Source organism: Perna viridis, chromosome 1, assembly GCF_037379345.1.
Source record: "Perna viridis isolate PV_CMFRI_1.1 ecotype Kerala chromosome 1, ASM3737934v1, whole genome shotgun sequence".
Lineage (NCBI taxonomy): Eukaryota > Metazoa > Mollusca > Bivalvia > Mytilida > Mytilidae > Perna > Perna viridis.
The window spans coordinates 60936066-61072078 of record NC_142445.1 but is presented as its reverse complement, the minus strand read 5'-3'; the positions used below and the strand labels follow the sequence as shown (position 1 = coordinate 61072078).

Here is a 136013-nt window from a genome sequence, read left to right as displayed (position 1 = left end):
CACACTGTTCAGATACAGATTATTTGGTATTTCCATCTCTTTCCATAAATTTGACACTTCCTCTGCAAGATCTGTAGGTACTTTGAATAAGTTATTACCACATTCGATCATGAACGTAACCATTTTACAAAATGTCTTCGCAATGGTCTGAAGTTCAGTTCCGGTCATTGTCTTGCTACTTAAAAAATGCGGTGTGAAAATGATGGCTAGGTTTTCTGCTGTCATTAGATTTTCTTGAACTTTTGCTGTCCTATTCAACAATGTAACCAGTGGTCTAAGCAAGCAGTAGTTCTCTCCCGGTAACATGAGCATCAACAGCTGTAGTGCTTTCAAAGTGTTGGTTCTAGATTTGTCGGATTCTGTTAGATTTGATGCCAAATTGCCGTACACATTATGAAATCTCGTTGTAAGCAGTGGCTCAGGGAGGTCACCTATAAGGTTTTTCAGAACGTTAGCACAATCATGAGCAGATATGCGTTCATAGTCAATTGGAGCACCTTCTAATATCTGTCTCTTTACGAGTTTTTGACGTACGATGTTTCCTGTTTTTCGGAATAATCCTTCATGTGTGATGTTGTTGCTTCTTCCAATGAAATCCATCAAGCTTGTTAAAGTGTCAACAGTATCTTGCGTTAGTTTTGTCCCTTCTCTCTTTCTGTTGTATTTCCTGTAGAATGAGAAGGTTCTGCGTTTAAGTGCCGTCTTTCCTGCGGGGGTTTGACGAGCGCTCATTTCCGGGAAGTCTAGAATATCCAATTCTGTAACTCTGGAAAGGTTGTGCAACATAATTTCTTCAAACTTAGTTGACATACTGTTCTTCAACCTAAACACATTTTTCTCCGCTTGTTGTTGATATCTGTTTCGTCTAAGTGATGACGTCGACATTTTTGTTTTCTCTGTTTCTACGAATAAATTAATACAAGATAAAATGACTGAATGATGTCCATAACGTTCATACACGTTCATTTATATGTTAAAACTTCTCCATGCTACTATAAATCTCATACTTGGTGACTTATTGAGAAATGTCATCGGTGAGTGAATTGAGCTATGCGATGAGTTGGTCGTCAATAAGAAAACCGTTAATTACTCCCCGTATCAACGATTACCCATTTCAGTAAATTGGTTTATTGTAACCGCAATAAAAGACATATATTCATAATAATGAATTGCAGTATGTACGTACAAATAATAGCAGTATGAACCTACAAATATATGTTATATCATTTGCATCGTATATCTATAGAAAAGGTCAACAATACAAATGAATGTAGAAGTTGTACAAGATTTTTTTTCAATAACAATTATGATTTGTGCTGAAATATCCATATGAAATTTTTTTTTATTTTTTAAGGGATTTCTAACTACTATTTGACATTTTGAATATTTGTATTTCATGTTTTACCAAACAAAGTTTTCTTTAAACTGAAGCTCCTGTATTTCGCGGCTCCTCTCACTATCTTAAGATCCATTTCATAAAGTTTTGTGCAAAATAATTCGAAAAAGAAATGATCTTTGCAAATTTTATATATTTCCCCACCCCAAAATTACTAGATTTTATCTTTGTCTTCAATTGATGTATCAATATGAATCAGTTATTATTTCAATAGATTGTTTAGCCTAAATGCATAATTATAACGGGCACGCGGGCCACGCAGGGATATTTTAAGTCCTTATAGTAATCAACTAATTATGTGTTATTATAACACCTTTTCAAAGTGCTTTGACACCTGAATTGAATGCCGATATTTTCTGATTAAATACACACATATAACATTGTCTTTTTTATATTGAAAATGAAGCTAATTAAACATCATTAGTAAGACAAATAAAATCAAAATGACTAATGCTAAGAAAATAAAAAAAATATAGATTAAAAAAGATTAATGGTTCAAAGAGATTCAACTGATAATAATAATAATAATAATAATAATAATTATTATTATTATTATTATTATTATTATTATATAAATTATAGTAGTAATATAACTAAATTAAAAGTACATATATGACTTTCAACAACACGGGTAATTCAAGAGAAAAAGTACAACCAATCTTTCAAAACATTTTTTGAAAGATATCATTAAAATAAAAAATAGAACTGTATAATCGTTCTTATAATTCATTGTTTACATTTTGCCTTTCAAATTATTACAACATTATAAAAAACACACAAATTTATGTTGTTGAATAATTGAAAAAAATATTATTCTTATTACATTTTTGGTGTTTTGGCTTTTCTTTATTTTTTTTAAATTCCATTTTTGTGCATTTCAGTTTTGAATTTTCAATGGCATTGTACATTTGTATATTGGAGTGTCTTTGTGAATTTAAAAAATACAGTAATAAAGTAAAAAATAATGTCATAAAAATTTCAATTAACACGACTGGGGGACTCCGCTTATTATGAACTAGGAGTTCATTTGGTGTCATCATTCGACCCTTCGGTGTTAATTCCATTGTACACGCCCCACGAGGGTGTGAAATCTGATAACGAAGTTGACACATGAAGACCCTATTTATTCATTTGTTCATTATCACCCTGCCCCATCTTTATTAATTGACTATTTTATGACAGATCACTGATAACGGTGGGCTAATAATTGTAGGACCCAGAATATAAACCATTCAACATTTGGGAAATTTCAGAAACCTTCTTTCAATAGATAAGTGAAGACGTGTAAAAATGGACTTTGACACACCACAGCGTGTACTGAAGTATAGAAGCTTCAGAGTCAAGAAAGAGTCCGAAGGTACATACTTACTTATCATGTAATTAATGTATATATTGTAAGACTTAAATTGAAAATATTTATAATTGATAAACTTGCAAATTGTCATTCTGCCCCCCCCCCGCCCCCCCCCCCCCATAGTTCAATATTTAAGTAAATAATTTACGATTTTATTACCGATTTTCTTCAGTGACTCTTTTACTTGGTATTTTATTCTGAACTAGACTTAAACAGCCAAAAAGGACCCTGTGGCTTAACTCCATTTTAAATCTCTCTTTTTTTGTCACTAAAAACCATGTTTGTTTTTGTTAAAAAAGAAAGAAGTTTCACATTTTTTCTCTTATAAAGTTGTCTTTAATAATTATTATAGACAACTTTATAAGAGAAAAAAAATATCTTTATTTTTACAAATTACATCAGCTATTTAATTTAGAAAGTTTCAGACAACTGTGCACCTTGAAAAAAATATTTATAAAGCTTTTAAAATTAGTAGTAACTGTCTCTAAAAAAAGATGTGAACGATTAGTTTTCATTTATATCTTATAAGTTTCATGTCTGTTATCTTATTTCTGCCATGTCAATTGACTTTTATGCTGTTTAACATTTGGTATAACAAAGAATATAATAGAATATTTCACTACTAAACGAATGACCAAGTTAATTTAATTCGGAGAAGCGGTTATGTTTCATCCCGAGAACTGTTATCTCCCTTGGGGTCCTGACATGACAAGTTGACACTTTCAATTTTCACATGATTTATATTTCGTCATTGTAATTACAAAAGATCATATTAAGTTAAGAACAAGGAAGGGTGAAATGTATAAAAGACGACATTCGTGTAAGTTTTGATTTTTTGCATTTAAGGTATTTAATACAAATCTGGAATGGTGTTATTTATATGTAGATGTGTGACACTTCTCAGAAGTTCTTACTTGACACCGTAGTTTTCCCCTGAAAGGTCTGCGCTATGTACAGTTGTTCGTAAATCGCGTTGATAAATCAATACAAAGAAATGTGAACATGGTATCCGCAGAAATGCACAAAAATGCATTTAATACGTGTAACAAGATGTAGACCGGAGACACCGAGACTAAGTCGTTACAGTGTAAAGTAGTTTCTATTGTATTTGTCGTTTTGAACAAGTACTGATCGTATTAGACACCATTTTAATAAATAGTTTTATTTACTTTCAGGGACCCCAGTCCAGTCAACTAGCAGACTATCAAATAACCGTCGTACCAGACTACAACAACCCGACAAGTTCGTCTGTCGTCTGCAAAATTGCATGCCTCTCCGGTTCCGCGAGATGGTGGGATCCCTTTTGTCCGCCATCCTTGGCATTCAACCCGACGAGCTAGCGACCCTTATGAGACCATTATCTGATTCAGCACTCAGACAGAAACCCGCTATGTCATTCTCCAAGAAGAAAGTTCAGAAACGCTCCATCATCACCACAGAACTGTCTCTAGAAAACCAGACTGCCATACTCGAACTGATACATTTTCTTTCCCAAGACGAAATCATCGCTTCAGAAGGTATATTCCGTAAAACCGGTAACATACGTAGACAGAAACAGCTCAAGTCCAAACTGCAATCTGGTAAATTCACACAGAAAGACTTGTCAGACCTATCTTCACACGACTGTGCCAACGTATTAAAGAGCTACATCAACAGCCTTCCAGAGCCTCTACTTACACTGAAATTGTTCAACGTATTCGTCAAAATTGCAAACATCACCAGACCCACTAAAGAAGAAACCAAGACCACAAAAGTCACTGCCGTCCAACTAGCCTTTCAACTTTTGCCTACAGACAACATCAACCTGTTGAAACCGCTGATCGCTCTACTTAACAAGACTGCAAACGTTTCCAGTAATTTGATGTCATCCTACTCACTTGGTATTCTGTTCGCTCCTCATCTGCTCTGTGACCGCCACACATCACTTGACAATCTCCAGTCATCTCTGTCCAACGTTTCTGACCTAGTAACAGTGATGATTGACAACAGTGCCAAGCTTTTCACCGCACCAAAGGAGTTATCGACATCTGCTGCTAGCTTCTGGCGCGAGATGGAAGTACCAAACCAACTGTATTACAACACCGTCCAGAAGAACACAGATACTACACCACAGAACACAGACGTCAATCACACCACGTCCAAAGTCCATGTCGTAGAGTTGGAGCCATCAACTCAAAACATTCGACAGATCACCACACCTCCAAGGGCTCCAAGAAAGCGACTAAGCAGTGATACCTGCGATGGCATACCAGAGAAACGACCAACACCAGAGGTTTTCCTATCGCCCGGATGCAATGTTAACTACTACAGACCACAACTCAGCAAACGTACGAACTCCATTATCTTCGGCAAAGTACTGACCGGTTCCACAGACAAGCCTGTCGCTATGGTCAAGCCGATGCCCCACTCACCGATTTCACAGTTCTTTAAGAGTGTACCATTAAAGATTCAACGTGTGATGTCTACTCCAAGATCTCGTGCACCCATGGCTTTACCTCAGTCACCTAGCCTGCGCAGTACTAAGTTTTGAGACTATCACTGACATTTTGTTGTTAATTGTTTAAAACCGTGTTATTTCTTTTGTTATTTATTGCTTCATATTGAATAATTACATTTGAAACTAAAGTATTTGTCTGTTATTTATGTAAAAACAAGAACAGAAAAGCAGAAATTAACATGGTACAACAATCCTTGAAATAATGTTCGAACATAATTAAACATGAACCAACCACGTCTAGTCACGAAAACGAGTGTTACAGCCATTTATGCAATTACTCCTTTATATACCTGACGTAAACCCCCTCCCCCAAAAAAGTCCAAGGCAGTCGTTGATACGGGTATACATACTACAAACCAAACAAAAACCCAAAGGCTGTCGTTCATTAGTTACACTGACTTTTAAAGAACCATGTTCAAATTAATCTCCGTGTAATAAATACAGTTCGTCAAAACCTGTTTGGCAAGTAGATATTTCACTACGTAAACGAAATCTTGTTTTTCACACTAGCAAACTGTTTTCATTCAGATACATAATAATATATATGAACAAATAACCTCCACAGTCACATGTTGCAAAGGATTTCAATGTTTTCTATGGTCTAAATCCCATTTAAAATTAGTTCAAAAGAGTTCTAAGACATGTGAGAGTTCCACAATGCAGAACGCTTAGTATAACAAATCATTTACATGTCACAGTAGAGCTCTGAACACCTACTTACCCTTTCCTTTGTAATTTTTCCAGGGCCAATCAAAAACCGAATTTTTTTCTTCATCTATTGAAAATAATATTTTGATGTCATCTCACTACTGCACCTTTCACATAGACAGCATGATTTATTTTTTTGTCATTATTTTTAAAACCAACTTTTTTGCACTCCAGTGATTAGACAATATTTTTTTCCACACTTTCCAAAAACAAACTCTTCAAAATCCATAGCCCCCACCCCCGAAAATCAAATGGTTGCTACCTAATGTTATTACACGCCATCTAAAAAGTATATATATTATATAAAGTATATATAAAATATGTCTGCTTAAATATATTTAATCTATCAAGTTTGACAGTTTTGTAACAGTTTGGGATGTTAGAATTTTTAATGTACGCATTCTATCCTTTTCATGACGGACTGGCATACACATTTTATATTTGCTTGATTTTTTTGTGAATCGTATCTGAATCGTTAAATCGTTTCTGTCCCGACATTGGAGTTCAGCGATTCACCAATAAAGTGCCATGTTTTATTATAAAATATTATTTTCGAGTCGCAGCTTCGATTGCAAATATGTAATTTAATTTATTCAAAACGGTGTGTATATAACACATGAAACTAAATGCTTCGCTTCTGGAAGCGAAGCAATTACTCGTGGGGTGGTTATTCTCGAGATCACTGCTATAATACAATAATAAATTTATTTATAAGAGTGTCACGCATTGATCTTACAATAGATATATACATAGACAATTACATAAAATTAAAGATCAATATCCAGCCTTATTAGACTTATGAGACACTATTATATACATGTACATATATAAAACATTGTAATAATACAAATAATAAAAATCTGAAGAAAAAAAAATCAACCTTAATATATGTCGATGAAACACAAGATAGATTAAACAAAAAAATGTGCGGTCATCGTTCGAGAATAAATAACACCGAATTCCCGACAGTTTATCAACATTTTAATCAACAAGAACATTCAATCATCTCTATGAAAGTTCGTATTTTAGAAAAAAAATTACCATCCTACAGATAGTCCCGTTCTAAGTAAAAACTATCGTATAGAAGAGTACTGGATACGCAGACTAGGTACTGCAATACCTTACGGATGCAATGACAACATCAAAAGTATAGGAAACTTTCCAAGCCAATATAACAATAGCATAAATGTGATGAGTTTATTTGACAAAACTCCAAGACGAGAAAGGAGTCATGGCCATCGCCATTATACGTCACCTAAGTTACATGCTGTCTCAATAGACGGTCTCCTTCCTTTCATACAAAAACCTCTTGGACTTCATCACATTAGAACCAAACTATTCTATACCTCTCACTCTTCTACACTCCCTTTACAAAACAAGTCTTGATCCTCCTGTTTCTGACCCTACCTCATCATTATACAGACTTGTTGCCATCATTTTAGATATTGATTTCCACAGACTCTTTAAACCAGTTTGTGTGAAAAGTCAAGATGAAGAAAAACGATAATTTCTTCCATTACCGTTTGTTAACAAAGGTATAGATGCAATTAATTTGGCTAACATCCTCCATCTCAAAAAAGTTACCAACAAAATCCCCCCATATTCCCAGGGCAAATCCATACCAATTATTTCATATTTCTATACTTCACCAATTGCATCCAAAATTTTCAATTGTAAGATGTTATTGCAGAACCTCGAGATTGAGGACTTCAAGGCTAAACCACCTGACTGTTCTTGCAAAAACTCTCCATTCAAATGTGGTCCTTCCGGTCATCGAAATCGAATCTCTGCGTAATATCCTTTCTAATGAGTCAACGAGTGCCAATGCTACATCATTTTTCAAAGACCCAGATATAGCAAAAACTGTCTACTATACATGAAAAATATGTTGTTTTTGTCTGCAAAATGTTTTACATCCAATGTTTATTATCAGAGGTAGACGTAGAAAGTAATAACATAAAAATTCCTTAAGCTGTTAAGGAGTTGTGCTTATGAGGTTTAAACATGTAAAGCCATTAATATGAATTATCTTTCAAGTCCACCGACAGCATTTAAGTTCCTTCATGCACATCTACATATGATGCCAAACCTTTCTATAAAAAATACATCAAAATCCCTTGAGTGGTGAAAGAGCAGTTGCACATAAAGAGCACTTGATTTTGATTATCTCCGTTTGGAATCACCCAACAGTAATTATATTCCATCATGCACATCTACATATCATACCCAACCTTCATAAAAAAATCATTAAATCCCTTGAGCGGTTTAGGAGGACTTGGGCTTACAAGGTTTTAACATATAAAACCCTTAATTAGATTATCCCCCTTTGGAGTCCTCCAACAGTTATGAAAGTTTTAAGTAGGTCAACGAGTGCCAATGCTACATCATTTTTCAAAGACCCCGATGTACAAAAACATTATCTACTATACATGACAAATATGTTGTCGTACCAGCAGACAAAGCCCAAAACAACATTGTTTTGCCTGCAAAACGTTTTACATCCAATGTTTATTATCAGAGGTAGACGTAGAAAATATAGTAATGATAAGACCTATACTGATACCACACTCTCCAAAAAAAGAAATTGTGGAAAACCATAAATCTGTGCTATCCTCTTTTGGTCTCTCTACAAAGGACGATGACTGTGATTTAGCGTCTATGTACTGAATTCCTAAACTCCACAAGAATCCATACAAACAACGTTACATAGCTGGATCTGCGAAATGTACTACCAAACCTCTTTCAAAACTTTTAACTTCTATACCCACAGCTGTCAAAGAGGGTTTGTAGTCCTACCACAACACTTGTTACTCCCGTAGTGGTATTAATTCAATGTGGATCCTGAAAAAATCGAAACATCTTTCGGAGACAATCAGTTCAAGACTATTATCAGAATATAATATCATTAAAATCTATAATTTTTCAACACTGTATACTTCTGTTCCACATACTCAGTTAAAATCCCGACTTAAAAACATTATACATCGTTGAATTTCCAGAAAAGAAGATATACCTAGATTAGTCAGATCCTTTAATCTCAGTTTCCGCTATATAGATGACATATCTTGACCTGCACTCAGAAATCGATGGTAAAGGAAAACTATTGACCAAACTTTACGACAAACGTGATGACTTCTCATTCAAAATTGTCAAATTCCCTTTCATCTGTGGCAACATCCCTTCAGCACCAGCGTATGGAGTGTTCGTATCACAGCTCATACGTTATGTCAGATATTGCCGAGACTACGCAGACTTTTTGTATCGCGCTAGAATTCTAACAAATAGGCTTCTGGAGCAGGATTATGTTGCTACAAGATTGAAGTCATCACTACAAAAGTTTTATGGTCGTCATCATGAACTCGTGGATCGTTACCATCGTTACCATCTGCGCCATGAAAACTGATTTGTTCAATGCGTCATAGTTTTCCTTTCCTCTTTCGTCTACCCCGGCCTTGACTTTTTATGAGCAACTTGGCGGGTGTTTCTAGAAAGGCAGAGGACGCTTACCCTACCGGTGAACCTGGTCCATGCTGCCATTTTTTAGTGGAGTCCGAGTTGCTCATTTGCTTTTGTTACTTTGTATGTATGATTTTAGTTACTTTATGTTCGTTGTTGTGCATGTCTGTTTTCCATGTCTGGTCTTAGTCCCTGGGTTACATTCTTTTGATTATCGCTAAAACCTTGGTTCCCTTGATTACTCTTTGAATGATTAAACAAAATATATATAAATTTATCATTTCATAAAAAAATTCAATAATACCAATTAATACTTTATTAAAACTAAAGATAAGATACTTCAAATCAAACTTGATATAATTTTTAAAGCTAAAAATAAAAAAGTACTCAAAATTAAACTTTGTAAAACAAATGTAAAAAAATGGATAGATTTAAAATATGACATATAAATTTATCATTCTTGTGTATGAATATATCTTGAATAAGCCAAATGAAATCAATAAGGAAAACGTTAATACAATGTAATACGCCAATATATAATTACAGTTTTTGAAACGCATAAAGATACTATGGTTAGAATAAGACTTTGCCAATATAAAGAAAATACTCATAACATATACATGTTAATGCATTTGTAAGTAAATAATGAGTTTTAAGCCAATAATTTACGAGTCATTATGATACCATGTGATCAAAGAGGAATTCCCTCACCGAAATTAGTGTATACCTCCACACAACTCACAACTGAATACAACAACATTCACACATTTAAAACTCAAACACAGGAATCATCACCATCAACACAATCATCATTATCGTAACAAACATAATTGACCATAATCGTAACATCCCTCACACCATCACATTTAGACACACCCCGCATATATACCATAAATTATAGTAACAGTAGGGGGAATATTGACCCATAAAACAGATTCTTATAAATAATTAATTCAGAAACAGTTTTCTACGGATATAAGATCTGTTTAGAAGATAGCAAAGTACCCTCTGAGTGTCATTACACTTCATTACACTTAAAAAATTTTCATCGTCTAAAATGTTAAAATTTTCGATATGATTAGAGCATACCAAAAACAATTTATATCGTATGTCACTATATAGAGAACATTCAATAAGAAAATGTTTCTCTGTTTCAACTGAACTATTGTCACATAGGAGACAAAGTCTATCATCAATCGGAACTGGCGGCCTGGAATATCTACCGGTTTCATAGGCAAGTGGTAGACAGCCAGCTCTGAAGAAAGCCATAGTCCGTCTCTCCATTCTCAAAATGTTCAGCTTTACCTATTATTCAGTGTCAACACTATGTTGATATTGACGGTAAGTTCTCAGCTAATTTCCGTTTTCTAAGTTACTTCTATCGTTAAATAGTTCCGCATGCCACTTGGAGTCATCCAGTTTTATTAATTTCTCTGTTACACTTCTCGTCGCACATTTTGTTGATGTTGTTTCATCGTATACCATGTCTCTTATATTCAGTCATTCTAATGTTTTTCTACTTCAAATGTCCAACCTTTTCGTCTCCGTGATGCTCATCGCCAAGTTTTCTGACATTTCCTATTATCATCAGATCGTACTAATCTACACAAGAGTATACAGTAATTTACACGTTATTTCATTACAGCAGATGTCCAGCCCATATCGCCTCTTGCAGAAATATTTGAGGTCAACTTCCCTGTAGACAAGAAGAATTCACATGCTCTATTTTGCACTGATGATATACAACTGAATTGTTTAGTTCCCTAAACTCCACTCCTGTACATCAAGATTGGTTCTACTGTAGATGTATATAATTACATATACACTTTATAAGTCATTCCACCTACGGCTACTAACTTTGACACCAATGACCCAAGAGCTCTACTTCCTGCTTTTGAAATTTCTTTTGCGTGTTTGTTAAATGTCAGGTGTTCGTCGAACCAAACTCCGAGGTATTTGTAACTGTCACAATATTCAATGTTATTATCAGAGCAACGGAACATTTATTCTGATTTCACAGTTGACTGAGTTCGAAAGTGAACGACTTTAGTCTTTGTGTTGTTAATCGAAAGTTTCCAATTTGTACACCAGTCGGTTACAGTGTTTAACATACATTGCAAGCTATTTTCATCTGGTGAAATTAACGCAATGTCGTCGGCGTATAGAAGAATGCTCAGCTGAAAATTATCTATAGTGACACCACAGTTTAATGCGTTTATTCGGTCTGCTAAATCATTTATGTAGACAGAGAATAGTGTAGGCGATCTTATACAGCCCTGTTTAACGCCAGCTTCTACGTCGAACCACGGGGTTAAATCACTGTTGACTAGAATCGAACATTTCAATTCTGTATAGAGTGATTGTTTTGCTGCTAAAAATTTTCCACGTACTCCAATACGTTTGAGTTTATACCATAGCAAATAATGTTCAACACTGTCAAATGCTTTGTGCATATCAAGAAAGCATACAAACGATGATTTTTTGCTATTTTTCGATCGTTCAAAATAGAGTACGAGGAATGAATGTGCTCTTCACAACTTCGTTTACTACGAAAACTGTTTTCACATAGTAGATCGTTGTCTTCTAGCCAAGAGGTGAGACGTTTATTCAATATATAACAGCACATTTTACATGGTACGGATATGAGAGTGATACCTCTATAATTTAATGGAATACGATCGTCATTGGATCGTGGTTTCAAAATAGAATGTATAATACCGCTGTTCCATTGTTCTGGCACTCTCCACAGACTAAAACATCCACTGACTGTTTTAAACAGAAGATCAACTGCAGTTTCAACACTTCCGCCGGGGTATTGTCTTTACCTGCGGCTTTACGTAATTTCGCATTTGTCACAGCCTCTAGTACTTCATATCTCATAACCGGAGCATTTAGTGTATTAACGTTGATTTCGTTGTTGAACTTTTCATAATCCAATATATCATTTTTATCATCATTTCATTTGAATAAAGTTTCAAAGTCGTATTTCCATTTTTCGAGTACATCGGGTTTATTGTTATTTACGTTACCGAAGTCGTCTACAACGGTGAGTGGTATTGTGAGCTTTCTTTCTGAAGCTATCCCGATTTTTCCAATCGATTTTCAAAAGTCTTTCTGATTAACACTATTAATTTTATCTTCTAGTTTTTTGTTGTTCGCTTAGTTGAAACTGGCATTTGTACTTTCGGTTTAATCTGTCAAACGTTTTTCGTTCGTAGCAATATATTTCTCTCAGCCTACGCTTGTTGCTGCGTGAACCATTAACTCTCAGCTAAGACCTTCCGACTCATGAACCTTTTTCCACTGTTCGTTTGGAATATCATTGCAATAAGGCTTTCGTTTCCTGTGTCCACTGTTTGAATAGGTTTTTACCTTTGACAATTTATCTTTCATTTCCTGTTTAATCGACGTTTCAAATTCATCGTAAGCGTGCTGAATATTATTTTCAGTGTTGTAATTTTCTATCTTTGCTATAGTTCTCTGAATATCGTGCTGTTTATTTTCATTCGCAAGAAAGTCGTTTGGCATGTTTTTAAAGTTACATTTCAAATCAATTGATCCCGACTTTGTATTCTCGTTTTCATTAGTAGTTTTATGTACACAGTAGAATTCACATAAGAGTAACGAGTGATCCGGTATACTATTCGGGACATAATCTATTTCATTAATCATGTTCATCATTGTTTTCACCTTAAAGTTAGAAATCGAGTCCAATTCCTCATATGGGGCACATATGTAGTCAACGACGGATTTGCCTTTTGTAGATATGCAGGTGAAGTCTACCGAATCTACCGTTAAGCATAGCGAAATTTGTATCACACAAAAAGTTTATAAAAGCGTCGCCGTGACCATTTTCTGTATAGTCAATTATCGACCGTAGTTTAACTTGTTTAACGTCTTCAATGTAGTCCGAGTTAGCACCAACACGAGCATTCATATCACCACATATGAAGATTTGTTCTTTATGCCGATAGCAATCTACTTGGCGTAATAAAGTCTGAAAAAATACCTCGGCGTCAATCGGTTTACATGTATCGGACGGTGGTAGGTAGCAAACTGCTAAAGAGAAACTAAAGTCTTGCGCTTTTGCAGAAAATTCGGTCCATAATATACGTTCAGTCTCACTATCTACTATTCTGACATTAAATACGTCACAAACTTCATTTTTACCGACCCCACCAGAGACTCTGGTGGCCCTCCTATGTAAGTTTTGTCTATTGTTACCATAAAATCTAAACCCATCAATTTTTATTGTTTCATTTTTCTCGTAAAAAAGTTTCACATAATGCTAAAATATCACAGTCGCAATACCCCACAACTTCTTGACGAAATGTTGAATTGTTATTTGTCTTGCTATTACAGAAGTTATAGACGTTTATAACGAATACAAATACGTACATTATTAATCCAATTTAACATTTTCACAATGATGCAAAATAAAAGCATAGAAGTAAAATGCATAATCTATAATTGCTAGTATCATAAACAAACCAATATATATCTCGGAAGATTATGATTAGTGATTCATGCTTTTGTTTTTAATCCAAAATATCTTTTTGATTGGAAATCCTTTAGTAGGCCTCATAGAAACTGTATTCGAAAATAAAAGTGAAAATGAAAGTTGCCCACTGGAGATATATTAAACACTTAAAATTTGGTAACATTCTACTACCAAATAAGTACGGAGGAAATTCCCGTCAGAATTTTTACACTGTAACAAATAAAAAAATATATTTTCACGACTAATGGCAGATCCAAGTAAATAAACATAGGAAGAATTGTTTTTGAATCCAACAAATAAATTTGAATAGTTTCATTAATTATCTTGAGATAAGATGAATCACCCCTTCCTTAGGTAGAATCATACTTAAATTATCAATATTAATCAAGGGATTTTTATCATCAATAGTTCCAAGTTGTCGTAACAAAAACAAAGAGAAAAAGAAAAGAAAAGAAAAGCGAAACCAACAATATATTTGTTATATAAATCAAAATCCATTTTTTAAAACAAAATAATGTACGACATAAGATTTACACTTCACTGTAGAAAAAAAATATAAGTAGAGGTGCAAATCGGAATCAGATCCGGAATATGTCTAAATAAGTGAGATCTACACAAATCTTCTTATTGATGTCACGTTTTTCCTGTGAGAATTACTTTGTTATTAATTACTATCCTCGAATACTTGACGATTGTTTCACAATTCCTTTTGGGATTCATTTTCTGAAGTAGTCCAAATAATTATGCATCCTTTATTTTCTCTGTCGCCTCCAAAAGTCACGTACATTAAAAAATGCTTCAGCGATCGTCTGGACTGTGTCCGAAGCTATGTCCAGATTTTGCCGTCCAAAGTTAAAATAAGTCTGAATTTCCTAATGTGGTTGGTGTTTGATGGAAGTGACCTTTGTTATTTTATGATAGGGTACATGCATAAATTCAGTAATTGATATTATGACATTATTATATTACCCCAAAACCTTCAAGAATCCTTGACAACAAAGTAACTATGATTATATATACTTGTTTACTTGCATAAGACAAAGGGAGGTTTTTATATATAGGGTACATACCATTCACAGATTATCACATATTGTATTATTGTTGATTATATTTTTAATATATTTATTACTCTTATACCTTTAAGTATCTACCCCTGGTGACTTTTGCAACAGATAACTATCAAAGCATACTTTTTTTGCATAAGGCATGAGGAGGTTTAATGAATAGGGTAAAATCATCCTTTAAGGACACAATTTAAATGCCTATCATCCCATGACGAATCCCAATTATTTCCTATAGGAGAGTTCGCCAGTCTCATTAGTGATGTCATATTCACTAATTTGCATATCATTAAGTGTCAAATTGGTTGGCAAATGAACAACTAAATTAAAACAATTGACAATTTCATGATTAGAATCCCAATTTTCAAAACATTATAACTTTGTTATTTTATATCCAATTTTGGGTCTGTAAAATGTTTCATTTAGATGAAATAATTCATACTATGTATGTGAATTTATAACTGTTTTACTTGAAAAAATAAATTTGTAGTGATATTTTTATGTAAACTTCTATTTTTGTATAAAATTACAATTAAAATCTTATGTACATAGTCTAATTACTGAATATTTATTTAAAAATTCCATGGATAAAAAGAAGTTTATTTGCAATGTTGGGAACCAAAAGAATTTTTCAATTATCTTTAAAAATGAAAAAGTTATGATGATTTAAAGTTGATACCATATGCCACTCAATGGATTTTTTGCCAACCAAAACCAAATCACAGGTAAGTGATGACATCACGAAGAACTCTCCTATTCTATAGCATATTTTATCATACTTTATGAACATTCTTATGTATACAATTGCATATTTTTTTAATGTCAAATACAGTATTGTTTTTGAATCATTTATGTTAGTATTGTTATTGTGTCCTTAGCATGTGATTGATTTGAACCTAATAAACTTTGAACTGTGGTTGTGTAATATGTCAACTCACTAAATGAGTACTTGTGGTTAAATCTGACAATTGTTAAATTACAGAGGCAAGCTTTAAAGTTCAATAAAAATACTTTCCTTTTAAAGTTGGTAAACAAACTGAAAGATTTCCAATTTTTCGCTGCCGTTAATTATTATTTCCATAGGAAAACTGCCTAGTTCACCATAGACCATGTAATTTGGGGTGCTATTCCTAGCCTTTTAAATGTTTTTACAAAACTGTAGGTGTAATTTATCAAGACTTTCTGTATTTTCAAAACCCCATATTTCTGAACCATACATCAAAATCAGAGTAACTGATGAATCAAATAATTTCAACTGTAAATCAATGGGAATAGCAAATATTTTTTATTTTCCTGTAAAGAGCATATAAAGTCTTTTGTGCTTGCTCAACCAACTTTTATCTCGCTTTGCAGAAATTACCATTAAAATTGAAAAGTACACCAAGATAAGTATAAGAATCTACAATCTCAATCTCTTCACTACAGATTTTGAATATGTGCCCAGGCTTAAATTTCTTTTTACATGTACTAAAAACAACAACTTTGGTTTTACTAATATTAACTTGAAGCCGCCATCTTTCACAATATCTCTCAAAAACATCAAGTATTTTTTGTAACCCCTCTACCGTTTCGGACAAAAGTACAGTATTGTCTGCAAACAATGTAATAAACAGCTTTAAGAATAGTTTAACTTTTTCTTGACATAAATCAGATAAATCATTCAGTGGTTCCACGTTATTTTCAGCAAAAAAAGCCTCCAAGTCATTTAAAAACACTGAAAATAGAAAAGGTGGTAATTTTTCACCCTGTTTAACTCCAGCATATGAAATAAAAAATCAGAATATTCGTTTCCTAATTTTACACATGTTTTGATATTCTGATACATATTAAAAATGACAGTAAATATTTTTCCTTTAGTGTTCGATTTCAATAATTTTAGCCACAATCCAGTCCTCCATACAGTGTCAAAAGCACTTTTGAAATCAACAAATGTATAAAACAATTTTTTACCAAATGAAAAATAAATATTAATTAATGAATATAAGACAAAAATGTTATCAATTGTAGAAAACCTGCTTGTGCATTGGATATGAGGTCAATTTCTTCAGAAAATTTATTCAGTCTATTATTCAGTACCGCAGAGAAAGTTTTACTGAAACATGAATTCAATGTTATTCCTCTGTACATGTTTGGGTCCTCTTTGGAACCTTTTTTCTATTAATAGCTATCATAATGCAAGGCAACCAACTTTCTGGTATTATTCCTGTATCCAAAATAATATTAAATCTAACATATATTGGCATCATTTCCTCTAGAGTAAACACCTAATATATTCATTTAATATTTTATCATTGCCAAAAGCTTTGAAAACAGATAAAAAATGATAATTTGATGTTTGATACTGCTAAGCCTTGTGTGTATATTTTATCCAATCAATTGATACAATTTACTAGTTATCAAAATGATTAAGGAATGAATGCTGTAAAAGCTGTTGTGAGTAGAACTTTTTGAAATGAAAAAAAAATGGATGGTTTAACTATGAAATTTCTTAACACATGAAAAAGTAACTCTAAGATTTAATATATTTTGTAACTATTGTTATTCAAAGTTTTCCTAAATTAAATAGGTCCTTCGCAGAAAGTAATTTTGAATGTTAGGCTCTCTTGTTTTACTTTTTGTCAGATGTTCCAAGTAGTAATTAAAAAAAAACCAACATTCTGTTTTTGTCAGTATACTGTAGCTTTTTAAGACATATGACACATCTATGAATTATAATGCAAACCTTTTCATGAAAAGAATGAGATAGTGGGTAATCCAGTATTTGCACAGTGTCAGTTTGCACGAAACTCAATAATTATGTATTTCTTTTTCCATCATGTTTTTATTTATTTTAGGAATGATGCTAAAAATAGAAACCAATGAACTCTTTAGAGCTGCACAGCAAGGGAACACATCTTATTTCAAAGATTTAACCAATGATGATAGTAAAACAGAATGGCTTTATAGTACTTATCCAAGATCTGGTGACACAGTTATGCATTATGCCTGTCGATTTTGCCATATTGACCTTGTGAAGTATTTAGTTGAGTGTGGTGCTGATATTGAAGTAGCTAACTTTGATGGCAAGAGAAGTTTACATGAAGCAGCACAATATGGCAGTCTGGATTGTGTAGAATACTTGCTGAAATGTGGAGCACAAATAGATTGTCTAAAAAGAGCAGATTGGTAACTTGCATTTCTATAGCTTAAAAGAATTGTACACCTTTAAATGTTTATGGTTTCAGTTAGTCCAAAGTTTTAATTCTACCAAAGTAAAAAAAAATACAAAAAAATTTTTCAACTTGTTTTTCCATGGTCTATGTATGGAATTATTGATACACTGACATCTTCAGTTTGTGTTCTATGTTCAATGACTTAGAGATGAAGGAAATACAGAAGAATGTTCCCTGGTATATCTCCTCCTGCAATGAAAGTTCTAAATAACCAATGTTCCCTGGTATATCTCCTCCTGCAATGAAAGTTCTAAATAATATTTTTTCATTTGTTGAAGTCAGTTCATATAAGGCCTATTTCCTGAAATGATAAAACAGAAAAATAATTGATGTTTATGAGTTACATTCGTGACAATGGTTTTCTCCCTTGTTTAACTATATTGCAGTGTACATACATTTTTTTCAGGACACCACTAATGCTTGCCTGTACTAAATCAAATTTGACAATCATACAGACCTTGCTAAAATATGGAGCTAATCAAACACTGAGAAACAAAGATGGCTGGAACAGCTTTCATATAGCTGTAAGGTATTTGTTTATTAATGTTGGTCATGTTTGAGACTTCAAATAAAACAGCATCTGAAAGTGCCAGTTAACTCTCATTATAAAGTCTGTACTGTACTGATAATTGGTTTATTCATAGTATTTAGGTGGTGTTAAGCTATGCACATGTAGGGAGATTGGAAACAAAGGGATGGGAGATAGGAGAGTTCAAGACAATGGGAAGGGAGGTGAGAGATAAGGGGTAGGATTTGGGAGATAAAGTAGAAGTAGAGTAAAAAGTACATAAACATCAATGGAGAAAGTCTGATTGAAATGTGATCTAATGTATCATGATAAAAACATTCAGGTTCATGGCTTCAAATTGATCCCAGAAAATATTGAAATCAAATATGAAAATATTCTCAAATGCCATAAAAAGAACATGGATATCCGGTGTTTTGTTTGACTTTTTCAATATATATCTTATGGGAAAATTTTTTTTCAGGGTACAACAATTAGGGGTGGGTGGTTTGAGATGGTAACACCCTTTCAGTTTTGCCACCTTTAGTAATACAGTAAAGTAGAAACTTGTCCAAGTTCAATACCATAGAGAAGAATTCTGGTTTGATTTTAGTGTTTATGTGTACAAATCACAGAAAATAAGAAATTGCATCAACATATTATCATAACCATAATAAAATCCTTTGTATCTGCAGGGAAGGACATGATGAGATTGTGAAACACCTTTTCTTACAGAACAGTGATGTATGGAATACGGTCAGTAAAAATGGCAGGACTCCATTACATACAGCGGGTAATATCTTTGTTTATAACAATTTTTTTTCTCATGTAAATCTTTACAAGAGCAGTTAATATATGATTTATAGTACAAGTCGGCGCCAAACATTGTGCAATTTATAGAAGAGTTAAAAATATTTTTTTTGGTGATTATTTGCAAAAAGACTATTTTGACTAATGCTATGACTTAAAATTAAAGATAATAATGAAGAAAATATCAATTTGAGTTTTTTTTTTTAAATCCTGGTTGGATTTCATTCTTCCATCCTTATATTATACTGAGGACTTGTTAGAGGTCCAATACAAGTGAAGAGATATTTTGATATATGCAGAAAAAAGTACAAGAAGACGTCCGAGGTGTGATATAGAGTTAATCCAAGTGTGAAAAACTAGTTCCTAAAAAAAGCAAAAAAATATATGCATATATACTTTTACTTAGCATTTCATTGATATATAAGTTATCAGTATAGAAAAATTTTCTCTTAGCCCTCCATGGTTGCAATACAGTTGTTAAATTTTTGCTGGACCATTGTTCCTACTCTGTTGATCAGCAGGATAGCTGTGGAAGTACAGCCCTGATGGATGCTATTAGATCAGGTCATACTGATGTAGCCAAGTTATTGATAGATACCCAAAAGGTACAAGCTTATATGTAATATTTTACCTTATTGACAGCTATAGATAAATAACATCACCTTATATAGCTGAAAATTCAACAGTGTAAATTCTTCCAACATATTTTCAAACTTTTCTTTCCACAGTGGATCACACTGCAATAGGGGTAAAAACACTAAATTTAACAATAGCATTAACTCTTACAAATCTCCTTTTATTAACAGTAGGTTCGGTTATGGCCAATTGTGGCCTCAAAATTTGAAGTGTTCAAAATAAAGATTTCTATCATTTTTGTACATATAAGTGTTTACACCAATTAGTTTGATAAAATTAAGACCCAAACAGAATTGCATCTCGTCATTGTAGCACTAAGCCTAAATGATGAAAAATCCTTAAAATCTCAATATTCAGCATATTTTTGACGATTTTTGTGAAAAACAAATGTGGCTACATGGGTGTTCATTTTTTTATCTTTATATATATTGTGTAGTAATGTGATATACAACATATATGTCAATATTTTGTATAAACATGGATGCCGCCACTTCCGTTTTTGGCAAAAACCATTGAAAAATATGTGCAAAAATGTAACAAAATTGAAGATTTCACTAATATTGTGTTAATTTAACCGCTATTAGGTCAAAAACATTCATGATATTGCCATAATCGGCTGTTATGTATTTACTACAACCATTATCCTTTCAAATAAACTAACTAGTATAGACCAATACAAATCTTTCAAAAACGTCGAAAACTGGGCCTAACCAAACCTTCTCCTCTATTTGAAAACAGCTGACTTCTAATATTATATTGATAACAAGTTTAAAATTTGTTTTTGACTTCTTCATTTGAACACACTCTTATTTTCAAAATATTGCAAGAACAATCATACATTTGGATGTAAATAATTTTCACAATCTCCCTTCTTTTCCAATTATTAGGCTAATGTAAAGACTGAAGACAAAGTAGGCTACCAGCCCTTACACCAGGCAGCACAAGCAGGTTGTATGGTATCTGTCAGGTTCTTACTGCACGAGGTAGGATTATCACCTGATGAAGTCTCAACCAAAGGCTTCACAGCACTGGCTGTTGCTGCTAAGGTGAGACTTCACTGTAATCTCTCATATCGAAAAAAAAAACAAAAAAAAACATGAATGTCTTTTTAATTATTCTATATCTTTCTGTGTTAAGCAAAAATTCTTGAATATTATCCTAAACATCTATAAATGGGCTTCATACACACATTACCTATTAAAACTTCATGGTACATGGCACTTAGGAAAAAAAAAACAATAAAAGTATTGGTCAGGACATCAATGGAACAAATTGAATTTTGCTTTAAGGACTTGACTACTCTCCATAATGATGATACTCTACATGTTACAGGAAGGAGCAAACAAGGAAGTAATGTAAAGTATTATTCACCTGTGGTGGTATAATATAAATTTTCATTGTTTTAGAAAGGAAAGTTATTAAGTATCTATCCTAGTTTGGTGTATTTCAGGAAGGAAAGACTGAGGTCATAAAGTATTTAGTTTCCTGTGGTGCTGACATAAACCTTACAGATATAATGGGAAGAACTGCTCTTCATATTGCAAGTGGAGGTCAGCATACTGAAACAGTTCAGACCTTGTTAGAAAATGGTGCATGCATACAATGTGACATTAATGGAAGAACACCTGACATGTTAGCTAGAAAAAACAGTGTTTTGGATGTGTTTAAACAATATGGAAAAGTAACTTGAGTATTTAATGTGATAATAAATGCCATTATTTTTAATTTTCAAGTCTTCTCAGCCCTTTAGTCCTTAAGGTACAAATATTTATTTTTTATAAACCATTGCATATTTTAAGCTGATATTTTGTTGGGTAAAAGATCTAGGTTTTGTTTAGTACTATCCATGGTTTTACCTGTGTCACCAATAGTGAATGAATGTCTAGTGGCTTCTGTGGACTCTGTCCATTTAAATAATATTGATTCAACATATGACAGATTACACTTAGTAGATACACCCAAGTGTGATGGACATAATGACAGAGTCAAGTCATTACAGTAGATACACCCAAGTGTGATGGACATAATGACAGAGTCAAGTCATTACAGTAGGTACACCCAAGTGTGATGGACATAATGACAGAGTCAAGTCATTACAGTAGATACACCCAAGTGTGATGGACATAATGACAGAGTCAAGTAATTACTAGAACAGCTTTCATAGTTGCAGACACACTCAAAATCCCAGTCTTTCATGGTTTTTATGGTTTTTGTTAGATACTGAGCAAGTTTACTGTTAATTTCAATACAACTGGAAATGTGCAAACAATTCAAAATCATACAAAAATATTGGGTTTTAAATTTTTAATCTTGAATTTCATTGTTCTACACAATAATATTGCACATATTTACATGAAAGACAATTCTATCAGGCAATGGAAGTAACACGTTGAATTCATTGTAAAGATGAAAATAAAGTAAAAAATTGTACATTGAAAAACATTTTTTCTCATAATGCTTATAATTACTTTAGTATATATTTTCTGAAGATCTAAGGTGAAAGATGACAGCTTGATCTGATGTTAATAATATCTTTAATACACATTACTTGTAAAAAGAAATGAAAAGAGTCAGTGGTGTTATAGATGTGATGGTTAAAAAAATAAGTTAAAAGTCAAGGGTGTTAAAGATACATTTGTATATCATAAAAATTAAGTTAACATATACACCTTTATCTCTATTTTTCCTATATCGGCAACATTATCCTACAATTTTTTTTTCTGCCAATAAATGAGTAATGCAGATTATTATTAAATTGAATTGTTTTCTTCATTCAATAAAAAATGAAGTGGTAGAGTTTAATAAGTATATGCAGATGAAAATTGGAAATTCGATTAACAATTAATTTTTATGTTTGGGGTAAGGTTAAGGAAGAGTATTTGTGTATGTGACATTTTCCCATAATAACCTAAGAGTTGACATTCTGTTTTAACTGACCATGCTGTAAGTTCAAACTTACTTTCAATCAATTATGAGCTACTGCTTTTTTTTACATTAAGCTTGATCCTACCAGCACTCCCAATCAAATAGCTGTGTTTACAGTTCATCAAAGATTATTATGTCTACTTTATATAATCTAAGGATCTAGGAGTTGGCTATTCTTACACCACTTCAAGGGTATGAGACATTAGAGTAAATATTCATATTACATTGATTGGCTCAACTAGTGCTAAGACGATACATGTATAATCATTACAATCTTACAAGATTTTTAAATTGAATGAACTATGTTTTTATAGTTCTCTACCAAGAAATTAATAAAACCAAATCATTGAAACCCAAAATAGCCATAGTCTAACAATATAGAATGGGTCAAAGCCAGAAATGGTTGGTTGCTGTAAACAGGAAGTAGAAGTGTGACAGACCTGAAATTGCATCCCACAATATCAGACCCCATACTGAAGTTGCTTACCAAATATCTAGTAACTGTGATTAATAATTGCAGAAAAAAAAATGTTAAGAAAATATTCCCCCCCCCCAAATCCCATTCACTATTCTATAAGCTGATTTGCACAAGTGTTACTTGACCAAAAATTCAATTCAATTATTTATTGTCCAGATTGAGATAAGGACTTAACTTGCAGTTAAGTTAAAGTCATCATAACTGACAGCTATCCAGACTAGGTCAAAAAGTTAAACAGGCATTAAGTGATGGTTCATTAAGACACTTTCTACTAAGAAAGCTATTCTAAATCACTCAAAATTCTATTAAGATTTATACTGAAAATCAAAGTGGTACAAGTCTGTTTAAAATTGCTATAAAAACATATTAAAGGGCAAATTGCTGTAAAAGTTTAATTTTCACACTTAGATCAAACAAGCAAATGATCAAGCAGACATTTCTTCAGCCATTCAGTCCTTAAAATAAAATTTTGATCTTAAACTGTAGGTCTTCAAACATAAATCAAATATCTTCATAAAACTACAATGTAATAACAAGACATACATTTTATGTTGTGGACATTGAGTTTAAGACCTAACTCTAACACTTTAAGTTGTGGACATTGAGTTTAAGACCTAACTCTAACACTTGAGACAGTCTTTTGTTCATGACCTCCTATAAAACTTGGACATAGACAAGTCCACATTTCTTCTTGTTCTTATCAAGTAATCAATACTATCCTTCCCGTTTCACATCATGAAGTCTTAGTTCCATAACCTCTTATAAAACTGGGATAAAAGGACTTTTCTTGTCCTTTTCAAGTCATCTATGAAGCTAACTCACATGAAATCTAAATAAATAACCTCCTCTATAAGTGGGGCAGGAGGACATTTCTCATCCTTTTTAAGTTATCAATGCAGCTAATGCAGACTAGTTTCACATGAAGTCTAATTCCATAACCTCCTCTACACTTGGTACAGGTGGACGTTCTTTCTTGTCCTTGTCAAGTAATCCATACAGTCTACTCAGACTAAGTCTTTGATCCGTAATTATGTCTGGTGAAAGTACCCCACCTTCAAATGTCTTCTCATCTGCCTGTAGAAAATAGGTTTAAAATTTATTGTCAGGGTACTCCATCTGATTCTGTAATGGGTTTATACTCTACACAATACATCAAATGTAATCTTTACAAAATAACTAGCAACATAGCATTCAACATAAAATCAGAAACATTAATTTCACCTAGAAATACAATAAGCAAGCTGACAAAAAGAATACTCCATGCTTCCAGTGGACATACTTAATGGTAAATTGGATATCATCCCCTTGCAGCAACCAAACATTTATTAGCTTCCTGTATGCACATCTATATACATGTATGATGTCCAACCTTCCTATAAAATTTCATCAAATTAAGGCCTAACAAGTTTTAACATGTACAAGTCTTATTAACCTCATCTAATCTTTCCACTAATTTACATGTTAAAAAAGTTCCACTGTGAATTCGCAAAACAAATTACATCTCAAAGTTACATACCAATGCAAAGCCAGGAAAATATGGCTTTCAAAATCATTATGCTAATAATGCGATGATAGTAGAAATTTTTCACAAAATTTACTAGAATAAAAAATACTAAAATCCACATTCTTATCTTCTGCTAATTGACAGCTCAAGGAGGCAAATTATTCACACATGTAAACAATATGCATACACTTTTGTAAATTACAAATATAATTTAAAAGTACCAGTACACATTCCAAGCTTTATTTAGAGACTATTTTTGATCAGTATATACACAAATTATGCACTTGAATTTAATAGATCTAGGTTCAGTGTGTGTTTGGTACTACATAGAGGGGTGGAAGTGGTAAGACCTTAACCCTCAAGAAGAGTTATCTTCCTTTGCATGTGTTAGACAACAAATATCTTACTTCATGCACATCTACATATGATGATCTTTCTATAATTTTCATTAAAACCTGATGAGTCATAAAGGAGGAGTTATGCTTACAAGATAGGTTGACAAAGTACTGTAAACATATTAATTCCCATACACCCCCAAAACTGTGTTTATAGGGGTATTAATACACAATGCTCTATAATTGCTTAAACTGTACAAAAATGTTCAATTTATTTCTTTAATTCTGTACCCATCAACACTTTTGGTGAAGTCTTTCATAGTATTACCTGACTAAAGCAAATGTCTCTCTTTTTAGTGAATAAATTTCCATGTATTGAAACAAAAAAAATAAAAGCAATGAAAAACTGAGCCTGTTTGCTTCCATATTGACAAATATTGTACCATTAAAATATTACAATTCATCTTAAGGTTTTTCAATAATCATATGACATGTGGACTGACAGACAGCATTAAACAATAAGTCATCTAAAGCTTATTGTATTTCATGCATCTTACCAATTTAACAGGCTCTCTTTGAAGTGTTAGTGTATATGGTTTAAACTCCTGGTCAGTTTCAATACACTTCAATGAAACACTTTTCTGTTCCAATACTTTGCTGCTTACTGGATATTCAAACCTCTCCTGAAAATGTTGACAATGTTGGGGCAATTATTGGTGCAAATTGTGAGTCAATATCTAAACAATTAAGGTGGATTAAGTAAATAAAAAAGAGGACGAGCATTAACAGGAATTGAAATCTCAAATAAACAATGCTCATATGGGGAATTATTTTTTCTTCAAATTTTTTTATGGAAAAATGTGTCTTTTGTTTTTTTAATTGTTAATTCTTATTATTTAAATGAGGTTTATATGATAATGATTGGATGCACTCCCCGTTTAAAGTACGGTTGAACCTCGTTAAGTCAAAGTCGAAGGGACCATGCAAAAAATGTTCGAGTTATCCGAGGTTCGAGTAATCCGAGGTCAAGTATAGACCTGAAATAGTTTGGTCGATGATTGTTTCTGCATTTACATCATTTCATGTACATGCATAAATCAATTTATGCATGTACATGAACTTCACTTTACACTGTACTTCATAATGCCTTGCATTTCATATCGGAAGATATTTTTGTATGTTGTACATCATTGTTTGAAGTATTAAACAGCACCAAGTGTTTCAGTGAAATTTCCTTTTTATTTTTTCAACATCGAAAACATTAAAAGTACACAATATGCTGCTTTGTATAACTCACAATCATCAGTATCGTCAAACCATGTGCTCTACATTACAACGATAACATTTCAGATTCACTAGCGAAACAAATGTCATTGTTGAAATACACTTCCCATCATCTGTTTGATATTTAATTAAATAGTCAGATACAATTACAATTCATCTATATTTTTTAAAATTTTGTTATCAAAATATCAAATTTTCTCATATCACTGTTAGTGTGAATTCCAATGTGTAATTAATAACCTTCGTGTTTCTTTTCACAACACACACAATTTTGGATCAATTAAATGCACAAATCAAGCCATACAGAGTGTCAACAAATCAATTTCAAAAGCCACACTAATCGTTGTTAAAATATACTTCAATCATGGTTTGTAATAAAGCACATCCGAGGTAAAATTGCATTGGAGTAAGGGGAGTTTTGCTGGAACTTTGTAATAAGTTCGAGTTATCCCAGATTTCGACTAATCCGAGTTCGACACATCAAGGTACAACTGTACTTATTCACTGAATATTGTTTACACATTTGTTTACATACTATATTAAAAGTGTTCTGCTGAACAGTAATATTTACTACATAGTAGTAAGTGTAAAGATTATTCGTACAGTGTACTACCATGCTATTGGGTGGCTTCACAAAATCCCTTTAATCTGTTGTCAGAAGAGAACAAAATGCTAACTTGTTAACAAGAAAAGTGCAGAGACTGCATTTATTTTTAAAGTAAAAAGACTATACTAGTAACTGAAATCAACTGAATCAGGACTGGAAAAAAATTCAAACTTTATCTGTTACTTGTCATAGTAAAGCAATATACCAAACATCAAATGTTTATCAACAAGCATGACAAAAAGAGTGAAAAACTGAGTTTATGGATAAATTTTCTCATTCCAAAGGGCCATAACTCAGCAAAAAATGAACAAACTAGGACAGTCTGAAACCTGTCATGGGAAAGTAATTACCAAACATCAAATATATATACCGGTATATATATATATCTGCAAGCATGAAAAAAATAAAATGCTTTGCGGAGTGCAGCTAGAAATGCCAGCAGAGGTAAAAATGGAGTTCATAAGAAGATAAATAATCAATTCACCAAAGTTTTGTTGACATTTGCTGCAAGAGTTTTTGAGTTATATTAAGAAAACATATGACCATCCCATTTTTGTTTGAATACTGTCCTATAACTCAAAAACAAAAAAGCAAAAATTCATTTAAAAAAATCAGAAGGGAGCTCACATCAATAGAAAGGAACAAATCACAAAGTTTCACAAAAATTGGTTGAAGCATTTTTGAGGTATTGTTCAAGTTTGAATGATGGAAGGATGATCACCTTTATACCATAATACACCCTGTATACAGATGAGCATATAAAAAGCATGGAAAACTGAGTTTTTGCAATTTTTTTAGATTAAGGGCCATAACTCTGCAAAAAATTAACAGACCAGAACAAATTTTGAACTTGATTCGAAACTTGTCTTGGTAAAGCAATGTGCCAAATTTCAAATGTACATCTTCATGCATGACAAAATAAAAGTGCAGAAAACTGATTTGCAGGATTGACAAATGAACAGAGTGCAAACAGTAAGTCCCCTTTAGTCAAAGTTGCTAAAAGGGGACTAAAAAAAACTGTTTTAAACATTCCAAGTAAAGCTTACTTACACCACACAATAACAGAATAGTTTTTAAGGTAGGTGACATCTGTAGGGCATGCTTTGCTCTTGTTACAGCAACATACAGCAAGTTTCCTTCATCCAAGTTAACTTCTCCTGAAATTCATATTATTAATTAAACAAAATGCATTTTGTTATTAAGTTATAATCAAATCTACCTGAAAAGATCAAACAAAACCTAACATGCAAATCATGAAAGAGACTCCAAATAGTTCAAAATAGATAAAGTTCTACAACTTAACAATCAAAAAAAGCAAAATAAAAAACCAAAAAAGAATTCTGGCAATTATTGTTATAGAATGATAATCTACCAGAAAGAGCTCTGTACATGGAATATCTAACTAAATGCATTTGGTCGCTTGCAAGAACTACGCTAATCTTCCAAAATTTTCATAGTATCTCTTGTTAACCTGTACATGAAGCTTCTTAATGTATTACTGTGGGGTGTGATCAATTTTCAACCAAACTGAAACATTGAGCCATATTTCTATTCTACTGCAGTTTAACATAAAATTAAATGGTTACATACATCCTTTTAACTGTCAAAGCAATTAAAAAGAGTAATGCCAAAATCATGAAATCCTTACCATCCTTACCATCCTTAAAAAACCAAAATCTTTTCAGTGGCTAAAAAAGGTGTCAAGAAAGTTTATCAACAGAAGCAAAGGCAACTATTTTATTCCTCATTCATTCACATTACAGCAGATCAAAAGTTCAAGAATACAGTTTGAATAAAAATGATTCAACTTACGAGCATTGGCAGGCATTGCTTGCACTATGGCTGGAACATGCCTAAACAGCATGGCTAAGATAGGGTTTACACCAAAGTCATCTGTAACTCTAACTGTGCTGAACTCCAAACCCTTGGCTTTATGGGCAGTTGACAGGATGAAGTCTGTTATGAAATGATCTTACTCTTCATAAACATTGATTAATAACTCAATTTTCACATTTTTACATTTGTTCTATAATATCAAAGTGAAATGTTTATTCTGAAATGTTTTTAGACTTATATATGTAATTAGAGTATTTAAGATGTTTAATCTATCAGTAAATAAGCCATATTGTGGATTTAAAAATAAACAATATACAAAATATACTTTATGTGTTTTAAAATGTCAACCAATATTATAATACAAGTTACATAAATCCAAGTAATCTATTAAAGGCCTTTTTCAGTTCAGAGATAAGGATTTATATAGGGAAGATGATATAAGTATAGAACGGTCTGAAAAAATAACAACAATGCTAGAACTGTCAATCGTTCCCTCCGCGGGACTCGAACTCATAACATTGTGACATCTGTAAAGCTATATTTTTATGTAGCGAAGCTGGTCAAGTGGTATAGGGCGCTATACTTAGTGCAGGCGGTGTTGCCACAGATGTCACAGCATTGTAAAATATTGATTTATTGTGACTTGTATCATTAATTTGATCCTCTATCCTACATAATAACACCTAGATGAACTGTCCCGTTCTACTATACATCAAGTACTAAATTAAAGCTCTAGATTAATCCTATGAGGGGAATGACCCTGCCAGCAAAAGCTATATTTTAATGTAGCCAAGCTGGTAAAGTGGTATAGGGCACTGGACTTTGTGCAAGCGGTGTTGCCACAGATGTCACTGCATTGTAAAATATTGATTTATTGTCACTTGTATCATTAATTTAATCCTCTATCCTACATAATAACACCTAGATGAACTGTCCTGTTCTACTATACATCAAGTACTAAGTTACAGCTCTAGATTAATCTTATGAGGAGGAATGACCCGGCCAGCAAAAGCTATATTTTTATAAAGCCAAGCTGGTCAAGTGGTCTAGGGTGCTGGACTTTGTGCAGGCGGTGTTGCCACAGATGTCACAGCGGTACAAATTCAAGTCCTGCGGAGGGAAAATCTTTGGAAATTATATATATATAGAATGAAGGAAACATTTTCAGAATGCAGTTGAACTCTAGGATAGTTAACTAATCTTAAATCCTATTTTATGGCTTCAAAAAACTATCAAAAGATAATAACTCTGTATGAGCCATAGACAAATGGACAGATTTTTTCTTTTTGTTGCTTTACATGTAACATTTGATTTTTTTTATATTATGATAAAACTCAACAGCAGCTAGCATCTCATGTGCAGTAAGCTGGAGCATGTTTTATTTTGCATTTATCAGTTTTTACGATACCTGCAGCTTTAAGATCTTTAACACATCTGCTGAGAATCTTGTTGATATAGATGAGTAAGCTATGATGATGGGTTCTGACAATTTTGATTTTGCCCATCATTTCATTGTCTTGAGTTTTGGTTGCATATCTCTCAAGATCTCCTAGATTGTGGAATTTTGCAATAAACTTGTCATTGATGGTTCTATTTTCTAGAAAAAGAAAGATAAAGCAATGATCAACCATATTTCAATGATTTGATTATAACTTCTGACTTTTTGTAACAAATGGAAAAGACTTTTATGGTATTATGTTAACCCTGATGAAGTTTTAAAATTTGAGAATCATAAATTGAAGCTTACATACGAGATCTCTTACTTATTGATAATATTTGTAATAAAATAAAATGAAATTACATCTTAAGAAACAAAAAGTTCAAGGAAGCCTTACAGATCACCCATCATGTAGAGTTTCAACATATCAGCCCCAGTATTTTCAAAGGAGTCAATCTATGAAAATTGACCAATCTTTCAAGAAATAATAAATAACAGATGACCGACGCCAAGTAATGACACAAGCTCATAGGGACCTTTGGACTATGCAAGTTTACTTACTTCATTGTACAATGTTTTTTTTTTTTTAAAAAAACATTCTAACTCTAATCCATAAAGTTCTTTTTAATACACCTATTTATTTATTGTGATGATTCTAAAAATAGTTCCATTACACACCTTTCTCTCTCTGTTCTGGGGACATCATTAGTGTGTAGATGTCTTGCAACATCGGAAATCCAAACCCCTCTGTTCCCTGTAAAACAATCTTTATTCTTCAAATACATGTACCGGTACTAACTGTATGAATTTTGTTCTAACTAAACTACATTAAAAATCCTACTACTTGATAAGACAAAATCCCCTATTTTTTATCTCATCAAATAATATACAAAAGAGACATGCTCAATTGACACAAATTAGTAAATCATTAAATGATCGCTTGCAATGAAAATATTATCTGAGGATAAGTAATCAATACTGTAAGCATCTTACAATTTTTACAATTTTTAGGAGGACAGAAAATATTCAAATGTAAATTATCTCTTATCTTAAGTTCACCTAAAATGTAAGTCCTCATGTGCACCCAAATGCAAAAAAATGGCTCAGTAAGTAATGATGTAGGTAACTTCAGATAATCCCTTAAAGTACACTCCTCTGCAATTTACACTTGTGTGCATCAGCATATATCTACTGAGGAATAGGAGCAGATACTTATTGAAAATGATTGACAGCCTTTATGCTTTTTGCTATTTTTTTACTGCTAAATATTTTCTATCTTGGGATACTGTTGTGATAGCAAAAAAATATTAGTTCTTTTCAATGACAACATTACATAAAACAGACTCAAACTTACCCCTACAAATGCTACTTTAATATTTTGGTCACCAAAGCAACATTTTTTAACAGCTTCATTAAACACAGTGAAATTACTCCGACATATAATAGCAATCTGTCCAACTGTTTCCCCTGTGACAAAACCTGAAAAAAAGTATTCAAAAAGAATTAAAATAAAATTTTAAATTGTGGAATAGTAGTCTCAACAGAAATTTTCCATGATTGTGCCCCTCTAAGTTTCTCACTAGATCACTCAATTGATCTTTGATTACCTATCTTTCAGAAAAGAATTTTTGCAAGAAAAACCACTATGTTGCACACATGCTACTTATACCCACTAGCACAGGAAGTTGATATTGGACAGCAACCAAAATTGCTTCAAACAGACGACCCATCTATATAAAGCCACACATCAATTCTGAAGTCATTCCATCAAATAATAGCTGAGATTTTTGTGACGAAAAAATGTCTCTATCATTCCACATACCATATTTTTCTATGACTTCCAAACACTTTTTAAACTTTTCTCAGTGGCTGGAGAGGGTATGCAGTATATATATAAAAAATGGTGTTTTCTAGATTTTTTTCTGAGACACTTTGGGAAGAAATTATCATCACTAAACACAGAAGTGGTCAACAAATGACAACATCAAGCCATTTAATATTTTTGAGAACAGTTCTATTTGAAATAAATATATGAAATTTTACTGATATTTAATAGTTGGTGTTTTATCCATCAATACCATTATCTTGCATTTCATAGTTTGTACAAAAACCATGATTAGCTTCATATTTTTCTTTCAAAACAAACCATAAAATACACAATTACAGGAGTGCCAACCTGGGCCCATTGTCATTTCATTATCAAATAACAAAAGATCTATTATAAAGGTGAAAACAATTGTCACTAATCCTTTAATCTACTTGATGAACTGTTTCCTGATGTCAAATATAAATACACAAGTTTGGCAAATAAATTTTTTTTTAATAAAATCCCCATTGGAGTTGCTACCATTGTTTTTAATTGTGAAACCCCCTGCTTCACATATGAACAGGAAATGTTACATTTCAGCTGACTTGTTGAATTAATCCCAGGATTTAACCAATTAATGCCTAACAAATGCAAGAAAACATAAAAATACTTTTATTCAAAAGATTAATAAAATAAGGATACACATTTCTGGGAATTTACTGACACCCTTTCATCTCAATGAAGTCTTATGCTGGTAATTTTTTTTCTTATTTCCCAATATGCAGTTTACAGGGTAACTATATAATTCTTTTTTCACCAATCCCTCTTGCCAAGAAGGGGGTGCACAGTTTACACAAATGCATGGAATACATGGAAGAATATAGTAATGAAAAATGGCAAAGGCCATAAACAACACCAGAAATTTGATATCAGACAGCAATCAAAAGTGCTTACAATGTACGCCCATCTATATAAAGCCACACATCAAATTTTAAATTAATCTATCCAATGACAGACAAATTGTTTCCAATAATATACAATTAAAATATTCTATTGGACAAACAAAAGTCCAAAATATAAACTTACACTTTTTACCATTTCCAACTAAAGTTTTCATTTTCTCTTCTTTCAAAGTTTCTAGGCAAGATGCAGCAATTTGAGCTATTTCTGGTCCAAATCTGAAAGACTGTTAAAGCAATAACAATCAATAAGTCTACATAAAATCATTGGTAAAGATTGAAGATAAGTATTGGTATAGAAATAATTTACCAATCTCTAATTGCACAGATATTATTAAGTAAGTAAAAGTATAAAATCATTACATGTACATGAGATTTTTATATCCAGAAGAGAACTAGAACACTGTGAGCAAAGCTCAGCTGTTGTTACCCACACTTTCCTCCCCAGAAACCATGTAGAAAACCCCAAGGACTTGTGAGCTAAAAACTTTAAGCACAGCTCACTTGGTGATGAAGGAGAATAAATAAGCTGTTTTTTTTTTAAATTCAACAATCAAAACCTATCCCTTTCCACATGAAGACTTCATAGAAAACTACTTATTTTCGTGACTTTCATGGATGTAGAATTATTGCGAAAATAAATAGTTGCGAAAACGCATACTTAGGCACTATCTTTATATGTTCAAGCAATTATTTTATTAAAAACATGAAAATAAATCTTAGTGAAATTAGCCAACGACAGCAAAACACAAAAGAAAGTAGTCGTGAAAATAGGTTGGTTTACATTATGTGATTGGCACAACAATTACAAAGACAATTTCATCTTCAGATAAACCAATGCCCATTTCAATGTATTCATCATTTTTTAAATATTAAATTTGAAGAATTTGAATGATGCAAAGACAAATGAAAAATATTGGGGGTTAAACAGATATATACTGTACCATGATTATATGTATACAAATGTATATTACCTGCGTGAGGTAGAAAATAGAAGTTGCAGTAACTCTACTCATTGCATTAACAGCACCCCTAAAGGCATAGATCTGTTGATGAGGATCTCCTACCAATATCTTGGCTTGAGGCTGAGTTAATAAAATATCAGCTAGAGCTACAAATATAACAAATTTTTGTTCAAATACTCTGTAACATGTAGATTATTAAAAATTGTATTTTCAAAACCATTACAAGCAATTATCTGCTGGATCTGCAGCTTGATAAAACTGCAGAGGTCGAACCCTGAACAGCACTAAATTTTGATTATAAAAGTTTTGATACAGGATTGGAATTTGACTAGAATAAAAGTGACCCAAACCAATCCTAACCTTGGGGGTATATCACCATGAGATACAACTTCCCTGGGGGTATATCACCATGAGGTACAACTTCAGCCTTTCATTCCTAAACTAAAACAGCTCTACTTACAACCCCTGAAATAAATTCCAGCCTTCCTCTTGTGATACGACACTATGTGGTATAATTTCAAAGAGATCCATCCACTTATAATTAAGTTACTATCTGGACATGAAATGTTTATGGGCGACAACACAGACAATAGTTGGTATCTTATTTGGAATAATTTTTAACCATTTTTTTGACTTATCTGGACACTTTCATTAAGGGAAACAGCCTAATTCCTGAAGTTTTCCTCAGGATGTTTGTATGAAGTTGTATCAAAACAATTGATAGATGCTGTTTCTAATCTAAAGAGTAACCAATGGTTTAACAAATGGAAGGTAAACAAACCAACATAATGGGAATTGACAGAATTATAAAGGAAAAATCTGACATTAAAATAGTTAAAACAGGTATTTTCAAAACTTTGTTAGTAGGGAGATAACACACATGTATATCAAAAGGACAGAAAAGGAGAAACTTTGCTACACAGAATAATCATACCTGGAGACATGTCCTGTGCTTCATCAATCAGGATACAATCAAAATCTAACAACTTTGGTTTTGAGAGTTGATATACCTTCAGGTATCCATCATGTGACATGCCTATTGTGAGATCGTTGATGTCCAACATCTTTGACCATATCTGTTGTGCATCATTAGCATACAACTAAAAAAGAGTCTTAAAATTAATTTACATATATAATCTAAATAAAGCACTTAACAGAATAATTCTGCTTTTGATATATGGATTTTGAGACTTACAGGCACTGCATGAAAAAAGGTAAAATTATTTTTTAGCATCAATTATGAAATGATAAAATAAAGAGCTGCACTTTAAGCGCATGATACGCCTGTTGCCCTTTTAACTTGTCCTTATGCTTTCAATGAATTCATATGATCAACTAAAAATACTGTGAGGCCTGTCAAATACCCTCCCCCCCCAAAAAAAAAGTTAATAAAAAATGCACAAAAAATTTGGCACTATCAAGGCTACCTCAATATAACTAAGTTTGATGTCTTAATTTTTTGCCCATACATTTCTATCTTGTTCAAAAAACACTTTTCTGACAAGGTAACCAAGTACTTTTTATATTTATTAGTCAATCATCATAACAAATGGTCCGTTTTCAACGATTTTTCAATAAATGAATTTCCTTGGCCATTTCCACCTTCTTTTAAAGAGTAAAACTTCATAACATGGAAATGTAAAATTTGACATTTATATAAATTGGAAGGGATCTTACTTCAATAGATATGAACAATTCTCCAAAGTTTCATAAAAAATTGGTGAAAGTGTTATTGAGTTATTGCGCGAAAACTTGAAAATCCCCCTTTTTTAAGTATAAAAATTCATTACATGAAAACGATAAATCTGAAATTTATAAAAATCGAAAGGAGGTTATGTCATCTGATATAGACAATTCACCAAAGTTTCATGAAAGTAGGTGAAAGTGTTTTTGAATTTTGTACCAAAACTTGAAAAATCCCCCTCATTTAAGTATAAAAATTCATACCACTGAAGCAAAAAGTCTGAAATTTATTAAAATCGAAAGGAAGCTTACGTCAGATGAACGGATAACGGTATACCATAAAACGTCCCGTCTTAGACGGGCGTATAAAAATTAAAAAACAGTCAACATAAATTCAACTGACTATGTTAGTGAACATTATACAAGGTAGTTTAACTTAGTAGATAGTAAGCTGCTTCTCTAAGAATCATAAACAGGGTATTTTTAAACCCTTTAGGCCAACTTTTTTTTAAAATCTGTTTTACAGGATTTTTTAAAGAAAAATTGGGTCAAATAGAAATAAAAGTCAAAATCGTGGCGAGTCGATGGAAAAAATAAAAATGAAAGTAATTATTTTTATTTTTATTTTTTTTTGGCTATATTCAATGTGCGAAAATTAAAAGCTTTTGATATCCAATTTTTAACATACATTTCACTTCTACAATTATTAAAAGACTGATTAATACTGTTTTCACAATGAAACAGAGAATACACACAAATTTTGACTTGCCCATTTTCAGAATCAATTGCTTTTGAAAAGAAGGTGTATAAAATATTTTTGATGTGTAGATACATTTGTACCCCTTTCCCAGTTTTTGGCTACATTTCTGGAGTGTTTTGAATGTTTATTTCAAGTCATTATGAACATTTCGACCTTTCAATATGTTTTTGTCTAGGTAACTACATCAGAACTCATGCAACATTTGATCTAAGTGTAACTGATCAGTTATGGTTATTAGTTGGAGAATCACATTTGTATTGTGTAATAGGTATGACTGGATGTCAGTATCTTATTGATATAATATGTTTCAACAACAGTTTTATAGGTAGGTGAAATGATCTTGATAAAAAGCTGCAGCTGAGATGTGCAGTGTTGTCCACCTTTGGTTTATGTAATTTGATAGTTAAATTTATAGAGGTCTATGTTGGTTACAATTATGACATGTACATTTATTATAATGACCAGTAATCACCAGCTGTCCAAGCCAGATAAAATGGTAATGATAGGCAAGATGTTTACCAAGGACAGTATATAAATGTGATTCCTTTAATTTATCCATAGAGGATAATCTTATCTCTCGGTGGTTAGAGAGGAGCATTTTCAGGATAAGATGATTATTTTGAATTTGCAATTGGTATTGAAATAGTTGGTTACAACAGTATCAATGTTGGATGAGTCTTACTTTGTAAAATGTATATTATGTGCAGCATGTTTCTACTGTGCTACAAGATATAATGTTGAGATTTAGACATAACTGTTTGTGTAATATAGCCCGCTGGTGTGTTGGGCAGTGTGCAAGAATATTGTTTGGTTATTCGCATTTATTATCATGCAGCTCATGGAGTGAAATATATAAATCCTTGTGAAGCTGTTTGCATAATAAAAATGTTCGTGGGACCATGGTAGGACACCTTTGTTATGACCACTGCAGTCTTCTCATTGACAAGCTCATCAATTATTTCTTTGACGGATAGAGAAAGATTCACCTGTCTGTATTCCCCAATAATAACAAGTTTGAAATAATCGTAAAGCCGACCCTCGACCACATTGTTGATGTAGTCGGCCATTGACCTTCAGTGTTTTTTATTAACTAAACATAAATGCCGAGAGCTTCCAATAGCTTACTAAAATAAAACGATCGCTGATTGGTCACTTCTTTTTTACTTGTCCAATGAAAATGGAGATCTATTTTCTTTAATTTTTAGCATAGTATTTTATCGCAAATATTCCAGGAGTCGGCGGAATCCACAAATATAAAATGACATTCACATATTTTATTTTTATTTTATTTTTGGCTAAAATAGGGTCAGCAAACCCGTAAAACAGTTTATAAAACAAGAGGCTCCCAGGTGCCTGAATCATTCACCTGGTTGAATTTTTGCCTTATAGGGGCAATAACTCTAACAAGGAGTTGTTATACAATTTTGACTCCATTTGATTCATTGGACACATTTGTAAGCCTTATAATAAGAATCATTTCAGCAGTTGAAAGCTATTGGCTAAACCTAACAGATTTGGAGATGTATGCAAAAATCTGCTGACTGATACCATTGTTCTATTTTTAGAAACAGCAGCCATGTTTTTAAGCCATCAAAAATCGGTCATTTCGTTAAGGATACCATATAAAACAAAAATGCCAACTTTCATTGAATTTTGCAGAATAGTTTCTGAGGAGCAACATGGGTCAACAAATTTTCACCAAAATTTGACCACAGATAGATCTCTACATGCTGAATAATTTTACCCCAGTCAGATTTTGGTTAAACCTCACCGTCTTGGAGAAATATGCAAAAATCTGCTGTCTGACCCCTATGTTCTATTTTTAGTAACAGTGGCCATTCTTTATAACAGAATAAAAATCCAAACACTCATTTTGTTAAGGACAAAAACAAAAACAAAAATACCAACTTTCATTAAATTCTGTAAAGTAGTTTCTGAGGAGAAGATTTTTTAAAATAATAACATTAAAAACAGCAAAAAACGTCCAAAAAAGGCAATAACTCCAACATGGGTCAACAGATTTTCACCAAATTTTGATCACAGATAGATCTCATCATGCTAAACACTTTAACCACTGTCAGAATTTGGCTAAACATAACGGTTTAGGAGATATATGCGAAAAACTGCTGTCTGACTGCTATGTTCTATTTTTAGTAACAGCGGCCATGTTTTTTGACGGATCAAAAATCCCCACAACAATTCTATGCACAATACCCCAAGGTACATTCAAAGTAAGTTTGATTCCAATTGGTCAAGTAGTGTCAGAGGAGAAGAGTTTTGAAAGAAATAAAATTAAAAATTGCAAAAAATGTTGAAAAAAGGCAATAACTCCAACATGGCTTAATAGTTTAAAATGAAAATTTAACCACAGATAGATCTCATCATGCAAAACACTTTTACTCTGTCAGAATTAGGCTACACCTAACGATTTTGGAGATATATGCGAAAAACTACTGTCTAACCCCTATGTTCTATTTTTAGTAACAGCGGCCATGTTTTTCGACAGATCAAAAATCCCCAGATCAGTTCTATGCAGGATACCCCAAGAAACATTCATACCAAGTTTGGTTCCAATTGGTCAAGAAGTTTCAGAAGAGTTTTGAACAATTGTTAACGACGACGATAGACGATGACGGACACCAAGTGATGGCAATAGCTTACATGGCCTTCGGCCAGGTGAGCTAAAAATGTTGGCCTTATCACCATTTACTTACAGGGATTATAATTAATATCATTTAGGTTGATATACTAAACAGTCACATGAAAAATAAATGTAGAAATGTGATATAGAAAAATACTAACAGACTTCTTTTCAGAATCTACATAGAGCATCTGTCCATCCTCCCCAAGTCTTTTTTCTGGAACATGTTCAGTTGTAATACATGGATCAGCTGATGAAATGAAGGTGTTAACAGTGTCCATTACAAACTTGGCCCTAATGAAGAGATTATCTCCCTTCCTAGGTGTTAATGCCTGAGTTATGTCATACATCTTTAAGTTTCTCAATTTTTTCTTCACTGCAAAATACCTGAAAATATTGTATGTAAAATAAAATCAAACAAAATGTATTAGATAAGCAGAACAAATGATCAGTCTCAAGCTACATTCACTTAAAACCAAAAATAGTTCAGTATCTACAAGCATCATAAAGAAACACATAAAGAAAACTATCTGTTTAAAATGCCTGACAATTGAAAGGATGATTAAAGGAACTAGAGGCTCAAGACAGCCTGAATCGCTCACCTGGTTAACCAATTGCTTATTTGAAAAACACGAGGAATGAGACAGGCTAAGTTAAAATCAACTAAATTGTGAAACGCAAGAAATGCTTTTCATAGCATTTTCATGACCTGAACCAGAATTTTGCTAAAGGCAACAATTTTTTGATTTTCTGTTCAAAAACCTGTCTTATGACCCATTTTTAGTATAGGCAGTCATATCTATTCATGGATTAAAAATCACAACAGTCATTTTGGGCACAATGCACTAAAGAACTATTATGCTTATTTTCATTCAATGATCTTAAATGGTTTTAGAGAAGAAGATTTTCAAAGTTTTAAATATGAAAAAAAAAACAACAAAAAAACTGTTTCTGGGGTCGTAACTCCTACATTAGTCAATGAATGGTTTTGAAAATTTAGGCATAGGTCATTCTCATGATGCTTAACAATTTTACCCTATGCCAGAAATTTGCTAAAGGCAACAATTTTGGAGTTATTCACAAAAGACTGCCATCTGACCCTATGTTCTATTTTTAGTAATGGTGGCCATGTTTTTTCATGAATCAACAATCCCAACAATTATTTCGTGTGGGATACCCTAAGGAACATAAATGCCAACTTTCATTGAATTCTGTGCAATGAATTTTGAGAAGAAGATTTTCTAAGTTGCACATGCTAAAAATGCAAAAAAAGAAATTGTTTCAGGTGCCGTAACTCCTACATCAATTGACCAACGGTTTTGAAAATTTTGGCATAGGTCCGTCTCATGATGCTGAACAATATTATCCTTGCCAAAAATTGCTAAAGGCAACAGTTTTTTAGTTATTCGCAAAAAACTGCAATCTGACCCCTATGTTCTATTTTTAGTAACAGCGGCCATGTTTTTTCATAGATCAAAAATCCCAACAATCGTTCTGTGCAGAACACCATAAGGAACAATCATGCCAAGTTTAAAACCTGTCAGTCCAATAGTTTCAGAGGAGAAGATTTTTTAAAATTTGTTCACAACGATGACGACGACAACGACGGATGCCAAGTGATGGCATAAGCTCACTTGGCCTTTGGCCAGGTGAGGTAAAAATGCTATTGGTATATCCTGGTGGCAATGGGAAGGAAATAAAACTGTATTCAGCATGTGTATGCATAATTTATGTGACAACATTACTTAGAAAAGGATATAGAAAAACTTACCTTCTACCAGTTACTTTGAATGCCAAAGAATGCCCAGTCTTACATAACACATTGCCAGGAAATTGTGTATTGGCATAATCACAAACTGATCTAAAAAAGAAAAAACCAGAAGTCAGACACAAATTCAAAGACATTTTTACTGGATACTAGCAATTCTTGAATAAGTGAGATTGTCATGCTTTTTTTTGGCACAAAACAATTTAAAATCATTCCAAAGAAAACTTCCAAAAACATAGACAGACAAATGCATTAACACATACAACACCAATCAAACTTTAACAAGAGACACTGTAAGCAAGCTCACAAAGAGAATACCCTGCTTCAAATGGACTAAAATGTAAACCTTTAATTTGGATTTATCCCCCTTTGGCGTCATCCAATTGTAATTATTTTCCCTAATGCACATTTACATATGATGCAAAACCTTCCCATAAAAATTACATCAAAATTCCTTGAGTGATGAAAGAGCAGTTGCACATAAAGAGCACTTGATTTTGATTATCTCCCTTTGGAATCACCCAACAGTAGCCAGCACTCCACAGTATTGTAGAACTGCCTAATTTTGGTCTTGTAATCTGATGCTTTGTAACATTTATCACTTTAAAAAATTGTCAAGCATCTGTAAATCTATATATCTAGAAATAGCTCAAGCCAAGGCCATCAGGATGCAGTAAAAATTTTCTGGAAAAAAATTACCCACAGCATATAGGGTTACCATAGAAACCATGCAAAAATATGCGAAAATTTGCAAAAAAGTTCATAAAATCAGGTTTAAAAATATCAAATTTCCCGCAAAATATCTGAAATTTTTATTTCAATCCCTGAAACTGTTCAAACTTTTCCCTTCAAAAACCCCTTCCTCATATGGGCATCGCCGGTTAGATTTTGAGGTATTTCACTTTGTAATCCACTTATTAAATTTAGCATGGTAAAAAATTGACTTACTTTCACTTTCACAATGAAGTCAAATTGTCATTGAAAAAAAGCCCCTTCAACATTGAAAATATGTAAAGCATTGCAAAATACTTTTAAAAGTCCCCTTTTTTCAGAAAATGTTTTATCAACAATAGATTCTTCATTTTTAATCACTATAGCAACCACCGGTTTCCATTTATGTCATTTTTCATCCCTAGCCAAAAGTGCGAAACTAAACTAAACTGTGGAGTGCTGGCGTAATTATATTCCATATGCACATCTCCATAACATACCCAACCTTCATAAAAAAAATTCATTAAATCCCTTGAGCGGTTTAGGAGGACTTGAGCTTACAAGGTTTTAACATGTAAAACCCTTAATTTAGATTATCTCCCTTTGGAGTCCTCCAACAGTTATGAAGGTCAATGAGTGCCAATGATACATCAGTTTTCAAAGACCCCAATGTAGCAAAAACATTGTAATGAGATAAAATAAGTGGTGTTTGGGATGTCATAATATTTATCGTTTTATGACATCATGTAAATACAAAGAAAAATGCCAGACAGGACGTCCTCACTGAAGGTCACCCTGCAATGTCTGAGATTCCTGTTTGGCACTCTCAGTGATTTTTAATATCTTACCTATTATAGACAACGAGAAGGAACCTCATACTAGGCCTCATCTTGGTATACCTGACTAGTGTTGTAGTTTTACCTGTACCTGTAAACAGAGAAAGAATTAGTCATCAGCTTAATCTGACCATGTTCCAGGTATATAAACTCTTATGAAATTTTTCTATTTCCCATAAGAGTTTTTCTATTATTTACGAATAAAACAGTATGACATGAAAATACATATGACATACATCATGTACACCTTTTTTATACTGCAACCATTCTATTTAAGCAAACAAAATGCATTGACAGTAAGTATATTTATTCAAGATATACAGTCAATGACAGTTCATTATACTTCGGCTTTGCCTACTTTCCTACCCTTGCATGAACTACTGTGAAAGAATTTTAATTCGTAGATACCAATTTTCGTGGATTCTTGAATTTGTGGTTTTGAGGTATTCAGTATAAACATCAATGGCATTCTCCTTTTCGTTGGAATCCAAATTTTGTGGTTTGCCCTAACCATGAAAAACACGAAAATTGGATCCCACAAACAATAGTACTTCACAGTACTCGTTCATGCTAGTTTCAATATCAGAGGACCACTAGTGGGGAAGAAATGTAATAAACAAGTCATAGAACACTTAAATTAAGATTTTAAAAAAAATGATTCGAATTAGAATGAGTAAAGCCTTGTGTTTTACCTCAATTCTAAGCCTGATGTGTAAATTGATTTTTTTTTCAATTCAATACACTATCATTGTCTATATACTACATCAAGACAGTTACTATCATATCACTATGAGATGTAGTTAAAGTAGTTTTATCACATATCTAAAAGTAATATGTACAACTTTGCATGCTTGGTATGACCATGAATGTATATGCCATATCATGCCTAACAGTCTGATATGGATTTACTATAGAAAATCCAAAGGACACTAGTATTGTGCCCTTACGTGCAATTTCCCTCCCCATATTGAACCTCAGTTATGACACACTTCTGGTCATCAGCAACCCAAAATATGACATCTGGTGCTTCAGAGAAATCTATGAAGATGACACATACATTCCTTGATGACATGAAAAACCCTAACACAAGAACAAAAACCACAAGTGACTGCAAGATCATCCATGGCTGATATAAAAAAAATGATCTACTAAAACTTCAACATTGTCAAAGGAACGAAAACTAAATTCATTATGTCTTTTTTTCAAAATATGTGATATATAGATCATTACATGGCATATATCCATATTGGCCCTGGTATCATCCTTCGAGCTGAAAGCCCTCAGTCTCATATGGGGGTCATGAGATGATACTGGGACTGATATGGGTAATGCAATGTAATAATCTATAAATATTGGTGTATGAAACTGTTGAGACTTGATACAGGTAGTTTTTACAACACATAAAGGTCAGTAATGAGTTTATCTACAAAATGATAAAAAACTCTAATGATTCATCATATATCAAATGTTTCATATCAAAGTATTTTAAATGATAAAACATGTAGTCCTTAACATCATGTTTACATGATATTACATTTTATTCATTTACATAAGATGTTTCATTAAATTATCACATTTATTCATTCTAATGTCATGATAAGTTCTGATTAATACATCTTGTTATGCTGTTTGTGCTGTTTATATTTCTGTGTGTACTATTGAGCTTCCTTTTTTTTTCTTGTCTGTTGACTTTTAGGTGTTCTTTACATTCAGTGCATCAACAGAAATGATGGAAACCCCAGACATTGTCAACTATGCAAACATATTCCGAATTATAAATTAGAAGTACTTAAAAAATATAAATTGTAATATCACAGCCATGAATTCACAAATAATTTGGTACCCCATCTTTGGTTACACATTAATTTAACTTCATTCAATAGAATATCTAACTTTTTCCCTTAATTTTTCTTAACTCACCAGCAAAAGCTACTATTTTGATTATTTCTCCAGGTTCAACATTGTAGTTCACAATCCTGCTCTGCTCATGGGTCATCTTTACAGATGTATTTGATTTACTAAAAAAGAATTCTAAATTTTATACATGTAGACATCAGTACAAAATATTCATAAGTCCCTTAACGATTTCCATCAATCTTGAACCTTTTCTGAATCCTTGGTCACATTGCCACTTATCTTAATTTTCAACCAACAAATCAACAACTGATGCCTCCAAATCTGCAAATACAATACACTTATCTAATTCCAAGAGTTAGCAATGAAAAGGGACTATTACCTATGAACAGAACTAAAATGCAGGACGTAATCTAGACATTAATGACACTAAGAAGTCTTAATAAATTCTCACTGAACAATAACAATATTGACATTTTTGTCTATGTAGTTCTCTCTATCAAAGACAAATGGGAGAAGTGAGCACAAACAAGTATAAGTTTTTGCTCATTTCTCCCTCTAGATTAGGCCCTAATATACTTCAGTATTCCCTAGAAATTAATGAAGACATGGTGAACTTAGCATGTTGAGGGCAACTTGAGTGTTTGAGGACATCACCTGCTGGGGATGAAAATTTTACTAACAAGCTCCAAACTTATTCAAGCAATGGTGCTGAATATTTCTCCGAAGCATTTGTATATTTTGATAGTACAATAATTAGAAGGAACAGCTCTATATACACTTAAAAATTGCTGCAATTTGAAAATTTGAAGCAAAAGTAAACAAGAGGCTCCCAGGAGCCTGAATCGCCCACCTGGTTGAATTTTGCCTTTCAAAAGCAATAAATTTAACAAGAAGTTGCCCAACAAATTTGACATAAGAAGTCTTTGGTAGGGCTTATCATAAGGATCATTTCAACAATTGAAAGTTTCTTTTAATTTATCATAGTTTTCAAGATATTGACTGAAAACTGTTAAAAAAAGGTAATTTTTCCCCTTTCAAGGGCAATAACTCTTACAATTAGTCATCTGATAACTTTTATCCCTGAAGACTTTTGTAGTTCTAATAAAAAGGATCATTTCAGCTATTGAAAGAATTTGGCTAAACCTAATGGTTTTGGAGATATATGTGAAAAACTACTGTCTGACTGCTATGTTCTATTTTTTTTTAACGGCTGCCATGCTTTTGACAAAAAATCCCCACATCAGTTCTATGCAGGATACCCCAAGGAACATTCAAAGTAAGTTTGGTTCCAATTGGTCAAGTGGTGTCAGAGAAGAAGAGTTTTGAAAGAAATAACATTTATAATAGCAAAAAAACGTTGAAAAAGGGCAATAACTCCAACATGGCTTAATAGATTAAAATGAAAATTTGACCGCAGATAGATCTCATTATGCTGAACACTTTTACCCCATCAAAATTTGGCAAAACCTAATGTTTTGGAGATATATGCGAAAAACTACTGTCTGACCCCTATGTTTTATATTTAGTAATGGCAGCCATGTTTTCAACGGATCAAAAATCCCCAGATCAGTTCTATGCAGTATACCCCAAGGAACATTCATACCAAGTTTGGTTCCAATTGGCCAAGTAGTTTCAGAGGAGAAGAGTGTTGAAAAATTGTTAATGATGATGACAACGGACACCAAGTGATGGCAATAGCTCACATGGCCTTCAACCAGGTGAGATAAAGAAGAAGAGAATAACGCTAAAGATATTTTTTTCTATACTAGAGGGAAAAACAAAGAGTTAGAAATTCTAACTGTTTATATTTAGAATCGAATGTAAACATACATACGAGTGAGCACTTGGCCATGGACTAAGTCTATTACCGGTACATGTTTAATCTTTTCAGATTTGATTTTTATTGTATTCAGACTTTGGTGTGACACTGATTTCATTTTCAAAATTCAAAAAATAATAAAAATAATTTTTAAAAAATCACCACCTTCTGACTCTACAATATTTTAGAGGGGTGATCAGAAACATATTATTTTTTTCTTTCTTACAGAATTGTTCAAAAATTGAATTTACTGGATTTTCACTGCCAAATTTCTAATTTCTGGATTTTCTGTGCATTTACTGTCTTTCAGTTTCAACATTTTATTGACAAATCATGTGTTAAAATCATATAACCATAGAACACATGCATAGAAATGTAAAGAAAAAAAAATACAATTATTTTCCAACCTAAATTATCTAACTTTTTTTCTGACTGGTAGCATGAAAAAGGCTATTATCTTTTTGGCTTCAAAGCAATGCGATGAAGTTCGAAAAGAAATTGAAAAGGGGTTCTTTGCTAATCATTTGGAAAACAGACATGTAAACAGACATAAAAATAACAACCTATCCAAAATTGTCCAGCCACAGTGTGTCAAGAGTAATCAAGAGAACCAAGGTTATTGCAGTAATCAAAAGAATGTAATCCAGGGACAAAGACCAGATATGGAAAACAGATCTACACAACAAAGAACATAAAGTAACTAAAATCATACATACAAAGTAACAAAAGTAAATGAGCAACTTGGACTCCACTAAAAACTGGGAGCATGGACCAGGTGCACCGGTAGGGTAATGTCTTCTGCTTTTCTAGAAACACCCGCCGCGTTGCTCATAAAAAGTCAAGTCCGGGGTAGACAAACGAGGAAAGGAAAACTATAATCCGTTGAATAAATCAGTTTTCATGGTGCTGATGGATACACCATAATGATCCACGAGTTCATGATAACGAACATAAAACTTCTGTAGTGATGACTTCAATCTTGTAGCAACATAACCCTCTTCCAGAAGCCTATTTGTTAGAGTTCTAGCGCAATAAAAAAACTCTGTATAGTTTTGGCAAGCTCAGCCTCATAAGAGTGAAGGAATAGGTCAGCAAGTAAAGGAGCACAATTTGTTCCAATTGGAATGCCGACCGTTTGTTTAAAAAACATGTCCACCACACTGGACAAATATGTTGTCGATTAAAAATTCCAGTATTTTGTAAACATCTTCCTCTGTATATTTAGAAGATGATTTGGAATTATTTCTTACAAAGTATGAGGAATCTCTACCAAGAACTATATATTTGTATCTAGGTGTACCATCTTTTTTTGAAAAACAACGACGTATAATGTTTTTAAGTTGGAATTTTAACTGAGTATGGGGAATAGAAGTATACAGTGTTGAAAACTCATAGGTTTTAATGCTATTATATTCAGATAATAGTCTTGAACTGATTGTCTCCAAAAGATCTTTCGAATTTTTCAGGATCCACATTGAATTAATACCACTATGGGAGTGACAAGTGTTGTGGTAGGACTGCAGACCCTCTTTGACAGTTGTGAGTATAGAAGTTAAAAGTTTTGAAAGAGGTTTGGTGGTACAATTTACAGATCCAGCTATGAAATGTTGTTTGTATGGATTCTTGTGAAGTTTAGGAATCCAGTACATAGACGGTAAATCACAATCATCGTCCTTGGTAGAGAGACTAAAAGAGGAATACACAGATTTATGGTTTTCCACAATCTCTTCTTTGGAGATAATAAATAAGATACTAAAATAGTTTACCATACAATACAGAAGATATTTGTCTTATACTGCAAACCATCCATTACATTTGATAACGGACTAACAGTTTCTACTGTACAACTAATTATTCAATATAAATAACATATTAAAATCCCCAGTTGTATATTACCTGTACTTGACAAGACTTTGCTGCCCTCCCTTGTTGGATAGGGCACCTTTCAAATCTGCAAGACTGGTTGATGATGCATTCTCATACAAATATAAGGCATAGAACACTCTGTAATGCAACCTACAAATGCAATTCTACATTTTCAATTTTAATCATTTTTCACAAAAAAACCTATTTATAATTTAATAATACTCATATTGTGCTAAATAAAACTTCCCAAGCAATAACGGCTTGTTACTATTTTACTATTGTAAAAAGACATAACCATGAGTGCCTACAGTGTGTATCTTGTTTTCAATAGCTAGTAATTTCAACCTTTTTTTTAATTTCTTTTCACCTCAAAAGTATTTTTTTATCAAAAGAAAAAATGTAATCATGTTCACACTATAAATAACTAACCCATTCCAGACATCATCAACTTTGCAGAGTTTAAACTGATACAATAAAGTTGCAATGCAATACAGACATTCCAGGATCTCTATAGAAGTACACTGTGACATAGGCACCAACAAACACTGAATGATTTCCTGGACATCATATACATCCTTAGAAATGACAGTTAATGTTGCTATGCAACTCCAAGGATTGGGTTCCTGGAAATACCAAAAAAACTTCATAAACTGTTATCACAGAGATACGTCTCGCCTGTCACACATCGTCACTGTTATTCGATAACTGATAGTGACTGTGGTCACATATGCAAGAAACAGATGCAGAAATATAATGTAGCAAGGCTAATGCAACTATACACTAAATACCATTGACCTAGTAAGACTAGTTCATGTTTAACTGACTTAACCAAAAAACTTAACATCAAAATCTTAACAAGAATTTAAAAGCCAATAGACCATGACTGTACAGTGTAGGGGAAAATGCATAGACAGATATTGAACTGTGATGTAGTGGTGCTAATGCAACTGCATTCTAAATATGATTGGCCTAGCCCAAGTGATTCATGTTCAACTGACCTAATGAGAAAGCTCAACGTTATAATCTTAACAAGAAATTTCAGCCAATAGACCACGACTGTGGAGGAAAATGTATACAGATTTTGAACTGTGATGTAGCAATGCTAATGCAGCTATATACTAAATACCACTGACCTAGTATGAGTAGTTCATGTTTAACATTAAAATATTGTCAACAAATTTGAAAGAAGCAGTGGCTACAAAGGCTATTAAAATGGCCTCAGTATAAAGTTTTGTTTTCTACTGTTCTGAATATGTATGCATTTAAACTTTTGACAGACAATCTCATTTGCTTTACAACATGATTTTAAAATCACAAACTAATATTGTGAAATGACATAATGAAAATGGGTATTTATGCAATTTATATTTAAATAATTGATAAAAATGTGCCGTTTTTTAGTCTATTATTGAAAAAAATTTGTTGACCCCACAACCTTTTGGTATGTTTTGCATATACATGTACTTATTATAGACAACATATAAAACTAATTTGTTGGTGAGAGAATATAGAAATTTTAACTGGTGTATCCTTCAGCTACAAAATATCCTATTTATAGTCACCAACAGACACATTTATGATGATATTCAGTTTGTTAGTCAGTTTAGGAAATGTATGTTGTATATGGAGTATATATCATCATTACATGTAATATCATACCCCATGTATGAAACAGTCTTGAAACCTCTCTTCCATAAAGGCTTTAGCCCACTCATATTTCTTGTGTTTCTGTAAGCACTGAATCATATTGCTTGCAGTAATGGGTTTGAATGCTTTCATGTACCTGAAAAATTGAAGAAATAAAAATTTGTATCCATAAATCTAAATACACTTCCAAGGTGATTCCAACAATGAAAGAAAAACAACTAGTAAGGCTACTAATATTAAGGCTGTCAAGAACATTTTTTTTTCATTTTGTATATTGTAATAAGATACGTATATCTACAGCTACACTTTGAAACACAGGTGCACAAAAATGTTAACTTTCTACCCATACAAATTTGGTCCTCTGCATTCGGAAATCAGTTTTGGTCACAATACAATTCAAAATGTATATATGAGCACTGTGCTAAAATTTTCAGGAAAAACCTAATGAGCTTAACTATACTAGTAAGCAATATGGAATTTTCAATTTTTTGTGGAGATTTCTCTGTCTACATGTTAGTATGAAGCTATCTGAGTCATCATTATATCTCTAACAGTTTTATACACCACATATTTGGTGTAAATTTGTAAATACAGAAATGCTCTTAGACGACTCTCCCATCTTCATATTACATGTATTTTGGAACCAGAGGAATTATATAAATATGCATATAGACAGACTGCAGTGCATACCTGATTAACCCACCAAGGAAATTAGCAGATTTGTTAGGAACCATCTCATTTTTACAACATATCTGTAAAACTTCTCGTTTCGTGTCTGTTAGTCCTTTTTTCAGTCTGCTATATTTCTTTTTCCAGGGAACAAACTATAAAAAACATTACTAAACTTGCATTTTATCAAAAGCTTTCACAATATAAGCTGCTCAATAGATGTAAAAGCATGTACATGATTTTGGAAATATGCTTTAGCCACATCTGTATTGAATTATTTAGAATATCAGCAGTATGATTCTTCATGTACGTTCTGAATATTACTTGACCTAATAAAAAATCTTATTTGATTCTATTTTGATGCTTCTGTATTTTTGCTATATTTTTTTATCATACCCACATTGATGCCACAGTTTTGTTTTCAGATGCAACATTGTTCTCATATCACATTTAAATTCTTAAGCTCATGGTTAATGGATGTAGAAAAATAGTTTTGATTGTTCCTTCGTTTTTTTTTTTTCGTACTTATTCTGTGTATTTCTTTTTGTTTGATATTCTCTCTTTGGATTATTTTAATTCCTCAAAATAGAACTTATTTCTTATTCAAAATCACCCTCTTTTCACATTTTATATTGTTTTTACTGTCATATAAAAAAATCTTATTTGAAACTAATCAACAATCTTGCACACTGATTTATGATTGGTGGTATCATAATGATTTTCATTTATGAATTAACTTAAGTATCATCAGCATATTATGAAATTGAAGGTCCACTGGCAGACTATTCACATACTAAAATATGTAACTTAGTACTTGGATATATACCAAAACAGCACACATCTGCAGATGTAAAGTAATTAGATTGAATAAAATAGATAAAAGTATCCATGTGAATGGCTTGCTAATGGACTTATCAGCAATCAATGTTTCTTTATTGATAATAATGTTCTTGCTTGTATTTTCCATCTTGTAATCAGAAGGGATATGTATAGGCATAGCCTATTGTCCAATCAATTTGATTTAGATCAATAAAATATTTGAAATGAAATATTGATGTCACATACATTTTGTAAGATTTTTGAATAATACAATGTAAAAAGAATGATATTAAAGTTGACTGTGTAGTGTGTTTTAGATCATCTTACATGTACATCTACTAATACAACACATGTACAATGTACTCCCATAAACTGTAGATGATTCAAAGTCAAGAAGGATTACTAGTTTTTACTTTTTGACCATTTTTTAATTGCAAATATAACTGACAATGTATCATCTTATTTCAATGCTTACTCTTTCTGAGGATATGATTTGACTCCACCTTGTACAAACTCTGTTGCTGTTTAGACACAGGTCTAGCATTGGTAATTGAGCAAATATGATTTCTAGTAGTTCATCTGGAAGTAATTCAAAGTAATCAATTTTCCCTTGTTCATCAAAAACTTCATTTTCAGTTTGTCCAAATAATCCAAATGTTTTACTAGTAGATGGTGTATCAACAGCTGTACACAAGATGTCATCATCATCAGAACTTATATGACCAAAACTTAACCTGCTATCTCCCTTTAAAGTCTGTAGTCGCCCTTTTCCAGGTGTCACTTTAGAACTTGACTTGTAAGATGATTTCGATCTCTTGCCTTTGTTTCGGTTTTTATTTGACTGGTACTGCTTCTGTCCTTCAAATAACTGTTTAACTGCACTGTTTTCCTTAAACAGCACACCGTTTTGGTTTGTCACAGAACCTTGAGATGAAGATGGGCTATCATCACCAATATACATATTTCTCGAGCCGTCAACCTTTTTTATTGGTGAAAACATCTTTACTGGTGAACTATAATCTATCTCATCAATTTTTTCGGGTGTTGAAATTGGACTGTCTGAGATAATGATTGGAGTTGTTCTTCCCATAGTTGGTCTGGATGTAGCATTACTTGATGTTCGATGCCCATGCATATTTGAGGATGATTCTCCAAAGAATGTAGTAATGGATTTTTGCCTTGAATCCAAATGCATATGCGACTTATTTGAGGTAGGCTGTGTGGTTTTTTGAGACAAAACAGGCTTGAAAACAAAATGAGAGGAGAGGTCAGGGTTTTCACTGTGAAGTTTTGCAGCAGATGTGAACCCCCCAAACTGCCCAGATTTGAAACTTTTAACAAGACTAGCCTTCATAGATTTATCTTCAGAATCACCAGCATTGTAACTAGCAGTATGATTTAAGCCATTTTCAGGATGTGAGAGAATTTTTCCTGTTGCACATGAAAATGTCTTTTTAGTCAATTGTGTAGGATACAAATACTGAAAATTGATGTCTCTGTTTGGAATAGTGCTTCCAGCGGGATAAGATAATACTTTTCCACCTAAGTCTGGAGAATTTGCGAATTCTTGACATTTGTCATGAGTTACGTGAATTCTACGTTTTTTAGCGTGAGTTGGAACCTCGGGATGTTGATCGCGATGATCCACGGACTGTTCATCGCAAGTTCTTTTACATGTACTTGTAATTGATTGAGCACTTGATGGTGATTCAATTACATCATCTTTTCTGGTTTCATCGTCAACGTACTTTCCAGACATTATATAATATCAAATATTGCAATAATTGGCTTGGAATATATACTATTCATGTAGGGGTACAAAATCTTTTTGAAATGAAATCGACCGAATTTTGGGACGTTCTAAATTAAGGATGACAACACTGCATACAGACATTAGGTATCGGGTGGTTTCGCCCTAGTTAAATGTTCGCCCTGAGTTGTTTCGCCCTAATTTGTTTGGTGAGTGGTTTCGCCCTTATCAATTAACAGGTAAATGATTGATCTTTTCATAAATAAAAGGTATTGTTATAGTACTCTAAAGTCAAAAATTAGGGCGAAACCACCCAGGGCGAACCGGTAGTAGCAGGTGCGTACCGGAATTAGGGCGAAACAACCCGGATTCCAAACATTACGGACTTAGTCCAGTCACCGCTTGTCATCAAATCTTATGATAAAACTTATTCCTATTTCAGTGGCAGATTCAGAGGGAGGAATAGGGGGTTGGCACCCTTTTTTATTGGAAATTTGGCATTTTCATGTGTAAAATTGACAAAAAAAAATGGCTAAAAATATCCTAGCAACCCCCTTTTTCCGAGGAAACCCGGCTGGCATCCCTCCATAAAAATTGGCATCAAATTCCTGATGATCTCATAAAGAATAACCGCGCTTCTGGACGGATTATAGACAGTCAAACCCGACACATTCGAAGACAGGATGATAAAATAATAACCATATCAAACAATGCAGCTGAAAGTAATACCCTATTTGTCGGAACAATACACAGTACGTGTAGTAATTAGTGCCTCATAACCCCCGGCCTTAAGGTTCTGCTAAACTCAAAATCTAGGACATCAATTGTCAAGATAATTTTAGTCAAGATGTTAAGAATGCAATTTTTATGTCCCAGAAAACTTTGTCTAATGCTTCTTCATACTACAGTCATATTTTCCTAATAACAGAAATGTAAGCATTAAATTTAAAATTAAATGTACAGATTTATCAGAACAGATTTTTGTTCGGAAATGCAAATATGCTGGAACCTAAATAACTAGTGCAATAATTTGTAACAAATTGCTTGATTTGAATGAAAAATTTAATATTTTACGTTCATTTGTGTTGGTATTTAGCTAGTTTATGGCATAAAATTTCTCAATTTATCTAAATTCAAAGAAATGGCAATCATTCCAAGAAAATCAATGCTAGCCTGCACTGTTCTATACATTTAGGAACATGACTATATGAATTTCGCATATAAAAACTTGTTTTTGACAGCCGTAGATTTATTCTAAAATATGTTGTTTACACAAGACGTAGCGTATGTTGTTGGTGCCATTTTTGGTAACGTCGAAATCGACAAAATTTGATGTCTTTTTTGTATTGCGACGTACATCTTTCTATAATCGTTACACGTAAAAAGAAATGTCTGCTTGATTGGTTTTTTTAAATAACACACATTATTTAATTATCCTATTCGACATTTATTTTTCGTACGTTTTGGTCAACTGAAATGATCAGATTACATCCTGATATGGTAAATAGTTTGGCATCAACCGTTTAAAAATGATTTGAAGGACATTTTATCCTATGAGGAAATGTCAGGGATTATGAAAACAAATTTCGTGATGCGAAAAAAAGTAAAACACCCTTACTAAAACAGAAAGCAAACAAACCTACAAGCAAAAAAGTCCGTAGCACCACCACCCCCGTCCGGAAATCATATTGTGAAAGCGTATAAAGTGAATCTTTCCTATTTGATTTTATAATGTAGATGTATGTTGATATTTCCGAATACATGTACTCGTTTCGGAATTTTATAAGGTATGTTGCTAAACATTTCGAGAAAACAAAACCTTGGCAAATCTCCCTCTTCGAGAAAATTTGATAGTGAAATCTCCCGTTTTTATTATACGACGAAAAAAATGTGCTGACGTATAATGTTATGGCGCAGTCGTCGTCGTCGTCGTGGTCTGGGGACACTTCGTTTCCGTGCGATAACTTTAGTTGTGGTTGACGAATTGTTCTGAAATGTTGATATGATTTTACAAACAACTAAGAAGATTCCTATTTAATTTGGACTTTGTTGCCCCTGCCGCTTTTGAAAAAGGGACCAAAAAGGGTAAAAATACGTATTTTATTAAAACCCATGAAGATTGGTTGTTTTCTTCGATTTTAAATATTATATTTTAATGTGTTCTTTATTTAATTTGGCTAAACAATTGTACAACAGATTTTATGTATTTTGGACCGTTTTTAAGTTATAGGGGGTCAAAGTTGAGCAACGCCTAAAAACATTTTCATAACTCTTTTTTTTTGTCCGATTTCGAAATTTTTTATTTCATTGGATTCTTCATTGAATTCCTCATTAGTAATCCTGCCTGCATTTTTCAATCAGATTTCGAATATCTCTTACGGTTTTCGAGATATAAGGGGTCAAAAAGGCAACACCGGAATAAATCATTGTTTTGTTTTGTTTTTGGTCCGATTTGAAAAAAAAAAATAAAAAAAAATATTTTTGCAATATTTGTACAACTTATTATATCTTATAGCTAAAATAATTGTCAAGAGGTAATTAGACGATCATGAAATACGTTGATTTTACAAATATTTCACTAGCGAATGTGCAAGCGCGTGTCTACACATTTCAAAATAATTTGATGCAGGCACGCTAGTCCCGATTTCACCAGGACATCATTGCATATGAACAGACAGGGCTGCGCGCAAGGGGGGCTATCTTCTTCCTGTTTTCTTTTCAACATTTCTTTCATTATTTTATCAGATTCGCTAAAATCGTATTTTTTTATTCATTACGTCCACAGTCGTAATAATTTAATCTAATATCGTAACTTTTCAATACTTTTTATTGTTTCCAAAATTGATGTTAAAAGAGTTTTTACGTCGCAAAACAGAACGTTACTTTAGCGTTTGTGACATTTTTGTTAGACACGGTTTTACATATACATATAACCCATTTGTTAAGCCAAAGAAAAAATGAAATGATAAAATCATGGAGGAGGATGAATACATTTTTAAGTATATGAAGAAATCGACTCAATACCATTTTTTTTTTTTAACAATTCGTTCGAATTTCGCATGGTGTACGCGTGAATAAATAAAATATACAAATTTTAGACGTTGTGACATTTTGGTTAGACACAGACAAATTGCTGTCTGTTTTCATTGTTTTTACATGTTCAACCAAGTACCATTATTTTTAGGATATACTATCTGCAGCATATATACATATAAAATTCAAAATTTCATAGTTATTAGTTCACACAAAGCTAACAAAAAAGCTTTTGATAAAGACTGGGTAGCACGCAACGTGTAGAAAACGTCGGGGAAAAAGACAACGTGACATTACAACATACGTGCGTATTTATCTACTATTAGTCAATAAAACTCATTATTTTTTTTAGAATAAACATGATATTCTGATTATTTATACAGTCCTTTAAGCGTGAATATACTTTGGTAAAAATACTATTCGTTGTTATATTTTACAACCGTAAGCAAGAAAGTAGCCAATGGCCAACGTTGAAAAAATTAAGATTTGTGACATAATTGAAATACGGACAAAAAGGCTTTTAACAAAAAGACGGATTGAACATTTTATACATAATTTCATCGGGGTTATGTAATAAAATGTCAATATAGTTAATGCAAGTCCCGATTAAAAAAAGCTGTTCGCATAACTTTAAAAAAAAAGTCTAACATTTTGTCTTCAAATCGCTCTCTTTCCATTTTCACATCAAAGGGGAGATAATTGTGATTAGGTCATGAAAAATATGACATCGTCTGCAGCACAAACTGCTCTTTCCAAAAAGTTTGTTTTATCAAAATACGTCAAGAAACAACTTAGATGTATTGGTGAAATAGGAAGCAAGCATTTCTTAATGTTACCGGTCCACTTATGAAAATGGACGTTCTTGTGATCGAATAATGCTTTCCCTCCACAATTAACGGCATCTTTCAAAGATTTATGTTTGTAATCACAAAACAACAACCACTTTCGAACATTTTAATATCTATATCGCCTTTGATAACTCCACATTTTAATAGCAATATTTCGGTTTTCGTAACCAGCCCCGGTTCAATCGAATACGCAACGTCCTTATATTATTTAATATTATATAGAAGTTATGAAACATTTTTTCCTAAGTTTGACTTGTGCTTATGTGTTAAATACACACAAAGATGCATTAGCAAAGTTTCGGCGCTAAAATTAATGTATTATCAAAACTATGAATGAAAACATTTCATTAAGGAATGTCCTAGATATTGACTTAAGCTGAAACTTAAAATTAGTCAACGTTGCCTGCCCTGTGGTATGAGGGTTTCCTCGCCGTTCATTGAAGACCAACGGGTGGCCTTGGAGTGACATTTTCATCACGTTTAAGTTGTTGTCTCTACTACAAATACACCATACACATCCTCGTTATATATATATATATATAAACAAGTAGTAACACAAATACTTCATTGGCACAAACTCAGTTACAGTGCATGGTTATGGCCTATTACAACAATAAATCTACATTACAGTGAAACATGATATATTTAAGATATAAAATTATAATTATTTAATATTTCTGTCATATTCAATATTATTGGAGACTTATATCTCTAATTTTAAAACAATTCAGTATAAATGTGGAAGACACTCTCAAAATTATTTAAAAGAATATCGATTTTGTATCTAGTATTGCAATCTGTAAAGCCAGGATCCAAAGTATTTACTTTATCGATTAATTTCTATCTTTCTTGTTCATAATGAGGACAATGAAGTAAGAAATGTTCTTCATTTTCAACATGACTTAAATTGCATATCCTACACAAACGTTCTGAAACAAGTACATTACTATGTAGACCCTTTTCTATCACAAGATAATGGGAGCTTGTCAGCATTTTTGAAATAGCCGCACGTTGTGACACGTTTACAACAATATCTACATATTTTGGTCTTTGTCCCATCTTATACCTGGTTCTGAAAAGTGTAATTTTGAAAATTGAAGTATTTTAGACTTTTGTACTTGCAGTCACTGGTAGATCCGGAAAAAAATGGGAGTGTTCCAAATTAAAGTCATTCGGCTTGATTTTTTCAACCCTCGAATCAATGTCCAGTTCCCACAAACGAATAACTTCTTCCAAGTATTTGTTTGTGTTTGTGTGTTTTTTTTTTTTGTTTTTGTTCTTTGCCAATTTTCCGTGACAGCGCCTGTGATTCCAAGTTTTCATGATTTGAAGTGTTTTAAACTTATACTAAAGAGTTTTTAACCCTGTCTCACAGTAAAGCGAGAAAATTGATAGTGAACAGACCTAATCTATAAACGGATGATGTAGAGGATGGTGCACCACCAATTAGCTTAAGGCGTTTCTTATTACATTTAATGCACTACTTCGTAATTTTGCAATTCTGCAAATTGCAATTCGTATATATCTTACTCTCATAATCAACTTATATAAAGAATGAACAAAAAAACACACAAAAAAAAACAAAAAAAAACAAAATAAAACAAAAACAAAAAACAAACATAAGGCAGCACAAGGCAATACAAACTAGAAATAATGTGAACAAGCTCACAAAGAGAATGTACCCCGCTTCATATGGAATTAAATGAAAAACACTTGCTGGATTATCTCCTTTTGACATTATTGAAAAGTTATTACACTCCTAATTCATGCAAATTTACATATGATATCCAACTTTCCTACAAAACTTTTCCCAAGCCCCTTGAGCAGTACAGGAGGAGTTGAACTTACAAGATTTTACCATGTAAAACCCTTAATTTATATTATCTCCCTTTGGAGTCCTGCGACAGTAATTATATTCCTTCATGCACTTCTATTAATGATATCAAACCTTCCTATAAAAGTTCATCAAAATTCCTTGAGTGGTTTTGGAGGGGTTGCGCTTACGAGTCTTAAAAATGTCAAACCTTTAATTTGTTTTATCTTCCTTTGGAGTCCATCGACAGTAATTATATTCCTTCATGTACATCTACATAATTATGATACTCGAACTTGCTATATAATTTCATCGAAATCCTCCGAGAGGTTACGGAGGAGTTGCGCTTACGAGGTATGGCATGAAAAAACCTTTATTTGGGTTATCTCCACTTGGAGTGCTCCAACAGTGATTATATTCCTTCATGCACATCTACATATTTGATACCCAACCTTTCCATTGAATTTCAGCAAAATCCCTTGAGCGGTTTAGGAGGAGTTGCGCTTACAAGAAACATGGACAGACGGACGGACAGAGAAGGTGATTCCTATATACCACAAACTCTGTTTGCGGGGGTGGGGTGGTGTATAGGGAGTATAACATGCACGCAATTTTTACACAAACCCTTGGACGTAAAAAAAAATAGAACTTCACCCGAATCATTTCAAAGCTAATAAAATGCCCCGCAAGCACAACTTGATACAACCACAGCGGCCCACCTCTAAACAGTTCAGGAAGGGTATGAACATCACTTTCAGGCTAATACTTAGTACATCTTTTAATTTTGACTGTAATTATCTTTTTACACAACACAAATGCTTCTGACACAGAATGAATGCGGTCACAGAATATCAACTTTAAAAAAAAACATGCGATAAGGTCAAAATATAATCTAAGTAATAATTAGATTCAGTATAGCAATTAAAGCAAACGAAGTCCTTTGAGTCCAACATTGTTGGATTCGGCAAGAAGTTAATTTTTATGAAAAATATTATAAAAAATCAAACTGCATTTTAGATTGTCAAAAATAAGCAACTTCATACAAGGTTTATAAAAATGCATAACTTGGCCTCTAACCCATTAACAATTGGACGAAACCCAAGAGATTCCATGGATGAAGACGAGGCAGTGTCTATTTTTTGTGGTGGATCATATAAAAGCCTCGACAAACGAAGGATGAGGAATGTTGGAAACTGGCATGCCGATGGTCAGACTGGATGACTGACTGATGGTCAGAACTTAATCTGGTCCCACCGGTGATAAACAAAACAACATTTAAGTTATTTCATTCAGCACACTTCCAAAAATACTTATTTCGATAAATTCAATCCTTTCGTTGATTGGATCATCATTGCTGTTGCTTTTCGGTCAAGTTTTCCGTTATGTGTACGAGGTAAAGCATCATAGAAAATGAAATGTTCTGGGACTGGAAGCCTTTCAAAATACGAGTTCTTGTTGACAGTCATAGCATCGAGGACATAGGAACGAAGTTCTTCTTCTGAAAGGGACCCAGCAGGCTTGGCTTCAACAGCCGCGTATGCACAATGAAATGTGCTGTCTTTGTGTAACGGATAAACATAAGCATCAAAGATGTTCGGATGCTTTTTTATGATGTTTTCAAGGTAAGTTGATGACACTAGTACCTCTCCTATTATCATGATATCAGACTTTCTACCGGTTACCCTAGAACAGCCATTTTCCAACATGATCCCAACATCATCCGTCTTGTACCAACCGGCACGGTCTACCACCATAGCATTCTTCTCTTTTGCATTGATGTATCCTAAAAATCGATCTCTGCTACGACTACAAATTTCCCCTACCGTTCCTCTAGGAACAATTTTACCGTTTTCATCGACTATTTTCAACTCCACCCCTGGGGCTGGATAGCCAACATTATAGTCTTCGTAGTTCTCAGAATTTTTGACTACTAAGTTTGACATCATCCCGACTTCTGTCGAGCCATACAGTATGACAAATTTCTTGGATATTGTCCCAACACATTTTGCACATGTAGATTCCACAGGTACACTACCAGTTACGACAACGTTCAATGGCCACTGCTTACATGGCGGTATTTTTTCAGAATGTAGTAATTTGTACATGCATGTCGTCATCATTACGGCAGACACGCAGTTTTCAGCTTCAATAGCATTAATCATGAAATTGTTGATATCATCAGTTGTTTCAAGATTCATAATGTCACTTGCAGTTACCAATGTTGCTTGGCAAATAATCGTTGCTTCGGGATAGCCTACCTGCCAGCTGAAAGGACGGTCGTTATAATGTATAGTACCTGGTGAGAGCCCCATGGTGGAAACATGGCCCTGCATATACCGCAACAGAGTTAAATAGGTCACAGGTATGGCTTTTGGTATACCTGTGCTTCCTGATGTGAGAAATATAACGCCTATATCATCTGGTGAAAGAAAGGGAAGATCTTTAGAGGACTGTTGTCCCGTTTCTACAATTTCTGAAACACTAGAATAATGTGCGTCTTTGAATGGTTTATTTAACAGCAGAAAGTTCCTTAAATTGACAATTATATCACTTGAAACACTGTCAGCAGAGCTATTCTTTTTATTTAAGCAGATGAAATTCTTGCAAATGTCAATATTAATGTTCTTTTTCCCAGGATCTATGATCATTGCAGTACACCGTGGCACTCCTCTTAAAGTATTAGCAACATCAGATCCATTCTTGTTCTTGAAGAAGAAATGCAAAGGGATGGCTCCTGCCATCTGTACACCTAACGTACTGACCAGCCATTCTGGGCAGTTCTGGTTCGATATTGCCACCACGTCCTCTTTCACAATCCCCTTTTCTAATAAACCTTTTGCAAACAAAGTAGCCTTTTCGTAAAGTTCTACATATTTCAAACTCTTTCTCGATCCATTGGTCGACAAGAAAACCACAGCTTCACGCTCAGGACAAATCTTAGCAGTGATCTTCAGGATCTCTGGAATAGTTTGATATGGTATCGCATCCTGCTCAGGAGTATATTGGTAGCTCAGTTCATTGTTTAAGTCCATACTTGCATTCTTAAATCGCAATGCACTAAGTATATATAGAATCGATAACCTCTTAAACTGTGGAATACATTTAAAAATACATATAGATTTGACATATTTGCTTACTATGCGTATCAACACGCTCCAGTTCGATCACATATATAGTTGTATATCATAAATTATACCAAGAAACCGTTAGACAAATAGAAAAACGACAATTCTTTATACAATACAAAATCAATTATTCATAGTACATGGGACGACATAACCCCCATGCACCACCCACTCATCAACCAAAATGTGATTTCAGATATCCTTATACCTCTCATTTACGAAGCTTTCTGTCGCAAAAAAAAATAATCTGAAGCATTTTTGTATTTTTGGCTACTTTTTATACCTCATTGAAGCAAAAATTCATTTTTTATGTATTTTGATTCTTCGAACTTCTTCTATCTACAAAACGAAGTAAACTGACATATATGTATCACCATGTAGTCCAATTTCTCAGCTTTACAATGGTACCATGAAAGTTGCGGTAACACTTAGGTTTTGGGATAAAAAAAATACCCCTACCCACCGAAAAATCGCTTAAATTCACATATTTTTCCATGTCAAAACCCCTAGAGGATTTCAGCTTCAATAAAAAAAAAAAGACTTATTTGGTATTTTCTGTATAGTATCATCACAATTAACACTTCGATCTGAGGTACTTGAATTTTGGCGATTTTTTAAGTCAGAATTTATCCCCAAAACATGCAAAAATTGTATTATCGATTTTTCAGTAAAAAGTCGCATAAATACGGCTCTACAAGTTATTGCTCAAGTAAAACGTCTCAAATTTTGCTATTACTCGCTAGATAATTTAATTTTCTACATAAATAAACCACTAAAAAAAATACTACCCCTACTCCTAGAAAACTGGTCTCGGTATCAAAGAGAATTCTCATTCACAACATACTGACACCTTTCAATTCACATATTAGGCATTCATAATTAAAATAATGATGTATCTAACATATCCGATCAATTCAGGTGCTTATATTTTCTTTTTGGGGTTACAATGACTGTAAATTCGTAAAAATTGGAAATTTCAGAATTTCTTAATTTCTTCTTTAATACCTGTTATTTCCTTTTTCCAGAATACCATAGATTAAACAAGCTTTTGCGTAATACAGAATATTAATATAGTGTCTTAGTTTCCAAATGAGCTCAAGTGATAAATATTTGAAATTTTCCAAGTAAAGTTTGGTGAAAAATTGCCACCCCTACTCATGAAAACAGTAACTAAAATGTTAATGTTTGGCATATAAACGGTGTACAATAGACATTTTGGGTACTATTGTTCTTATTACCGATGTATCCAACATATCTTCTCATTTCAGACGCGTATTTTTGACTTTCAATATGACAATAATGAGTTTTTCATAAAAAAGTGAATTTTCGGAATTTAAAATTTTCTCCCATTTCACATTAATACTGTGAAACTTTGTACGTATGATTTTAGTTATTTTATGTTCTTTGTTGTGTATGTCTGTCTGGTCTTTGTCCCTGGATTACATTCTTTTGATTACCGCTAAAACCTTGGTTCCCTTGATTACTCTTTTAAAGAGTAAAACTTCATAACACGGAAACGTAAAATTTGACATTTTATACAAATCGGAAGGGAGCTTACGTCAATAGATATGAACAATGCACCAAAGTTTCATAAAAGTTAGTGAAAGTGTTTTTGAGTAATTGTGCGAAAACTTGAAAATCTCCCTTTTTTAAGTATAAAAATTCATAACACGGAAACGTAAAATTTGACATTTTATACAAATCGAAAGGGAGCTTACGTCAATAGATATGAACAATTCACTGAAGTTTCATTTAAGTTTGTGAAAGCGTTTTTTTGAGTTATTGTCCGAAGTGTGGACAACGGACGGACGGACAATGGTATACAATAATACGTCGCGTCTTTGACTGGTGTATAAAAATAGAAATTTTCTATCTGAAATTAAGAAGCGTCTTCGAGTTCCGCGATGAATTTGGGTTATTTTTTGTCAGGCTATAATACAGAAAACCTGACCGCAAACCATAGTGGTGCACCGTGTTGGGAAAGATTCCAAGTTCCTCGCATGTTAAAGAACCCTGCTATGTTATTCGATAGGAGTAGGAACCTTTGCGCTCCGCCACAGTAGGCTAAATTGCCCGACCCTACCCATACCTCCCTTTTATCTTGTGGCAATCAAAATTTGTCGACCCTATTATTTTTGTCATTTCATGTTCATCGCCTGAATATAGCTGAAATATTGCTGCTCGGGTGTTAAACCCCAAAATCAACAAATCAATCATTGGGTTTTTCATTGGAATCAAATGACTCAATCCACCCCTTTCCCGACACAATTTTATCCAAAGTTTTGTTGGAATAATTCATGATTCTGATATAAAAGTATTGAATTTAAAGTAGGCGAAAATTATGTACTTAAGTTGGGTACTTTCATTTCATTTCATTTCTTATACATACTTTTACATTGGGACGGTGGCTTCATCCTCGTGTTTCTATTATTAACTCCTATCTTATAAATACTTTATTTAAATCACTTTTGTAACATTAATTTGGAGGTGTGAATATTTAAAATATGATCATAATTACCGAAAAAAACTCAAATATTCCACCGGTGAGTGGCACTTACAATCATATCTTGATTATTCCCTACTTTTTATAACTGATTTGAAATAAAAAATCAGCAGTTCACCGCTTGAAAATAACTACCTTTTTTCTGTCTCTTCGGAATATATTCAATGTCCGCAGTGAAATCAATCCACTGAGCGGTAGGAACGGATCCACTTGAAGGATTTTGTTATTTCAAAGGCAGAAAAATCGTCGTCACCCCATTATTAGCTATACCATTTGAAAATTACCAAATTCGTGTCCCGATGAAAAAACAAGGGACTTGTATTTTTACAATGGCAAAAAGGGGGGTCTCATCTCAGAAATAATATGTGACCCCTCTCTAAAGCTAATTAAGAAAAAAAAACACCCCTATTCAATCCATATGAAAAAAAGGACACCCCCATTTTGTTGTAGACAGGAAGGTCTTGATCGTTTCATGCCATTGCAGGACTTGAAATACTTAAAGGAGCTGAGTAAACTAAGCGTTTGTTTTTGCAAACGAACTAAAGAAAGCACTAGTGTCGAACCAAAACAAAAGAAACAGACAATTGTACAAAGCTGAATATATATGGACCATTCCCACTCACAGTCTAATGAAAATTAGACCTTGCGCCCAAAGAAAACAAATAAAAATCGGAGGGACCAATTTTAATTAGAATAATGAATTTGTGAACGATAGCCACTTTTAAAAGGTGAAAAATGAACTAAATACAAATAAAATATGAATAAAACGTAGAAACAATTGATAAATGCGAGCCCAAATTTTCGGGCTTACGGACGGCCTTCGTCAGGGGCAAAAAAGTATCCTTACTTTTTGCCCCTGACGAAGGCCGTAAGGCCGAAAATATCAATTTGTTTAATTTGAGCCACTTCACAACATAGATTATTTTCAATTTTAATTAGACTGCACTCACTTAGTTACTTTAAAATGCTAACAACACACATTTGAACAAGGAGGAAAAGAAGTTTTTTGTCAAAATTTGACTATAGCAAGACGGTAAACGTCAGGAAACAGTAGAAACACAGATTTTTAAAATAATTCTCATACATACCTTATCCAGGAGTTGGACACTATGAGGTATGACAAATGCCCCTTTTTCTTATACACACAAAAGTGTGAACCCCTTTTTTTCATTTTCTACACCCCTCGCTAAAAATGATGCCCCTAAGCATACCGGTATTCAAACATGAATAAACCTCAGACCAAAAACAATTGGAATACCATTTTATAACTTGTTCAAAAGAAAACATACACACATAATAACGGAATTTGATTAACTCCTCTAGACGTTTTTGAGTTACATACCTTTTTTTCTTCAAAAGGGGGAGGGGTCTTTTCAGTTAGAAAAACCGCAACAGCCGTAGATAATGCGGGATCATCTATTATCTGTCTATTACTGTGGTAATTTATTTTTCTTATTTTTTTTGCTGCTAAAATTTGATTTTTTTCAACAAAACAAATCTCAACTCCAACCTTTTTGCTAATAGAAACTGTTGATGCCCTTATCGGACAATTTATTCACGGCTGGACGTACCATAATACGACATTCAAAAGGCAAATGCATATACAAAAGGCAGCAATACTGACTGGCCGTAATATCGTATTTATATCGAACTTGCGTTCACACACACTAGCCTGTTCATCTATGTGGATTCATGCATTAAGCATGTAAGTCATTTTTGTTATTTTCTGAATATTTCTACCATACAGGACGTTGTCAACCTGTTCTTAAACCATATACTAAATTTGTCCAAAATGTAACTTAAATATTTCGGGGAAAGAAATGTAAGAAATGAATTATTACATTTTATTACGTCATATAAGTATAAAACGTTTATGAGCAATTATAGCAGAATTCTGTATTATCACCTGCTAATGCAACTTAATGTCAAACAGGTCATTCGTCTAATATAACGGCTTTAAATCCCTAACACTCGACCTTCGTCTGAAACCTAGTTTCCTTGCTGATTTAATCATCAAAGCCGTAGCCTTTCTATCTATCTTCCCATTGTGAGTGTGAGGTAGTTCCTTATAGAATATGAAATGTTCTGGAATGTATCGTTTTTCTATATAGGAGTCTTCGTTTATCCCTTGTTTATCTATAATGTAGTTTTTCAAATCGGTCTCGGTGAGCGATCCCTCAGGTTCTACCACAACAGCAGCGTAAGCACACTGAAAGCTTTTTTCGTCATGCACAGGGTAAATGTATGCTTCTACAACATTTGGGTGACTCTTAACGATGCTTTCGATGAATATGGGCGATACCAGAAGACCGCCAATTATCATCATATCCGATTTTCGTCCAGTGATGACAATGTTACCGTTTTCTCTCATCATTCCAATGTCATCAGTTTTATACCAGCCAGCATTATTACTACAACTAATGCTTTTCTGTTTGTTGTTTATGTAACCTTGAAATCTATCTCGACAACGAAGATAGAGCTCCCCCGCTGTTCCTTTTGGAACAATATTTCCTTCATCATCAACTATTTTTAGTTCAACTCCAGATGAGGGAAATCCAATTGAGTAATTTTCGAATTCATCGTGTTTCGTGACTTCAATAGAAGCAGCAAATCCAACTTCAGTAGCTCCATATATAACGACAACTTTATCAGCAATTACACCAGCCGCTTTTATGCAGGATAATTCGACTGGTAGGCCGCCTGTAGAAATTACTTTAAGAGGCCATTGTTTACACTCTGGAGTTTTCCCGTGCATCATGTCATGCAGGCAAGGAGTTATCATCAGAGCTGATGTACAGTTCTCTGCCTCAAGAGCTTTGACAGTAAAGTTATTGATTTCGTCAATAGAGTTCAGCGCCATAAGGTCACTTGCCGTTACTAAAGTTGAACTATTCACCATAAAAACTGCAGGATACCCACCGGCCCAACTGAATGGGCGATCATTATAATGCCTAGATTCCACGTTAGCAGCGAAGTCGAACATGCTACGGAGAAGGGATAAATGTGTTGTTGGAACCGCTTTCGGTACCCCTGTACTTCCGGATGTAAGGAAAATTGCGGCAATGTCGTCTGGTGATACCTGTGGTAACTTGCAGGACGATAACTTCCCTATTTCGATTAGATCATACACGGTTGAACAATTTGATTCCTTTTGCGGCGATGTCATGAAAAACAACTGATGCAAATCCTCTATCATATTGCTCGATACTGATCCATTGATAGTCGGCTCGAAGAAGTGCAGAAAATTCTTGCAAATGTCAACATTTTTGTCTTCTTCTCCGGGGTCAATAATCAGAGTAGAACAGTTCGGAATGCTATGTAAAGTTTCAGTAACATCAGATCCGTTACGTTTCTTAAAGAAAAAGTGCAATGGTACAGCACCGGCCATTTGTACTCCCAAAGAACTAATTATCCATTCAGGAGAGTTCTTGTTCGATATTGCAACAATATCATTCTTTTCAATTCCTGACTCAATGAGACCTTTAGCGAAATAGAATGCCTCGTCATATAATTCCTTGTATTTCACACTGGTTCGATTCCCATCTGTTCCGAGGAAAACAACAGCTTCGCGTTCTGGACATTCTTTGCTCCGGTCTCTTAAGAGGTATGGCAATGCTTGGTATGGAACCTCAACATTATCCGGAGAAAACGAATAGCTTTGTTTCTTGTTGTCCTGCTCCATGCTGTGAGTGGAAAAGTCCCACTAATGATTTCCTGTGACAAACTGAATAGTCTTACAACGGTCTAAACGTATCGTGGGTTAGATCTAATTTTGTATCGGCCTACAAAGGTTGTTCGGTTACTTATCAGTAAAGTCGTTAAAAATGACATGCTTTTCATCCAAACATTCACTGACCGGAACATATTTTAGATGCGAGGTCACAATTAGGTTAAAATTTGTAGACCAAGCCAAATTATATTTGTATTTGTTATCGGCATTTAACTTATTAATAATATGGTCAAGTTGACATAAGTGAAACTTCGTGTACTTTTAAATATTGTAGTTTTCATGTACTTAGTTTTTACAAACCCCCTCTAGACAAAGACCATTATGTCAGTCGAACTAAAGTGCTCAGTTACTGGTTAATATAAGGACAAAAATTCAGTGTAACATAAAATTGACTTGGTCTTCTACCCTGCAAATCACCCCATTTTATGAATTAACTAGAGGCTAAATAGAGCCTGAATCGCTCACCTGGTTAATCATTTGCTCATTTGAAAAACTTGAGGAATGAGACAGGCTGTTAAAATCAACTAAATGGTCAAATGCAGGAAATGCTTTCAATAGCATTTTCATGACCTGAACCAGAATTTTGCTAAAGGCAAAATTTTTTGAATTATTTTCAAAAACCTGTCTTCCGACCCCTAAGTTCCATCTTAGTATAGGCAGCCATATCTATTCACGGATCAAAAATCACGAGTCATTTTACTCCTACATCAGTCAATGAATGGTTTTGAAAATTTCGGCATAGGCCATTCTCATGATGCTTAACAATTTTATCCTATGCCAGAAATTTGCTAAAGGCAACGGCTTCCGAGTTATTTGCAAAAAACTGCCATCTGAATCCTATGTTCTATTTTTAGTAATGGCGGCCATGTTTTTTCCTGAATCAACAATCCCAATTGTCAATTTGTGTGTGATACCCTAAGAAACATAAATGCCAACTTTCAATGAATTCTGTGCACTGGATTTTGAGATTTTCAAAGTTGCACATGCGAAAATGCAAAAAAAAACTGTTTCAGGGGCCGTAACTCCTACATCAGCTGACCAATCACCTTGAAAATTATGGCATAGGTCCGTCTCATGATGCTGAGCAATATTACCCCGACAGAAATTTGCTAAAGGCAACGGTTTTTGAGTTATTTGCAAAAAAACTGCCATCTGACCCCTATGTTCTATTTTTAGTAACGGCGGCCATGTTTTTCATGAATTAACAATCCCAACGGTCATTTTGTGCAGAACACCCTAAAAAACAATTATGCCAAGTTTAAAACCTGTCAATCCAGTAGTTTCAGAGGAGAAGATTTTTTAAAATTTGTCCACGACAACGACGACGAACGCCAAGTGATGGCATAAGCTCACTTGGCCTTTGGCCAGGTGAGCTAAAAAATGTGATTTCATTATAACCATTGGTGACCATAAAAACACAATTGATGACAGAAAAATGGAGTGCTAACATTTTGACCACAAAAACTACAACCATGACTCATACAAATAAAGGAAAATTAAACAATAAATCAAAAAGATAGCCATGGATCAGTGAAGGCTGAATTCAATGGAAATACACTTCTTTATGCTTTTTTCTAATATACTGAGACACAATAAGAAACTAAGACACTCTATAAATGTATTTTACCATACAAAACTTTAGTTATTTTTATATTTGAAAAAATGCACAAAACAGGTGCACTTTTTCCAGAGGCATAAACATTTTGAGCAATATTTTAGTTTTGTAATGGTACATATTTTGCATTTCCCATTTAATCGAAAATCATAGGTGACATCACATGATGCCATTAGAGATCAGAGACATCAAGCTACATAAATATATCCATTATATGTTGATTAACTTCAAACTTACCACACAGAAATTAGAAGAATAAAAAAACCAAAAAAAATGTTGGAATTTGGCATCAATAAGGTATAGAAAGTGACAAAAACATTATAACAATGCTTCAGTTCTTTTTTTTTTTGTGACAATTTGATTTATAAATACAATGTTTAATGGTACCTGAAAATCATATTGGAATTGATGAGTGAGGATGTACAGGAGGTTATCTCAGCCCATCTACTGTTTCCGCTTTTTGTTTACAAAATCATAGTTAAAACATATAAGGGAGAATTAAAAATTTATTCTGAGCATGCATAGATAACAATATAAATATACACATATACTTTTTATGATTAATATTCAATCTAGAAGTTTTTAACCCCATCCCTTCAACAACAGAAAAACCTTATAAAGTTGAGGTAGTAGGTAAACAACCGTATGACAAGTTATTATGTACAGCTCTGCCTTAGAACCAGGCAGAAGTTTATGATTAGTGACTCAAGCATTTTTTAATCCCAGATGTTTTTGGATTAAAATCATTCAGTAGGCTTCATAAAAACTGTACTGGACAATAAGAGTGCAAATGTTAGTTTGCCACTGGACATTGTTAATACTTAAGTAGCAATCCAGCTAAGAATCATGCAAAATGTGATTCATGGTTGGAAAGCCAAAATATTTTTATTTTTGATATTTTGTTTAAAATGCTTAAGTAAACAGAAAATATTATGTGGCTTTTCATATAATCCATGTTCATATGAGATTTAAATTACATAGAATTGTACAATAGAATTCAATACTATGGGAGATAACTCTGTAATTGACACTAAAACACAATAGAAACTATTGGATTTCCCATGTGAATTACCTCCTAAGAGCATACAGATTGGAATGAATAACTATACATTTCATAAAACAGATCTATAATGCAACCTAATAACAAAAATGAAATTATATAGCCTTTTTTCAGGTGTATCACATATTAAAAAATTTGCATGATTCTTACAAAGACTGCTACTTAAAGTCAGGTTGCAATCTACTATAGAAAAGTATGGGAAAATTTCCCGCTGGAATTTTTACACTATAACCAGTCAAAAATTATTTCATGATATATAGCAGATACAAGGAAATGAACACAGTAAGAGTTGTTTTTAGGACATAACAAATGTATTTGAACTTTTTTGATTATCTAGAAACATGATGAATCACCCTCTGCCCGGTTTTCAAGCAGACAAATTATAGGTTTCTATGGAAAAAACAGTTCAAAGGTCATTAATCATGGATTTAAGAACACACATTCATCACATTTATACAGTATACCAGTATTTTCACCAAAATATTGTTTTCATTTTATAATAGTTACTTGTTTTGAATCCTGCGCCTCACTTGCAAAAGATAAATATTTATGTATTGATCATATGGGACTCTTCTAATCTATAACAAGAGGCTCCCAGGAGCCTGAATTTCCCACCTGGTTGAATTTTGCCTTTCAAAGGCAATAAATTTAACAAGAAATTGTCCAACAATTTTGAATCAAGAAGTCTTTGGTAGGGCTTATCATAAGGATCATTTCAACAAATGAAAATTTCTTTTGATCAATCATAGTTTTCAAGATACTGACTGAAAACTGTTAAAAAAAGTCATTTTCCCCCTTTCAAGGGCAATAACTCTTACAAGGAGTCATCTGACAACTTTTATCCCACAAAGACTTTATTAGTCCTAATAAGAAGGATCATTTCAGCTACTGAAATTTGGCTTAACATAACGGTTTTGGAGATATATGCGAAAAACTACTGTCTGACCCGTATGTTCTATTTTTAGTACATGTAATGCCAGCCATGTTTTTCCACAGATCAAAAATCCCCACACCAGTTCTATGCACAATACCCCAAGGAACGTTCGTACCAAGTCTGGTTCCAATTAGTCAAGTGGTGTCAGAAAAGAAGATATTTGAAAGAAATAACATTCAAAATAGCAAAAAAACGTCGAAAAAGGGCAATAACTCCAACATGGCTTAACATATCAAAATGAAAATTTGACCAGAGATAGACCTCATCATGCTGAACACTTAATCCCAAGAAACATTCATATCAAGTTTGGTTCCAATTGGTCAAGTGGTGTCAGAGAAGAGTTTTGAAAAATTGTTAACAACAACAATGATGATGGACGCCAAGTGATGGCAATAGCTCACATGGCCAATGTGAGCTAAAAAGTTTATAGTAGATTAAGGTGTATTGAAATTTTTATTAGCTACTGGTCACAGGAACCTTGCTAAATTTATTCCGTTTTTGCATGCTTGTACATAGAAAGGTACACAAAACAACAAAAAGTACAGATTCAAAACCCAGAATTATTTAGTCGCAAAAATAGTCTAATTTTAATTTGTTTTTAAAATATTTCAGAGCACTGGAGGATCCAAGGGCAAGGTTCCATGGGCTGGACCCACATTTTGTTGGAAATTTTTTGTTAATTTTGTGTAAAATTAGTATTAAAATGAGCAAAGATAAAAAGTACCCCACTTCTTAAAAATATTCTTTTAATTATCCCATACCTGCTAACCTTTAGAACATTTCATGTGTGATATTCTCCCAAGTGACATTGTTTTTACGTAAAAGCAATTTGTTTATGTAAAAATTCAATTATTTAGTATTCTTCACAGAACATAAAAGTAATCATAACCAAACCCCCCCCATCACCCCCCCCCCGACAAATCTTAAATTTTTATGAGGGAGATTCATTGGGGGAGACCCTCACAAATCATTGAAAAATTTAGTGCAAATATTAGCAAGGATAATTTGTACCCCAATTTCAAATAATTTTGTACGAGTTTCAAAACCTGATGTGGGAAGGTTAACAGGTATGCCATCTATTCACTGGTAAATGAAATTACGATCAATACATCCCAAGTGAATGAACCTGCAGTTATAATTAAAACATGCCATTACATTGTACTTGCCTTAAATTCAAGGTATTCTTTAAACTATGACAATAGAAAAGCTATGGCTGATTATTACTTTTCCATTTCTAACTAAATGATTCTTTGTACAGGAATATAATCTACATTTTAAATTTAACCCTTGGCAAATCTTATTTCATGCAAAGAAATTAACTGAATATCAAAAAGAGATGGAATGATCCAGTTTTAAATGCTTAGTCATAAAAGTACAAACCTGTCATACCCTCAAAAATTGAACAAGAAACATGAAATAGTTTGAGCAATATCCTAAATATAATATTTTAGCACCAAAATAGCACATTAAATGTCATCACCATTCAACCTTTCCAAATTTTTTTTAACATCAGGATTCATTTTTTTTCAAGTATTCTGGAAGTTTATTAGACGCACAACGAAATCCTAAATTTGATGCAGAACTGTCAGGAGTATTCTGACTTCTAGCTACACATCTATACCGGTAACAGTAGGACTGCAAAAACAAATAGAAAGAGAAATATTATCATTCACATAGGCACTTACATTGAATTATGAAAAAATATAAATTTATTTTTGCAACACTTTTTTTACAATAAAAATCACAAAATCAAAATGAAAAATTATTTGGAAATTACTGCACCATTTCTATAAACACAAATTTGTTGCAACCACAACAGTTAAAACCTTGAATTATAAAATTATGTAGGATCTCTCTCAATATCACAAAAATTTGAATCACATTTTCACCTGAAAGGACGAAAAATTACATGCACATAATATTTGATATTTGATTTTACAGTATGCTTCCACACCTGCACACTGTACTTTAAATGCTGGGTGACTCATTTAAAACTAAAGAAGATGTACATGTAATCAACAGAACCATGTGAAGTTTTCATAGTTAGCATGTAGAAGAGTAATCAGGGGAACCAAGATCATAGGAGAAATCAAAAGAATGTAATTCAGGGACAAAGACCAGACATGGAAAACAGACAATCACAACAAAGAACATAAAGTAACTAAAATAATACATATAAAGTAACTAAAGTAAATGAGGAACTCAGACTCCACTAAAAACTAGGAGCATGGACCAGGTGAACCGGGTAAAGTAGAAGTTTAGGAATAGTGTAATTTTACCTTATGACACAAAAAAGATCCTCCTTTCTTCACTTTATCTGTACCTTTGGATGGTCCTTTCTGCAAGACATTTTTCAAGTTCATTACTACAAAGGTTTTTAATGACCTAGACTGCCCTTTCAAATCTTGCAAGGACGGTAAAAGTTTGGTTGGCATTTGAAGTTCATTGCATGATTAATTCTTTAAATAATTCTAAATGATACTTTTATTACATGTTGATTAAATGGTCTAAATTCAGCAGAGTTCAACATAAATTCAATAACATAAGGGGGTCAAAATTTTGCTTAGATATTTTAACCCTAGAGCCAACATTTAGCAGGGACCAACATATCACATTACACTGGTACAGTTCTGGTAACTCTTTTAAAAGTTCTGCTTTTCAACTCTTTCTATATACTCAAAGTTTTTTTTCTTTGTTCTATGATGTTCTTTTGTGTGCTTTGTTGTTTTTCTTGTAACTGAGTGTAATTTTTTAAAATTTTTTAACAACAGGGCAATCCTAATTTTCTACCTATAAATGAGTGTTTAAGTAAATACATTTTTTTTACCAAAGAGGGAAAAAATTTTTTGTATGATATTGAACAAGTTGTGCTGCTTTGTCAAAGAAAAAATACTGGACAGTTACAAGAACGAGAGACTGAAGAAATCTTGAATCATTTATCAGGCTTAACACACCTAAAAACCAACAAGGACTAAAAACAGGAATAAAACTAGCCAAATTGTGATGGAAAAAAAGAAGAAAGTTTGGGTATGACATAACTGAAGATAGGAAACAACCTACAATTAACAAATCATCATGTCAAATTATATACCAAGTATAAAATCATTCTAGCTGTTTGTAGATATTCAGAAGTAATAGCAGATAGTATAACCATTCCTTTAAATGTCTGTGTTATGGTGTAACCTAACTTTTGTACTTACAAAATCTACAATTATAATTCAAGGTGATGAACCAAAACAATTCATATATTATGCTTTTATTGGGATTTAAAAAAAAAATTCTGACTGCATAAATAGAGACCAAGAAAAAAGTATTCAAAATCAGTTGAATGAAAAATTTAGTTATCACAGTATCAAACTGCTACATTCAAATGACTTTCTGTTGTAATATATTGTGATACATGATAGATGAAGAGGTATTGAAAAGCACATACTGGATTGTCTTTAAATTCAGGTGTATGCTGTGTTTCCCACCAATCTTGGGTCCACTCCCAAACATTTCCTATCATATTTTTTAACCCAAACTTATTTTGCTCAGGAAAATCTGTAACCTGTCATTAAAATATGAGATAACAGTTATTATAAAAAATAAACAGATGCACCAAAGCACATGATTAATCCCCATTTTTTCTACTATGTTTTAGTATCAATACCCTATAAAGAAAAATTAGCAAACAATGAAAAAGGGAAGAGAGCTTCTGACTATGTATCAAGTTGTACTTTTCTTTCAGGAAAACAGAAAAAAACATCAGTAGAGAAATAATTGCAACTAATTTCAATCCTGGTTAGAAATATATATTCTGTTAACCAACTAAATTAAAAAGACGTTGAGCAATCTAAAACAAAATATCCTCTGCTTCACTCAGACTTACTATATTTAACCCTGAAGTACCTCCCATAACAGACATTTCCAACAGTCATCATATTACTTCATGTACATCTAGTTATGATGCCTATATAACCTTCCTTTACAATTGTATTAACACTGCATGGTTAACATGTAGTCATTGTGGACATACAAAACTGTGTCAAATGAATGAGATACTCCTGATTAAAACGAATAGCTTTGAAAACCCAAGCAAATAAATTTATTATAGATTCACTTTATGCATGTACAACAGATATAAATATAGCCTACCGGTGAAGTGGTAATGTATCCATCATCTGCAGTATTTGTATTGGGAAAATCACCATGCCAAATATTCATCCAATGGTCGCCTCTTGGATTTTTATTATTACCCCATGGAAACAGTCTGTGAGTACAGGGTAGAAAGAAATCACTTACAAGTATATGCATATCCAATCATCCTATTTGCATAGTTCCAATTAAAATAATATTAGTGGTAGACTTCTTTTTTTTAAGGAAATCTAGTTGCAAATTCAATTATTAGGAACCAAAACATAAGGTAATCGTGAACTGTAATGTAAACTGCCTGTTATTGTGATAGGACAGTTGGTCAACATTCTTGATTAAATTATTGTCTTTGAGAAAGGGTGGTGAATGTGTTAAGACATAATGTGACTTAAGATGTTTTTATTACTCATTTTAATTACTGATTAAAGTTATATGTATTTAAGGGTTAAAACAATTATAAGGTAAGCACACATATAAATACAAAATAAAATGTCAATGTTGAAAACAGATCATAAAACAAATTATAACCACATACTTGTAAGTGTTACATCTACATATGGAATACTTGAATGAAGAAGTAAAAGTGATAACCATTAAGATGACGGGGGGGACATGAGGAAAAATGGTGTTGTAAACATTCATATACAATTAAGAGGGTATTACTAATAAAAAATGACAATGTAAAAGGGGAAAATAACCATATATAAATCAATAACCAGGTATGATGTAAGACATGAGCAGGGTGCTTGACCAATAAAGTTGTTTTACTTCTTGTTAGTATGTATAGGGAGACAGGGAATTGTTCAGAGAACTCCAGAAATGAGAGACTAAGACGAGACAGAGATTCAAGTTCATGAGGGTTGGACTCGTTTACTTTTATTTCTTTGTACATATTATTTTGGTTATTTTATGTTCTTTGTTGTGTGTGTCTGTTTTCCCTTTCCGGTCTTTGTCCCTGGAATGCATTCTTTTGATTTCCACTAGAATCTTGGTTCCCTTGATTACTCTTTAAGGTTCCACTATATAGATAGGTCACTGTAGATAACTTTATGACAATTTGTGGAAATAAAGCTATACTGAGACACTTAAACAAGCAAATCCAACAATTTTTTCCTGTAAAAAGTTTTTATTTTTCAAAACCTTACATTATGGCAATACATGAAAAAAGATAGATATTCTTTTCTATTTTGTCATGAAAATCTGTAGCCATAGTAACTTAATAAATTTAAATATATATCAGTTATCATAACAATTTTTGGGTGCCTTCCCAAAATTAATTGCCAAAAAACAGGTTTTCTAAAATATCAGGCACTTTGAAACAGCCCGAAAAAGTAAGCAGGCATGGTATTATTGTAAAAAAAAAAAAAAAAAAGTACTTTTTCTGCTCATTTGTAGGTGATTTCTATTCTTAAAGTTCATGCGAAATTTTGCATTTTTGAAAAAATAACCACTTAGTGCCGTGAGGACTTGAATCTCTCCAGATAGCTTAAAGCATACATTTCACACCTCTTAACTACACAAGTATTGCATCTATTTATGTAAGAATGCTCTACTACCCACAATGAATATTTCCACTAAGTTTCACCTATTATTTTTAAGTTTAACATAATTAGACCGGGTCAGTTTTGTGTATGAAACAGTGCACCTCAATCCCATCTGTATAGTGCAACCAAACATCTTCCAATAAACATAGCTCCATCCCCCTGAATTCAAAGTATGTCTTTTTACAATATTAAATAGATTTAACCAGTAACAGGCATGGGAGGTTTGATTAGCCATAAAATCTTGTTTAACCAACAACATCACTTTGAAATGTCTGTACCAAATCAGGAACAGAGTAGCTTACTGTGAAAGTACTATTATTCATGGGATACCAATTTTCGTGGTTTTCGTTGGTGAGCCAGACTACGAAATTGATATATTATCAAGGATTTCTTAAATTCTTTAATGGTGAGTCACTCCTGTATATTAAAAATGTAAGAAATAATATCACACTTTGGAAGTCCAAAGAATGATTACCATTGTTATCTGGTTGATATCCATGTGCTACCTTAAACTAATTTACAAGACATTATTAACATCAACTGTGCACGATATTCAGAAGAGAATTTTTTCTTCAGCAAGACAGCAGACAATGCATACAGTAGACATAACCCTACATGTTAGAATGCAGCATATCTTACTTGTGGCTTCAGAAAAGTACAGTATTGACTGATTTATGATTTGTGATACTGATGAACATGTACGGAATTTCATTTTTATTTGTTTATAATATTGTTTACAATAATCATTGCATCATCATAGTAAAACATACTTTCATTGACCTTCAAAAGAAGGGGATCCCCACGCTGATAATTGGTGCACGCTTATTTCAAACAGACCCTATAATTTTTTGTATCAAGTCAGTTTGCCAATCCAATCATTATCAGCAAGTACACATCAAAGGAATTTTGTGCAAATTACCGATTACATTTAATACCTCCCTCCCCAGTTTATGATAATGAAATATAGATTAGTGGTTTAGATTATTTTGCTAGTTAGATCATAAAAATTCAGATAAAAATAATAAAAGACCCATTCTAGATAAAAATGTTTAAGATTTTCAAAATGTTAGGTTCTAGTGAGCATGTTAAATTCTATATTTATAAGATGATGTCCAATAAATGTCATACAACATATCATCTGATACATCTCCCCTGGGATATTCAGATGCAGATGTTTTTTGTCATGTTAGAACAGAAATAATTTATTGTAGGTATTTACACTCAGCCTTTATATTTGTACTTTATATAATTATATTAAGACACATGAGTACTGCGCCATTTTCCCCCATGAATTATTTCTTAATTATACCATAAAGAAAGGAGAAAACTTTTTAATCAAGAATTGGCTGATGGGCATTGGTTTCTCCCATAAAATCTACAGAAAACTGGGAAAAAGTAACTGTCGTTAACCTTTTGCAGAAATATAATCACTGTCCAGTGATTTAATGTCACAACCACTTTAAATCACTTGCTTAGAATGGTAGAAATAATCTAAACCACTTTCACAAGGATGTTTCCTTAAATGAATACGTTGTATATTAATTTACATAGAACTGCCTTACCTATTTGTTTTTCCACCTCGACATGCATACTCCCATTCAGCTTCTGTTGGAAGCCTTTTACCAGCCCACTTACAATAGTCAACAGCATCATTCCAAGACACATGAACTGCAGGATGGTCCATTCTGAAACAAAATAACTGCACTGTAACTAGGAAATTGTAATGGTAGTTTTGTTTTGTTGATTAAATATGTAAACATGTTTTATTTCAACCAAATTTTACTAGGCATGTGAAAACAGCATAGATTTTTAAGTACTCCATCGTGTAAGCCCCTTCACCCTTGTGTCCAACAAGAAAAAGAAAGGAATTCTGAATATTTTTTGGGACTGGCAAGGTCCTTTTAAAGGACTGTTGAACTAATTATGACACAATCTAACTGAAATCATACACTACAGCTCATATACCTTCCAATGCATTAAGAAACAGTTACAGACCACATTACCAGTCTAATTTGTGAATAAAATAGGCATTTTCCAAGAGATATTGTTCTTAAATTTGTTAATTTAATGGGAGATGAATGTATGGTTTTCTCCAATATCCAGAATCATTTAGTTACATGAAATTTTGGCATGCCTAGATTGAAAAAGCATCAGATGGTTGTGGGTTTTTCTATAAATCACTTTTACCATTGCCAGTGTCTGAATTTTATATTGATTAGTACTTATTTACTTGTTTTTATTGGACTGTACAGACTCTCAGACATTAAAGGGAAAGCACTACTGAAGTAAACAAAATTATAATAACAGGCAGTACCTATCTACAATATTAGAGTCTAGGCCCTCGGGATGTCTCCAGTCAGCACCATCTACTGGTACCCACCAAGGAGCAGCTGCAACCTTCCAAGGCAACAGAAAAAAGCATATGGTTCAGCTGTTGGTATAATAAGTTAACACATAACATTATAGGATAAATTTGCAAATTCCATGAATTAATATGACACGAAGCAAAACAAACCATCTTCATATATAGGAAGACCATAAAGGAATAGTATGGTCCATGTTTACAAAACTGGAAGACCTTGATTTTGCACATGATATTGTCCTATGATCATCAAGGCATGATCATGTGCAGGAATAGACAAACTCAGCTACTCTGCAAGTCAAGCTGGACTCCCAACTCAGATGGTGGGAAAATTTTACACAGAAACTGTAACGCGAATAGACATTAAAGAGAAAGCACTACAGAAGAAGACAAAATTACAATGACAAACATTACCCATCTACAACATGAGAGTCTAGGCCCTCAGGATGTCTTCAGTTTGCACCACCTACTGGTACCAAAAAGGAGCAAAAAGATATTTAAGAATTGCTTTTCCTAGATAAGCTATGCTATGACTTGGATAATATACATTTGGAGCTAATCTTTTGTCCAAGGTGGGTTAGATTTTAACAGCCAGCGCAACAGTGGAGAAAAATACATACAAACATCCTATTTTCCCAAACTTTTATAACAGGTCTTATTCATTTCTTTTATTTAGATAAAAACTTAGAAAAGACTCAAGACTATCAGAAAAAATGAAGTGATTTTAACTGAAACTTTATCTTTAACTATATTTGTTCATTTGTTTGGTTAAAGGAAATGTTAAATTTTCTCCATAACGAGAGTTCCTTTTTTAATACTTCTTGGACAAGACTTTTTGGGGAACCTTTATTAAGATACATCTCAAAATCGTAGGGCTCACACCACTTCAGGGTGTTTGCTTTTAATCATATATCATATCTACACAAAATTCTCTACCTGTTTTTCTATTTTCTTCAATGTTTCTTCACTGACATGTTTATCCAAAACAAAGGAATTGCCAAATTTTTCTGCCTGAAAGAAGAAAAACAATATGCAACATGTCTATATCAAATCCATAAAACATATACAAAACTTAAAAAGAAACACATAATAGTATTTTCATTTGTGGATATCATCTGTGGTTTGTGGAAATTTTGTCAGGTTAATGAATATTTGACTTTTTTTGGTTTTGAAAAAGATAGGATATAAAGTAGGTCATCAGATTCACAAAAATGAAAGTTTGTGTACAGGAAATACAATATTTATATAAAAAAAACAAGTACATTACATAAACACTATATTTTTTTTTTAAAAATTAGCTTTTTTTTCAAACATACATTCATATACATGTACATTACATGTTTGAGTACAGGAAATACAATATTTATATAAAAAAAAACCCAAAAAAACAAACTACACTTGCATAAGCACTATATTTTTAAAAAATGAGCATATTTTTTGTCAAACATACATTCATATACATGTACATTACATTTATCTTACTTATTCAGTTGTCTATAACTTGAACTCGTGGATCATTATGGTGTATCCATCAGCTACATGAAAACTGATTTATTCAACGGGCCATAGTTTTCCTTCCCTCGTTTGTCTACCCCGGACTTGACTTTTTATGAGCAACTCGGCGGGTGTTTCTAGAAAAGCTGAGGACGCTTACCCTACCAGTGCACCTGGTCCATGCTCCCAGTTTTTAGTGGAGTCTGAGTTGCTCATTTACTTTTGTTACTTTGTATGTATGATTTTAGTTACTTTATGTTCTTTGTTGTGTATGTCTGTTTTCCAGGTCTGGTCTTTGTCCCTGGATTACATTCTTTTGATTACCGCTATAACCTTGGTTCCCTTGATTACTCTTAAAGAAATCTATCATAATGGCTAATACAGTATCACCGGTACATTGACAATGTATATGTACTCCTTAGTACAATTCAAAATGCAATTTCTTCATTCTGTAATATTGGTACAGTTTTAAAAAACTTCATTTAATCTACATAGTTAAAAACTAGAAGCTTAAAAAAATCATACTACTTTAAAAAGTAATCAAGACAATTTCTGCATACACAAATCATTAAAGACACAGGAACTTCAAATATAATTACATGTAATATATGCTGTATAAAGCAGTGACAGGGAACCCAAATCTAAGAGCTTTATACAGCATTTATTAATTCAAGCCCTTAAAGCAATAAAAAAAAGTCTTATTTCCTGCTACCAGCAAGAAAAAAATGGGCAGGTACAAATGTATATTGTAGGGAAATAATTTTATTTTTTCAAAATCTTTTAATGGGGAAATGATCTAGACTTTAACAGTACTTGAAACAAAATGGCCACAAAATGTTTAGGGTAGACACAAATAAATAGGGTAGGTAGAGTAGCAGGAAACAGACATATTTTCTTGTTTGCCTATTATGGATAGGATAAATATCTTACACTTCTGAAATAAAAAATCAAGACTACTTGAGTCATGCTTCAGGGCACATTTTGTCATTTTCGTTTGAAAAAATTGACAAAGATATAGCAAATATTGTCCTAGCATCCCCCTTTTTTTCTGAGGAACCCCAGCTGGCATCCATTCTTTTCAAAGTGCCTGGATCCATCCCGGTAAAAAAAATATAAATTACAGTGGTGGATCCAGGGGGACATTAAGATTATAGAATCCACCATTATTGGGAAAAATTTCAAGCAAAATTTATTAAAATATTTGTAGAATCCCCTTCAATAAACTGTTTCTACCTCTGTTTTGTAATGAGTGTCTTGAATGAATTTTTGAAATTCCCTGTTGCTGACTTCATGCTTGTCGAGATAAAAAGAGGAAACTTTTACTGATCTTTCAGGTCCTTCACCGTCTGCTACAAAGACTGGATCATTGGTTCCCATATGGAATGTTCCACCCTCGATAAAAACCATTTCATTTGTCCTTTTGTTCAAAGATTTTTCGTCCTCTGGGAGTTCATTTTGTAGAACTTTAACATCATTATCCACGTTTGCGTTAAGTTTTTCGCTGTATTTGGATTTGTCACGACTGGTTGAACAACCGCATGATTTCCCTTCTATTTTTCCATCAGTGTCTGATTCCGTAGAACACTTTTCCACAAGATATACTGGAGTAAAGCACAAACTGAACATTAGAAACAAATGCTTTGCCATCTCCTCTGCACGATATCACGTTTTCTACCTTCACATTGAAAACTATAATTAATCGATTCTGAGTACGTTCGCCGAAAATCCTGTTCGCCCTTTTTCTTTTTCGTCCACACGTCCTATATAATTTCAAGGTATATGGTAAGATTTAGGTAATATCTAGTAAATATTACTAATTGGTTCGTGAAAAAAAAATGCGACAAGAAATAGAAATACATACATATATATGTGGTCTAGGGCGCTGGACTTTGTGCAGGCGGTATTGCCATAGATGTCACAGCGGTACGAATTCGAGTCCCGCGGAGGGAACGACCAAAAATTTGCATATATTCGAGCAAAGTTAATAAAATCTCAAACATAATAGATGATAGGAACAATTCGTAACCAGGGATACATATTAAATATTTTTCTGTATTAAATAACATGCAATGCTCGTAACATGCACAATCTATATAAAGTATTTCCCGTAAAGTAAACTAACTTGGTAATTATGAATTATGCAAATGTTCGAATCAAAGTTTAGAGCTTTCTATTCAGAATATAGACGTTCTAGTCTCAATATACTAAAATCCAATCTATAAATTACCTCTCTTAATCATGAACTTATAAACAAAAATGAATTTAACAATGGGATTTTTAGAAAACTACATGAAAGACGGCGATGTTACTCCTCCGCCCTATATGTGGCTAACTACTGGACAACGAATATTGTCCAATTCGATTTAAATACCAGTGAAGTGCGAGTGCTCATGCAGTTAGTTTAGCGCGAAAGCCCACACCGTTAAATATAGTTTGTCCATAAATTAAAGTCTGTTTCTTCAAACTGTCCCGTCGAAACAGTCAACATGATAAAGTGTACACTATAGGAGGTAAACATTACAATCCACTTAAGCCATATTTGGAAACACTTATCATCCAGTGATGTCGGAGATAACAACCGATCGTAATGTTCCGGGTGAACGGACTCAGCAACCCAAACAAGTCATACAAACCGATATATTTTTTTCATTATGTTACCAAAGCTAAAGATTTTTATGACAAAATATAAATGATTATCTACCATCTACCCTTTTTCATGGATCCCCATAATGTAAGGCAGTGGCGGATCCAGGGGGGGGGCATGATCCTCACCATTGATCCTGTCAAGAATTTTTTTGCCCCCCCCCCCCTACCTAAAACTCTGGATCCGCCATACTCCAGCAATGCTAGAGGTTGTCTGGCAAGCTATTTTCTGACTTGGTGCCATGGAGGAACGAAATTCCAATCTCTTACGTTGTGGGAGTAGTTCCGCGACAGTAAGGATTTGAAAAATAATATACTTATTACAAGAAAAAAATGTTGGACTGCTTGTTTAAGGGTCTCAACAGGCTTTATTTCCACAAATTGTCATAAAATTATCTGTAGTGACTTATCTATAGAGTGGAACAATACTAACTATGAGCAGTGACGTAGCTCACCGTTTTTCATTGTGACGCCCTACGTCGCAACGATTGTTCGTGAGTTGAACCCTCCAGCAACGGAAGCAATGGCGGAATATTTACGTCAAAATTTTCTGAAGATTCATTTCGCTAAAGTTGCACCAATCGAGCTTAGCTCTGGTATTCATTATGAAAAGGCGGCCTCCATTAAGCCTGTGCGGTGTCCGGTTCAGATATTTCTTGCAAAGAAGGGTTACCAGATGACATCACTTCAGTAAGTTATTTACAGGACTGAACTTCTAACCTCTGGAAGTAGCTTGCTGCAGATGTTGGTACCAACGAGCGACCAGAGATATGATATAATATCAAACTCAATCATATTCATGTACTATGAATTATTTTTCCTCTGATACGTCAATTCAGCACCTTAACTTTAAGATAAAGGTCCTCAAATCTGACCCTATCATTACACTGGGTGATCTAAAAATCATTCCAGTCTTATGTACGTATATGAATCCATCGATAATGCATCGGCGGTTACTCCGACCCCTTGACTGCAACAAATTCGCATTAACGTTGTAGTATATTTATATTATAACTTTAATTTATACCTTCATTGGGCAAGGTCAACACGTGCATTTATTTTAAGCATGTTAATGTTGTAAGTACCAGTCCATATAAAATGCAAACTGCCTATGGTAGAGTCAATTGCTCCCACTATCATGTATGCAGCCCGACTAGTATGTAAGTACGTGTAACGGTGTTTAAATGCTAGTTGTGCTGCATGTTTGTTAATGGGAGCAAGCCTCTGTGATTCATGGTGTAAAAATCGATGCTAAATTTTCATGTTGCCACAGTCTTTTCTGTATTCAGATCTGTATTACTAATATATATTCATCTTCCACTAAAATCAACCAAATCAAGAACATTAACTTTTGCAAAATTCCGATTACATACACAATCTGTATTTTTTTTATCTCGCAAGTGCAACAATCAAATGAAAAAGTGGTCAGTATATTACTATTTCTGTATGAGCAATGCACATAATTTTGGTGGGATTTTGATATGCATGATTCCCCCCCCCAAGTCTGATTTCAATATAGACAGCTATTTAAGTTGATATGTCTCTACTTGAAGGTTTTTGACATGCATGATTCGCCCCCTATCTGATTTCAATATAGACAGCTATTTAACTTGATATGTCTCTATTTAAGTTGGTATGTCTCTATTCAAGTTGCTGTGTCTCTATTTAAGTTGATACTTAAGTTAACTTAAATAGATATATATCAACTTAAATAGGGTCATCCCTATTTAAGTTGATATATCTCTATTTAAGTTGGTATGTTTCTATTTAAGTTGATATGTCTCTATTTAAGTTGATATGTTTCTATTTAAGTTGATATGTCTCTATTTAAGTTAATATGTCTCTACTTGAAGGTTTTTGACAACAGTTCCACCCACAGTGTCTGAACTGAACTTAAAGCCAAGAGAAAAGGAACTTACAACATCAACGAATGGCGAGCTAGCTCAGTATAAAATGTCTGATACAAGGTAATCTGAATTAAGGGAGCGAGCATTTAATTTAAGGGGGGCAACGATCAGACTTGAAATAAAAAGGCAGGACGATGATGTATGGTTTAAAAAATCCAGGATGAACAATTGAGTAAAATAAAAAAGGCAGGATGCAGTTGGAAGGAAAAAATCAGGCTCTAGTTTTACAAAAAGTCGGTTCAGAAATTATACTGAAAAAAAAACGGGGCACAGGATTTGATTCTAGCCTCCATAGAAATCAAATGGTTATTCCACAACACGAAAACTTTCAATGTACTTAACATAGAAAAAAAACTTGCACCGTACACACTTATCTTACTGAGTTTTCAATGAACAGAAAATACCAACGAGACAACATTTTATAAGGTGATATGTTACGAATCGGAACATTCTTGTTTGTGACAGAGTGTCACGTTATCTAGTACTTGAAGATTTATGTCAAACTGATAATAATAGATCATTCTTTGCCAATCGACATTTTTACATTCCACCAAACCATGAACTTAGACGTCTTGTGTTCAATTTACTTTCAATAACACTATGACAGAGTAATAAGTATTATATAAGTGACAACAAGATACTTACACATAGTATCCTGACGATACCAACCATTTTTTTTATTCTGAGGGGAGCCTGGAATTCGATCGGTTAAGATTTTTTTTTTCAAAATTTTTTTTTTATATTTCTGCAGCAACCGAAATCAATATTTTTATTTGAAAATCTGCCTTGTTAAGTAACAGGGAAATAAAGGATCATTTTTTTTCAGTGGATGAATGGAAATTCGCTAATAAATGGTTGGTGTCTTACAACTGATTATGCAGACAGACAGTGTTAGATAATTAACAAATAAACAAAAAGAAACAACAATTTAATTGTATTCTAGGTCCGTAGAGAATATATCAGATTTGTGTTCTGGTGATTTTAACACTAGCTGCGTGGATGAAATAAAGAAAGAACTCGAAAAGGGAAGAAAGAAGAAACATTTAAAGAAGATGTTAGAAAAGGTGAAATACAATGCCATTCACCCAGAGTAGTCATAAATCTATATTTCTTATTACAGAAGATTTCAATGGAATCCATTAAATAAACTAAAACACAGATCACGTTTTTTTTTCTCCATTAGATGAAAAAAAAACTAGGCACATCTTTCCGTTGGTGCTGAAAAGAGTCGGCCACACGAGTGAACATTGCGCATACAATTCTTCAGTAAAACATAAATTGCCTCCTGCCCGTCCTTGTGCCAGCGCTTTCTATTCAATCGTGCTTTCCTTAGTGCGGTTTTAAGCAATATCTATACACATCCGTAATTTTCAAACGTTTACACGATTGGGGTTTGAAATACTGTCAGTTGAACGAATTAACAAGGGTCTCATTGGAGGTTAAAGGATGTGTAATTCGACATGTAATCTAGGAATTATGCAACATAGCATTTCTTATTTCAAGTGAAACCAGCTTCAGTGTTCTGTATATACAATGGATGCCATTGTAGACCAAAAAGTACCAGAACACAAAGCGTCATAAATTTTGGTTCAGGAGCTGCAGTATATAGTCTATATTTCCCTGACATGTTTGAACAATATAAACAGCGCAGATTTTCTTGAACATTTCGACGGAATAACAAGTTTTAAATGATCAACTCGATATGATACTATGACTATTTTGAAGGTATATTTACTAAAGACTTTCCATATTGTTTGGTTAACCCATGATTTGTGTATACACAGTAAATAATTAAGGGGTTGCTAAACTAAAAAACTGGCTTTTTTTGGCTTCGTGAATAAACACACCTCCAATAGACATTTAGAAAACGCTTTATCTACTGATCCAATTAAAATAGACACGTAGAAAATTTTCTCCAGTGCAAGTTATGGAACAAATTGAACAAAAATGGGATAATGGTTGATGAATAAAAACACTGTATAAGCAGCTGTTTAAGCGTTTACCTATTTATCAAATATTTTATACGTTAGTTTTACAGGTTTGAACACCGTGATCTAGTCCTTGGTACTCTTACTACACTAATACATTGGTTACCAATGTTTGCAGTGTCGAAAGTATTCCAGTAAATCTTAGCTCTGATTTTACACAACCAGAACAACGATTCAAGTGAAGTGGACAAATGATTATAAAATCTTTGAATGGCCATTAATAAGTCTTCAATTTCTTAGTATATTCTTAAAATAACTGCTTGACGATCGCTTCAGTTTACTGTTGGGATTAGTGTAAAGAAACTGTATGGTGTGATAAAAATGTTTGTAAGGAATTACAACAACAGCGGTCAAAATTCATAACAAAGTCATCTGAATTGGATAGATGAAGGTTTTCAATTACTTGATATTATGCCACACTTGAATTGTTATACACGAGCATTATCTGGCACAGGAACAAAAATAAACAGTTCCAACGGGAAACGTCTTCTTTGAGGAATTTAATTATTAACGTATATCGAACTCTTTTATTGTGCTTTCCTGGGAACAGAGGCTCTGGTGGGTATTTCAGACTTTGAATTATTAATATCTTTAAATTATACGTGGTGTAAATGTAATAAAGAAAGTAGGAAACTGTCAATTAGATTTAGGTTCCGTCTGAATATGATATTTACTCTGTAATTTACAATAAGTCCGAATTTATGTGAGAGAGAAGACAGTCATTTTTAAAATTTATAATGATTATGCAAAAAAACATTTTGAAGTTATGACTGAACGTTATCAGGCAAAACTCACAAAAATATTTAACAATTGAGTATAGCATAGTATTATAAAATTGCGTTTTACGAGCCAATAATGTATAAGCTTTAAGAAATTTGGTTAATCGAAAATTTAAATGGTATACTCGAACTATAATTATATGGCAAAGATTTTAAGTTTTGGCATTGAATGGGAAAATATTTTTTTAATTAATCGATAATCTACTTACCAAGCTTTTATTAAAGGCACCGAAAGCACAGTACCTTTATAATGAGTTCTGTCGAATAACAATTCCCCCATTCAAATATGTCTGCTACATGTAATTCTCCTAACAAATGGGACCTCAGGGGGCTAAAATACAATATTGTTAATTTCACTACTATTATTAAGTAGCCGACCTGTAAATAAATAATAATGCCCTGACGAAAGCAAGCAACGCGAGAAAGAAGTACAATTATCTAATAGTTTTGCCAGTTAATCCGACTGACCAAGATGGCTTAGGAATAAAATGTTATTGTCAGGAAGCATTATGTTCAAAGTTTAATCGTATTTAAAGTCACACACTTTAATCGCTTTGTACTCTTCTGTTTATTTGAAAGCGATTTTTGACTTGGCATGTCAATAAAATGCATGTAATTACCACACAGAATACCGATAGATTCAGAGCTGGGAATCATTTTACAAGAGACCGTGTCGAGGAAGGACATGGCTCGGATTTGGATTCAGATTATGAAGAAGCCTCTTTTGAAGAGGATATAAACGATCTTACCCACCATTTCTTGTTGGAAAGTGACGAGCATGTTTGTTGCAAAGACACGTGCGGAAGAGTCATTTTAAACGTCAGTGGGTTACGTTTTGAAACTCAAATGAGAACATTGAAACGACTACCTGAAACACTTTTAGGAAACGACGAGAAAAGACAAAAATTTTGGGACCCTAAACGCGGAGAATATTTCTTTGACCGCCATCGCCCTAGTTTTCCCGCCATTTTGTTCTTTTACCAGAGTGGAGGAAGATTAGTTAGACCAATCGAAGTCCCAACCGATGTATTTTTGGGCGAAATTCAGTTTTTTGAAATGGGCAAGTCTGTGATTAATTCATACATGAAGTCGGAAGGCTTCTTGTCAGACAATGAAGTCCGCACCTATCCAAAGACTGAATTTAAAAAGAAGATTTGGGAATTTCTGGAATACCCAGAAACGTCGTTAGCTGCAAAAATATTTGCTGCAACAAGTGTTTTGTTTATTGTGTTGTCAACGGTTTCGTTTTGCGTAGAGACTTTGCCGCTGTATAAAAATGTTGGATGCATCAACGTGACCTACTTTGACCCTGGTGGAATAAGAAGACATAAAGTAGTGCCAAATTTTAGACATCCGCTTGCTGTGATTGAATCTGTGGTCATAGCGTTTTTCGTTGTTGAACTTATCTTACGGTTTATATTTTGTCCTTCACGGATAGTTTTTGCAAAGAACCTTATTAACTGGATTGATATTGCCGCTATTCTACCCTATTTCGTTTATCTGTTTATGTATGCGGCAACTGGTGAATGCAACAGTGAACAGGATACAATGGCCGTCTTGAGGGTTCTTCGTGTAACGAGAATATTAAAACTTAGTAAACATTCTGAGGGTCTTCGAATCCTTGGTAAGACACTGAAGACAAGCATGAAAGAGTTGTTTATGTTTGTTTTATTTCTAGGTATCGGGGTGATAATATTTTCTGGGGCAATGTTTTATGCTGAAGAGTCGATAGAAAATACTCAGTTCACAAGCATTCCAGCAACATTTTGGTGGGCTGTGGTTTCCATGACAACAGTAGGTTATGGGGATATGTACCCGGAAGGGGCTATTGGGAAGCTAATCGGAAGTATGACTGTCCTTACAGGACTATTGACAATTGCGCTTCCGGTTCCTGTAATCGTTACAAATTTTAATAATTTTTATAGAGCATCTTCTGCAAAAAATAGAGGTGACATATAAAATTGGCTACCTGCAATCAATTATTGATAAACTGAAACTATCTATGCAACAAACATCGAATTCGTTTAGGATTTGATTGTAATGTGTATGCAAGTCATATTATATTATCTTTCTTAATATTTGCCAGATGACCAAAGAGATGCGTCGGTTTTTACATATATATATGTATATATAATAATTCATGTATCGCAATACATTTAAACAGTATGCTTTGAATGTCTTATTATGATGTTATTGCGTTCCTTTTGATATATATACCCATTTTTAGACCAACAACGGACAAAATATTTTGCATTGGGCAGTTGTTCATTAATGTGCGTTTGTTGGCATCGTTGAGCATCCATCGCAACCTTGTCCCTGCAGTTGGTCTAAGTTGAAACCACATTTTCGAAGCCTGTCTATAAAATGCAATTTGAAATTGTCTCGGCGTTTGTGCTAAGTAGTTCAAGAAAACCACAAGTCTTCCGTCACTTGAATTGCTATATTTTCCGCGCAAATATACCGGACGCAGAGGTAGAATTGTTTGTCACACTCAACTGTCCTTATACTAGAAAATCAACATGATCTTTCTTTTTTCCAGTTCACAACAATGAATAGACTGATCTTGCGTGCGCAGAAAATTATATTTACCGTTAGAGTCTTCCACATCAATATTTCGTCAAATCTTGCTTGCAAGTGAATTTTAAGTACATAAAATTCCTCTTACGACAGAGCTTAGTACATGTTTCCTCTATAGGCTTTATTTCTTTTACTTAAATGATGGTAATAACTGTTACAGAAACCAAAGCAGGACGCTTTCGCTTTAGATAGCCCTGGTAATACTTGACTGATGGATTTTTCCAAAATTACGCACAGACAAGAAATCATCCCTCATTAAAATTTCGCTTTAAGCCTACGTTTTCGAGCGTTCTCTTTTATTCCCAATTGCATTTTCTTATCACGGGAAAACGTCTGCACGTAGTTAAGATTTTGTGTTTCATATCTCGGTTCTTTGAATGCGATGCATGGAACGCCAACAGCCCCCACCCTTTAGATACAGCAGAGTATCTTAACCAGGGATAATTTTCCATGATCTGTAATAGCGACGATCTTGAGATTTTTTTATATTCTTGAAATAAGATGGTATAACGAGAATAGGTATGGTGTATATGTTTAAAAGACATCAACCCCATCGGAATGAAAATGTCAGCCCAAGGCCACGTATTGGTCTTCAATGAACGACGAAAAAGTCTTCATACCAGAGGACAGACTGCAGCTGACCTCAAAACATCATTATACAGACAGCGAAGGAGTTGCCCCTATTTACTCAAGTAACATAAAAAAACTAAAGGTGAAAACGAAACAAGACATACAAAGGCCAGAAAGTTGGCTGAGACAGCTGCCTCATCAGCCTCAATGGAATTTAGAGCACTGGTTATGTGAAAAATAACATTCTTCTACTCTTTTTTGATATTGCTAGTATGTTAATGTATACACTTACTCAAGGTTCAATAACTAGAGAAAAGATCATAAAATTCCATAAGCTTTTAGGTAGTGAAAACTCGCTGTTCAGAAAATTTCTTAAATTCAATCACATAATATTCTATATACACCATAAAAACTGTTATACCTCCTTGTCATCTGTTTTATCCTCCGAAGATATCGAATAGGATGTTTAAAAAAGGCAGAGAGCGCTTTTATAAATGCGCATGGTACATCAAGTTCTAGACTCCAATTTTTTTTAAGAGCTTGCTGAACGTTTTCTATTTTTCGTTCTGTTTTCTGTTGCAAGATTATATTAGAGAAACAGGTATCGTTTCTTTGAATTATTGTAACCTCAAAACCCTCAGAAGCGGAGAAATTGTTTCACCAAGGAAAAGATAAAGCTTCAATATGGACAGAAACGTCCCCTTGATATTGAGTCGCAAGTAAAGGAAAGACGTTATGTTTTACATTAAAAAAGCTTACACCTTATTTCGAGTTTTTCGGAGTTGATGAAAAAAATTACCGAATCGTGACTTAATCGTTGAAAACACATTATACAAACAAGCAACGCTATTTCGTTTTATGGATAAGAAGTAGTGTTGTTTGTTTGTTTGTTTGGTTTTTTTTTTGTATATTTTTTTCTCGTTTCCTTATTTATTTTTTATGCTTTGTTTTGTTTTCATTTTGTTCAAATTCGTTACCTCTTCAATAACGTACCTGCCATCGTTCGGTCAGCGCTTACTGATTTAAAAAAAGAAAATGTGAGAGCTCAGACCACTGCCTTTAAATATCTGGTGTAGAATAAAAATTATCTCCGAGTTATAACCTTTCTCGCTGGGGGAGGCATACACTTTATTATGCTGTGGAAATTTGTTTACAATTATTCAAACAGTACATGGATACTGTTTAAGGCTACACGATTACCTCTATAAATTAACAGAATTTTGATGAACTGTTAAATTTTCTGCCTGCTCGTAACCAAACATATCGAAACAAGAAACCATAACAGCACCGAGAGATTCTACCATGTGCGATACAAGGAATGAAACCATGGTGTTTAAAGCGGTTTTGAATTCTGCAATACTGCGAATTTCAGTAAATAATATGTGATATCATTTTAAGTTCGGGAAGCCTGAAGGTGTAAAACCACTATTGAAAGTCCCATTACTTTCTATGTTGCATTAAGGAATTTTCAAGGTCCCAATCTTTTTTAAAGTTTGTTTAAATGAACTTTAACAGGTTTTATCATAGAAAGACTCTCCCATAAAATTTGAAGCATACCTTTAATAGCTTCTAAGAAAGAACGGTGAAGTGAAAGTAGACAGGTACTAAAAATACTACTTTCCTTTTGGAAATTTGACAAATAAATGGGCTTAAGATCTAGACTCTAACAAATTTTTATCTACATCAGAGTTCAAAACTGTTGTATTCAGTGTGTATCTGACACGATGAGCTTTCAGATGATACCCAGTTTGCATATACTGGCTAAATCACAAAAAAATATACAATGCATCCTAGGAACTACTTTACTTTTTACGGACTACTTTCAGCGACTGGTTACCCTTAATAGTGGTATTATACCTGAACACTGGGCTGGTGAATACTGTCGGGAATTTTATTCACTCACAAGCAGTGGCATCGACCCGATGGTTATCAAACACTTCATTATTAATAATATTAAATCGCAAAGTGTGGTTAGTATGGCGCGGTATTAGCGTCAAAAATAAAAAGTTCTGCCTAGCCTAAAGTAAAGTTATGTCTAGCCAAAGGTATTTATGCATAGTCTAAAATAATTATGCCTAGACAGTATTTTATTAATTGACCAATCAGAACGTGCTTAACATCCAGGCTTCGTGGAATATTAATCAAGGGAGATAACTACACACCTATTTCCTGTCGTGGTTATTAAGAAAGGTAAATATATAATAATGTCTTCCAAGAAATTTATCCGATCCTGATATATTTTATTACCCTTAAAAGCTCTTCATATATGTAAAATTATATTTACCTTCCTCAATAACCACAACAGGAAATAGGATGGTTATCTCCCTTGATTAATATTCCAAGAAGCCTGGATGTTCTGATTGGTCAATTAATACAATTGTGTCTAGCATAATTATTTTGGGTTAGGCATAATCTTCTTTTTGCCCAGGCATAAATAGTTTTGGCTAGGCATAGCTTTATTTTAGGCTAGGCAAAACTTTTTATTTTTGACGCTAATACCGCGCCATAGGTATGCTCTTTTGTTAAGATCATCATCTAAATACAATAACTATGTACAATAAGGATATCGAAATAGAAAGCCAAATTTAGCACCGTGAGGTCCTACCATGTGTCATGTCGAGATTGAATTTAATTGACGAGACTGTTCCAGGGCATGACAGACACTGTCAGGAATTTCTCTAAGGTTGTAAAATCTGCGAACACAAAATTCGGAAATAATAGTTGCTGTCCTGCTAAAGTCAACTTTCGACCAAATGTTAGACAGCAAAATTCTCAGTGTTACAACTCCAGGACTAGTATCGACTGAATTATCTTTCTTATTACAGTAAAGTCCTAACCCCTGTAAAACGTGTGGATTTGTCGTATGATTTATAAACTTTCCATGGTTGTTTTTTTTAAACCCGTTATTTTCCATGTCCACCGAAGATCAATCATTCTTTGGTTCGTTGAAAGCAGATAGTTTCTTTTACCAAGTCACATTATCGTGAATTTGTCTATTCGAATTCATATTTTTATCTGTTTGCGTGATGTTTTAAAAAAGTTTCACCAATTTCGATACAACTGTCTAAATATCAACTTTTGATTTTACTATCTTCTTAAACGACTTCTGATTACAAAGAGTAATGAAAAAGTAGCACCAATGAGCTGAAATGAACAGATACGACATAAGTGCATATACAACATGAAATTTCGCCCAAAAAATGTAATTAAGGTCGTGTTGGACCACTGCGGCAAGTAAATCGCACTAAAAGCCTGTTCCGATTCATTGTGATGTGAATGACGAACGAGTGAATATTGCGTGTATTGCATTGTAGATTGGTACTGAGTCAAATAAAGCTGTTGTCGTTTAGAGGACGACCATTAGATTCTTGAGAGGACTGGAATTTGTTTTCAGGTCACAAATTTTATTTCCAGCTTGGTGCAAGTCAGATTACATGTATTTATTTTCATCAGAACCTTGGCTAGATTATCTATTTTCCATACGCATAAAAGTCTTTTTTTCTATGAAAGCTTAAATGTGCATACAAAAATATGTGGTTAGGGTTCTATATCAAAGCATGTGTTACTTTTTATGTTTATTAGTAAAGACATTATTAAATAAAGTTCATTCTCTATGATACAAAGCATAGTCTCTACTTCATCTGACAGGTGGCATTCCTGGACCTGAAATATGTCCCAAATTTAACGGGAAATGTTGCCAGGGACTTTTTAGGGGACAGATTCGCAAATCCAAAATATATATGGCTGAAATCTACAATTGCAATATTCAACTACACATTACCTCAGTTAATTCATTTACATACAGAGGATTCCACTTAATTGCATACCTGATTATTGCATTTTCAAGAATCTAATCACTTCCCATAAAAATTCCCTGTAATTGCATAGGTCTAAACGGACATTTATGTTTATTGTATATTTTTTTCCAAAATGTTATAAAAATTGACACTTTAAGGCCTTAAACAGACATGCAGGTATTTTTACAATTACCCAATTAAAATGTGTAGCTAATCCAACTGTTTGATTTTATGATTTTATAGACCAATTAGTCAAAAAGCCATATAACTTTATTTCTTTGTTTCTAATTACATTATGTCGGTTTACCAATGCCCTAGAGTTGTTTCTATAGGAACAGGGAGAGGTATAGGAGAATAAGACCATTTCACCATACCAAATTCAGCATTCCTGATAATAGCATATTCCTGTTAATTGCATTTTTTTTCTGACCAAGGAGTTAAATATATACATGTATAATCATATTTAACTCCTTGTTCTGACAAATTGGGTACGCGAGTCAATGGAATCCACCGTATTTAATATTGCCACTGGACACTATTAGGGTGTTCTATAAAACTTGTGGAGTATTTAAACATCTATACTTTTCTAATTTATGAAACTATGGTGAGCGTAACGGACCAATTTTTTTTTAAAGGTTTAAAGGTTTTGCGCATGTCAGAATATTTATTTTCAATTTACAAGCCAAGATCAGAATTTTTATCTTCAATGCAATAGCCAATGTCAGAATATTTATTTCCTAGCAATTTGCAAAGTCAGACTATTTATTTTCTGGTATGATGAGGCCAGATTATTTATTTCCTACATGATCAGAGACAAATTATTTATTTTCAAAATCTACCAGGTCCTCATAATAATCTAATGGTCGTCCCTTCAGAATAAAATTGTGATATCTTTGGACTATTAAAAGCTTGTTAACTTGATGCTATAGGTACCATAAACTTTCTTAAATTGCCCTAATATCATAAGAGGGTTGCGAAAACAGTTTAAATATTTACAATTAATCTAGCCAATTTAGTATACGGTACTAGGGAGAAAAGGACAATTATCGGGATTGACAAAGCTTCGTGTCTTATAAGTACCGATAAAACTGCTCTATTAAATCATGGGGCTTTGCGATATGGCAGATAATTTGATTTATCTCAGTGACAAAGGCAATCAATGAAGCCCGAATAAAGTTGATTTGATTTCTCAATATACGTGATTTATTCTTTATTTTCTTACTTGTGGTTTCCTCTCAATTTGAAATGTCAACGTCTAAGAATAAGATTTTTAATTCTTTTCACGGCCATGAATATCAAGAAGTGTATTTCGATGTACATGACACTCGGACATTACGCGGTTTTATTACATCTGCGTGTGAAATTGCTGTTTTTATTTGTACATTTTGTTTCGTGGGAAGGCTGACCGACCTTTTAACTGTGGATTTCTTGTTGCCATTATCTCTGTCCTGAATTTTATGTAGTATTTTAAGCTTTTTCACTCGAACCGATTTTATTTTTTATCGGTTTGATGAATTCATCACCTGTCTTTTGACGTCATGTTTGATCCTGGCTCCAAACTAGGTTCCGACGGATTTTTTTTAATGAAAGATTTTCTGTTACATGAATTTCCCTTCAACTGCAAATGTGCATTACCGGTATATGCAAAGTCCCTTATAGTCCTATATTTAATTCATGATGTATGTTTGTTTCCGATAATGCACGATAGCAGCTCATTCAGAGCAAAAAAAATAGCTTGTCAATGAGATTCCAGCGTGTTTTATAAAGCTTAACGGAACATAATGAAACCAATTGAGCAATTACCGACGCCATACTATATTGATTTTTGACATAAAAATGTTATTACCAACATATATTGTGACATTAAGGGTTATTACTCGGTTATGGAATTATGATCTTATGCGTCAGAAGAAAAACTGTAAATTTCTTTTCAGCATGGAAGTTCTTCTTTGAAATTGATGATTAATAATGTATGTTGTCGGAAATTTATTTATCAAAGAGATTGTCTTACATGCAAAGCTCATCTTTTAGATGTACAAAAACGGTTCCTTTATATTTAGAGCTTTCATTGAAAAAATACAATTTACTGAAGAACTAATATTATAGGGTTATTAAATGGTTATTTTCATATTAATCCTGTATTATGTCCAAGTACAGTGGTATTGGGTTGAGAACACTTGTATTGGCCCGAGGCGAAGCCGAGGGCCAATACCAGTGGTCGAAACCCAATACGACTGTACGAGGACATAATACAGGATTAATATGAAAATAACCATTTTATGATCCCTTTATTAACTGTCGACTTAAAATAACAGGAGTTATCTGTACAAACCTTTAAATACACCTCAGTATGACATATTTCCTAGTGATGACTGTAACACTCCAGATCTCTTGATGCATTTATTCACCCCAACTGTTCTTTTCTATATAGATCTATATCAATATACCAAGTTTGCTGATACCTTCTCAAATTAGGTTTTTAATGCATTCTTTAGCTTTTCCCACGAATTTTATTAATGTGTAGATCATTATACAGTTTTGATTTTTTGTGTGTTAATGTGTTTTTTTTTCACATATAGAACTTAGCCATAAAGTGATCCCTTTATGAAACATACATGTAGATCAATTAAATGTATGAAAAAAAGACATATTCTATAGTCTGTTTCAAACAAAATGGCGGACAAGTTTAACTTTTATACAGGGCCAGAATTAATACAGGGCAATTGCCCTGTATAAATTATGGTTGCTAAAACCTCCTGTTGTATTAAAGGGGCAATTTACATTGTATTTTAAGTCATCAGTTAATAATGTTATTTATTTTTAGTAATCATATCGAAGTTTTTTTGTCGGTAAAACAGATGTTTACTATTTACTGAATATTACGCTTTCTGTATAAATAAGGATCTAAAAATCTCAAAAGAAATATTTTTGTTCTCATACCTTTGCCATAGTCGGTAAGATGCCCGATAACTCCCCAGTGTCCTTAAAGGCGTGAGGGTTATGACATGTCAGCTCTATTGTGATAGGTTATACTGGGACACGTATCCTCAAACACGTGAAAGGCCGCCAATATCAAAGGAGGTGAAAAGTTTCAAATTATTCCGAAATCTCCATGCTTTGACCAAATAGGACTAATCTTGTCAGCTGAAACAAGTTTTGTTTAATGCCAAATCATTAAACAGTGTTTCTTAACGGTGGCATAATTATATTAGACATTAATTAGAAAGGGACGCGATAGAAAAGAACGACCAGAATTCGATTATCAAGGGACGAAACCGATAGAAATGGGTGTCTAAGTCAACAAAAAAGGTATTTAAAGCCAATATTAAGTTCCGACACTAATAACTTATGTGATCACCAATTTACTTAGTTACGAAGGAGATATTTTAAAGACAGAACCACGTGATTTACTATTTGTTGATTTAATAGTTCTTGTAACTTTGACAAATGTTAAACTCATGTTAAAAATGTTTGTGTTTCCAATGACGTTATCTGTGCCATTTGATATGAATGTTTTGACTATAAGTCTTGGCTTGTTACCACTATCTAGATATGACTGCATTTGGTCTTCGCTAGTATCGCATTATTGATAGAGCATACCTATATTCGTTCACAATCAATTTGTTAACACTTGTGACACATACACTTTATTCTTAAATAGCTTAACTTTATTAGATTTTCATAAATGATCAATTTTAGGTAATTGCAGTAACGTATATCATTTATGCTGAGGTGAAAACATTTCAAAATTTGTTCAATATTATTTTCAGTCTATAATATATTTGAATCAGCCCACTGGAATTTTGTTCTCGCTTTTATGTTAAGATAAAAGAAAATATTCCTGTGTGTTGATTAAGGAACTATGTCTAGACAGAAGCCGTAATTGGTTACAGGCCAGCAAGAACGCTGGGAGATATTACTCTAACAAATTGTGCCTTTCATAGACATTTTTTCTTTTATGGTCTTCGATCTTGAAACTTAATAATAAAATAACAAATTTTAGAAGTCTCGCTTAGTATCACCTAACAAAGCCGGCCAATACAGACATATCACATGAGATTTGAATGATGAATATTTTATTTCAGGAAATATCAAAGACGGTATTCAGCGTTAAGACCGTCTTATGTTATGAAACCGAAAGAATACAGTTTTTTTTTTAAATTTCCCTTTCCAGTTTCTTTTTATCCTTCTGAATTTACTTCAGCCTCTGTTGAAACGACCTATTTCGGTAGAAATCAGTTTATAAAAAATGTAAATGCGTCTTGCTCATACACACATTCTGTTGATTATCTGGGTCAGATTTCATTCAAATCCGATGAATTACATAAAGAAAGCACAAACTTAGTGGCAGATATGCAGACATACGGATTAGAAAGAAACTACACGCGCCCTGGAAAAGGGGAATGTTATAAATTTAAGATTTAAGCGTTTGGGGTGGGGGGGGGTGGGGGGTGGGGTGGTATGTCAAAGTGCTTCAAAATCATAATGTTATTCTGATTCACGTGTTTGACTATACCCTGCAATAGCCCTAGATATCTTATTCCAACTTTATGCTGAAAACCGCTATACATGGATTGCTACGGATTATTCAATCAACTGAACTTTTCTTTGAGCAAACACAGACGAAACTTCGAATTAAATGTATTTTTCAGAAATTTATTTAACTATTTTTTATTTGTGGACTCTCTTGCTTTAAATTTTACACGCTTTCTCAGCTTTATAGGTTTCAACATGTGACTCCACAAACACGTGTTTCTGGTGATTGATGTCAATTTTGATCTGCTATACTAATTGTTAAAAAAATCAAGCAATGTTCATCTTCGCTCTCGCAACAATAAAAAAAACACACACAAATCACAACACAACAATTACCATTAAAACGCTGTACACATATGAAGAAAACCAAAACACTCCCTATTAAAGCCATCATTTTTTATATTTTATGGCCCAACTTAAAATGACTGAGTGGCAACACAGTATAACTAGAATAGTAGAGCTTGCTTATCTCTCATTGCCCCAAAAATATAAAAAATACGGATTGTTCAATTTAATTTTTACTAACTACATCTGTCATTGGTTTCAATATGTAAATATTGGAAAAAAATTATATCGTAGCGACAAAATTGAAAGGATTGTTCATAGGGGTCGAGGTCAAAAATCGAAACAAAAATAATCTTTACTCACAAAGTATTGAACAGTACAATTACGTATAAAGATCATTGAAACAAGTCACCAAAAAGCTACATGTAAAACATAGCAAAATCAGCAGAAGTGATACCTGGTGCTTCAAAATTGAATAAGTAAAATCCGACAAAATGGTATTCCAGTTTCTTTTTATCCTTCTGAATTTACTTCAGCCTCTATTGAAACAACATATTTTCAGCTCTAAAATTATCTCCCTTCTACCTGTTAATTGCACACAGTGAGTGTGTTTCGAAGAAACTGACCCTCTAATGTTTTGTAATGCCAATCGTGAAGGGATATACAATTTGTAATTTAAAATAATGTATTCCATTGTTTTCCATAGACCCTTTAAACACTCCCCGCAATATTTTACTACATATATTGAGGTACGGTTTTCAAACCAACTCATGATAAAATAAGCTGGTAATTTCATACCACAGATGTGCTGCATATGATATAAGCTGGTAATCACATACCACAGGTGTTGCATATGATATCAGCTGGTAATCACATATCACAGGTGTTACATATGATATCAGCTGGTAATCGTATATCACAGGTGTGTTGCGTATATCAGCTGGTAACCACATACCAAAGATGTGTTGCATGACCTTTTGAGGTCTCACTAACCACTTCTAACGTTTCCATTACTTTAAAGTTAAAAAAGTAATTTTCAAAGTTTCACTGTGAATTCCCAGGACTAATGACATCTTAAAGTTGCATACCATTACGAAGGTTGGAAGATAAGGCTTCCAAAATCATTATGCTAATGATACGATGATTATAGAAATTCTTCGCAAAATTTACTTGCATAAATAATACTGAAAATCCACATTTTTACCTTTTCTGCTAACTGACAGCATGGAAGCAAATTACTCACACATGTAAACAATATTCATACACTTTTGTACTTAATTACATATATGATTTTAAAGTACACATTATATGCTTTATTTTGACTACTTTTAATCATAATACACACAAATAATGCACTTACAATGGATATATCTAGGTTCAGTGTGTTTTGGTACTACATAGAGGGGGGTGGCCATTTGACCCGGAAGTGGTTAGTGAGACCTGAACTGATCTATGTTTATGGAACTTGTACCAAAGACACTGCTGATAAGCTACATCTTATAACAAAAAAAAAGATATACTAATACATGTATCATCTATTTCCTGCATCGAATGTTTCTGAAATGTAACCATATATGTATTTTAAAAATCCAATTAACCTATGGCTTACTCAGATTTTCGTTGATATTTTTTTTTTACTTAAAACCTCTTGTGAGCTAAAACAAACTGTGTAAAACATTGCAAAGTATCATCATGGAAAGATATTGTGGCCACCACTAGGCCATATAGTGAGGGAAAATGTATGGGAAGAAAATAACATCAACTTACTTGAAACAAAGTTCAAATATCCACCACGATTTTCAAAGTAGTTATGAGTGGAAAATTATGAGTATTTTATACAACAAGTAGACTTCAAACTTATATAATACAATGTTAAACGTTTCAAAGGTCACTTTATTTGTGCATTTCATAATTATTATTTTATGTGTTATAACATACAAACGTTTTGATCTACTATAATTAATAACACGGGTTATGTTGCTGTTCTACAGAATGTGTCTTTTTTAAGCAATGTTTTATATGAGTAATCATTTGTTATGTTAAAAGAAAATAAATACCCGGATGCCAGCATAAATTAAGAAAAAAAATCCTTTTTGAAGTATCAAATTCATGTTAATACAAAATATTTCTAAATGTGTTCACTCGTAAAAACAAATGTTTTCTTTTTTATTTCTAAAAGAAGTTTCAGACAAAGAAACTTAAAAATAATCAGACTGAAAAGCGTTGTTAATACTATAATGAGAAAAAAAACCGAATCCTTCACATTTATTTTAATTATATAGCATGTATAGTTATGTTATCGACTCTTATGACATAGTGTATATCAACAGGCCACAGCGCTGTAATGTCTGCCAAAAATATTCTGACATATTTCTTGACACATTCTGAAGAACAATAACAAACCCAAAATAGAAAGGCCTCAACTATGTAATGCTCTTCAACCCGTGACTGTTCGTACACAATCGCAGATTCACCAGCAAAACATAACACTCTAAAATTATTATACATGTATTCAATAATCAAATACAGTACAAATCATGCATTATACAATCACTGTAACTCTTAGGAGTGCATAAAATTGATTAATAAAATCTAAATCGATGTGTTTACATATGCTATTGTGAACAATCAAAGGTTTTATAGGTATATAATGATAAAGAACGAGCTGAATCTTAAACTAGTAACAGAGTTCTAACATTCAAATGACTTTCACTTTTACCAACGCGCAGAAAACCCTTCCGACTTAATTATTTTGTTTTCAAAAGCAACATTATTTAAATATCATCAAGATCTTAACTAGGTATAGGAATCATGAAGGGCATACTCCTACCTTTAAAAAATACTACACATATAAATAAAAAAATAAAACGTACATTGTGTAGTAGATAATCTTACTATAACCCGGAAGACTATCAGAAAAAAGTTCAAAATTCGAGATTAGCACCCTACTAACTAGCATATTTACCAAAGATCTTTCTTTTTACATGCGGTACGTTCTGATTTGTGGCTTACAGCATAGTACAAAAAATAGTATATAAATGTTTATGGGGCCTAGCCGGTTACAGAAAGGGTCATTGCGTATAGAAAAAAAACGGTAGTCAATTCACACATACTGGATAAAAAAAGTAGCTGTTTAAATGATGTATGCTTGGTAGTTTTTGTCGGTGCTGAAAACTACATTTAGTTCACAGCAATTTTTTTTTCGGTTTAGTGGAACATTTATGTGACTGCTGTCATGCCATGAGCAGACATATAATTAGATTCACAGCAGTGATCACTGACGGTAACATAAGGTTATAAGTAAATTAAAGAAACATTTGAACAAGCAATAAGCATTGATTGCATAAAATTGTGTAATTTTGGACTTATCGATGCTTGGTTAACCCGTTTTTAATCACATTTGTATCATTCTTCATAAGATATTATCCAAGTAAAGCAATGACATTGTCACATTGGTATAATGCATACCAATCTGCAAAATTCGTTCCGTTCATTTGGGATGTTCCTCTTGCATTAAACCGGACCTACTCAACCTTTCTCGTTACACAATAACCTAGTATGCATGAAGCGGAAGAATGTATCAGGAATGTAGGCGATCCGACTCTAAAATTACAGTTCAACTACTTGATTGTCTGACCATTTCTTTTTCCTTAACTCCTCTCTTAATTCGCGCAAAAATTATCGGGAGTATTTTTAGTAGTACCGAACTAAAAAAGTAACATAACCTACTTTCATTCACGAATCACTACATTTCAAGCCAACAATTTCTCTCTGCATCTGAGGTTATTTTCTGTTAGTGTGTGTGTGTGTAGCGGAAATTGCCGAGTAGTTCTGATAGTACTGCCATGTTAAACTTTGGATGTTGAATGGGGTTGGAAGGATTTAGTATAACTTCCGCCAAATCAAGTTTACATAGAGTTCGTTGATATAAAGTAAAGAAATATGAACGATTCGTTGTATACCTTTTTGAATAATATGCTAATATTGCAACTTGTCTAGATAATTCTTTGTCACCATCTTCTTATTATTCGTCAATTACAGAAAATTACTTTGTATCCTATAAGATTTTCGATGTTACTCCTTGTTTTGATCGGTAAGTTATTTGTAAACAAAACATGAAAAAATAGTCTCGCAATCAGTACTAGACTGAAAGTGAGCAGAGAAAATAAAGAAATAACTAATAAAACAAGTGGAGATGTTGCCCAAAATTTTAATTTTACTCTCGAACTGAGCATGCAAAAGACCAACAGACCAACACAACATTTTTTCTGCTGAAGTTTGATAAAATGACTGACATGGGCTGTCAAATTTCTGGTGCCTTGATTCACAAAACAAAACAAAACACAAAATAAAAACAAATCAAAACAAACAAGAAAAAAAACAACAAAAAATGGGTTACATTCACATAAAAATCTAAGTTGAGTATAATTATGCCATTCCGATTAATTCATCTCTTGCTCTTCATTTATTACGAGAAGTATGACAAAATATGAAAAAAAATTATGAATTGTTTTATTTAATCGGTGTCTTTATCATCGGCTTCGTGACTTATATTCTATATATTTAACATCTTTGAAATTGGCCAGACTTGAAACCTTAGAGATGTCCGCATCGAGTAGTTCGGAATAAACGTTGCGTCCATCGGAAATCTTTATAGGTAGATCTAATGCCCTTGGCAGTCTTCTACGCCAATAGAACTAACAGGTTTTTTTTGCAAAGGGAAATGGTTTAATCTGTAATTTGTCCGACCAATGAACAATATGATTCATTTGATCAACCCCAAGGGACAGTTGCTGCACGAACTATGATAAACAAATGCTTTTATGGTGTATCTTACAAAAGCAACAAGAAATGGACTATATCGATTCCCTGGATTAGTAGGACATGGCCTGAGTTAGCTATGTCATAATAAATTAATGGATATTGATCTATTTTACCTTAGAGTATAAAGTTTTATATATTAATTGCCCAATTTAAATTCAAACGACTCCATTTTTATCCTTTTTAGCAAAAGTTGATGACGTCAATAGAATACTCTTCGGAGAATTGCTATTCAATATCAATTTATCAGATGTATTAAGTAAATTTTGTTAGATGTAAACAATTGTCTGCACTATTATTATTGTCATGCCTTCATTAAGTTAATCGACTGATTGTGTAATTTTTGTTCTTGAATTTTTTTTCGTGGTTTCAAATAACTGATTTAAAACATCTTTGTGCCGATTAATGTACGTCATGTTGTGTCTCTAAGCTTTACCAAAATAAGGTCGTCTTCCCGGAAGTGACGTCTTAATCGTCCGTATGTTTATATGCAATATAAGGTCTACTGTTGGAGATTATACTAAAAAGATTTCAAGAAACTGACATGTATGATTATAAAAGATGTAAGCGCACAAAGGTCATGTTTTAAAACGATGTCAATAAAAAGAATCTCTAGTGTTACCACAGTAAGGCTGGGAAAAAGGGTAACGTTTCAAAATGAAGTTTTTAACTCTGACTTATCTGTCATATATCAAACATAATATCCGGGCAAAACGCGTTACTTAAAAAAAAGGGCCATTGGCATGCAACAACAGAAATAGAGCAAAAATAGAAACCAGATGTACTACAACCCACTCGACCATATCTTATGAACTTGACATTAGGTTCGGTACATAAATTTATCCAATAGTTATAAATACTTATATTGAAAGATCAAAATCTATAAAATTATACGATCATAAATCTTGTTTTAGCTATATTAATAGCGCATACTTAGAGGCAAACCTAAAAAAAATAGATGGGTAACAATGACAATTGCATAGTTCACGGTTTCTAGATATGAACAATACATAATTTTTCTAACAAAACAATGATTTTCACGATATTCTTATACACAGTGTAACTATCACATTATTATTTGAATACAGAATTTGAAATAAAAATTACATTTTCCATGGCCCAGTTGTTCAAATGATAAACGTTATCCACTGGATAAGCAAAGTACAATTTATACAAGTTAAAAACACTCACGGAATAAATATTCATCCAACTGATAATTTTTTTTTTTTTGAAAAACTGAACCTTGGTGGCTTATCTTAAAATACGTTAGCAACCTTCGAAGGTGTCATATTAAGTACTATTAAAAAAAAAAACATTTTGAGAATGTCATCGTTGATAAGCACAGTTTAAGTGAGCTGTAGCCTCTCAATGTGACGGTAAATTAATTGTAGAAGTTCCAGAATCGCCTAGAAACAGTTTTTGTTCTAGGAGAGTTGACTAAGATATCTCATACCATTATTAATAATTTAGCTTTGAAATAATCTTTAAAAAAATTACAAGTTTTAGCCAAATAGCTAAAACAGAACGGTATCTAAATATTGAATCAACGAGAGACATTAAAACCGATAACAGTTTATAACAAAATGTAAAAGACAATTCAGACATCTTTTCATGCATGATCCCTAGAAATTCTCCTAAAATACATCTTATTTGAAGTGAATTTGTGAATAAATATTTAAAAGAATCCTACTTGTGTCTACAGAGGTGTCCATGAAAATATTTTTGGATATAAAAGAATTTAGAATGAAAAAAAAATTGAAACGAGAACTTTGGTACATTATATTCGTCCCCTGCCAGTTTTATGTGCATAGAATTTGTTGAAATTCTCTGTAATAATCGGAACAGGAATTGCCAACGTCAAAACACCCGTAATTGCGCATATACTACCAATAATCTTGCCCAACGGTCCGACTGGAACCTTATCTCCATACCCGACTGTACACATGGTTATAACTGCCCACCAAAATCCATCTGGAATGCTTGAAATTTGTGAGTTCTTCAATCCATGTTCTGCATAGAAAATTGCACTCGAAAACAACAAAATACACACAAACATTGCAATAAGAAATAATAGAAGACCTTTAATGCTGGCTTTGAAAGTCAAAATAAGAACTTGCAAGCCGGCGGAATGTTTCGTTAACTTGAATATCCTTATCAATCTGAATACCCTCAGAAAGGCAAGAGAGGCCGCAGAAGATTCACCGCCACCATTTGTACAACTTTCCATCGAAATCATATTGCCAAGTTGAACGTAGTATGGAACAATAGCGGCGACATCGATCCAGTTTTTGAAGTCTTTGAAATAAGTTATCCGACTTGGACAAGAGATTAGCCTTAATATTACTTCCCATGTGAACCAAATAGTGCACAACGTCTCAAGTATAAAGAAGGGCTCTAAGTAGTTTGGTTCGCCATCCTTGCATTCCTCATTAGGTAGACTTGGTATTGTTTCAACACAGAACAAAACAATAGATAATAATGTCACCACGACAGATATAAGGGCTATCACATAAGCTGATATACTGGTTTCTGGATACTCCATGAGCATCCATATTTTTTTCTGCCACAATCTATTTGGAAGAACGGTTTTCTCTATTATATAACCTTCTTCGGACTTGTATTCATCTACTACTTCCTTTTCAATTTCGTAGAAGTCGAGTTCACGTAAAAATATATCATCAGGCACTGGTTCCGGTCTTCTCAATTTTCCCCCGTATTTGTAATAATTAAAAATAGACTCAAAAGTGGGTCTGTGTCGATCAAAGAAATACTCGTTTCGCCTTTTGTCAAAATATTTTAATCTTTTTCGAGGACTGCCTAACAAAGTTGTTGGGTGTTTGTTCAAAACGGAAGCCCATAATTCGTAATACATCCCGCTAACATTGATAGTGATCCTTTCACATGTCTGCAGTTTACAAGAATGTGGTTGGTCACTTTTATTTCCACAACAAGTTTGTAAATATACAAGTAATTCCGATTCATCATCTTCATCCATAGATGCACGCGGTGCACCTTTTGATGAATCCTGGGATTGAAATAACCAGAGGTCGCCATCTAGGTCATTCATCCGGTCAGGTCGACTCACTGGTCGCCGATACCGAGACTGGTTCATCAACGAAACAACAGCCATTTTTGTGATGATGTATTAACTAACTTATTCTACATGGGTGAACTAGTCGAAATATGCCTTTCAGATCTGTTTAATCAGATGTCTTTTATCAAATGATTAAAAATGTATTTGCCCATACCAATATACAAAGTTGATGGCTCCTTATTGAATAATTATCATCCAAGATATAATGATTTGTTGACTTCATTCCACAAACAAGAACTGGCATTGAAAGCCACTGAATGGAAACAAAAGTAGTCCTTAGTTGAATACTATAGAGAAGTGAATGGCGAATAGCATGATCGATGAAAACTCTTCATTTCATATTAGGCAGTACTTATGGGAGTATTAGGAATTGTCTCCTTTGGAAGTTGTTTCCAATGAAATATTAACACACACGCTTCGTTGTAAAACACGTTTCAGTTATCCCCATAAGTTAAAATATTTATTGCTTACTTAGAAAAAAATGAAGAACCACTGTTGCTTTCACACAGACCGTGAACTCTCTATAATTTATTAAATACTATACAGTCGGCGTTGGTTGCGAGTACAAGCACATTCCTTGTCTTTTCCATTTTCCACCTAAGCACGAAGTAATTAGTAATATTTCCACAGTTCTGTTGACTTCCTATTGAGCTGTTATTTGATGGTTATTAATTATTTAAACCGCATCTAGCAGAGTTTAAGTCATTTACAACAACTGGTATGAAACGTTCCATAACGTGGCAATAAGAACTTAACTGACGTGAAAATGAGAAAGGATCGAGATAAAATCGTGCCTGTTATAAGACTGGCTGCGGGATCGATACATCTATTTCTGATCAATTCTCAATACAAAAGTAATAAAGATGCAGTTGTACTTGTAAATGAGCATCCAATACAAGTTCTTTTCCCCATGTTTGTTTTATGTCCATAATTGACAATAAATATTTTTGAGTATGTTGACATACATCTGTGTTAATCGGAAATCGATACTACAAAAATCAAAACACCGTTTAAAAGCAAAGGTTTCTAAAAACCAGGCTGGGCAATCCAATAAAGGAAATTAATTCACGTGGGATTTATAATGTCGGTATAGAATCAATTTGTTATATGCATGATTTTTAGAAAATCTTATACTAAGTGTTATATACGTTCAGAGACATGAGTATTTATTTCTAGGCTGATTCATTGTGGAAGAAAACCATCATTTTTCTTATGCTATTGGTTTCCTTAAGACATAGTACCACTGATAACGGGAAGCACACTTTATAACGACGAAAACGGCTAATTCATCATAAAATTTATATCTATAATATTAACTTTGTTATGTAGCAGCATGTTGGACACGAAAGCATTGGTAACCACCATTTTTTGTTTATTAAAAGAAAGAAAAAAAAAGGAGCCGATCAAAAAGTTTTATATAAGAAAAGTTAAAGAGAGCATTACAATTCCGAACTTCATTAAAAATTGCCGATCTTAATTCTATGTTTAAGAAAATGATGAATTAAAATTCATATGTAGACTTGAAGACCCGGCTCTACCCTGTATACTAGTGAAAATCTAACTGTAGAACAAAGTAACCAATTAAGTAGCATAAATTTCAGACACTGCCAGTGGTAAAATGATTCATGGTGAAGAAAAACCTACCAAACAAACCATGTTTTTCAGTCTACATATTTACTTTCACAAAACAATAATAATTTCAGCATTCAGATCTGCACTTTTAGAAAATCATACATTCACCTCCCACTAAAATCAACCGAAATGAAACCTAATAAAGAACGATAACGCTGGCAAAGTGCCAAATTCATGTACATTCTATATAATTTTTATCTCAAAAGCGCGCAATAACCAAATGAAAAAGTAAGACCGGTTGTGTAATTAGTAACTGTTTCTGAACAAGAAATTAAAATTGAATTCGGTGGGTTTTTGACAAGTATGAATCACCTTCTGTCTAATTTTTCTAATTGTCAGGTTTTGGTACGTTTGCTCTCAGTTGCCACTAAGTCATTGGTATTTGTTAATCTGACTGTCTGTTCTTTATATCACCACTCAATTTGTCTGTCGTTCAAAATGGTATTTGTTCCTTTAGTTTTGCAACTACACGGAAGGGAAACCCAGTTAATTATCTGTGTTAATCAAAATACTATACTATGGATTGCATCACCACTGAATACAAGTTCTGAATGATGGCATTAACATGTAAAAATATCAAACTTATGATAGAATTAACAGGAAACAAGTCTTTTTCTGAAATATACAAAATGTAGCACATTAGACTAAGGAACATTCGTCTGATAGAGAACATGTTAGTCTAACGAATATTCGTCTAATTCGATAATAGACCCGTCTCATCAGAAGATTTCAGTCCGATTATTCTGCAAGCTCTATAAAACCAACGCTTGTATATTTTTTTTTCTCACTAACCAACAAAGTTAAGAGATTATTCGTCCATTTGTTCCGACACATGTCCATTATGAGCTGCCAGCGTTCTGTCCTTTTTATGTGTTTTTTTTAACCCACATAGACATAATCAATGCTTTTAACGTAGTTCTTAAATTTAAGAAGTTGAAATATTATTTATGCATGCGATCAGAAAAGCTTACCCTCTCGGTGCATCAGATCCATGCTCCCAGTTTTTGGTGGGTTCCGAGTTGCTCATTTACTTTTGTTACTTTGTATGTGTTATTTTGGTTATTTTATGTTCTTTGTTGTGTGTATGTGTTTTCCATGTCTGCTCTTTGTCCCTGGACTACATTCTTTTGATTTCCGCTGGAATCTTAGTTCCATTGATTACCCTTTCAGCATTTAAAGCATTTTCAAAGTACAGACGAATAGCAACTGCTTTGACTAATTAACACGTAGGTCTGTTCGATCAGGTACCACAACACCACATTTGGGAAGAAACTGTCCAAACAATTCCTTCATTCATCTATCAAATGACATAATTCATTGATCAAGTGAGTAAATCAATGAGCAAAGCCGTAGATATGAACAGTTATTGTTTCTTTTTCCTATAAAACATTTACGGAGTAATTATATTTGACGCTTCATTTTCACTTCTATCTTTCTATATGTTCAAGGGTGTTGATTAGAAATAAGAAGTAACGCCACAACAATGTAGTAATTCCCATAGATAGTAGATACATGTATATATTATTAAAAAGCTATGATCATGTAAAGGTTGGGTGATACAGTAAAAACTTAACATTATCTCTAAAGAGCTGAAATGAATAACCATTACGATTTTATTGCCTTTCACATTTCAATTAGAAAATTTGGGGTCGCCGAACATTTTTTCTTCTAATAGGGACAGAGCGTCAGCGACGTCTCACATATGCATGAAAAGCTCAAAATCGTTTGTTGTGAGTGACATATGCAGTTTGAATGTGATTGTTTGAACTTTTAACGCAAATCAAGTGTAACAAGAAGTCTCGCATATTCCCGTTGGTCAAGATCTTGACAAAATAATGCATACCCATGTTAAAATAAGCATAAACCCCGGAATCCAGGAATCATTTCTTTTCTAACATGGCAAACAAGTTTAATTTTTATTAGTGAGCCGCTCTGTAGAAAAGCAAAACATGAATCTCTTCCAACTACCTACCGAAATTACTTTTGGAATAAAGAACAATTATTTCAACGTTTTCGATAATAATATTTTAAGTACACGTATATAATTAAAAGAAGAAATAACATATACAAGTCAGAAAAAAATAAAATTCGAACCTCGTTTACAAATAAATAAAACAACGGAATCATGCCACATTTATGTGACTTCACGTCAAGCACAACGAAAATATAGATCATTCGATTATGGTGGAAATCCTGCGGTAGATCGTTGAGGTTAGTCAAACAAAAATGACAAAAAATGGTCCTCTGTATTACATTTGTTTGTGAATGGATATTTATTATACCATCGGTAATTTGTTGGTATAGAGGAATTGATCATGTCCTTCTATGGATTGGCCGAAACCGTCACATGCAACGAGATTTTCAAGTTTCTTTGTCGGTTTTGTTCCTCTTTATAGTAAATAATTTTATGATTATTTAAATCCTGGAGAATTAAACCAATCTTCAACTGTGGTACCGGTCGTGAAGCCATATGTGTTTGACGACACATATTTTACACCTGCTTTTAACGAGGGAGTGTCGATACATATGTAGAACAGCCTAACGGTTAGATTGAAAAAAATTATTTCCAGAGGCGGGTCCAGTTGAGGGCATAATAGTGTAATGGGCGTACGCCCCTCTTTTCCAAAGGAAAAAAAACTATCGTAATCTGCTAGATATTGTATAGAATATGGAAATTTATCATATTCATTCATTAACCACGTCACAATCTGGTTTCCTTGATACTGATTCTCGTAATTACGCCTCCCCCTCATGAACGCCTAGATCCGCCCCTGATTTCTATGTGTTAGGCTAAAATCCCCTGATTTCTATGTGTAACGCTAAAATCGTAACAGAATAGAGGCGAATCTTAAGAAATATTATTGGGTTTGTCGCTTTTATAATTAGTATTTTATTACAATCAATGAATACAATGAAAAGTGAACCATTCATTGCAGTGAGTGCGCAAGTGCGAACAGGGAATACGACAATTTAGAGACCGCCTTTGTTTACAAATTGAACGTAACACGCCATGTTAGAAATTGGCGAAATAACAACATTGCGATGCATTATCAATTCATAAAGTTTATGTAATCTGAGTATTATTGCTCTGTCCCTCATAAGCAATCACTTATATCATCTGTCGGCAAGTTTTTTTTTACACGGGTTGTATTTAAGCACATGTTCAATTTGTTGTTCATAACTTACTGTATAAATATCCTTCAGGTTTTATCGCAAGCCATTCTACCGTTCACCTGATTGTAGAAATTTATTAAGAAATAACAATAACTCTCAAAGAAAGAAATTTATCCCCTTTTGTTTTCCGTGATGTATCTGAACTTTTGACCGAGTTTGATACAAAGGTTTACAGATAAAACTTAAAGCATACGGTGTAGGCAATAATTTTAAGAACTGGATTGAAAGCTACCTATCGAACGGAGTGCAAAGTGTTTTAGTAGCCAACTCAAAATCGCGTCTGAAGCAAACAAATACTGGAGTACCACATGGAGTTCCATGGTTGACCCTCTTCTTTTTCTTGTTTATATCAATGATACAATAGTTTCACCAGACTTTTTGTAAACGATACATCGCTATCATGTTCCGCACACTTTGTTAGGCGATGAACCTAGACCTAGAAAATTTATCTACATTAACGGAGAGGTGGTTAATAAATTTTGATTTCCCAGAAAACCAAGGCTTTAATTTTTGTCAAACGTGATCTTACGGAAGACATAGGTTTATTATTTCAAAACCAACCCATTGATTTTTTTTCGACACATACACATAAAGGTTTTACTCTTAATTCGAACGGGATGTTTTCAAACCATATAGAAAACATTAGGCAATATGCTAGCAAAAAAAATATCCATTCTTATAAAACTTAAATATGTAGACAATACTTAACTAGAATTAATTTTATTTGTATTCGTCCAGTCATTGAATACGTTCAAGAGTCTGGGACGGGTTTGGTATTGATGTTTGTAATCATTTAGAAAAATTGCAACTTGAAGCTGGACGTATTGTAACAGGATCACCCATTTTTGCCAGAGAAGAATCGATTTACTATGAAACGGGTTTTGAGCTGTGGAGGACAGAAGACGAGTCAAACGTCATAACATGTTGTACTATATTTATAATCATCTGTGTCCACAATACATAAGTCTGATTTCACCACTTAATAACCAAATTTCGTCGTATAATTTACGCAACAGTGCGGATTATACCATACCGCATGTTAGATTAACTAGTACTGGAAGGTCATTTTTGTATTCAACAGTTCGAGTCAGGAATAAACCGAACTTAAAGACAAGAAATGCAAAGAGCTTAAGCACTTTCAAAAGAACTATTAGAGACAACAAAAAAAAAAAACACCCCTTGTGAAAGGAAAGTTGATGTTACTCATACCAGGCTAAGAAAACATGCCAATTTATTTTGTATAAATGTGGACCCTTCCCCTTCTTGTAGTAGTCACTACTTTATTGAATGCAATGTATAATGGACATAGAAACCTCCCGTCGGTACAGTTAGGTAGTTTTAGGGTAACGATGGAATTTCTGTTGGTTAGAGACGAAAGTCTGACATATGAAACACAAACATTTTTGTTGTGTTCATCACTTTGAAAATTATCAAACGAACTAGTTAAAAGGTTTGAATAATACTATATATACAGTGATTACCTCTCTCCTTACCCCTTTTTTCTATTCCCCAGTCTTAGTTTCACATCGTCCATGTTGATGTGTATTGCCTTTTTCCTGTTTTTTATCATCATTTTTAGTTATATTTAATTGCTGTCATTATGCATTATTTTGTAATCATTGTTTGTATGGGAGAGGACCTCCATAATGTTATAACATGAGTCCAATTTCTTTGCTTGAATTTTAAGCAAATAAATATAATTTATGTTTAAGCAAACTAAGCTTCAAATCATATTTATATGACGAAGGCATTGGCTTTAGTGCGAGCGAAGTTTACTTTAGTAGACTTTATACCATTTATCATTTTTGTAGTTTGATTAGGATATCTTAATCAGTTGGAACCAGCCACTGACATTCCAGATTTTTGTTAAATTATCGGTTAAACAGTTCCGAGGTTTGCACAGAAAGCAGGAAAGTTCTAGTAGTTCCGGTCAAATAACATTGTCGTCTGTTAAATTTTCTGTATAGGCGGCATTTCTAAATCGTCAGTAGATCGTGATGTAGTGTTTTGCCTTGAAAAAAAATTCTTAAGTGTCAGTTTGAAGGATTTTAGACGAATTTATATACATATATCAAAAAACCTTTGGAAAAAACAACATGAATGCTAGACAATTTTCATTCATTTTTTTCAACAAAAGAACTTATACGCGTATAAAGTGTAGCAAACTTCCTCAATTGTATATACCAGTAGAACTCTGTGACCTACACGTCTTTATAAGACGGTCGTAATCTCTCAAAATATTGTAATATTGGGTTTAGCGAATCGATGGGAAAAAATAAATAGAAATTGTTATTGAGTCTATAAATTTATTGCAGTTGTTCATATTCTGACATTGTGTGATCTATCATTAATATTGATCTGGAAAAAATATCTTGCTGTAAATGCGTCCCTAGTGATTTATTTTAGGTAAATAAGGACGTAACAATATAGTTCGTTTTCTCATGAAATAAGGGAAAATATACAAACATAGCAGTTTTTTTTACCATAACTGCTGATTTCCATCGAGACCAAATTAACAATGAAAAGCTGGCGTATTAGATCTGTAAACAACACAGTTTTGTACTATCTGGTACAATTTACATAAATATTTCCTCACGGCCTGGCACTAATTATTAATAAACACTGGCATTATGTATCTTTGAGGAATAATTTGACAAGGGTTTCGAAACTATATAAAAAGTTATATGACCCATTTTACATAAAAAAAAACCGATTTAAACTGAAACCTATAAAGCATCCAGGACGGACCCACAGACACAAACTGAAAACTATAAAGCATTCGAGACGGGCCCACAGACAACAAATCTACATATCCGTCCCAATTTTGTTTGTGGGTGACTGTATTCAAATTTAAAAGAAAAAGTATTCTTGTTAAGGTGATGGATATAGACATTTCTGCGAGGTGTTTAGATTTAAAAACTGAAGTTAACAAAAAATAAAAATCATACTCAATGTGATGATTGTTTCATAGATGTGATCCTCATTTTTTTCACAGCAGCATGCACGGAACAGTCATACCACTGCAACAGACTTATTATTTGCGTGTCAGCTAGTCCGAGCTTATCGTTGACTTGCTTCGATTATGTGTAAATTTATTATCAAATTCTGTTCGAACAGTTTATGTAAAAATGATCGACAAAATAGTTTAAAGTTTGTTTACCAAAGTGCATCAAGTATTAAAAAAGATCTGTCTTGGCATTAGTCTGAATCCATTTAGTATTCTCTATATTACTCCGCGTACAATGAGTATTGTATATGGAAATTTCATTCAACTATAGAAAATGTAATCTCTGTCCAGAAGATTGAATTACACGTCAGAAGAATTCAAATTATTTATCGGGAAGAGTCGACCTAAACTCAAATTATATTTCATGCTATTTTGTAGAAAATTGATTTTATGACATTATATTTTCATGCTTTATAACCATATGGTAAGAACTAGTTTGATGTTCTACAACCTTGTAATCAGAAATTTTTCGACTTTCAGACAGCGTATTTACTTGTTTGCAAGAAAGGGATGAATAAGGAATGGGCCGTCTTCTCTGTGATGTATTACAAAGAAAATGTCTAAGCTTATTTTCGAACTAGAGTATTAAATGTATATATTTTCATGTCCATTGCTCAAAAAGAACTTCAAAATGCAGTTTAGAGCAATGTGTGTTTCCAGAGCTTGCCGAAACTACGTAGACTTTTTGTATCGCGCTAGAACTCTAACAAATAGGCTTCTGGAAGTCATCACTACAGAAGTTTTATGGTGGTCATCATGAACTCGTGGATCGTTACGGTGTATCCTTCTGTGCCATGAGAAACGGATTTGTTCAACGGGTCAAAGTTTTCCTTTCCTCTTTCGTCTACCCCGGACTTAACTTTTTATGAGCAACTCGGCGGGTGTTTCTAGAAAAGCAGAGGACGCTTACCATACCGATGCACCTGGTCCATGATCCCAATACAAATTATTAACTTGTTATATCAAATTACTTATGACTTTACTTTTGAACTTTGTTCCCATCGTGTTTTAAAAGTTTTCATTTAGGGTAAACAAGTCATTAAAACCAAATGTGACCAAAGCAAACGATACCTCTACCTACGGAACATTCATGAATATAATAATGGTAAACAAATTGCAATATCAAAATACATTGTACTGAACTGACAATATCACTCTGCGAAGATGCCAGTTAATATATAAGATTCTCTTTTTTTTTTCAAATATTATTCTATGCCAAATCCGACAATTACAATTCATTTCTTTGGGTTTTTCTGCAAACACGTTTCTTTATGATTATTGACTTGTCTTCTAGATTATAAGACTTGAATTCACCTTAATCAAGATTATTCTTAGTTTCGCTTTGGTAATAGGTAATTTGAAGCACTGATTGTATGCACAGTGAACAAAGTTTTGCAGCTTGGTCGTAAAAGAAGCAAATCAAGGATCGTGGACACATTGTTTTTTTTTTTTTTTTTTTTTTAACTTTTTAGACTATTTCAACAAAACTACAACTTAAAAAAATCATAGATGTGTGTCAAAATGATAAATATTTGCAGAGGATATGTACATATAGTAAAGGAATTGTTATTTTCACAATCAATCTTTCATTAAATGCAGAGCAACATTTCGCTTGACAGTATGTCGGGAGTAATATGTGTTTTTTCCAACAAACTATGACATAAGTTTTGTTTTGTTTTGTGTTTTTTTGTGTTTTTGTGTTTTTGTGTTTTTGTCTGTGTTTTGTTTTGTTTTGTTTTGTTTTTTTTTGGGGGGGTGGGGGGGGGGGGTGGGGGTTGGGTATTTATTTTAAAGACCATTTGGACAACGACTGTGTGGCGTATGTGGATTTTGTTTTTGGACCATATTTTAAGACCAGTTTTTGACGATCACTGTGATAGCATGTAATATTATTCCTCTTTAAAAAAATGCCAGATTGAAAATAATAATTATATTTAACTCGTGTAGCAAGCGCATAACCGTATCTTTGAGCAAAAGAATTGTATATATTTGACATTGTATCCTACAGCATCTAACAATATTCAGTTTTATGGTAGAAATTGTGCATGCACTATTGAGAGAAAGCTTGACTTCTTTAATAATTCATTATTTTCTTTGAAATAATATAAAACACAGACATTTACTTGTAAAGAACCTGACAATTACGTAACCACGTTCTTTTGTTAATAAAATTGACGTTTATTCAAGATGACACGAAGGTTGATATTTTATTTTACCAGTATTGCTTTGTGTCATCAAATAATTTATAAGGGATTGTAAACATTATAGTTCATAAAATGATCGAATTTCACGCAGCATTGATCTGTATAGATACGTTCATTTTGTCAACAGATAGTACTGGTGTTTAGTTGACTAAACTATCATTCTGGTTATATAACAGTTATGATTTTATGCAAATTGAGGAAAATTACATTTAATTTACGCTTATTTTAAACCAATTGTTAGATACGTAAAAAAGGTAAAAATATTTACAAAACAAGTGTTCAATTATCTACCATAGCGTAAAAGAGGTCTGCCTCTTTATGTATTCATTTCGCAAGATATTCAAGTAAAAATCTGTTTGATCTTCCTCCTTTGACCTGTGGTTTTTATTGTGGTCCAGAATTCATCAGTGTTTGAAAAGTTGTATTGTTTACAAGTGACGTATCGGAAGTAACAACAGAAGTGATAAACCTCACTGTCTTTGGTGTTAACATTTTTTTGATTTGCATCTATATATAGATATATGTATATATGTATATACGTCTCAGAATGTGACGACTCTATTCGCGATACTGCTCCATCGGATCAAATTGATACAGTGAAGATAAAGTAAACGTATAGAAAGGTCTGAAAAATTCCCAACGATGTTAGAACTGTCAAATTTGCGATGCAAATTTTTGGTCGTTCCCTCCGCGGGACTCGAACTCGTACTAATTTGACATCTATGGCAACACCGCCAGCACAAAGTCCAGCGCCCTAGACCACTCGGTCAGCTAGGCTATATATGAATACAGCTTTCGCTGGCCGAGTCATTCCTCCATGATATTGACCATGGAAATCGAGAGAATCGCTAAAAATATAAACTCACAGGTTACCACGGATGGATATGCACATGAAATAAAGTGAAAAATCAAAGACTGAAGTCTTCAAAGTTGCTAATCGTCAAATATTCACTGTCACTGATTTTGGCATAATTTCAACATCTGAAATGGTGCAAATGCGACATGCTCTGAAATCGGGTGACTTCCGCTAAAATCTTGGTTCCATTGATATTATTGCGAACTCTTTCGTAACTGTTATGAATCAAGTAGGTATGTATAGATATCGATGTCCTAATAATATATATGACCTTTATATAATCAATTGTAACGAACGCCTGTGTTTGAATCGGAAACTGGGTAATATTGTATAAATTCAGTGCTAACCTATCATTATCTTTTAATGTAAACTTCCCGTTCTAATACAAGCTACAACCTCGCATAGACATGTGTATGATGTGTTTTAAAAAGGTTACGTAGTAGCAATCTTTGGGTCGCTTATGATATTGACTAGTGAACCAGATTATTAACCTGATTAAGCAGCTGGCAATGAATATTCATAAATATCGGAGTGCTAATGTATATGTGTAACGGGCCTCAGTGCCTGAATCGCAAACTGGGCAATGTTCAATGCTAACCGATCATTTCATGTAAACTTTCTGTTCTCGTACAAGCATGTATCACGCGTAGAACATACGTGTATAAAACTTAAGAGATATATTTTTATCTGGTATGAAGCTAGAACTATGACGCTATGGTGGTGAACACGGCGTGGATCTGCAGCATTTAGTGGCGTATAACTACATATTAATGCAAATCATACGCGATTATTAAGTTCAAAAATTACGAGTGCAAGAAGTCGCTAACAATATTAGCGACTTAACAAGATGAAATTATCTAACTTAAGTTGATTATTGTGCATTCGATCTAAATGTAATCTAAGTAATTTGAAAGAAATATTTCAACGTTCCTTTTTTAAATTTGAATATAAGAATGTATAAAATATAAGATAACGTCATATCCGCTCAGCCAATCAACAGGCAGAAGACGTCACTGGTGACCCGGGGTTATACTTGAGAGAAACTTGTGGAACGAAAATATTACCCGGGCTGCCAGGTTACTTATAACATGATGTGCGATTGCGTTAAAAGTTCACACAATCACATCCTTACAACATACGTCACTTCCGATTTAAAAATTTTGAACATTCATGTTTTAACAGCGCTCCGTCCCTATTACCTAACCATATCCTACATACGCTAAGCATGGCACCAATCGATAGCAATGACCATAAAGATGATTGGACACTAATTGAATAAATCATGATGTTGTGAATAATTAGCGGAGGAGTGTTTTAGGTCACATAAAAATTAATAATACATACTGCCAATTTGCACAGAGATTTTAATTAAACGATAGCAGGGTTAATTGATCGAAAAGTAATTTAAAAAAATGATAAACATCACCATTTTTAACGATCCATTGACTAAATACTCACATTAATTAATGAATCGTAAAAACTCAAGGATTTTACCACGTAAAGTAAACATGTCTTGTGACCACTGAACGTTCAGGAGTGATAGACTTTCACAACATCTTATACTGGCATTTTGGGATGTTTGTTCCTTTACCAGATTTCCAATATCCTGAATTTTCTGTTATTACTGTTTTTCTTATGTCACTAAGTGATAAAAAGAATGTTGTCATGATATACATTCATTATATTATAATTCATATTACATCTGTCGTTTTGTTAAACGACCGAAATTTTGTTTTCCTTTTTAATAAGTATGCAAGCAATTTTACTAATTCAATAACCGATTTTGTGATGACGGGGTACAGGTGACCAATGAAAGCACTCTGAAAGCAGAACTTTTTACTTAAATTCAATTTTAAAATATAGCGCTATATTGTATCCAAACCAGTTGTCGTCGTTTACATATAATGAACTATTGAAATGTGTCAAGAACTAATATTGTGTCTACTCTTGCCCCAAGTTAACAGGCTACTTTGATTATCATTCCATATTTTTAACGTAAGAACTTCTCAGTAGAATTTTGGATTTAGGCATTCTAAACATTACATCTAAATATTAAAAACAATGAAAAGCTTTGAAAATGGAAATTGAGTACCATGTTGATGTTATGCTAAAATATGACCTACGTTCCGTTAGCTGAGTTAAAATCAGTGAAATAGACCGCCATATTAAGATGGTTGTACATTTAAAAAAAAACATGATTTCTATAGAATTATTTTTGATAGTTTTTCGGGTTCTAGGGTGCCTTGAGATGTTCGACATTTTGTTTTGATGTCCACAACCATTACTACTCTAAATATACCATAAGTTTACTGTCGGAGTAAATTGTCTTCTGCATGATTCTTGGCTGAACTTCTACACCGATGCTACAAGACAGTAATTGTAGTTCGTTCTGTATAAACAATTGCTACTGTAAACATTTAAGTTAACTTGATGTAGTATCAGGTTTATTTAATTAAATATTTATATGTGCCAGGCTATTTTATCAATGACAGCTAGATTTGTGATTTTTTTTTATTCTATATTGAAAATGTATAAGGCAGATATCCGAGACACAAACCATACAAAACATACAAGGCTTTATTAATCGGTGAACCTGTGTCATAGTAATCTAGATTCAGCCAATGAAATATATATGAGATTTCTGAAGTATTAATGATAAAAAATGTAAAAAATCAGTAATTTAAGAGAAAAGACTAATGGATTATGGATATTGTAAGTTCAAAAGGTTTGTAATGGATTTAATATTGCCATTTTCAACGGTAATTTTAGTCTAATATGGATTTATATAACGTACAATAGCAAGACTAAATACGCTTGATACATTTAAAAAAAACTTGAACCAAGATTCGAACTGAAATCAAAAGAATATTATACGAGGATAAAGACTAGACAGTGAACAGAAACACACAACAAAGAATACGAAATAACCAAAACAACACATTCAAAGAAACAAAAGTAAATGAGCATCCCGAACTTGGAAGCATGGACCAGTAGCTACGGTATTGTAAGCGTCTTCTGCTTTTTAAAAAACACCCACTAAGTTGATCATAATATCACGTCCGGGGTAGACGAAATAGCAAAAAAACAAAAAAAAACAAAAAAAAAACCCCAAAAAAACTGCGATACGGCGAACAAATCGGTTCTCATGATGCAGATGAATACACCATGATGACGACTATAAAGCTTCCGTAGATGACTTCAATCTTGTAGCAACACAACCCTGCCGAAGGAGCCTAATGGTAAGAAGTCTTAGACTAGCACTGTACAAAATGTCCGCATAGTGTGGGCAAGTTCTGGCATAGCGTATAAGTTGTAATATGAAAACTCCTTTACGCATTTTTTTAAAACGATAAAATACTAAGAACTCTTTCGTATATTTCACATCGTAAAATAATGAAATTATATTACAACATTCGCTGAGCGCAGCAGCATAATACAAACACACAATGTTGAACTATGTTCTTTTGGGGCAAGTATGGACACAATATTAGTTTTTGATATACTTAAGCGTAGGGACTTACAGTTTGTTATGGACACAACAACTGGTTTGGACACAATGCCGTGTAGCACAAAATTTGATATTCAATTAAAGGTACGAAAAAGTTCTGTTTTAAAAGGTTGCTAATCAAAGACCTTTGATCTCCGTAACTGAAAAAAAAAACGTTAGAGATGTAAATCTGACAGAAAAATGCAGACAGGAACTTCCATAAATAATCCAATAAAAAATTCAAAATCGAACCAAAAATCAAAAAGTTGATTTTTGGGTGTTGTAGTCCCATTGTCCTCGTAGAACTCGAAAACTGTAAGAAATATCTGCAATCTGATTGAATGTTGCAGCCAGGAACGTTAATACGAAATCAAATGAAAAAATAATATCAAACTGAGACAAAAAAAAGTCAATTTTTTGGGTGTGGTATTTTTGGCCCCTTATAACTCGAAAACTCTGAGAAATAACTGAACTCTTACTGAATGCTGCAGACTTGGATTTTCATATGGAATTCAATAGAAACAATTAAACGAGACAAAAAAATTAAAAATTAGATTTTTTAGGTGTGACCCTTTGACCCCTTATAACTCGAAAACTATAAGAAATATCTGAAATCGGATTGAATGCGTCGGAAGGAATCCAATGAAGAAAAATAAATGAGATATAAAATAACAAAGGTTTATTTTGTGATGTGGCTACTTTTATCCTTTGTAACTCGAAAACCGTAAAAGATATCTGAAATCTGATTGAAAACAACGCTGATAGGGATATATTTCAGGGATCCAATAAAAATATTCATAATCGGGCCTAAAAAAAAAAAAAAATTGTGTGTGGCCGGATTTCGTACCCCTTTAACTCCTAAACGGTTTTGATAGGTTTAACTTTAAAAAATCTTTTAAATCAAAATTTAAAAGGAACATATTTACATCTGAATCATCCAAATTGGGTAAACAATAAGCTTTTACGATAAGTTCTAATGATAGCGCCAATTTCCCCATTCTAGTCCCTTATTTTCAAAAGGGGTAGGGCAAAACTTAAAAAAACTGAAGGGCCCTCCGCAATGTTCCCAGAACAATGTGCTAAATCAGATAAGTTTTACTCAATTTATCGTAAATAAACAAAAAATAATGTTAACGTACGCCACCGTCTACGATAGTAAAAAAAAAATGATATACAAGTTGATTCTAATATGTATTGTATATCCTTGGTAAGTTTTAGTGGTTACTAAGTTTCTTACTTATGACCACAGGTCTACTAATTATTTTGATATATATCACGTGAGTTTCTCGGATATTTCACGATATAAAGTCAGTACTCTTCCATGCTTTCTATTGTTTTTTTTTTAAATAGGACAGGAAACTTCTATAAAGCTTTTAGAATGCGGGAAGAGAAGGCTAGAAAAGCAATGATGTATGAAGTTCTAAAAGAGGGAGAACGCATAATGTGTCAGGCGAGTATCAAATCGATCTTTAAGTCTCAATGATATGGTTCAACATATTTTACTATGTGGGGCAGAAACATGGGGTTTTAGCAAATCAATATCATGCCGGAAAAAAGTTTAATTAAGGTTTGCATACTCTTACTTAAAGTCATCAACACCTAACTATCTGAAATATGGTGAACTTGGCATAATGCCAGTGAAAGTTGATATCAAAGTAAGGATGATATCTTATTGGGCGCGTCTATTAAACTGAAAAGAAGAAAAAATCGCGTATTTCCTGTGATGTCTTATTCAAATTAAATAAGAGTAATCAAGGGAACCAAGGTTATAGCGGTAATCAAAAGAATGTAATCCAGGGACAAAGACCAGACATGGAAAACAGACATACACAACAAAGAACATAAAGTAACTAAAATCATACATACAAAGTAACAAAAGTAAATGAGTAATAAGGAAGACATTTGTGAGTTTTGCTGGTTAAAGCATGCTTACTCCTGGTTACTCATATAAATGGTTATACGAAGCAGTTTTTATACCGATCGGTAAACAGCTGCATTAAAACAAAATTTAAAGACGTATTTATTCAAGAGTGGTATGCTATGATTCGAAATTTTCCTAAATCGATAAATTATAGATTATTTATTTGACAACTATTAATATTTCTTGAAGGCAAGGATTTATTTACTCTTCGCGCTTTCAGAACCACAAATCACAATCACAAATTGCCTATCGAAACAGGGCAATGGAACCGGATCGAAAGAGGTGAACAACTCTGTAATACGCTTAATGACTCATTTCATTTCATTACGGCGTGCCCCTTTCTCTGTGGAACAAGAAATAAACTTATCAATAAAAGCCTGCCAACACGAGCTTAAAATACCGAGAAATTATGTGAATAGAATAAGCTTGGAAAAATTATGTAGATTGATAAAATGCACCACAAAAACAGATTTTCTTTAGGCATACCTTTTAACCTTCTTTAAGTGTCAGTCTCTGTATGAATCAGGCAGTGGGTGAAACATAGTATAAAACTCATAATTTTGATAGTGTAATTTGACTATTTGCACCATCAGAATCAAGGAAAACAGACAAGATTTTCCATATCATAATGGACCATTGAGTTACAATTTCATTGAAATGCACTGAAAATGAACATTTCATGGGCAGATAATTCAGTCAAAAACCTCATTTTTCTAACATTCTATTGAAAAATTTCTTAGCAAAGTCAGTAGTCCAGAGATTAAATAATGGTCTATTCAAATAAAGAGAGTGTTCTTGGGTGATATTGAATTGTCAGATCGGTGAGGTTTTGACATACATGTTTCTGATTTTCCTCATTACCCGTGCAGGTCCTGGTGTCAAAAGTATAGGCTTGCAGCAGCGCTAAGCTTGTCGTAAAAGGCGACTAAACAATGCTCAGAACCGTAGCCGGGGCTAGGGCGCTCTGCCCACAGAGCAACTGGGTTGTGTGCCCCAAGTGGTGGAATGGAGTACCCCTGGTGTGTTACATGTTGGGGTTGTCAGGCTATAATACGGAAAACCTGACCGCAAATCATAGTGGTGCACCGTGTTGGGAAAGATGCCACATTCCTCGCATGTTAAAAAACCCTACTGTGGTATTCTTCCGGAGTAGGAACCATAGGGCTCCGCCACAGGAGGCTACATTGCCCGACCCTACTCACCTCTCCCTATTTCCAGTGGCAATCAAAATTTGTCGACCCCATTATCCTTGTGTCCCATCCCATTTTTCATTTCATCATCATTTCATGTTCAGTTTATCATCCACTTCATGTTCATCGCCTGAATATAGCTGAAATATTGCTGCTCGGGCGTTAAACCCCAACAAACAAACAAACACACATTTTCCTGATTTTTACAGACACTTAAACTTAAAAGTAAATGTGTATGAGTGGGTGAGTGTGTTAAGTACAATGAGACTGTTTGTGTCTTGTCTTGTTTTGTCTTTTGTTTTCATTATTATGTAATGTTTCTGTACCATTGTATTTATGGTTTATGAGAATAAAATATCTATCTACTGTCGTTTTTGGACAATCGATTGTTACAAGAATACCATTTAAGCTTATTTTATATTATGCCTAAAGGCAGTATACATTACTAATTTAATTAACGACGTAATGAAATGAGCCTCAGAATTGGTGTTCCATTTACCTTAAGTTATACATGTTCATGTTTTAAGATCGACCCCTTATTCAAAATATTGCTTTCATAATAAATGTGTTTGACCAAGAAACTTTGGAAAAAACCCTTTCATGTTACCTTTTCCGCGAGTAAATTTCGTTTGTTCTACCCAAAGCCATATATCGTGGAAGTATATGTTCTCACACTCATTGACTTCACACGATAGGATCTTTTAACATAACAATATGCCATATGTTAACTCCATAAACACACAGATCTAAAACTGCAAAAACAACAAAAAGTAAAGGAAAAAGATAAAAAGAAACCAAGAAATGAAACAAGAAGTTTTTTAAAGCTTTGACATCGGAATATATTGCCCACTTAACAATTGAAAAAATAGAACGCTTAAATATTTATTGTGGTGTATGAAAAATCTCAAAGCAGAAATGCAACCAACGAAAAAAGAAAACAAAGAAGAAAAAAAAAGAAACTCTTGAAGCTTGAAATATTTCTGATTGAATGAAAATACAAATCTAATATTTTTTGATTGACATCTTGATCAATCAGTAATTTCTTTGCAGAAAGCATGATATTATTGTTAGGAGAAAATTTACTGCATATTTTGTTTATTATTAGTAATTTGAGTCTAAATCTACTTACGATAAATCTTAGAGTATTTGCTTGGATTTTATCTTAATAACTCTAACTTTTGGGGTTATTTTTTATGTTTTCTTTATATCATTCTGAAAAAAAACTAAGATTTATTTCAAAATTTGTGTCTTGTTGATTGTGCAATCTTAAAACAATCATTCATCATTTTAGAAACATGTAGTCATAGCAGCGAATGACATTACCATAGTCGTAAAACTACGTATGTATTATCAACATAAGAGTTCAGGCCTTCTACCAATGGTTTAACCAGTTTGTATTTATGCAAAACTAATCTGATTTAGCTCTAAAATAAAATTGTTTTTGAAAGGTGTTTTGTTCATTCAATTTAATTAAAGATCCATTTCTGTTTTTCGCTTGAATCCTCCCGTAAAGAGTGTATCTTTTTTTTTCAGCTAAAATGTCCTAAAATAACCAAAATAATGCAAAGTAACAAAATAAATGAGCAGCTCGGACTCCAATAAAAACTGGGAGCGTGGACCAGGTGCACTGGTAGGGTAAGCGTCCTCTGCTTTTATATAAACACCCACCGAGTTGCTCATAAAAAGTAAAGTCAAGGGTAGACGAAAGGTGGAATGGAAAACTGACACGTTGAATAAATCCGTTTTCATGGTTGCAGATGGATACGCCGTAACTATCCACGAGTTCATGATGGCCACCATAAAACTCCTGTATTGATGACTTAAATCTTGTAGCAACATAACACTGTTCCAGAATTCTAACGCGATACAAAAAGTCTACGTAGTTACGGTAAGCTCTGGCATAACGTATGAGTTTTGATATGAACACTCCATACACAGGTGCTGAAGGGATGTTGCCACAGATGAAAGGAAAGTTGACAATATGGAATGAAAGTCATCGTGTTTGTCGTATACTTTGGTCAATATCCTTTACCATCAATCTCTAAGTGTTGTTCAAGATACGAGACTGACTTCACAGTGTCTGTAGTATCCTTTATCTCAAGTTCTTTAGGGTAAATACGATGTATAAAATCCCCAAAATTAGGATTGTTTAAAGATAATACGTCATCTATATAGCGGAAATTGAGATTAAATGATCTAGCTAGACGATGTTCCTTCTTTTGGGATATGATCAGCTATAAAGGCAGACTCACAAGAGTGAAGGGATATCTCAGCAAGTAGAGGAGTAAAAGTTGTTCCCATTGGAATGCTGACCGTTTGTTGAAAAACGCGTCCGCTACTGGACAAATATGTTGTCGATTAAAAAATCCAGCATTTTAAAAACATCTTCATCGGTATATTTGGAAGATGATTTGGAATGTTTTTTTTTTTACAAAGTATGAGGAATCTCTACCAAGAACTACATATTTATATTTAGGTGTGCCGTCTTTTTCGGAGTAACAACGATGTATTATGTTTTTGAGTCGAGATTTAAATGAATATGGGGAATAGAAGTAAAACGAGCTTTTTTAATCATATATCTTAATGCTAATGTATTCTGATAATAATCTTGTATTGAGGGTTTCCAGAAGATCTTTCGAACTTTTCAGGATCCACATTAAATTAACACCACTACGGGAGTAATTAGTGTCGTGGTAGGACTGGAGTCCCTCTTTGACAGCTGTGAGTATAAAAGTTAAAAGTTTTGAAAGAGATTTGGTGGTTCATTTTGTAGATCCAGCTATGTAGCATTGCTTATATGGATTCTTGTGGAAATTAGGAATCCGCTACATAGACGGTAGATCACAATTATCGTCTTCGGTAGTGAGACCAAAAGAGGAAAGCACAGATCTATGGTTTTACACCCTTATTACCGCTATTATTTTCTACGTCTACCCCTGATTATATTCATTGGATGTAAAGCATTTTGTAGACAAAAACTATGTTGTTTTTGGGCTTTTTCTGCTGGTACGACAACATATTTGTCATGTATACTTGAAAATGTTTTTGCTACATCAGGGTCTTTGAAAACTGATATAGCCTTGACACTCATTGACCTACTTAAAACTTTCATATGTTTCAAAATTCACGTCCTCACAGCCTTTACCCACTCTGACAGAGAATCAATGTCTTCTTCGTCTCGTTTTTTTTTCTATTTCCTTGCGCAGTTCACCACGGCATCCATGGGAACTTTAAAGTTATAATTCCAATTTATGGAGCGTGATTTACGGTACTTTGGACCTTCAGAAAGGACTTTACGGAGAGATTCGTTTTCGATGATGTTTAAATCTCCCGTAATGACGTGACCGGAAGGACCATATTTGAATGGAGAGTTTTTAAAAGAATAGTCAGGTGGTTTAGCCTTGATTGATTGATTGATTGTTGGTGTTTAATGCCCAAGCAGCAATATTTTAACTATATCCCGGCGATGAACATGAAATGGATGATAAAATAAACATGAAATGATGATGAAATGAAAATAGGTTACAATGATAATAGGGTAGACGAATTTCGATTACTACTGGCAAAACGGAGAGAGGGTTGGGACGGCTGCCTCCTGCAGCGGTGCAGCGGAGCGCAAAGATTCCTTTTCCTATCGAATACCACAGCAGAGTTTTCAACGTGCGAGGAATTTTACAACTTTCCCAACACGGTGTACCACTATGGTTTGCGGTCAGGTTTTCCGTATTTTGGCCTGAAAACCCCAGCAAGCCAAGTCACCCCATTCCACCACCTGGGGCACACAACCCAGTTGCTCTGTGGGCTTGTAATAATTTCGCCTTCATTTCAATGTTTGATAGTGGTGGTCATTTTTGTGTCTTCGTGTCGTTATTTGACTTTTTAGTTTATTTTGAAGAAGTGTCATCGTTCTGTTACCGTAGATTTTATTACTTTTGTTGTCGGGGCTTACTTGAAAGTGTGTGTACACTTATGGAAGACCTTATGGTGATCTCTGTTTTATAAGGGTAATAATTGTGCATTTGTTGCATTTCACCATATCTGTTCTCTTTTCTACATAGAAAGTCGAGTGTCCAATGTTTAATTTGGCCATCTCATATGTTTTGCCTTTCTCGAAACAGTAAAAAAAATAATGGGAACTTATATTGGTATCTTTAAAAATTAAAATTGAATTTTAACAATTAAAATAAGATTAGTGTGTAAGGAAACTTTATACAAATGATATTATGCAAATCATTTTCAAATGCGTTGTTTGATATTTTGTTTGTGCCCAAATGTCTGTAATTTGAGTCAACAACTAGACGAGATTATTTCAATATGCAAACATATACGTAATACTAAGAAGGCAACAAAATATCTCACGCGGTGGAAACTAACGACTGACTTTTGTTTTGTTCTCCGCTTCGTTTGATTTAAAATGAGCCATTAATAAAACAAAAAGTTGGCCGAACGTTTTCTATGACGAGGTTGTTTCACATAACTGAAGCTTTATTAGACTATGACCATTTTTGAACAACCATCGCCCCAACAGAATTCCTCTTACTGCAAAGAGACTATTAAGCTACTTATTTAACATACTTCGAATTAACGCATGTTGTATTACAGACCAATCGAAAATTAACCATTTGACAAAACTAATTCCAAAATAAACGCACTTGACTGTTTACATTGCTGAAAAGTTCATTTTTGCGGGGTAACTGGAAAACATCTAAATTATCAAAGTATCTAAATAACATATCCATATTAAATCCATAAGGAGGCCCCTATGTGGCGTATTGACTAAGGCGTGTTTAACTACATGCCTGCCTGAATGTTAAGGGAATATGCGATATTCAGTGTTGTTGTAATAAAATAGTTCTTGGAATGCTTTCTTTCAATGATGTTCCGACGGGTCAGAAGAAATTCCAAACCCGTTCCAGTTAGTAACAACCGTATTGGCGCGATCTTAGTTCCCGCCCTAACGATTCACGCACCCTTGTACACAAGCAAAGTTCACATTCTTTTCCTACGAAAATTTGTGACATACTTGACGTGAAATTCTGGTGAATCAAACCTTTTATGTGAAGCTCGATTGATATGATAATTGTGTGACTGTGTCACTGTATATAACTGTGTCATATAAGATATTGGCTTATTTCATGATTTTATTTTAAATTCTAATAAAACATATACGATGAACTTGTGGTTTTTCCAGAGAACAGTAACATATGTCTTACGTGATACCAGTATGAAAATGTGAGCCTAGGCCGGTCTTTCCTGGCAGTACATAACCACTACTGCCAAGACTTAACAGTTTTTTTCACTCAGTAGCACATGTGATTGGATGCGATGTATCAGGCAAGATTTGTATAGAGTATTCGGAGAAGCAATGACCCTAGAGTGCAGGCCAACCGGCGTTGAGACATGTCTTTACTTTCACAAACATTGCCCCAGCAATGAAGAAAACAGCTCCACTTTCGTGGGGGTGACTTGGTTATGTCAAAGTTTACGGAAGAAAATAAAGAAGAAAAATTCGCGTAATAGAGCAAGGAAGCAGATAAGAACAGTCATCTAAAGGAAGGACAACCCTGACAAAAGCTACTGGCCCTCATAGGGTGATGCTTATGGCCAGCAACTTTTATCATAGAAAACGGCCTTCAAAAATGCTTAAGAACTCTTAACCCGAGGACAAATTGATGGATGAATAGTCTTATGTACATACTAAGAACAAGAGCATAAAATGGAAAAAAAAGGATAATTTAATACACACACACACAAAACTTGTGCATATGACAAAAATACAGTTTATCATTGGTTTTTTAATAAAATATCAATCTCCAAATATTTATAGAAAATGTGTCCATCGATATGTCACAGTCGAAGACTCCATTAGTACAAATATTTGTACAAAATAGATCAAACGAAGTTTGACAAACAGGATTAGACTCCATCGCTAGGAAGCCTGCAACTTTGCATAAAAAAGTTCATGGGTAATAATATATAATATAACATTAAAAATAAACAGAAGAACATATTTGTCAAATTGCTTCATTGAAACAGACATCACATGAAAATTTTCCAACTCTATACTTCAAAGCTTTAAAAACACAACATATATATTAAATAATTCTGAATTTCAAAATACAATTCGGAATTCTTCAAATAGCATTGGAAATTTCCAAGATCAATGTCAGAATTCCCTCCAAAAGATAAAGAACATTGGAAATGTCAAAAAATAATTTCTGAACATTTCATTTTAGTTGGAAATCTTTAGACAACAGTTGGAAATCATGAAAATAAACTCGCATTTTAGATAAAAAAAGAAGAAATGGTTTCGCTACTTGTACAAAAAGCAATAGATCCCAGCCATTATATTGCATCAGCTGCCAGGACCAGCTTTAAAATATTTCCCACTTTACCTGCTAATTATATATTCCATTAAATTTTATCTTTCACTAACTGAACAGCTTAACATATTAAGCTTAAAGATTAATGTACAAAATACACGTACTTGAATTTTCCTCTAAATAATTGACGCTTAAATGTTTGTTCGGTAATACGCATCTTTAGGGTATTCCTCAACCTGAAAGTTTGATTAATTTTGTATTTAAACGTGAACAATAAGCTTACACAAGTCTAGATGTGCAAAATGAAGAGACGGATGTCATGCATATAAAAGAAACAGTCTAGTAAAAGTCATGAATCTAAATATTTGGATATTTATGTGTGTATGTGTGGTGTTCTCACCTTTTTTTTCCTTTCAGTATAACTTTCTCTACTTGTCATAAGCTAAAATTTAGACATATTCAAGGAGAAACTATTACACATTCAACACCAACTGGGGCTTCAGTTCGATCAAATCTTGGTTAGAAAATGTAGGACATTGCTGTTGTTTTTTATGACAAAAATTGTCATGACAGACTTCCGCGTCCGCAGCGCCTGCCCACTAGCAAAACTGGAGAAATTTCACGTGCTGGAAACCCTTTTTCGCCATTTTGAAAATTTTTATAGTAATATAATAGATAGTAAGTTCTTTTGCTATCGTAGTTATCTACTGGGAGGTATAACCGTTTATTGCTCGAACGGGACCGTTGAAGCCATGCAAACTCGTTTTAAAGAGGAAGTACGTAGAAATACTAAAATCACGATTCTGCATAAAATAACCACAACAAACAAACAATACTAAAACGAAAAAGTAACACAAAACAGTGTCAATATGGTCATTTTTGTGATGGCTGCGACATAACACATAAATATTGTAAGTATTTTAGAATGACTACCACTATACTTGTAAAGTAGCAGAATGAGTTCTTTCAATTTGATACGTTTTTATCAACAAAGCTTCATTGTGGTATATTATACAAAATTATTTTCGTACTTTCCTGAAAGAAATGGTCTTTTCACATTTCAATTAGGAAAATTAGAAAAGGCAAAGTTTTATATTTAAGTCGCCTGAAAGAAACAACAACATTTTCTTATACCATTTCCAAAGCACTTACAGACTGATCAGCGCATGAGTGCAGACTATGTTTTTATCCCTGCAACACTAAAAATTAACTCTGATAGGCATTTAAGCCTTCATAACAGTAACTATAGAAGTTGGGCAAGTTTCCAGAGCCTTTGATGACTCAAAAATTCTGTAAGGTTAGCATGGGATCAAATGGTATTTGTATTGATAGAAAACAGACATACATGTGAGAATAGAGCTATTGCTTCTGTAAGGATTATTAACTTTACCCATTACTGGTATTATGTAGTGTGTTCTAAGTAATAAGATATATTGACTAATTATTGTCTTCTCTCAGGGGCAATCTGGTTTTATCTTACGATACCGTGGCCCACAGGAACTGACAACCGTTCATTAGGGGAAAAAAGATGGTGACCATGTTTTAATAGAATATGCAAAAGATAAAAATGAAAATGGTGTGAAAACAAATGAATTCGAAGTTCATTTTACTATGTACATAAGTTTTGTCCATACCTTCTAAATTTGAAGGCTCTTGCGAACATGGCTGAGCACTTGGTCTATTCGTTAGTGACAAAAAATTGTTTCTTTCGTTTGTAACAATAAATGTTTATTTATGTTTAATACATTTAGAACAACGAAAACACTAACAGAGGAATGGTGAATATCATTTAAATCATCCCATCCATGATAAATGTTTTTGGTCTTGTATGTATATACGAGTGCACAGTTACGATTCCTGGTAATCAAATTTTATCTATTACGTTTTTTTGTCTAGTCCTTGACAATGGCTCAACTTTCATCACAATATAACTATCGAGATTGTTGAGTCATATCGTAGAACTCTGTTTCTCAAAATTAATGAAACAGCATCACATTCTCACGATGTTAACCCGTCACTATTTTATAACGTTTCACACAATATCTACTTCCGCCTAATTTCAAAGATCTAAATTAAAAAAAAATCGTGTATAAACGACTATTCACAACATGCAACATGATAAAGCGTGTTGCGTTTTTCCTAAGATTTGTTATTCACACCAAATCACACCAACTTTAATGATTTATCAATAAAGTCGGAGAAATAAATAAAAGCTTTTAATTGTCTGAAATGAAAGAAATGTAGGAAATAACACTTTGATAAAATATTTTGTATTTTTCAGAGAGAGAACAATACTCCTATGTCATCGTAAATATATAATGACGTTTAAACGATCGATAAAGATCAGCAGAAATTAAAGCGATCAGCAATTCCTAGAAATTTCCATGAGAAATAAGGACATGACAAAATGATAAAGAACATCTTTCAGTAACTTGTATTGATTAAGAAAACTGATATTACTGTAGGACTACCCGGAGACCCACTTTCCAATATAGATTAAACATTAAACGCCGAGGATTGGCCAATGGTTTCCAATTATCTCCCCTTCTAATTGATACGTACGTACAAGATGCTATATAATTCCATTAGGACAAAACACCCTTTGTAGAAAAGGTAATTTTTTAGCGGGTTAGTCAATTGGTTGTTATTGAACAGTAGAAGATCATTTATTAATATTACTTTAATTAAACATTTGCTCTTTATTAATGAACTGATTGTAATGGTTTCCTGGTACAAAAAAAAAGAAAAAGAAAAAAGGTAGTCGTATTTTAACTTGCTGTTTTGGCTATATCACATTCGTTAAACAATACAATACAAACGAAATTCATGTAAGCAGTATTAATGTTTTGTGCTTTAAAAAGATTGTCTATAAATTAAGGAAAATAATTTAGATGGAGATTGGATAAAAAGTAATATTTGTTTGTTTGCTTGTAAAACAAACAAACAAACAACAAAACTATCGACAAAAATATCGAGGGATCAAAACAAAGGACAATTTAAATGCATGCGCAATGTAGACAGTATTAAAAGATCATTCGCATTTACAAATAAATATATAAGCAATTATATAGTTAGCAGAGTTTATTATCTATTTCCATCTATGCCTAGTCACATCTGTCTTCAAAAGGGACTGTCAATTCCACTGTTACTGACATCTTGGACTGCGATGACCATATCACTATTTTAGGGCGTAGTGTTGTCTGGACATTTGGAAACACCAGCTTCTTGCTGATATCTGCCTTGATGTCCCATTTTTTACCCTGGTCCAGGATGCTTTTCTGCTTGGAGTTTGTTGAATGTACTTTCTCTCCTTATTTGACGAACTGAATCACTCTTTTTCTCTTTTTCTGTTTGCTATTGGGCTATATCTTTTCTTCCCAATGCTAAGAAACTCTGCCCATTTACTTGAAAGTTTGTCGTGCGTCATCTGTATATTCCCTGCGTTAGCATCACCTTGCAACCCGAAAGTATGTGGGCAATGGCCCCCTTTTGCCACGTTACTTGCATCTGGTTCTTCCAACAACCCCTAACTGTGTAGGTTTGTGGGTGAGGGTAGCGTGTGGTAGACTGATCGTAGCGTGAAGTAGATCCTGCATGGTTTCATTCTCCATAGCTCTTTCCCTGTATTATGTTTATTTGACAGATTCTACTTCATTCACTCTTTGATTACTCAGTTCCAGAACTTTTGTTTTCCTTTGTCTTCTACTGTGCGTCTTAATTTTGTCTGTATCATTTACCATTTCTTCTAAGCTATTGCCTTTGACCACTGTTGAAAGTGTGTGGTTCCTCAAACTTGACTGCACAAGTGTAGCCAATGATAATTCAAAGGTGTAACATACTCTCAGTCTGATAAACCGAAGTGTTAGCCGATCATTTCTGTCCTGTGCATGTTAGAATTCCAGCACCACTGATTTTTCCATTCTCTGA

At 33.4% G+C, this 136013-nt stretch overlaps 9 protein-coding genes, 1 long non-coding RNA gene and 1 pseudogene across 12 annotated transcripts in view; 4 read left to right on the top strand and 7 right to left on the bottom strand.

The window, feature by feature from the left end:
* The window catches only part of LOC148629691 (rho GTPase-activating protein 19-like), a 1530-nt gene extending 645 nt beyond the window's left edge, over nucleotides 1-885 (bottom strand). Inside the window, exon 1 of the mRNA XM_088564778.1 lies at nucleotides 1-885. This exon is cut by the window's left edge and continues 645 nt beyond it. Coding sequence (XP_088420904.1) covers nucleotides 1-885 — 885 coding nt within the window.
* A 1801-nt stretch (nucleotides 886-2686) lies between these two features.
* Nucleotides 2687-5280, top strand: LOC148629690 (rho GTPase-activating protein 19-like). The gene is made up of 2 exons (XM_088564777.1): nucleotides 2687-2753; nucleotides 3926-5280. Exons 1-2 carry the CDS (start codon nucleotides 2687-2689, stop codon nucleotides 5278-5280), a joined length of 1422 nt encoding a protein of 473 aa, XP_088420903.1.
* Nucleotides 5281-9902: 4622 nt separating this feature from the next.
* On the bottom strand, nucleotides 9903-11970 carry LOC148629689 (uncharacterized; annotated as a pseudogene).
* Nucleotides 11971-14473: 2503 nt separating this feature from the next.
* LOC148629688 (ankyrin repeat domain-containing protein 16-like) lies at nucleotides 14474-21861 on the top strand. 2 transcript variants are annotated; one of them, XM_088555343.1, is made up of 7 exons: nucleotides 14474-14558; nucleotides 17808-18138; nucleotides 18592-18714; nucleotides 19386-19483; nucleotides 19954-20105; nucleotides 21024-21119; nucleotides 21587-21861. In XM_088555343.1, the coding sequence occupies exons 2-7, from the start codon at nucleotides 17810-17812 to the stop codon at nucleotides 21824-21826; spliced, it is 1038 nt and encodes a 345-aa protein (XP_088411469.1). In that variant the 5' UTR covers nucleotides 14474-14558; nucleotides 17808-17809; the 3' UTR covers nucleotides 21827-21861. The 2 variants fall into 2 exon arrangements, with proteins under 2 accessions (XP_088411469.1, XP_088411460.1); XM_088555334.1 differs by having other exon boundaries at nucleotides 21024-21182.
* On the bottom strand, nucleotides 18185-53688 carry LOC148629687 (F-box DNA helicase 1-like). 2 transcript variants are annotated; one of them, XR_015917133.1, is made up of 20 exons: nucleotides 51826-53688; nucleotides 50553-50686; nucleotides 49875-49998; nucleotides 48645-48838; nucleotides 48246-48365; nucleotides 44594-44691; nucleotides 42686-42764; nucleotides 41130-41219; nucleotides 39520-39745; nucleotides 35209-35374; nucleotides 34284-34420; nucleotides 33437-33536; nucleotides 31898-32022; nucleotides 31222-31297; nucleotides 30514-30702; nucleotides 29082-29225; nucleotides 28320-28426; nucleotides 25936-26061; nucleotides 24362-24613; nucleotides 18185-18486 (listed from the first exon to the last, which is right to left on the bottom strand). XR_015917133.1 is itself a non-coding variant. In XM_088555318.1 (19 exons), the coding sequence occupies exons 1-19, from the start codon at nucleotides 53107-53109 to the stop codon at nucleotides 24455-24457; spliced, it is 3678 nt and encodes a 1225-aa protein (XP_088411444.1). In that variant the 5' UTR covers nucleotides 53110-53688; the 3' UTR covers nucleotides 22426-24454. The 2 variants fall into 2 exon arrangements, 1 of the variants encoding a protein (XP_088411444.1); XM_088555318.1 differs by lacking the exon at nucleotides 18185-18486 and having other exon boundaries at nucleotides 22426-24613.
* A 12549-nt stretch (nucleotides 53689-66237) lies between these two features.
* LOC148629686 (uncharacterized) lies at nucleotides 66238-68242 on the bottom strand. The gene has a single exon (XM_088555285.1). It carries the CDS (start codon nucleotides 68102-68104, stop codon nucleotides 66365-66367), a length of 1740 nt encoding a protein of 579 aa, XP_088411411.1. The 5' UTR covers nucleotides 68105-68242; the 3' UTR covers nucleotides 66238-66364.
* A 2013-nt stretch (nucleotides 68243-70255) lies between these two features.
* On the bottom strand, nucleotides 70256-83055 carry LOC148629685 (formylglycine-generating enzyme-like). Its single transcript, XM_088555304.1, has 8 exons — nucleotides 82529-83055; nucleotides 80738-80812; nucleotides 79754-79836; nucleotides 79002-79124; nucleotides 75899-76013; nucleotides 75195-75311; nucleotides 74041-74100; nucleotides 70256-73396 (listed from the first exon to the last, which is right to left on the bottom strand). The coding sequence occupies exons 1-8, from the start codon at nucleotides 82940-82942 to the stop codon at nucleotides 73271-73273; spliced, it is 1113 nt and encodes a 370-aa protein (XP_088411430.1). The 5' UTR covers nucleotides 82943-83055; the 3' UTR covers nucleotides 70256-73270.
* Nucleotides 83056-84420: 1365 nt separating this feature from the next.
* LOC148629684 (uncharacterized) lies at nucleotides 84421-87003 on the top strand. The gene is made up of 3 exons (XM_088555276.1): nucleotides 84421-84628; nucleotides 85792-85905; nucleotides 86789-87003. Exons 1-3 carry the CDS (start codon nucleotides 84462-84464, stop codon nucleotides 86937-86939), a joined length of 432 nt encoding a protein of 143 aa, XP_088411402.1. The 5' UTR covers nucleotides 84421-84461; the 3' UTR covers nucleotides 86940-87003.
* Nucleotides 87004-87145: 142 nt separating this feature from the next.
* On the top strand, nucleotides 87146-90635 carry LOC148629683 (potassium voltage-gated channel subfamily A member 1-like). The gene has a single exon (XM_088555267.1). It carries the CDS (start codon nucleotides 89219-89221, stop codon nucleotides 90569-90571), a length of 1353 nt encoding a protein of 450 aa, XP_088411393.1. The 5' UTR covers nucleotides 87146-89218; the 3' UTR covers nucleotides 90572-90635.
* Nucleotides 90636-94227: 3592 nt separating this feature from the next.
* Nucleotides 94228-102172, bottom strand: LOC148629682 (uncharacterized). The gene is made up of 4 exons (XR_015919367.1): nucleotides 102145-102172; nucleotides 98497-98700; nucleotides 97889-97989; nucleotides 94228-94903 (listed from the first exon to the last, which is right to left on the bottom strand). It is a non-coding gene; the product is annotated as an uncharacterized LOC148629682 (long non-coding RNA).
* A 92-nt stretch (nucleotides 102173-102264) lies between these two features.
* Nucleotides 102265-109236, bottom strand: LOC148629681 (potassium voltage-gated channel subfamily A member 1-like). The gene has a single exon (XM_088555256.1). The coding sequence runs from the start codon at nucleotides 108326-108328 to the stop codon at nucleotides 106976-106978; it is 1353 nt and encodes a 450-aa protein (XP_088411382.1). The 5' UTR covers nucleotides 108329-109236; the 3' UTR covers nucleotides 102265-106975.
* Between the last annotated feature and the right edge of the window lie 26777 nt (nucleotides 109237-136013).

Coding starts and splice junctions, on each gene's coding strand:
- LOC148629690 (XM_088564777.1), top strand. CDS start 2,687: ATGGACTTTGACACACCACAGCGTGTACTGAAGTATAGAAGCTTCAGA. Junction 2,754..3,925: donor AGTCAAGAAAGAGTCCGAAG/GTACATACTTAC, acceptor ATTTACTTTCAG/GGACCCCAGTCCAGTCAACT.
- LOC148629688 (XM_088555334.1), top strand. CDS start 17,810: ATGATGCTAAAAATAGAAACCAATGAACTCTTTAGAGCTGCACAGCAA. Junction 20,106..21,023: donor TATTGATAGATACCCAAAAG/GTACAAGCTTAT, acceptor TCCAATTATTAG/GCTAATGTAAAGACTGAAGA. Junction 21,183..21,586: donor CACTGGCTGTTGCTGCTAAG/GTGAGACTTCAC, acceptor GGTGTATTTCAG/GAAGGAAAGACTGAGGTCAT.
- LOC148629687 (XM_088555318.1), bottom strand. CDS start 53,109: ATGTCTGGAAAGTACGTTGACGATGAAACCAGAAAAGATGATGTAATT. Junction 39,746..41,129: donor TTCAAAGTAACTGGTAGAAG/GTAAGTTTTTCT, acceptor CAATATTTTCAG/GTATTTTGCAGTGAAGAAAA. Junction 34,421..35,208: donor AGCACAGGACATGTCTCCAG/GTATGATTATTC, acceptor TTATATTTGTAG/CTCTAGCTGATATTTTATTA.
- LOC148629686 (XM_088555285.1), bottom strand. CDS start 68,104: ATGGAGCAGGACAACAAGAAACAAAGCTATTCGTTTTCTCCGGATAAT.
- LOC148629685 (XM_088555304.1), bottom strand. CDS start 82,942: ATGGCAAAGCATTTGTTTCTAATGTTCAGTTTGTGCTTTACTCCAGTA. Junction 79,837..80,737: donor TGAAGAAAATAGAAAAACAG/GTAGAGAATTTT, acceptor TTGCCTTGGAAG/GTTGCAGCTGCTCCTTGGTG. Junction 75,312..75,898: donor GATACATTACCACTTCACCG/GTAGGCTATATT, acceptor TTTTAATGACAG/GTTACAGATTTTCCTGAGCA.
- LOC148629684 (XM_088555276.1), top strand. CDS start 84,462: ATGGCGGAATATTTACGTCAAAATTTTCTGAAGATTCATTTCGCTAAA. Junction 84,629..85,791: donor TACCAGATGACATCACTTCA/GTAAGTTATTTA, acceptor CTCTACTTGAAG/GTTTTTGACAACAGTTCCAC. Junction 85,906..86,788: donor TATAAAATGTCTGATACAAG/GTAATCTGAATT, acceptor ATTGTATTCTAG/GTCCGTAGAGAATATATCAG.
- LOC148629683 (XM_088555267.1), top strand. CDS start 89,219: ATGCATGTAATTACCACACAGAATACCGATAGATTCAGAGCTGGGAAT.
- LOC148629681 (XM_088555256.1), bottom strand. CDS start 108,328: ATGGCTGTTGTTTCGTTGATGAACCAGTCTCGGTATCGGCGACCAGTG.